Raw genomic sequence first — 144,179 nt, 5'->3', positions numbered from 1 at the left:
AAACTTCTTTAATTCTGTTTGTAAGTATTCTTTAACATTTATATCTTTATTACCTGGAATTACATTTTATGACACACATGGCCCAGCCCCACAAAGTCTGATAAATATCAGATCCAGCCTACATAACAGATGAGTTCGACATCCCTGATCTAGAAAGTAAAGAATATACAATTAATTAGTTCAACTAGTAAAAACCCAAGTATGAGAGCAGATAATAAAAACAGAAAAAATATTCTAGAAAAAAGTTCCAAGAGTGATTAATAGTTTATATGTTCTGGAACACAATACCTTCTCTGATTATCAATAAACAATTCACCCTTTCAGTTATTAACTTTTGGCAAAAAGTTATATTTCCGGTGTTATAAGATCAAATATTTGGAAAATAGGAAACTTTTAAATATCTACAGTTTAAAAATTCCCATGTACTTGAAAAGTGTCTTCAAATTACATTTAGAAAACAAAATGAACAGATTATGCCTGGAGTCAAAGTGGCGTAATTAAAATATTTCTTGCCAAACTGTAGTGACTTGTGAACAGCTAGTAGCCTTCAGGCTAAAACTAATCAATATAATAATTGTAAATATTTACAAATCCAGAGTTTTAGTTACTGGAAACTATAGCACAGGATTTATAATGTTTGTGTTTTATAATGTTTTGTGCTTTCTCCACATTTTGCAAAACCAAATTGTTCAGGAGGGCGTTTTTACAAAGGGATTAGAACAGTTCAGAAGAATGGTTTTATACAGGAGTTGAATTTTAACCTACTCCAATGTTTATTGTATGTTTCATCAGGGCCTTTTTTGTAGAAAAAGCCCAGCAGGAACTCATTGTCACCCCCTGACATCACCATTATTTAGCATAGTGCTTTTCTGTAAAAAAAAAAAAAAAAAAGAAAGTCCAGCAGAAGCTCATTTGTATATTAGGCCACACCCTCTGATGCCAAGCCAGCTGGAACTGAGTTCCTGCTCAAAAAAAGCCCTGTGTTTCATCTTGTTTTTAGTGCATTGTCTTCTTCCTTTCTATTCCTCTTTCTGCATTGTTTATTTTATAGGCAGTTTTTGTTTACATTGTTCTGTTATCCTAGTATTACTGCATTTGTTGTTTTGTGCTGTTTGGTTGCATTTTTAAATAAATATTCTGTAATTTGACTTGAGTAGCACTGAGAAAGTTGGGCTGTAAATAAACTGAGAAAATATATGTATTGAAGCTGTTTGAACAAGGTATAGATACAGCCCTGTTGGGTGGGAAATCAGTGATACTTTAAAGGCTAGAGACCTTCAGTCAATGAATTGGCTGGTTGCATCATATTAGTATATGACATTTAACCTTGCCCCAACCATTTGATTGGATCTCGACTAATGTTCAGCTACTGTAAAGTACAGCCTGTTGCTGATTTTCCACCATCGCCGTTTGATCAAACCACTTCTCTCAACCCCTAATTTTGCAATTAGTAAACAGACAGAATTCTTGCTAGCTGATAAATGTCCCTCAATCACTGAGCAGGTGGCAGAATTCTTGGCTCTAGCAGTGACAGAGATAGGAACCAAAAGTGTTTGGGGTATCAGATAGGGAACAACTTTGCTTTATCCTTCTGATTAAGATTTGACTGTAACTATGTTCTTTAAGTTGTTTGTACTAGAAAATGCATGAGGACTTGGCTTGTATTTTTCTCTCTCTTCCCTCCCCCCGGTTATGCTAATAAAGATTGCCTTTAAAGTAAAATACTTCCGTCAATAGACAAGAACTTTAATGACTCCCTTATTTCTGCTTCAGCCACTTGATCTCCTAGTTATGCTGCTACTAGGGCACAGAGGAATGTCAAGAATGACACTGGGGCAGATCAGGGATCTGCAGCAAGAAGGGGGAATTGGTGGAAATTACACCATCTTATGCTAGTGGGTGAAGATTTTTTGTTTGTTTGACACTCCCTCAGTGATCCCTCCTTCCTGACCTATGTTTTTCTTTTTGTCTTTATAGGGGTGTCACAAGCAGGGGTACAGGAAAGGCCTTCTACTGGCTGCCACCACTTTGGTAAGGGTCTGTTTGGGAGGGCCCAGAGCAGCTACCCACCCCTGTCTTCCTTCTTAACAAAACAGCTATCCATGACTGAAGAGACATGAGGATTCAGGCAGTATAACAATAATAAGTTTATTGTAAGTGCTCAAAACAACAAGTGGTTTTAAAAGTGGAAGTGAAAAAACAAAGAAAGCAAAGCTATACATTCCCTTCCTCTAATGCAGGGGTGGCCAATGGTAGCTCTCCAGATGTTTTTTGCCTACAACTCCCATCACCCCCAACCAGCATGGCCAATGGGTGGGGCTGATGGGAGTTGTAGGGAAAAAACATCTGGAGAGCTACTGTTGGCCACCCCTGCTTCTAATGCAACAGATTCACCACTCCTTGGGAGAAGGAACCCTCTTTCTGCTTTCTCTCCAGCTCCAGTCTTTCCAGACAGAACAACCCTCCCTCTTTAGCTTGGTTTTTTTTATTTCTTTCCTTCCAGGTCCCACTCCTCTGGGCAAGATTTCTCTTCAAAACTGCTGCCCACCCAATCAGAGGGACAGAAGGGATCCTGGGAAATGAAGGCCCTGTAGCTACTCCCTGGAGCCTGTAGGCCTCACTAGGTCTAGGATCATGACAGGGAGGTTGTATGTGTATTTTAGTTTTGATTTTGTTTAAATGATGTGTTTTTCTTTGGTTTTAAGATGTGTCTTTATTATTATTACCAGCCTTGTTGAGCCTGATGAGGGCTGAAAGGTAGGCTATAAATCTTGTAAATAAAATATAAGTTTCTTACATAGACAGTTAATAAATACTAAAGTATACATAAATATGTGAATCAGGCCATTCATCCATCAAGGTCAGTATTGACCTTTGAAGCTCAATACAGCCTTGGAACCAACATAACTTAAGGACTGTCTTCTCCCATATGAATCTACATATTCACTTTGGTCATCCTCAGTGGCCCTGCTTCATTTGCCCCAACCATCTGAGGCTGGATGGTTGATAACCCAATAAAAGGTTTTTTTAGTTGTAGTATAGAGTTGCCAGGTCATACAATGCCTGGAGCAAGAGAATTTGGTGGGCATTTGAGGGTGGTGGGGACATTGCATGATGTTCCCAGTGTGATGACATCACATGGAACTGATATCATCACACTGGGGATGTCATACTAGGGACACTGGTATTTGGGGAAACTCTATGGTTTTGAGGCCAAAAAACCATAGAGTTGCCAAAATACCAGAATATCTCCCACACGATGCCCTTGGCATGATGATGTACGGTATTTTTCAGTCCATAAGACGCTCTGGACCATAGGACGCACCTTCCTCCTGGGGGGCGATCCTCTGCCTCCGCCTCCGATCCCGGCGCTCCCCCCACGCCTGCCTGGCTCCAGTTCTGCTTCCAGCAAGCGCTGGGATCGCTCCACGCTGCCCCCACCACAAACCCAGCACTTTGCGAGCGTCGGCTGCGGAGGGGGCAGCGTGCTTCCTCCCTGCCTGTCTGCCTGGCTCCAGCTCTGACGCTTACAGCAAGCGCCAGGATCGCTCCCTCCGCCCTCTGATCCCGGCGCTTGCTTTAAGCATCAGAGCTGGAGCCAGACAGACAGGCACGGAGGAAGCACACTGCCCCCTCCGCAGCCGGCGCTTGCAAAGTGCTGGGTTTGCAGAGGGGGCGGGTGCTTCCTCCGTGCCTGTCTGCCTGGCTCCAGCTCTGATGCTTAAAGCAAGCACTGGGATCGGAGGGCGGTGGGAGCGATCCTGGCGCTTGCTGTAAGCATCAGAGCTGGAGCCAGGCAGACAGGCACGGAGGAAGCGCGCTGCCCCCTCCGCAGCCGGCGCTCGCGAAGCGCTGGGTTTGCAGTGGGGGCAGCGTGGAGCAATCCCAGCACTTGCTGGAAGCAGAGCTGGAGCCAGGCAGGCAGGCGCGGGGGAAGTGCCGGGATCGAAGGCAGTGGACCACCCCCTCCCCCCCCCCCCCGGAGGAAGGTACGTCCTATCGTCCCTTCGCTCCATAAGACGCACATACTTTCCCCCCCCACTTTTTTTTTGGGGGGAGTGCGTCTTATGGTCCGAAAAATACGGTAACTTCTGGGTGATGTCATCATGTTGGGGGAGTCACACAGCAATGTCCCTGTTTAGGGATGGGTCTTCCCTGGTAGCCAGCTGTCCATTGGTGGGCTGAAGCCCCAAAAATCATATGGTAAACTGTACTGTACTGCCAAAACTTTGGAACTCCTTCCAAAGGGAGATTCATCTGTCTCCCTCTGTAGGTGTGGGTGGAAGTATTTTTTGTTTCATTTGACATAACCCCAATAATCATTATTGATCCTCCTCCCTGGGTCTGGTATTATTTGTTTGTCTTTTAATTGAATTATTTTATAAATGTAAACGTTGCTTTTAATTGTCCAAATGTTTTAATGCACACCACCTTAAGGACCCTTATCAGGTGGAAAGGTGGCATAAAAATGTTTTAATTAAATATAACACTGTCTATTCAGACTGGCAGCTGCTCTACCTGGTCCCAGGCAGAAATCTTGTATCACCTGCTAAATGGACATACTGGGAACTGAACCTGGGACTTTCTAGATTGTTTTGAAGGATTCTGGCTCATTTCCTTTATTAAGTCAAGAGTTGGACATTTTAAACTTGAAGATCCATTCTGCATCCAGAGCAGGGACAGCCTTACTTTATATGAAAGACATATGTTATTTATTGCATCCGAATATAACATAGTCAACACACGGAATATCATTCAGCCAAAAGAGTTGTTAAGTAGAAAGTGGAATATCTTCCAATATATAATTGATCACCATATGAGTGGTGTTAAGGTTGTATCATTTTTCTTAGACTTGACCTTTAGCTGTATGAAAAAATAGTATTTTTAATTCCTATTCTAATATATATATATTTACATTTCTTTGTCTTTCTTGGAATTCCTGCTTAATAAATCAAATCAAGCCTCATTTACTTCTGCCCTGTCTTTGAAGTGCTGTTTCAGGTTTTAAAACTATTGTATTCATTCCTTGCTTGCAAGCATTCTCTATAGAGTGCTCTATAAAGTGCTAGCCAGTTTGGTGTAGTGGTTAAGTGCACAGACTCTTATCTGGGAGAACTGGGTTTGATTCCCCACTCCTCCACTTGCAGCTGCTGGAATGGCCTTGGGTCAGCCATCGCTTTCACAGAAGTTGTCCTTGAAAGGGCAGCTGCTGTAAAAGCTCTCTCAGCCCCACCTACCTCACAGGGTGTCCGTTTTTTGGTGGGGGGAGGTAGAGGAGATTATGACCGTTCTGAGACCGATTTTGCACTCAGCTTACCCTGTTGTCACGTTCCTCTTCTCCACGCAGCGTCCCTCGGATTTTCCACAATCTGTTCCAGAGCTGCAGCAAACATCGCGGTTTTCAAACGGCAAATGGAAACCGCTAAAAACCAGTTTCCATTTGCCCCACAAAAAACGCGATGTTTCCTGCAGCTCCGGAGCAGATAGTGGGAAATCCAAAGGACGTTGCGCGGAGAAGAGGAACAAGACAGAGGGGCAAGCTGAGTGCGAAACCAGTCTGAGATTCAGAGTATAGGGTGGGATATAAATCCAATATCTTCTTCTACTACTCTATGGTTGTAGGTTTGCAGTTGTTTGGATTATCTGTTAAAGTTAGAGCCTAGAGGTGGAGGATCTTGCCTTATAATGTATGGTTTCCAGTGCCTTTTCATGCCTATGATGATATGGTTTTTTAAACGGGAAAGAAAAAGCAAACAAACCAAGCCTAACCTAGGAGATGGGATTTAGGAATATCCATAGATAAACTGCAAAATGCTTTTGCCATGTCCTTGCAGCCCCATTAAGAAAATTAAAGGTGACATAAGGTAGCCCTTGGAATTACTGGAAACTCTACAGTAAAACCATAATGTTTTCAGCAATTCTTTGAGCTACCCTATATCATTTCCAGTTTTCCCCAGAAATGACATAGCAGAGCACATTTTTATTTTTCTCCAGTGGAGCTGGGCAGAGACAGATGCCAACAGAAGGCCTTCCACCATAGTGAGAGGCTTGGCAGCCCTGGAAGGGACTATATCATTCTAGCCTTGTTCCACCTCCGCTGGCTTCCAATTTCACTTTTATGAGATTTGTCAGAAATGTCTTTGCTTCTTTGTTGGCCCATACCTTCTACTCCAATCCTAAATGGGAGCTACAAGGAGTAGAGGAGAGAACAATAAAGTAGAGGAGTAGAACAATAAAGATACACCTCTGCCATTGCTGAAGCTGGTTACATGAAGAAAGAACATTACCACATTCATGCCATCCTCTTTGTACAGAGAGTCTATCAATTATATCACAGATTGATCTATCTATCTATCTATCTGTCTGTCTGTCTGTCTGTCTGTCTGTCTGTCTGTCTGTCTGTCTGTCTGTCTATCAGATTTATATCCCACCCTCCCCTGACAGGCTCAGATAGGGTCTTTTGGGCCCCTAAGCACCTGCGTTTGGGCCACTGTGTTGGACTGGATGGCTTCTCTTATGTTCTTATGTACCTCCAACATACCCCCCAGTCCCAGATGTCTGTGGAACAAATGTGCATCCTGACTCCATCTACTCCTGTATTTATCTATTTCTGATATACAAACAGCATTTGAATAAAGGCTAATGTGTGTTACTAGTCTTTTATCCTTCCTGCCTTTGCTGGTGGGAAACTTCTAGCCAGTTCAGATTTAGGGAAGTTGCCCCATGTGGGGAAGTGAACTCCAATCTCCCAGTTAATCTAGAGTGCACATCCCACACATCTCAATACTCAGATCATATAACAGCCAACCATCTTGCCTTCCCTGACAGGTAGAGAAATGTAGATAGATCCCAGTAGGCAGCTGTGTTGGTCTGAAGCAACAGAACAAAGCAGTAGACAAATGCACCTTTAAGACCAACTAAGTTTTATTCAGAATGTAAGCTTCCGTATGCTCTTAAGCAGACTTCATCAGACAATTGGGAATGGACGCAGCAATTCTTAATGTAAGTGTGTAGTGTGGAATCATGGGAATGTTTCTGTACCTGTGCAAGTTTCTTTGTAAGGTTGATGGAGTTCCATTCCATGTGGCTTAATGTGGTGCATTGTTTCTCTGCAGAAATCTAACTGTTCTCTGACTTGGATGCATTTTATGGCTCTCTTCTCTAGGAAAATAAACAGCTGCCAGGATCCCAGTGTCTCCCTGATGTGCTTCAGAGCAATTTGTACTTCCAGATTACAACACTGCTTTATTTGGCAATATATGAAAGGCTTCTAAAAGTAATTCCAGGGAAAAGCGGCAAAGAAATCCTGGTCTTGCTAGTGAAAAGAGAAAGTAAACTGTGTGTCATGCAAAACTTTGCATCTTAGGGTTGCCAGCCATGGATTGGAATATTCCTGGAGATATGAGGGTGGATACTGGGGAAGGGGGAAAGCAGCAGAGTGTAATGCCACAGAGTCCACCCTCCAAAACTGCCATTTTCTCCAAGGGAACTGATCTCTGTCGTCTGGGTATTAGTTGTGATTCCAGAACTCTAGGCCCCACCTGGAGGTTGGCAACTCTATATGTATAAATAGTCTGTAACAGTTTAGAATGAGTTTGTTTCTAGTAGTATCTGCTACTATTTATGAAAGCTGTCAGCATTTATCTTGAGTAGTTTTAGCTGTTGTGCGTAGCACAGTGAGCTCAAACACAAGGAATTTTTATTTGATTAGAGCATACCACACAGTGATTATGTGACTGTGTGCACACAGACAGACACACTCTTTAGGACAATACATAAATGATGATTGATTCAGCATATGGAAACAGACTGGTGAAATTATGAGTCATGACCAGATATTACTCAGCCGTTAAAAATTCATCCCTTTTTACCTGTTAAAGTAGGGCCCATTTACAGTTCCAGCTTAAGAAATCTATTCTTATCCAATTACATCGTAATTGTATCAAAAGCTGAAATATGGCGTCTTACTCTTGATTATGGTTCAACAAGATTTTTGTATGCTTCTGATAGAAATGAAATATGTTCTTCTTTGTTCTAGTATTAACATTTTTGTTTTGTCCACATCAAATATTCTTCTAGACTAACCTTGCAGATTAACCTCATATATTGCACCAAATTATTTATTTTTACTGTATTTATAGCCGTCCTTTCTCACTGAAAGTTGATTACACATTGTAAATTAGTGCAATCAATAGGATGAAACATTTTAGGACTAGGATTACTGCACTCTGAACAAAAGCATAGAATATTAGACATTATATATTAAATAATGTATACTCCAAAATTACTATACTGTCTCTATAATTTAGGGTTGCCAGCCTCAAGGTGGGGCCTGGAGATCTCCCGCATTTACAACTGATCTTTGAAGTGTGGACTCTGTGGCATTGTACTATGCTGAAGCCCCTCCCTTCCCCAAACCCCACCTCCTGGCTCCACCTACTAAGTCTCTAGGCATTTTCCAACACAGACCTGGCAACCTTATTTTGGTAGTATCCGCCAATATGTTCAGTTAACCCAGTCCTAGACCTGTGGGTGTAGGGTTGCTAATCCTCAAGAGGGGGTAGGGAATCCCCCGGTTTGGAGGCCCTCCCCCCATTTCAGGGTCACCAGAAAGTATGTGTGTGGGGAAATGTCTGCTGGGCACTCTGTTATTCCCTGTGGAGCCCAATTCCCATAGGGTATAATGGAAAATTGATCCACAGGTATCTGGGGGGGGGCTGTGTTTTGAGGTAGAAGCACCAAATTTGCAGCATAGCATCCAATGACTCTCCTCAAAACACCTTCCAATTTTCAAAAAGAATGAACAAGGGGGTCCAGTTCTATGAACCCCAAAAGGAGGTTCCCCTGTCCTTCATTATTTCCAGTGGAGGGAAGACATTTACAAGGTGTGTGGTCCCTTTAAATGTGATAACCTTAACTCCCTTTGGAGTTCAATCATGCTTGTCACAATCTTGCTTCTGGCTCCACCCCAATGTTTCCTGGCTCCACTCCCAAAGTCCCCAGATATTTCTTGAATCACACCTGGCAACCCTATGTGCTGGTTCTCCCTTTCAAGAATAAAATCTATTGGGATGGCAACGTAATCAAACCTTTCCTGATATTGTGGAACTAGACTCCTCTTAACCACTTCCAAGTATTTGTATGTTTCTATGGCATATGGGTAAGCACTTGGGTGGAGATACCTGCTTTAGGCTGTTATTGTCTCAGAAGCAGGGGTCATTTTGTAGAAAAATAGGTGATGGAATTCATCCAGGGATTGTTATGCAGCTGCACCTACTATTCAATGGAGAAGGTAGGTAGGTGGAGAGGAAGAGGGGGAACCCTCAGGTTCAAGAGCTGTGCTCCTGTGAGCTCCTGAATTCAAGGCCTGTCTCAGAGCATTCTGTTTCAAATTAACAGGAGCTATTACACACAGAGAGGTACAAGGAAAAGGGGATGGTAGAGATTCAGAGAAAAACAAAACAGTTTTCAGCTATATGTTTAACAGAACAAATTTCCTTAGTTCACACTTATGACTCCTATCCAGGGAGAAGGGCCAGAGCAGAGTGATTTCATTCTCAAGGGGTCACAAATTTCCCTGACACTTGTGAGGATTTCAGGAGGGTGCGGAGCAATGATGTTTGTTTTTGTTTTTAAAGCAAGAATAGAAGTTGTTTCTCCATTAGGCAGACACTGCACATTTCCCAAGTTCTGTGTGTTCTGTAATTTGTATCTTGAGAAAGCAATATTTAGTTCAAGCAGGGCACTCTTTTCAGTATAAAATTAAAACAAAAAAAGGACTGTTGAGGTACTGATTTATTATAGCATTACTGGTGACTGATATGTTTGCTGGGACTCAGGCATTCCATTTCATGAACTTTATTATTATTCTTTTCTGGATAGAAGGTCACTGTCCTTTGGGTAGGACCTACCTCATTGGACTGTAAGGCAGAGAAAAAGGATTTGCTGAGATGATGAGAGCATAATTCTCAGTTGTCTTCCTCCCTTAGGGAGGCAGAGTTAATTCTGAACTCTTCAAGAAGTCCCCTAAGTTATTAAAAGAGGGATTTATTTACATGGGAGGTGAAAACCATGCACTAAACCCATCCAGCCCCATATCTTTCAAACCAGATTGGCAGAGAAGGGCCATAAGGCACATTGCTCAAATGTCTTTTCACTGAGATGATCACCTGAATGTAGCTTTTGGTTTAAAAGGTCAAAAGTTTATGTTGTTACTTTGAAATCTTATAAATAAGAACTACTTTCCTTGAGCAATCAAGGTTGAAAGTAGTTGGAAGTACAGTTTACAATCAATCAAAAATGATACTTCATTATCAGCCGTCAATGCTGGTGTGCTTTCAGGCATCATGTTCAGGTTTTCTTGACATAAACCAGAGCAGTATAATACTTAGGAATCTGGCATTGCAGTAGCTAGTGAAAACGGATTGGCAAGAACCAGGCTGCAGTTTTGTTTTGACAGATCAAATAGTGATTACCTATGCATTCTTAAGGCAGTACTTTTATTTTAGTGCCTCATTTCAGGGTCAAAAAGTCAAATGCTTCTTTAAGCATACTTTGAACCTCATCCACAACCAGGTTAAGTCAAAGTATTTGGGTTATTTGGATTAGTTCCACAAGATCAGAAGGCATTTCTCTCTAGTACTTCCCCTCCTTGGCTTCATTACATTCCTTTTCTTCTACTGAAAACTTAGCAAGTAGAAAACTTGAATTCCAAGTTTAACTCCAAGTTTTAATTCATAAAAACTTGCAAGGATCCAGTAGGTGCAAGGAGGATGTACAAAGGCTATCAAAATACAATAGATTTTCATAGAGTTGAAGCCATCATTATTTCTTTGGCCTTTTGCTATCAGCAAATTGGTTTGGCAAGTATTTTGGCATCACAAAACTATTTGATTAGATATGCCTGCTATGGAAGAAGTATACCAGCCTGTCATGGAGAATGATGTACCTTTATTAGAAAAAAAAAATCAATCTCTTCAATGGTGCATTGCTAATGCTTAAAAGTTCAGTTGAATAGGATCAGATTTACTTCAAGTAAATATATACTGGATCAGGTTGCAAGCCTACTTTTCTAAACAATATTGTTCAGTAAGCTTAGTTATCTTCCTGGCTTGTATTAACAGGATGAATCATACAAGTTTCAAGAATTCAAGTTTCAAGAGTTCTTTCTAAACACTGAGTAAACATCTTAAGTTTGTGTGCTCCTGCTGTTCTCTGAAAATCCTCTTTTGACACAACCTTCAAATTCCTGAGGGGAAAAGCTAATACAGCTTGCATTATTCACTAGTTTCAACATAGTGAAGTGTTTAACTAGGGAGGCAAAATTATTTCAGAAATCCAGAGTGTCTATTAAGAATCTAGGAAGCAAATGTTTGGGGAGTGCTGCAAGAGTTCAAGAGACGATGACAAAACTCCCAGTCTCAGTATGGCTCTTTCTGTTGTGTGAACAGGGTGATCAGTGATAGCAACTAAGACCGCTTTCACACTGGCTTGTTTTCTCTGGGGCTGATGCTGGGTTCACTCATTCCATTAACATCATGCCCACCCTATTAGACATCTGTGCATTTTGCACTGCACTACCAGTTCTCCAATGTGCTCACTTGAGCAGATATTTTTGGCTTCAAATGGGATTGCATGGTAATCCTCACAGGTGCAGATTGACTTAGCGTCTCAGTATTGTCCCACCCACTGTGGAGGAGCATTCAGTGACATGTGCAATGATGTCACTAGTGAAAGCTTGTTGCAGTTGCTCTCTGCTTCTTACATTATCTGGCTTGTATCATTGCTCCTGCTTTTCCTGCAGTGTGATCACTTTTCTATTAATATCCCACCTTTCTGTTTAAATATAAGTATTCAGTATACTTACAAACTGGAACTGCCAGTTTAAAAATCCTAGTTCTTTTAAAGTAGTACAGTAGCGCAACAAAATATTATTAAAGCTTAACAGTGCAATTCTAAACAGTTACACTTTTATGAGTCCATTGACTGCAATCAATTTAGAAAAGGTGTAATTATGTAGGTAGTATTCAGGTAAATCTATTCTTAGAGCATCTATGAAAACTTTTCACACTGATAATTTTTTTTAAAAATCCTTCAAGGGTTGTATTGATTTTGTTTAAAAATGCTATATGATACCAGATAAACTGCACATTGATTTTTTCCCATAATTAATACACACATTTTTATCCTTTCTTACATTATTGTTACACACTTAGCAAGAATATATTCCATCAGTGGCATAGATGTTGAACTTGGCTGCTAGCAAGCTTTTCAAAACTTTGTGCCAGACAGTTACTTTCCAGTATTTCATCTTGTCCTGCTCTTTGTAAATATTGTGCATTGTAACAAGAGACAATTCCTCTTATTTTTATACTTCCTGAAAAATACCCCAAAACGTTAAAAAAATTAACCAACTGAGGGGGCCATGGTCTTCTGTAGTGTATCCACTGGGCTCAACAATTCTACAATGTCCATGTTTTCTGGAAAGGCACTGTTCATAAGCCAGAGTTAATATTCTACTGTCATTGTAGAATACCTTTGCCTGGATAGCACTAGTGTGGATGTTCCCAAACTCCCCATTAACTAAAACTTTAAAACCTGTTCCCATGATCTGCTGTATAAGGCACAGGATCAAGCATCGAGCTCACTGGGACCTTTACCCTTTTGCTCTAACACAAGCAGAAGAAAATGGCTCCACCCTGTGCACTGAAACAACTTTACAGAGAGGGAAATTCTTTGTGAAAACCAGCATTGCCTATAGAGAGTCTTTGGAGTTAAATCAGGTCAGACTGGGTATTAAAAACAAGGTGGGGTTGCCGTCAGCTCTTTGTATTGCATACAAGCCCAATGGCTTAGATCCGTATCTGTACAACACTGCATAAAGCTATAAGAGTTCATTCAGAAGGATGGGTTCTCTTTACTTGATGTGACAGGCATGTGTCTTTCTCCCAAGATTACTGTGATGCTAGTTTGGCCCTGCTTGCAGAAACTATTGAGCCAACAGCTTGAGATAGCTACTGTGGTGCCCCCATGTTTCTACTACAGCCACAATCTTTATCTCAATAAAATAAAGTGAGATTTTTAAAGTTCCTTAGAAGTGTTTATGATATGAGTAGGGAAATGGTAAATGTTTGTCATGTAGGGTTACCAAATGACTTGGAGAAAAATGTTCTGTTCTTTTAATGGAGCTTTAACGGGGTGTTATTTACTTTTAAGCCATAAAAACCGTCACTCACCCATTTTCATGGCTACTCTACTAAAGGGACAGGACATTTTTCTCCAGGCAAGTTAGCAGCCGCAATGTTGTATGTTTACAAAAATCACATACCATTTATACATTACACACATTAAGTACAAAAATCATATGTAACAGTACACTTTAAAAGAATGTGGTAAAATAGCTGATTGTATAAACTTTTGAAAAATACCCTATTAATTTTAAAATTATTTAAATGTCTGGTGATATGGGAATGAAAAGAGATAGATACATGCTGAAGTTTTAGCATTCCAGTTTGTTAACCTATCAGTTCAGAGAGTTCATGATTAGTTTCGTAACTGTTCCAACCATTCCTGGGTGATACAGAAAACAATGAAGTTGTATCTGTTGTTGGCTTAGTTGGCACTGGTGGAGCAATGAAAACATTTAGCAAGCTATTTAATCCTTTTGAGTTAAAATAGATTTTGACTGCTGTTTCTCTAAGAAGAACTTGTAGACAATGTAGTCAAGCAGAAGATGACATTTAGTTTTTAGGATACAATTACACGCATTCCATATATTACACAAAGGGATTAAACTATGTAGTGATGAGCAAGTTATTTTTCCTAGGGTGGAAAAATAGCTGTGCTAAATAAGAAGGTATTTCCCTAGCCACAAGGAAGAGCAGTTAGTTGCTTTTAGCCACTTTTGTCTAAGCTATAAAGGACTAAATCCCAGACCTGAGAACAGAGGTAATGAACCACGGTACTTCTAATTACTTGCAGCTCCAAGAACAAATAGCCTACCTTAAGTTATAGGATATAGAATCATAGAGTTGGAAGGAACCTCCAGGGTCATCTAGTCCAACCCCCTGCACAATGCGGGAAACTCATAAATACCTCCCCCTAAATTCACAGGATCTTCATTGCTGTCAGATGGCCATCCAGCCTCTGTTTAAAAACCTCCAAGTAAGGAGAGCCCACCACCTCCCAAGGAATCCTGTTCCACTGAGGAATTGCTCTAACGGTCAGGAAGTTCTTCCTAACGTTGAGCAGGAAACTCTTTTGATTTAATTTCAACCCATTGGTTCTGGTCCTGCCTTCTGAGTATAAAGAGTTTATGCAGAGTTTAGGGAAAGAGGATACGCAGCTTTATTGCTATAAAGGAAATAGGGCTATATCATAATGGAAAGGCACTTTAAATAAGGAAATGGGACTGTGGAATATACCACTATGTATAGAATGTATTATTTATTGCGGTATGTATTATCTTGCTGTCACTGCAGCATATTTCTACTTACGTAAGCCATTTTCTGCACTGGTTAATGTGCCATGTTTAATATTTACACATTTCTGAGGTGAACCCAGAAGCGACACCACAACACTGTAGGATTCAACAGAAAACTCTGTAGTAAAATCATAGAGTTTCCACTGAATCCTAAAGCAGCATGGTGTCACTTCTGGGTTCAACCCAGCAATGATATCATACTGCCAATGTGATGGTACTTTCCCTTATGTCCCTGCCTCCTTGAGTCACCAGCGGCATGCTCTATGTTTCTGATTTCAAATGGTTTCAGGAAATGGGGGCAAGCAAGTCTGGCTGAATATATGTTTTGCTGAACATATTATTAGTGAGCCATGGCCCCTCCCATTTATTGAAGTCTAGATTCTTTCCAGCAAAAGAGTACTTCGATGCTATGTGGAAGTGGGTAAAAAACTTTCTCCTGAATAGCATCCAATCCTGGACAAACAATCCATGTGTAACACCCTAAAGACAATATACACATTTATTACACTTTGCTGGGGCAAAGAACACAAAGTGGCAGGCATTTTCAAGCAAAACTATAATTACTCCTCATCCTTACGGAGGATGACTGACCTTCTAAGCATGTGGGAATGATCTCTTAATCACAGTGAATCAGAGCAAAAGAGGCCTAGAACATGCTAAGTTTCTCTGGCAGATGTGCAAGAGTCTCCCAGCAGATGTTGATATAGAAAATTTAAAAAATGGAAACCACTGATTTATAGACATAAAATAACCCTGATTATCCAAAGTGGGCCATTTTTTAAAATTTTTAAAACATGTTATGCAGATAGCTGACAGCTTAAATATATTGCTTTATTTTGAAAACAATTCATTATTGTAGATATTCTTAGTTTGCATTAATTTCAAAGATTTAAAATGTTGGTTTTAGATATTCCAATGTAGAAATAATTAACTTCTCTTTGTATCTGTTGCTCTTCTCTTGTTTTTTTAAACAAACACAAGCTTTATTATACTAGCATAACTATAGAGAGTATTCAAGCTGCACATTTAAGTGGTAGAGATACTAACAAAGGAAATGAAATGTAGAAAGACTTCTAACCTGACTTTGGAAAACTATACCAGACATCTGCTGTTCTCCCCTACCTGGAGTAAGCAGAGGGGTGTATGTGTAAGAAGGATATTACCATTGCATTCCTATGGTCTCACCCCTCACATGTACACACATAAACACACACACACACACACAAAGAACAATACCTTTTCTCTCTCCCCATGTTTTTAGAAAAGTTCAGCCAATCTGTGTTCTGACTCTGGCAGCTCATCAAAATTTATAAACTGTCACGCCCCTGCTGGCCCCCATCACGCCCCGCCGTGGCCGCTACTCCCCTGGTGGCCTGGCTTGGGCCTGGGCCCATTTAGGCTTCCCAGAGGTCTCAGAATGTGGGAGGACAGAGCTGGATTGCTTCCCCCTCTGTGCTCGTGTCCTCCCCGGCTGTGCTTGGGTTCCTCCCTCTTTCTCATTCGGCCGCCCTTCTGTTGCAGCAGCCTCCTTCCTCCCCGACCTCTCAGCCTTTTGACCTTTTATCCTTCCCCTGGTCCCCTCCCTTCCTCCCAGGTCCCACCCCCGGTTAGCTTCGCCCCCGCTTATAAGTGGGGACACTGGGGAAGGGCTTCCTGGGGCATGTTCTCCATGTGGCGGCCGAGTGGGCTGGGACGTTATGGCTGCATCTGGGCGTGGTGGCACTAGCCACTGCAGCTCGGGATTCCTGACTCCTCCACCCTCTCCACCGGCCATTGCTACTGCCTTCTCCTCTCTGCGGCCGCTGCCGTGGCTCTGCCACTTCTCCCGAGCCTGGGGGCAGGCACGCCAGTCCCATGCTGTGTCAGGTGGCTAGGCTGCGTCGGGCGGCCGTGAGGTACGGTGGAGCCCCGGAGGGTGGGGGGGGGCTCCCAGCGGAGTCCCGTCTCAGCCGGGATGGGACATAAACCAATAGGACATTGGATATCAGAGGGGTTCAGTAGACAGATCCCAGTAGGCAGCCATGTTGGTCTGAAGCAATAGAACAAAGCAGTAGACAAGTGCACCTTTAAGACCAACTAAGTTTTATTCAGAATGTAAGCTTTCGTATGCTCTTAAGCAGCCTTCATCAGACAAAAATGGTTCAGTGTTTTTACTCTGGGTTGTAAAAAAAACACATTTATCTGGCTGAGATGGGGCAGATGTCCCATCTGTCTCAAGCAAACAAACAACCCCCCTAGTCCATCTTCATATAAATGCCAGCCCTTCCTTGGATGAAAGGTCTTGCCCTGCTCTCAGTTAGGGATGGGCACGAACCAGGAACATGTGGTTCAGTTTCGTTCATGGTTTGTGACGTGCCCCCATAGGATTGTGCATTCGGTTCGGCTGAACCGAAGAAACCACCAAATCACCCCTGATTCGGAAGTATAAGGCACCGTATATTTTCAAATCCAATCTGCAGCCATAATTCGGGAGCCGTATATGGCTCCCCGTATACTTCCAAATAGATATTCAGAAGTATACGGAACTACATGGAAAATGTGGGAAAGGAGCTTCTGCAGCCTCAGGGGAGCTGCTTGCTTCCTTTCCCGCCTTTGGAAGCCTTTTCCCGCCTCTCCCATAGCCTCCCTGGGATCAGGGAGGGAGGGGGAGAGGAGCCCCAGCAGCCAATCCAAAGCATGCATTTGCAGAATGTATTGCAAACGCATGCTTTGCAGGGCTGTTGTGTAGTTGATGGCTGAGCTAATCCCCCAGCCATCAGCAACATTGTTGTTCTTTTGTTTACTTGGGTATCCAAGTAAACAGTGTTCTCTGGCCAATCACAGGGCAGTGGTATTTTTTTAAACCGCTTTGTGTAGGGCCAGAGAACCTTTTTAAGGAGTCTGCCTGGCTGGACTCCATTCCATTGCTGCTTTGTTGGTGTGCTGGTGTGTGAGAGATTGTGCTGCGCTGGCCCTTGGCCTCAGCTGCTGCTGCTGCTCTCTCTCAACCTTGCCTGCCTGACCTGCCTGGAGAAGAGAAAACATCTAAGGTAAGACAGTCTCGGGGTTCTTGTTTTTATTTTAGTTAGTAAAAGGACTTTTTAAGACTTAGAGTCCCTTTACTTATCCAGATTTGGGTGAGTGAGTACTGGGTAGCTTATTTGGGGTTAGGGTTAGGGGGTTTTGCTGGGGGTCGGGGCCTGGGGTGGGGGAGTTGCCAATTTGCCCATATCTTACTTTAGCGAGAGGACTTTTAAAAGTGCAGTGGCCTTTTACTTTTCCTGATTTGGGTGGCTTGGATTTCTTGGGGTTAGGGTGAAGGGGTTTTTGGGGGGGAGCAGTTGGTAAAGTTCCTGTATTGTTAAAAGTCAAGTTTTTTACTGTTTTAAAAGGATTCTGTGTTTGATTTGTTGCTGCTGTGTTGTGCTGCTGTTATATGAACATATGAAGCTGCCTTATACTGAATCAGACCCTCAGTCCATCAAAGTCAGTATTGTCTACTCAGACTGGCAGCAGCTCTCCAGGGTTTCAAGCTAAGGTTTTTCACACCTATTTGCCTGGACCCTTTTAGTTGGAGATGCTGGGGATTAAACCTGGGACCTTCTGCTTACCAAGCAGATGCTCTACCACCGAGCCACCGTCCCTCTCTGTTGTTCCTTTTCTCTTTTGGTTTTTGGGGGAGGGGCTGTTTGGCCAAATTTTCATTGTTAAAAAGGTCACTTTTTTAACCGTTGAGTTTGTTGGCCTTTTCTCAGTGATTGGATCTATTCTCTGTTCTTGCAGCATGACTACTAGGCCACATCAGGCTCCCTGTTAAAGAGACTAGGGCTGCAGTGCATCTTGCTTTCAGCCACTGAAAGCTGGTGCATCCTTAGATTTCCATAGGGTAAACCACAGCTTCTGTCAAGTTATAGGGGACACCTGATTTCTAGTTTGCAAGGGAATCTGGTTTGTCCCAGGATCTAGTTAGGAGAAGTTTAACTAGGAGGATATAACAAGGATTGCCTTCATCTCAAGGTAGCCTTTTAAAAACTGTAACCAGGTAGAGGCAGGATCACCTAGTCTTCTAAACATTACGAGACTACTACTACCCCAACCCAAAGAAGGACAGGTTAGGGACCAAAAAAACAAACAAGTTTTGGATGCTTGTCAGAGGAAGACTTATTAAGAATAACTTCTGAGGAAGATTAACAATGAAATGGGTTTTCATCTGGATGCTTTTGGTTTTTTGGTTCATTGAAGAAGCTGTTTGCATCATTACAAGGCTGGGACTTCTCTTAATTTACATCACAAGATCATGCTATTTGTTGTGATATCTTTGTTATCTAACATGTAAGGACTATATGTAACACAATTTCATTATAAAGCATAGTAGCCATTATTCACGGTGACTGTTTAGTTTCTCTTCTTTTACACTGTGATCGCAGGTTGTTTGTCTACTCTCAGTTCATGACAGGCATAACCAACATATGTACATACATGCAGAGAGAAGTCGGCCCCCTCCCAGCCAAACGGCAATGCCGCTTTCAGGCTGGAGGCTGTGTTTGCCCTCCCGGAAGGAGGGAAGGCTGGCGTTGGCTCCCCGACATACGGGAAGCTAAGGGGCGTGGCGTTGGGCCTATAAAGCCCCAGTCCCGCCCCGAGCAACACAGTTCGTCTCGGCCCGCCCGCCCTATGCAGTACAGGTTTTTACCGGTCGCCTTATTAGGGGCCAGGTAGGAATGTTTTCATTTTCACTGAATTGGCCTAAGTGAATTTGTTTTTTGCCTACCTTGTACTGCTGGTTAGTGTGGAGGGGTGTAAATGATGGAACTATAATATAGTGGGTTTAAATGCAAGGAGGAGACGCGGTTGCAGTGATCATAGCTCTCTTTATTAGTTACAGCATGGTAACGGCTGAATTAGAAGACTGCTCAACAGGTCAACTATATACACTTCAAGGTTCCCACACTAGGCAGGAACACACATAATAATATTCAAAGTAGTCCACATACACATCCCTCCCCCCCCCCCCCAGTTTGCAAGCATTAGCAGACATAGTCCCTTAGGTAGGCAGGTTGGCAGTGCTCCCACATAGACCGCCTGAGCATCGGGGTGGGCAAGGTTTCCTGCAATAACTAGCAGTGGTAGGGTTCCCTCATAAAGCCCATATTTTACCTTAACAAATCCGACCCCATGTATGGCAACCTCCTATTTCTGGAAGCCCCAAGCAACTATTGGTGAGGGCTGCAAATGGAGTCCCTCTCTTGGGGCACAGTTTTTTAAGAGTCTTAGCTGAGATTACTGTAAAGGTAGCTCCTGAGTCTATCTCCATCCTACATGGAGCGCCCTCTATGAACACAGTCGTTTTTAGCTTGTCTGGGGAGGGCATTGATAACTGGCATACCTGGCTGGTGGACATGGTGGGGAAGTGCAGCTCTTCTACAATGGCAGCCTCATGGCATCGGCCATTTTGTCATTGAGCTGTGGAGCAGGACAACTTGGAGCGACAGACCTGTGCCAGATGACCCATCTTCCTGCACTGGTGGCAGATGGCATCCCTAAATTTGCACCATCTCCGTTCGTGGGGCTCACCACAGCTGGTGCAGGCCCTGGATGTTGCTGCCTCTGATGCCTGTGGAGGCTGGCATCGCGGCGCCACTCGGTGCAGTTTGAGAGTGTTGTCCCCGTCTGAGTCATCCAATGACGCCGGAGATGGAAGCTGGTGTGCGCTGGCTTTGGAACGGCGGCCCTTGTCCTTACCTGTCTCTTCGGCTGCCATGGCTATTTTGAGGGCATTTTCCAGGGTCGGGTTGTCCTCTGCTGCGATCTTCTGGCGGTTTTTTCCATCATGGAGGCCATGCGGGAATTTCTTGAGTAGGGCCTCTTCCAAACAGGGGTGTACTCCCCTTTCACCCCGATTTCATGCAAGAAGCAAGGTAGTTGGCAGCGGATTCGTTCGGCTGCTGATGCCTGTCGAGGAACAGCAGCCATCAGATTGGCTGGGGAGCAAAATGGCCAGTCAGTGCTTTGATGATTTGCTGATAGGAGGATGATTTGAGCATGGCAGGCGTGACCAGGCTCTTGGCTAGCCTCAAGGTGGTAATGCCACAGGTACTCAGCAGGATGGCTTTTTTCACCTCCTGGTCCTCTTCTCGGTTTCCAATCTTCTGGGCCACAAGGTAGTATTTGAGTCGTTTGACCCAGGATTGCCACAGTTTGGGATGAGACACGTGGAACTCAGGCAGCATTCCTGGAGCAGTAGCCATGTCATCCGGTGGTAGCAATGCGATGCGCGGAGCTGGATGTGAAGAGCAGCAATACGCGGTGCAGTGCTGGTTGCTGGGGCTCCTCACTCACCAGGATCCCATCCTTGCTGCCACTATAATATATAGTAGGTTCAATGCAAGGAGGAGATGCAGTTGCAGTTAATCATAGCTCTCTTTATTAGTTATAGCATGGTAACGGCTGAACAAAGACTGTTCAACTGGGCCAACTATATACACTTCAAGGTTCCCATGCTAGGATGCCATTGGATCATTCAAACCAGCAGGGGGGCATGATTGGAGTAGGGCAACAGGGATTTGGATCCTGCTGCCCATTGTTTCGAGTCCCCCAAGCGCAGTCCTTAAGGCTACAATAAGCCAGGCAGGAACACACATAATAATATTCACATTTGTCCACATACACAACAGGAACAGTATGATAATATGTCAAAACCAGTGTGGTAAAACCAATGAATTTACTATATTACCAATATTCAGATCAACTAACAAGACGACACTTGAATATGAGATAAAGGTTTTACTCAGTGCTGCATCCATTATAAGTTATGTGAGACACTCAGGGTGTATGTGCGTCATTGCATAGACACCAGAAAGTGTCTGCAAACTTTTGGCATTAGTAATATCAAACATTACCAGAGAAGTCAAGTGATAAATCATTGCTTAATGATACTTAAGTGTAATTTTGTGGGAAGGCTGTTCCTTCCATTAATTATAAATAATTACTATTAAGAGGACAGATTGCAAAAGGCCCTTATTTGGATCCAAGGAGAGAAAGAGAAGAAAACATGTGAAACTTTTTTCAGTTCCAAACCCTATGATGCAAGCTGTTAAAGAACTTCTTTATATAGATAAGATTCTCTGGAATCATACATACTACTCTCTGAAGACAGAGCGAAGGCAGAATGTATAATCCAATCTCATCAGATCACAGTGCTTGGAAGAAAGACTGCCAAGGAAGACTCTGCAGAGGAAAGCACTGGCAAACTACCTCTGCTTCTCATTTGCCTTGAAAGCCTCTTGCCATAAGTAGCCATAAGTCAGCTGTGATTTGACAACACATTGTTCTCTCTCACACACACACACTCTCTCAATGAATGACCAATGGAAGCCAGCCTCCACCCTTTGTCTCTTAGGGACTGTGAGGCATCTCTTTCAACCAGTTTTCCAATGGGAGATATTTGGATCAGATCCACTGCACATGTGAAGAAGTGGTTTCAGCTTTCCTCTCTTTGCTGTCTTCTCAACCTACAATAGTCCCAGGAAGTGCTATTTGGCTGACTGACCAAATAACTGCCCAGCAGCAGGTTTGATTTTGATCTCTGAAAACATAAGAGAAGCCACATTGGATCAGGCCAATGACCCATCCAGTCCAACATTCTGTGTCACACAGTGGCCAAAGAACCCCAAGTGCCATCAAGAGGTCCACCAGTGGGGCTAGAAGCCCTTCCACTGTGCCCCCCCAGCACAAGAATACAGAGCATCACTGCCCCCAGACAGAGAGTTCCAACAATAAGCTGTGGCTAATAGCCACTGATGGATCTCTGGAAGTATTAGCTAAGTCCAGGGACAGAGGACCATTGTAAGGAACAAGAGCAGGAACTACCTATTAACAATTTCTCCTTAATTACCTGCCACTCTAATGGAAAGGGGCTATCCTGTTTAATTAAAACAACAACTTCACTTATTCAGATATGAGAAAGCCAGAGGAAATATAGAGATTCCTGTTCCAATCAATAGCATTGACTTGCCTGGTCAGCTCAGTAGATAGGAAAGAGCTAGATTCACATTTAAATGAAGATGGAAATTTAAACCATACTATCGGAAGTACCACTTGAATTATGTTTCAGGGGACTGTCATTTCACTGTCATGGTTCCTAAAAGTGCTATCTGAAAGAGACTTTACCCACTATTCTTCATGTTAATAACCTCACATGTGATTGCTTCTGTGTTTAGTATTTGAATGTGGAACTGGAAGTCAGAGTTTCTGTTATCTTGCGGTTTCCTGATTTAGAAAGCAACTAATACTTAACACATCTAGGGAATAATTTTTGTTACATAAAAACTGAGACAGTGATGACACCCCAATTGTCGGTGAGTGGTGAAATCACTTCCTCTTTGTTTTTCTTACTCTACAGATGTAGATTTCTGGAAATGTTAATACAGTATGCAAAGAGAGATGAAAAATGTAATTCAAAGAATTCAGTAAGATTTCAGGTTTTCACGGCTGGCAACAATGCACAGCAGCCAAGAAGGTCAGAGCGCCTGCTGCGGCTGCAACGTCACTGAGGAAGTCTGTATGTGCTTTAAGGCAAATGCTATTTATTTTGTTAGAAAAATGCTCAAACATGGCTAACAAAGTACAAACAATAAAAATATAACATCAAAAAAGAAACAAACAAAAATTATCCATGTTAAGACCAGCAGACAAGCCAAGAATCAGGTAATATAGTTGCCAGCTTCCAGGTGGGGTCTGGAGTTTTCTCAGAATTACAAGTCATTTCAAGGCTAGGGAAATCAGTTTCCCTGGAGAAGGTTAAAATAGTATACATAAAAACAGCCTTTAGTCTAAAAGCAAGAGTTGTTACACAAATGGAACAATGGAGCTCCGTAAATGAAATTTGCACATTTAGCAGTACAATCTAAGAATATTTTCCTATGAGTAAGTTCCATTGGATAGACCTGAGTAAGATTCTAAACAGATCTGTTTAGGATTGAAGTTTTGCAGTGTTTAAATGTACATGTTCTGACAGATATATCATGTACTCATTTTGTTTAGCACATTTCTAAACCACCTTTCAACCAACCATGTTCCCAAAAGAGGTTTATAATGCAATATATTAAGACAAATAATAATATCAGATTATTTAAAAACCACATAATATAGTGCTAAATGACACGAAGGGAGGGGGTGAATAGCAGAAGTACCTCAACAATTTATCTATGGTACATGGAGACTGTCAACAATATAATTATTTTCAAGGATTCTGGAATATAGGTTAAGAATTTTACAAACAGTTTCAGTAATTACTGATGTAGGACATCTTGCAACACCAAATTACTTCATGTCAGTTTAGAAGATGGTATGGTAAGAAAACAGTAAGCAGAAAAAGAAGATTAGTAAAACCTTTGTTGCTGGAAATTACAATGATGCTGGAAATATTATTACAGTATGCAAAGAGAGATGAAAAATGTAATTCAAAGAATTCAGTAGGAATGCACATGGATTTTCCTGGAATATATACATTTTTGATGGTTTCTGTTAAATGTATGTTCTTGTCTTTCAGTAAATATTCACTACAGTGAGGATGTTATTTTTAGAGTGATCTAGACAACTGTAGGCCAAACTAGATGTGACAGTGTCCTCAAATCTGACCTGTGGATGTCATGGCCATTTAAAAGTGATTTTAAAATGCCACAAGAAGGTTGATCCTGATTGAATTTGCAGTGTGGTAGGATGAGGTGTTCTTGTTGCCCCCCCCCCTCCGGGACTTGAAAATATGCACAGGGGGAAATAAGAGCACCTCAGCCTCATTGCAGCTCCAAACAGGATTGGGGCTTTTAAAAATTGTGTTAAAATGACATCAGCATCCACAGTTGAGTCTCCTGGACACCGTCATGTCTAGTTTGGCTCTCTGACACTGACATTACTTTGTGGTTTTACATTATCCTGGTACTCAGTGCAGGAATCATGTGATAAACATTTGGGTTGGATCCATGATCCATCAGTGGGATGGATCCCCTTTCCCAATGGTCCTTTCTGACCTCAAGAAAGTTTATTGCCAGGGTTGTGAGACTGGCGTGACCTAATAGTCTCATGGGCCAAGGCTGCAGTGGGCAAAGGGAAAACATTGACCTTTCAGCCTCTTCTGCCGGTACTGCTCTGCTATAGTCATTACAGCCTCCTGACCTTCATAGTCCACATAGGTCCCAGGGTTGAAAAAGGCTGTTTGGAGGGAGGGAAACAAGACACAGAGATCCTTTCCATGGATTGTTGGATGCAGCCCCTTGCACTATGTTGGATTGAGTGTCAGAACTGGGTATATTAAGCCTGGGTTCAAAGCACAGCCCTAGCATACAAGGATGAAAAAGGAAAGTCATCATGTGTGCTAAGTAACTTGGAGGAAGGTCAGGATGCTGAAGTGATAGAAACATTTTTTTAAAACTTATGGGCATCAGATTACAGAACGGAATGTTTTGATTTTATAAACTGATGGTGTTCTGACCAAGTTGTTGGCAAGCCTGCTTAGGATTCTTTATTTTTTCAGTCACATTCTAACAAATGAATTATTTTACTGTACTGCAATCCCAGTGATGTATGCTGACTCTGTTGCTGTCATACATGGCAACATTCTGCTTGCTTCTCTGCTGCCCCCTGAATCCCTTGTCCCAAACTGTTCCACAGCATTTGTCATAAATCACAGCATTGGTAACCACAGTAAAAATAATCAGTTCAATGTGGATAATTGCTGCAGCTCTAGAGCTGGGTTTGGGCAGCATAGCAGCTGGCTTTTGCATCAGCCAGAACCTACAAAGTAGATAGTATTGGGAGAATATAATAGTAGTTATCCCCTTTTTACAAAAGAAGGTGTTTTTCTTCTCCCCCACTTTAATTTTTGCTAATCTGATTCTAATTATAACTACTTGAGTCCAAAGCAATTTGCTTCCTAGTAAGTATGCTTATAATTATATCTGTAATTAGTTATACTCCTACATGGCTTTATTATCACTGAGTAGTATGGAATGTCTAGATTCCATGCATACATTCTGGTAAAGCTGCTCTCACCCAATATCCTTTATAAGTTAAACTATGGTTGCCAACCTCCAGGTGGTGGCTGGAGATCTCTTGGGGTTTCAGCTGATCTACAAGCAGCATAGATCAGTCATCTGGAGAAAATGTGGAAGGTGGACTCTATGGTATTAGTCCCTGCTGAAGTCCCTCCCCCAACTCCATCCCCCCAAAAAATCTCCAGTAATGTCTCAAGTAAACAGCATCCACGTAACAGCTGGTCCATGCATGAATAATTTCCATGATACTGTCCTCTGCCATTAGGAATACATAATTGATCTCCGAAGTGCTGCAAGCAGTTCACATGGAGAATTACACTGGGCAGAAGTTGTTACGAGAAGTCACCAAAGCCCTAATGTAGGGTTGCCAGGTCCAACTCAAGAAATATCTGGGGACTTTGGGGATGGAGCCAGAAGACTTTGGGGTGAAGCTGGGAGCAAGGGTATGATAAGCACAATGAACTCCAAAGGGAGTTCTGGCCATCACGTTTAAAGGGACCATGCTCCTTTTAAATGCCTTCCCTCTATTTGGAATAATGAAAGATGGGGGCACCTCCTTTTGGGATTCATAGAATTGAACCCCCTGGTCCAATGTTTTTGAAACTTGGAGGATGTTTTGAGGTGAGGCACCAGATGCTGTGCTGAAAATTTGGTGCCTCTACTTCAAAAAACACCCCCCCCCTGAGCTTTAGAGGGCTTTGATGCATTCATATATCTCATCAGAGTGGAAGCGTGCCATTTTTAAAAATACAGATTTCCTCAATTTCTGTTTGTCTTGCAGATTACTAACAATGTGTGTATGTGTTAAGCGTCATCAGGTATTAAATCCAGTTACAGGAAACTTACTCACATTTAGAAAAATTACATATACAGCCAAATTTATTTTGTGCTCTTCCTTTCCTGTTCATGTTCCAGTTCTCATATGAACGGCTCTTCCAAACAATTAGTGACAAGACAGTTTCAAAAGGTAGTTACAGATAGGGGATCCCAGGGTTTGGATGTACGAGCACCAATCTGTCATTAAAATTTCCCAGTTCCTGAGAACAATTCTGTATTGCTACTGCCAAGGAAGTCTGATCTCTCTTAATACTGCTTTTATCACAAAGTTGTCTTTGCATAGATAATAAGATGTAGTACCAATACTTTGAGATAATGTTATATCTCTGAGAAGATATCTCTTTTCTTTCTCATTTCCTAGTACATTATCTAATGGGAAGTCAGCTCACATAGATTGTAAGGAAATACCAAAGTGCCATCATATTAACTCACTGCATTTATTGATTTAATTATGAAGCCTGTAGTTAAAGATATGCCTGAATGAACGTTCTGGTAATAACTATAAATGGCAAATGTGTTGTTTCTTAAAGGTATTGCGGGTGGGCAAGTGTAGTGGGGCTAGTTTGAAAGGGTTATTATCACAGGATAGTGGTGTTGACTGAACCAGTGTTCAGCTTCCTTACATGTGTCCCGCAGTTTGTGAGGCTGACATCACACCATAAGTAAAAGACCAACTCTGACCACTGTTGAAATGCTACACTGGTTTTTACTCTCTCTTGTATAACTATTTAGAACATATAATGAGTGTTGATAGTGAGTTAAAATGAGATTGATCAGTTAGCCAGCAGTTTGTTGTATCTGCTCAAAAAAATGATGTGTATACTGGTAGTACTTCAGTACTTTCCTTTCATTAAAAAAATCCATTGAACATATGGCTGGTGAAAATGGTAGAGAAAGAGAGGACAGTGGGGTTTGTGGGGGTATAGAAATATCGTAAATAATAAGAGAATCATCACAAGGGGTAAAATATCTCTCTTCTTGAGCTTTTAAAGGCAGGCATGAATTTCATTTAGAAAACAGTTTTGCAAGTTCTGATCTAAAGCCTGCTTCAGTCAGTAGTAGTTTGTTCTCATTAGTTAAGGACATTGACAATGCAATCCTAATAATACTTTCCTGGGAGCAAGCCCCACTGAATAGACTCTAGTAGGGTGTGGGTAGCACTCAATTAAATTGTAATGTTAAAGAGACTTACATTCTTCTTAGCTCATTATCTTTGGTGGGATTAGAAGGGTGTAATTGACTTTATGATTGTGCTGTTAACAAAATACATGCCACAAATTGTAGGTTTTACATGTAAGCAAAAAGAAACCCAAAATAACATGATGGGAACATTATGTGAGATTAGAATATTCTAGAGGTCAGTGTGGAGGTAACAATCCAAACGAAGAAGAAATAAATGTTTTGTTTCAATAAATGTTTCCAACAGAAACCTTGGGAAATCTTACATCATTGTTAAATTTATACTTTGCAAGATTACCCGCAGGATTCCCCTTTTCTTAAGCTAGTACAATATGTGAATTTGTAATTGGAAATCTGTTACTGGAAAGCAGACTGTGAAGCAACAGTTTGGATACAGTTTATTGTTAACAGGGCTGATTTATGTGGGAGTTCTCAGTTTGCAGAATAAAATGAACTGTACGTAAAGCACATTTTAAAAATGCGCTTAGCCTATTGTATGCCCAAGTGAGGAGATCTACCTGAATTTTGGTTAGCTGAATTCTACTCACCCCAAACAAATTATAAGTTCAACCGGAGATCTGTGTTCAGATCTCCCATTTTTATTTATTTAATCTTTTAGAGTTAAAATTGGCCCCAGGTAGTAAAAAGATCTGGACTGTGGCAGTGGGGGGTGGGACGTGCGTACATCTTTCCCTGTGCCATTTTACTGTTCGTAGCACCTCCCTCACCCCTCCCAGCACACAGACACTCTTGGCTCTGGCATGGAATGGCTTGTTCAAGAAATGGGAATTTTGATAACTCCCCCTTCTGGCTGTGGCCACACAAAAGTGTACATTATTTAATTTATCTATTTATTCAGAACATTTTTGTGGTTCCTCTCCAGGAACCTGCCTGAGATGGCTTACAAAATAAAAGATAATAAAAACAAAAAATATATTAATTAAAAGACAACATTAAAAACCCAGCCCCAAATAAAAACCTAGACAATAAAAACAGACCATCTACTCTTTTAAAACAAAAGTTTCCAGGCTAAAATAGTGGTTTAAAAAAACCAACAACCTTGATTTAAGTTAATTATAAGTACATCTGCCCGCAGGAGAATTGCAGGAGCACACAGCTATGCAGGTAGAGAGAGTAGCAAGAATTCCTTTAACAAATGCATCCTCTTTGCATTTCTTCTGGATTCAGTTCTTAAGTGAGTTAAGTGAAACTTGCTTCCATATATTTCAGATTGAACAGTTCAAGTACTGTACTACGATTTTTACAGAGTATCCATATGATGTTATTGCCAACCTGCTGTACTGGGTTTTTTAAACTTTTATTGGATCTTTCATTACTTTTATCTCTTTGCAGTCAAAGCAATTGCTCTTTAACTTTTTTACATTGCAAGTGATTCCAGGTGTTATAGTGGAGACTCTGCAGAGAGATACTCAACATCCTCCTGTGACACCTCAATTATGCAGTGTCAGGAATGAATTGCAGTCAGGCTTTGCCTTAACTACAAGTGTCCCCAAATACAGCACTTTATTTCCCCCCATAAAAAATCAACTATACATTTAAATGGTTATAGTAAAGTGGTACATTTGAAAGTACCATTAGGATGAGTTCAGAACAGGCTCCATGCTCCTAGTGACTTCTATCTGTTAGAATAAAGTCTCCTGCTATTTGTATAGGCAATTGTTTGGTTCCACTTCTTGGACGTGCTAGAGCAGTGGCCCCGAACCGTTTTTGTCCCAGGGACCGACCCCAGGGCTGGCCGGCCCACCACGGCCCCAGAGCTGGCAGCTGCCCCCCGCAGCGCCTCCTCCCCCCTGTTTCCTCCTCTGCTCTGCTCCCCACAGCCTTGCTGCCCGCCCCTGTGCAGCCTCACTGCCCCCTGTTTTTACCACTTTAAGGTCGGGGAAGGTGAAGCGCCTTCCAGACTGACCTCCCCCCCGCTGATCAGCTGATCCAATCGGCCGGGAAAACCACAGCAGCGTGGCTGTTTCAGTGGTCACTTGCCACTGCTGCTGCGGTTTTCCCCACTGACTGGATCAGCTGATCAGCAGGGGGCAGGGGAGGTTGGCCTGGAAAGCGCTTCATGGCACCTTTCCTGGCCTTAAAGTGGTATAAACGAGGCACAATAAGGCTGTGCAGGGGGGTGAGCGGGCGGGCAGCTGCGCGGCCCACTTGGAAACAGGTTGCGGACAGGTACTGGTCCACGGACTGGCGGTTGGGGACCCCTGTGCTAGAGGATAACAAAATGCTGGAAAATGGTTTTTAGATAGATACCTCAAAGACAAAAGAAATTTTAGAAATCCATAGTAAGGTTTGCAAAGTGGCTAGCCACAGTGTATTGCTGTTGTACTCTTTCCAAATACACAATGCCTGCGGAAATGGTTCTGTAGCTCTGTGATGCTAGTTTGCATGTGTTTTTGTTACCCACTGGAGTGTGCCTGAAATGTTCCAGCAGCATGCAGACAATCTTTTGGACCATGACATGGAAGTCCAAAGGTAACACCCCAGTCAGCACATAATTGGCAGCTGCTTTGGGTTTCCCTTGAGAAGAAACTCAAGAGTATAAGTGATGTACAAATAGACAAATTATGGCATTTTCAAGACCTTATTTCATTTATGGTGTGCAAACATGAGATAACAGAAAGTATATGGATATCAGGTTTCTGACTTGCAAAAAACAAGCAGTTTTAACTATGCTTGTAGTTAGTTTCTGAATTGAATGAAGGCCATGCAGAGAAGATGATTTTCAACGGCACTTCAGCCTTCCTATGTTTTACAGTTAACGTGCAATTCTGTTCTAGGTTAATCAGAAGAGCCTTGATCTGTTGTTCCAACTTGGCTTTTTTCAGCCATAGTTCTGAAATTCATAATCCCCGTTCTAATGTACCTAATGACATCACTGGGAATGCAATGGGATTTGCAAACATTCTTTGTTTCCAAACCTGTTTCTGAGACTACCAAAACCCTCAGACGCTTGTGACACAATTATGGCAATGGCCATGTAGTCTTCTCAGCATGCCTGACATCCTTAATATGAGTATCAGTGTTTAAGGCACTAGGTAAGTGAAGGGAAATGCTTCCAGAGTCAGATAGGAGGGCTTGGACCTCACAGTGAGGTAAACTTGGGTTCTTACGCCCAGAGGTGGAATTCTAGCAGGAGCTTCTTTGCATATTAGGCCACAGACCCTGATGTAGCCAATCCTCCGAGAGCTTACAAAAATGAACCTTGTAAGCTCTTGGAGGATTGGCTACATCAGGGGTGAGTGACCTAATATGCAAAGGAGCTACTGCTAGAATTCCACCCCTGCTTATGCCTAAGAGATCCCACATGTGAAGGGGGTCATAGTTCAGTGGAAGAGCATCAGCTTGATCAGGGCTGTTTTTGTAGAAAAAGCCCAGCAGGAACTCATTTGCATATTAGGGCACACACCCTGACATCACCATTGTTTTGCTCAATGCAAAAAAGCCCAATAAGAATTCATTCGCATATTAGGCCACACCCCTGATGCCAAGCCGGTCGGAACTGAGTTCCTGTGCGTTCCTGCTCAAAAAAAAGCCCTGCGCTTGGCATGGCAGAAGGATCCAGGTTCTCCAGTTAAATGATCAAGTTGTAGTTACTGCAAAAGACCTCTCCTGAGACCCTGGAGAGTCACTAACATTCTGAGTAGACAATACTGACTTTGATGGACCAGTGGTCTGATTCAGTATAAGTTAGCTTCATGAGTTCATGTGTTCCAAGATACTAATGTCAACAAGTAATTCTTTCACTAACTTTATGACTGGACAGGAATATGAAACCAAACATCTTCGCTCTAAGACCAATATTCTACTTACAATACCATTGATATTACTACAGGAAAAAAAACCAATTGAAACCTATTAGCTCCATCAAATCCTTTTGTCAGTTATTTCTTCATGAGGGACCTATTTCTACATGAGGCAGAGATTTTCTTGGTATGCAAAGACTAATTGGTGTAGGCATAGACCATTATTAGGCATATTTTTAGTAGCAGTTAGTCTATTTATAACTCAGGAGGAGCAGATGCTATGAGACACACGTAGAGTCCATCCAAGGAGAAGACTGACTGAAGGAAGCGTTTCACATCTGGAAGACATCATATTCTAGCCAGCTCATACTCCAACCCAAACCACATGCTGAGTCGAACATGATGTCCTGAGAATTTTCTCTACACAGGATATTCCCTTCTCTGGATGCACAGAAGCCTGAAAGGGTAATTTTGTTCTCAGACTTCAACAGACCTACACCAGTGTAGGAGGTATGTGAATCACTCTTGTAGTGGACCACAGTCAGTCCAAACCAGCTTACTAAAGTACTTTGGTTCCTGTCCATGAAGCATTTGTTCCACAGTTCATCCTGAGATAATTCTCACAGTCTTAGAGAAGCACTCCTAAGCTTTTACATGCTTTATATAACAGTTTTCTTGTAAGTGCCAGAATGAAACAACCAAGACCACCTTAACCCCAAAAACCAGCCTCACCATGCTGTCGTTGGAATTGCCCTACTACTATGAATGAAACCTTTTAAAAAACATGTTACTAGTTGAAAGGCACAACACCAATAGAAGCAGACTGGGGGGAACAGCTTATGGTGAAAAACAGTAATAAAAATAGCCCTCTTTGCACTGATTTGTGTGTTACCTTATTGTCCAAGTGAGAAGAAGAGGGTCTTTCCTTGTATCCTATTTTCCTTGGACATCTTCTCCTAAGACCAAATTCTATTGGTGGCATTTTCAGATCCTTGGTAAGGGTGATGAGAAGAGGAGCATAGAATGTCCATATTTGGTCATAAAGAAGAAGAGGCAAATAAAGATATGTATAAAGCAAGGCTAGGGTTGCCATTCTCCAGGTGGGACCTGGAGACCCCAGAGTTAAAAATGATCTCTAGACTAAAGAAGCCAAATATCCTGGAGAAAATGGCAGTTTTTGAGGTCAGACGCTATTGCGTTATATTGCATTGTTAGGTCCCTGCCCTCCCTGAACCCTGCTTTCCTGTGACTCCATCACCAAATCTCCAGAAAATTCCAAACTGGGGTTGGCAACCCTAGGCAAGGAAGAAGGGACATGAGATAGGTAGGATAACTGAATTACATGAGTGGCAGACCTGATTAACAAAGGCTAGGAAATGGGTGATGGCTGTAGCTTCACTCCTGATTAGATTTCCAGGGAAGTCTGCTTTGTAAGTCAGAGTCCTGGAATTCTGATGAGCCTCGAGGAGCTGAAGAGCACAGTCACTGTCAAGAGAGCATTCATACAGCCCTTACATACAAGAGAAGGATTCATACAGTCAGTCCTTACATGTGTATTGTTACCGAGGGGCTATTCATCCCCTTTAGCATATTACTTATTTGGAATAGTAGATTAGAATAGTGATTGTAATGCAATGTGATGGATTAGAATGGTATATGGGAATGCATTCATCTGGTCTGGTAACAGAGGAGACATATATTTTAAACTAGTCTTTTACTGTTTTTACTGTTGACTGTTTTTATGATGTAACTCACCCTGAGCCTATTCTACGGGAAGGGCGGACTAAAAATAAAATAAATAAGTAAATAAATAAATAAATAGCACAGCAGTACAAAACACCCTGCCTCAAAGAAAAAGATGCTATTAGTTACCTCCATGCTGGAGAGGAGACGGGTGGAGCATGACAGCAGGGTCTCAGATGATCGCTCTTAGCACTCTATAATTAAGGCTACACTCACACATCTATCACCAATTCTGACATATTTTCCTAGCTGCCCCCCTCAAATTAAATCCAAACAATTATGACCTTATAAACTTAGTTTGTTACTCTTGTTTGCATCTCTTAAAACATTTCATTATATTGTTTACTAATTTGCTGTTCAACCTCTGCCTTATATGTATGGACTGGTAAGTTTCATTTCGCTTTGTCTGAGGAAGTGTGTGTGCACATGAAAGCTCACGCCTTGAATAAAACTTTGTTGATCTTAGTGTGTGTGCACATGAAAGCTCACACCTTGAATAAAACTTTGTTGATCTTAAAGGTGCCACTGGACTCAGTGTTGCAGTAGATGCATCCAGTGCATATGTTCAGTCCAGGTGAGAAGCTTGGGTCTTATTCTGCTCCTACTTCACTGACCATATCATTTGCTAAGACAATGCATGCAACTTGATTTCAGTAGCAATTAAGGTTTTAGTGTGGGATTTGTCTTTTCAGGAGTTTGTGGCCCAGACACATTTAGCAAGGAAGGGGTATACAATTGGATCCTGCTTCCTAGAGTCTACAGGAGTTATCATGATTACTAGAACAGATGTACATACTTATATGTATAGTTGATCACCTGGGATTTTTAAAAGAGAGACAAATAGACATGAGACTGAGGAAGAGATCCTATTTGCATGGTTTAACAATAGTCATTGACAAATGGAAAATCAATCATTAGAGGTTTGGCTTTGAAACATTGAAAATGTGGTTCCAGTCTGAAGTAACAATCAGGGGAACTGCTTTCCACATTAGGATTCCACCTTTTCATCTTGGAAAGTGGTGGCAAATAGCTGAAGGCATGCATCATCTATGTAATGTGCAATTAGTCATTCATGAGCCTGATGGTATGTCTATGTTGAATAATTCTTGGCCAGAGGATCTATGAAAAATATTAACTACAGTACTTGATTCTGCTGATAGTATAAACTAGCCCTATGTTCCACCAGTGGAAATAGATACATACAATTCTATCCTGCTATTCTGCCAAACAGAAAATAGGATCATGAAAATAGGATCAGAAAATGGCCCTTTAAAAAAGTTAATAATCCTTCTTTAATCACTGAAGAGAAAGGAGCTAACACAACAATTTTGCATTCTTGTGACTGGCTGAGCATGTTGTGTGCTGTGTTGCAATTGCTTGCAGTGATGATTGTGCCATGCCATTTATCTTTCTCTGCCTATGGAGATATTCTTAGGTAACTGATTCTGGCAGAGATCACACATTCTAATCAATGTAGGGAGTAAGGATAGTAATTAACACATATATATGGATGTCAAAGTAGAGTTTTACATTTATCTATTGCCATAAAGATGGAGGGAAGGCTGCATGGTACAGCCCAATCTCATCAGATCTCAGAAGCGAAGCAGGATTAGTACTTGGATGGGAGACCACCGAGGAAGCTCTGCAGAGGAAGGCCATGGCAAAGCACCTCTGCTTCTCAATTGCCTTGAAAGCTCCTTGCTGAGATTGCTGTAAATTGGCTGTGACTTGATGCTTCTACACACACACACTCTGCAATGAGGAAAGTATTCCACATCTAAAATACTACATTTTGGAGAATGAAAATTTTGAAGAGAAGTCATCAGGTTACATGAGAGCTGTGAGAATATCAGGGTTTATGAGCATCACATAAATACCATAATTCCAGAGGCAAAGCTATGATAGTTAGTTGAAACAAAATTAATCAGAAATCCAGCGGCACATTGAAGATTAAAAAATATATACACCAGTATAAGCTTTGGTGAGACAGAATTGACTTTATCAGATGCTTGAAGTGTATTTTGAGAGCAGCTGTTTATATTTAAAGTTATAAGAGAGAGAAGGGTGGGAGTGGGGAGATGTTACCAAGAGAAATCAGTTTGAAACAGTAACCAAAGAAAGAGAAGTCAGTCCATTCAGAGTGGATGAGGACCATTCCTGACTATTGAAGATGGGCAAAATAAATCTAGTCAAGGAAGGTATGGTGTGAAATGTGGTGAGAAAAACTAAGTAACATCTTTTGGGGAGGTTGTGTGTTTGTGTGTGTGTGTGTGCACACACTTGGAAGTCATGGTGATCTCTGGTGACCCACCCCTGCTAGGGACATAGAGGATATTCAGGGAGGTGATTGAATAAAGCCTGCCCCTCTCTCTGGTTCTGGTATTCCAAGGAGGCCTCCCATCCAAGTGCTTGCCAGAGTCAACCTGACTTAACTCGTGAGATCTGACGAGACTGGGGTTTCCTTGGCTATCCAAGTCAGGGCACTAAGTGACATCTTTAAAGGTTGGGTCATGCTGTGCTGTTACCCAACACAGAAAGTAAGGAAGTTCAGGTCCCTGCTGAAATTCACAAGGGAGATAATATTGACTCTTTTGATGAATCTTAATTCAGCACTTTTATGTTGGATTCTCCCTTTGAATTTCTTCTGGAGAAGCACAGTAGCCATTAGATCAGCATCAGAATGTCCTTGAAGCTTCAATTGTCCTCCCACTGAATCTTGAGTATTGGGATCTATTGTCAGATTTGTGCCCATCGATACTTTGTCTAGTAAACAGAGCAAGAGGCATTGTTCACACATGATAGCATATATTACATACATTCAATGTTATTGTTTATAGCTATCACAAAATTCTAGGAAACCCACTATGGCAAAACTAGATCCCCTCAAATTAATTAGGAGTTAATGACTTGGATCTAGACTAATGTTGCCCAGGGAGAAGGGGAGAATTGTGCTGCATGGACAGCAGTCCTTGTGCCCATAAGTAATCTTTAGTCTGGATCCAACTTATTATCACCAGTGCACCACCATATTCATCTGTATGTTTTGGATCACTATTTAAACAAAAACACATGCTGCTTCTTGTGACAGGCTTTTTGAACTGATGAAGAAAATGACACAAGTTTCTGGCAGTGCTGTGAGCTTCCCATTTCTAGACACCACAAGCCATTTAAATGCCTGTCTGCTTACTCATTCCTAATATGCAATGATTCTTGTGAGTGAGCTCTTCCAGAGTAAAGTTTTCTATTATCCACCTATAATTCATTGCTCACATACATGTCTAGGGCTTCACCTTCTTTCCTGTATCATAAAAAATACACAAATGATATCATCCCTAGTAGCTCTGTGCTTTATTCACATATTCATCTTGGAGCTGTGAAATATTTCAGAATGGATTCAAACATTCCAGAAGAGGCTTGCAAGGCACAAGTGTTATAGTCAACCTACTTGATAAATTAGAATATTTATTCTCTGTTCTCCTTCCCAAAAGGATCCAAAGCAGTTTACAACAATAAAAAGCAATCAAAATACAATACAAAAATTACAACTACATATCCAAACAGCCAGCCATATCTTGGTCTAGTCCTGAGTCAAGCAGGCCTACGGTTGCCAATCCCCATGTGGGTCATCAGAAAGCAGGGGGAGGGGAGGGAAATGTCTGCTGGGAACTCTATTATTCCCTATGGAGACTTATTCCCATAGGAAATAGTAGAGAATCTAATCTGTGGGTATCTGGGGCTCTGGAGGGGTTAGAAATACCAAAAGTTCAGTGTAGCATCCAGTGCCTCCTCCCAAAATACCCCCCAAGTTCCAAAAAGATGGGACCACGGGGTCCAATTCTACGAGCCCCAAAAGAAGGTGCCCCATCCTTAATTATTTCTTACGGAAGGAAGGCATTTTGCAGGTGTGCGGTCCCTTTAAATGTGATGGCCAGAACTCCCTTTGGAGTTCAATTATGTTTGTCACATCCTTGCTCCTGGCTACACCCTCAAAGTCCCCAGATGTTTCTTGAATTGGACTTGGCAACCCTAAGTAGGCCAGCTTGTCCAGGCCGCAGATATCTGGCTAGAGATGATATGCTGTTTCTCACATTTTAAAGAGAATTCATCTATGATATAGAGAGTGGTTTTATTGATTACATGAAAATAAATTTGAGGGTGAAGAGAGCTAAACCAGTTGTGATACATGTGATACAGGAAGTGATCATGGCAGTGGTGAGGGGAAATACTTGAAGCAAAAGAAGGCACGGTCTTTCCTTTCATGTTGAACCACTCCTACAGCATTTTAGGTATGAACTGGGCAGATAAGTTCACAGTTGCCCCAAATCTGGAGCAAAACAACCAGAGAACTGTGGGGCTGCATTTGAGGTTGCCAGTCATGGTGTGGCAGGGCAACCAGCAGGAGATGATGGCGGTCGGGACTTCCAGATTGTGGGATGGGGGGAAGGGTCAGAGTCACTGGCATGATGACATCACTTCCAGGTTGTGCTGGAAATGATATTGTGCTGTGGGGAAGATGCTCTGGGAATCACCCCAAACGCCAAAAATTCACTGTTTAACCACAGAGTTTAGACTGAATGCTAGAGTGTCACCTGGTATTATTATGTAACTTCTGGGTTGTACTGGAAGCAACATCATCATGGTCCCTCATTTGCCAGTGCATAGTTACATAGATCAGGGGTGGCCAATGGTAGCTCTCCAGATGTTTTTTGCCTACAACTCCCATCAGCCCCAGCCATTGGCCATGCTGGCTGGGACTGATGTGAGTTGTAGGCAAAAAAAACATCTGGAGAGCTACCGTTGGCCACCCCTGACATCGATGATTGATGTCTGGTTTGATTGGATGCGTAGGAAATTCAAGTAGGGGACCCACAAAGCCTTGGGGACGGCATCTTATTTCCCCCCCATTATTCCCTTAAAACCTGTATGCTGCCCTAAACTCTTTGAAAGAAGGATGGGATAAAATATATTACATAAATATTTTTTTAAAAAAACAATCAATATATGTGCATTTTCAAGGCCTGTAGGAGAACTTGTATATTGACCAGGTAAGATGTGCAATTTTCTCTTCATTGACAAATGATGGGCACATTCTCCATGAGCCATGGCAGATGTGCACTATGGCTAATTGTTATACATATTAGCTATTCAGCTTTCATTATCGTTAATGTGTATGTGTATATGCAGACACACACCATATCTAAATTGATTATTATGAGGCACAAGAAAACTGCAAAATAACCGATATTTTACCTTGAAAAACAAATAAGTAATTAAAGGCTTCTATGAGCTCACTGTATACTCCTACAATATGTTGTCAGTTGTATCTCTATGTGACATAATGGAAGAAGGCAATCAACCACATTTTCTTCTAATCTGTGGTAAAATTGTTTGTTTACAAAATGTGTATGCTGCCTCTCAAGAAACATGCTCAAGGCAATTAAAGTCAAAAAAAGATAAAATTAACAATTGCAAACACTACCAGTATTACAAGCAGCCATAAAAACAGACCAAAAACCTGAAGGCCATAAAACCAACATAAAACCAACATTAGTCTCCAGTTATATCCATAAAACAGTCCTTGGATTAAACAGGCCATAGAAATAAGTAAAGCAATGAAACCCTTCAATTAAAAGCCTGGGAAATGAGAGATGTCTTGCGTCCTAAGGGAGTCAGGAGCGTAGACTTTTCAATTTCCCGGGGGGGGGGGGGCTGGGGCCCAGCCAGAGACATTTGATCCAGTAACATCATAGGGAGGAGCCAGTGACATCACAGGGAGGGGCCTCCATTATCACTACCCATGAATTTATGGAGACGCTCCCTCCCCATAAATTTAGGGAGCACCCCCCCCAACAATGCCCATGGACCAGGCCAAACCCAGAAAAAGGTGGGAGTTGGCCAGTGGTTATAGTGGTATCTCAGAGGTCTCTTGGGGCGTTTTCGCACTCACCTTCAGCCGGCGCGACGCCCCTCTTCACCGCGCAGGATCTGCGCGGATTTCGCACTAAACGCCGCGGAGCAGCCGGAAGAGCCGGAAAGTCCTGCCGCTTTTGCCGCGCAAACGGAAACTGCTTTTTGGTGGTTTCCATTTGCGCCGCAAAAGCGCCGGGACTTTCCGGCTCTTCCGGCTGCTCCGTGGCGTTTAGTGCGAAATCCGCGCAGATCCTGCGCGGTGAAGAGGGGCGTCACGCCGGCTGAAGGTGAGTGCGAAAACGCTCTTGCTGTGTCCAGTTTTTGAAATTCGCTTTTAGAATAGTCATTTTAAGATCTGCAAATATACATATCATGTGCATAGGACAAACTAATGGTCCCAAATTTGACAGTAAAACGCAATGCAGAAAAGCTTTAGGAGAACATTTTCCTTCCCCCCACTGTTTTCTGATGACCCTGAAGCACAATCTCCTTTACCTTCCCCCCCCACCCCAACAGACACCCTGTGAGGTAGGTTGGGCTAAGAGAGCTCTTACAGCAGCTGCCCTTTCAAGGACAACTCCTACAAAAGTGATGACTGACCCAAGGCCATTCCAGCAGCTGCCAGTGGAGGAGTGGGGAATCAAACCCGGTTCTCCCAGATAAGAGTCCGCGCACTTAACTACTGCACCAAACTGGCTGTCACCAACTATATGTTGGGTTCACTATATGCTACAGTTTACAGCTGCTGCTGATACTGTAGGGCTTGACACCTAAATCATTCAGTTTTCACTTAGAAATGAAACTTTAATTTCATTTCATGTATTCAACATATTCTACCCTATCCACAAAATGGGCTCAGGATGGCTCGCGTCATAAAACCAACAGCAGCAAAACAATAAATAAGATCAATGATTAATAGCAAAAAAAAAAAGGCTCATGTCAGATAAAATAAGTTTGTGTGCAATCTAAATGAAACATTGTACATGAACACAAAAGCTGATGCCCAGAATAAACGTGGCTGGTTCTTAAAGGTGCCACTGGCCTCAAATTTTGTTCTTAAAGGCCTCTGATCTTCATGGCCATACTCAATCTCACTTTCCCCCCAAATGTAAATTGGAACCAAGCAAGTATTTTGAATCCACCAACAATGTTCCCTCTAAGCTGCAGAGACTTGTGAGCAAAAACTATACTTTGTGAGCTACTGGCATTAAAATTGTGAGCTGCTGCATAAATTATTGTGTTCTAGGGCCATTTTTACTGAGCTAAGACAAAAATGTGTGAGCTGGAGGCTAAAAATCTGTGAGCTAGCTCACGCTAACTCAGCTTAGAGGGAACACTGTCCACCAAAGAGAGCCTGCAGTCTGACTGTTGGTGCATTAAAAGTGGAGGGGGAAGGAGTGTCACTATTATCTTGACAATTGCTGCTGAATCTTGACAATTATCTTGACAATTGCGGCCCTATCCAAGGTTGATTGGTTCATCGTCTTTTCCACCTCATGAGACTTTCAAGGCAAGAGAAGCAGAAGCTCAATTAGCATTTCTAAGGAGCTGAGCTTGGGTTGTAAAGTCATTAAGTCATTCATAAAGTCATTCACTGACTTTGAAGCTCAGAGGGGAAAAATCCATTCATGCCTTTGAAGCCCCAGGTCCTGTGTTGATTGCCCAGCGGGGGCTTAGCCCCGTGGGAAAATCCTGGGAGGGGGCTGAAGCCCCCCAGCCCCCCGTGTACTTTACGCCTATGAAGGAGTAAAGTAGAAGCCAGGTAAGGAAGAGCATTCTAAATGCAAGGTGCCCACTGAAAAAGCCCTGTCTCTGGGTGCCATCTGCCTCACTCCTCCAGAGTACAGGCAGCCTGGCTTGGGAAGAGGATCTTCACTTGTGGACTGGATAGATGGGGTGGGTGATTTATACTTTTTCACATTCTAAAAGTAAACCATTTTAATTCAGAGACTGCTTGACTCAGCAGTCAAAAGTTCATGCAGTTATAAATATCCTATAAGGACAGACTTTTTGTATGTGTGTGATTCTTAGCTGCTCCCTAGACAACTGCTTCTAAAAAGAAGAACTAAAAGGGGAAGAATTTAAGCACAAAAAAGCCTCGTGGAATTAAAAACAGGACCCACAACTATACTGTTGACATACTGAGTAATATTGACCCTGTGAAAACATGAATTACTTGTTTTTTTCTTGAATCCTACTTGTTAGTCATTCAGCCCATGTCCATTGGGCTACTGAATCTTGTTGCATAACATTCTAACTAGCTGATTGTTCAGTTCTAGTTTGGGACAAAACAGATGTAACCAAAGCAGCCTCATTGGTTTACTTATATTGCTGCCATAGAGTTTTATTTCTAGCTGTAACATTATAAAAAGTATGGTTTTCTTCTTGGGAAGCAAATGCTGCTGCAGATTTCCCATCCTGACTCTCATTCAGTACCTCAAAATGCTGCAGACAGGAATTATTTCACCATACCTTCTACACAAGTTGCCATGTGCCCAAAATGTCAGTGTACAGAAGGGAGGGAGATTCTCTGCATTCTCATCCAGAGGTCAAAGACTTTATCCTAAGAAATGCATTGGTTACAGACTAATTATTATTTTTTCAAGTAATTTGTTTTAGTCTTTAGTAAATAAGTACTTCACATTCTGGTACAGTACAGTATAGTAGTTAAAAGAATGATCTGAGCCTTGAAAAGTCCCTGGCTCAAATTCTATCTTATAACTAAATAGGAGAGACCAATCTCTGGCAATTCTGAATTACAAACACAAGCATAGAACAAACAGACCCAAAACCAAATAATAATATTGAGACTGCAGTTTGCATTAGTTAATATTCCCAGCATATGCAAAACATTTAGTCAGTGCATCTGAAAAATCTCTTCACAAACCTCTCTTGTAATATACTTTCTACGGAGTTCCATTTTTATGCTCTATTTCAAGTAGATATTTGTCAGGAGTGTCTTCATAAACAAGACATGGATGGTTCCTGTAGAACAGAAAAAGTTACTAGTCTTTACATTCACAAGGATTTCAGTGAAGAAACAGGTTGAATATAGTAAAATGTTAGCAAGATGTCGTTATGTGAATTGCTGTCCTTCAGCTTTTTTCTTGTGCTTGTAGTTAAAGTACGATCTTAGAAACAACTATCTCAGTAGGTGGCCTTAGGCAAGTGGTTGCAATGTAGAGCCTTGGGCATTCAATTCTTCATCCCTCCTCATGTCAGTTTCACTGGTACTTTGACTTGTAGGTCAGTGGAATGGTTTCAATTAATAAAACAAGTTTTTCCCCAATAATAAGTTCTCCCCTCTGTACCTTCTTTACACTGAACAGTTACGAAGACACCCACCAATAGGTCTGTGCCATGTACCAGTAAGAGGAAATTACTTCCATGGCCACATGTTATTATTTGACTATATACTTATCTCAAGTAAGGTCCATGATTAACAGCATAATTGAATTTACCGTAGTTAATATTCACTGAAGTGCTAATTTGCTTGTGTCTCTGCCTCTCATACTAAAGGATAACTGTTGTTTACTTTGCATTTTGCCTTTGTAAGTAGCTTTAAAGCATGTGTGCATTGTCTTAATAGGCGAAAAAAGAAAGAAAGTGGTCTTTGACCTTGACAGGTCCAGAAATTGCTAGAAACTTCTCATGTTGAAAGGCTTTAAGCCACACAATTAGTTGACACTGAGCATGACTACTATAGAATTAATCTCCATTGGATCATCATATGATGGTAATATCCCGTTGCTGTGTATGGGTGTGAAATACAAAATACTAAAAGTCTCCAGAGCTTCCTCCTCCAAAAGGAACCAACCCAAGTAAATGCTATTCCTGGAACCTCTCACTACCCAGAATGCATAACAAATTTCACATTAAATACCAGCTTCAGCAGGTATGGAATGCTACATAGCCTTTATTTTCTTAATTGAATTGTAGATAACCTATCAGTCCTTAAATGGCATGGGCCCAAGAAACCAGAGCAGCATTGTCAGTTGCAAGTTTTAGGGCCACTGGACACAGCCAATTCAATGTGTCCATACATAAGTGCTCCCTTGTTGCCAGTTGGCAGATGTACTCCCTCAACCCCCTTTTCTCCCCCAACATTTTGGTTCTGTTCTTCCCTCCAGTTGTAGCCACACACCCCCCCCCCTGTAATGGCTCCCAATTTGGTGTAGTGGTTAAGTGCACGGACTCTTATCTGAGAGAACCTGGTTTGATTCCTGACTCCTCCACTTGCACCTGTTGGAATGACCTTGGGTCAGCCATAGCTCTTGCAGAGGTTGTCCTTGAAAGAGCAGCTTCTGTGAGAGCTCTCTCAGTCCCACCTGCCTCACAGGGTGTCTGTTGTGGGGGAGGAAGATAAAGGAGATTGTAAGCTGCTTTGAGACTGATTCAGAAAGAAGGGCAGGGTATAAATCTGCATTTTTCTTCTTCTCTCCCCCATTTCAACTACATTGGAGAAAGCAAAAGGGACCCAAACCATCAATTGTTTGGTTAAGTATATTTATTCTTGAGGTGTCCATTGCATTAACTTGATTTAGTTAAACACGGAATCCCCTGTTGAAGAGATGGCTGTAGCAGTAACATCAGTTTGGAAACAGAATCTAAAAGTGCAACTTTCATGGAGTTGAAATTGTTAGCAAGCACAAAACGTTGATCTGTATGTCTGCACTGCTTACATGGTATCACAGAAAAGCAGCTTTAATTACAGTTTCCAGCTCTCTAGAACTCTTAACTGCTAGATCAAGGTGTTTTGCTGTCCCAAGAGAATGGCGCTGAAGACCAAGATGGTAGTAGCATGGATCCAGATGGAACAAATCCTGTCAGCCAGGAGAAAGCCAAGTCCCAGTGGTAGAGCAAGAACCACAGGAGCTCGGCTCAGAACTGACTATCAGTAATGAACATCAAGGAGGCAATGACATGCAGACACCTGTTCCCACATGGCAAAGTTCAGTCTATTTCAGCAGTACGGTGAGCATCTCAAGCGCTCACCTTAGGCTGGCTGCTCATAGGTATAATCCACACACCCCTCATCTCTTCCTGTACACCTGCCGACTGACAACAAGGATTTGTGTGCCCTCTCCTCATTGCAGTACACCAAGCAACCTCTTGGGTCACTTGGGCAGTGTGCTGATTACAGTGCATAGCTCCCAGGGAGCGTTTCCATTCTGCCCCTTCTCAGGATCATTTTTCACACAGAGGATCTGCTTGTTCTAATTATTACACCACCTTTATTCTTGTTTTCACTGTAACCCTATCCAAACTGTTAGAATGTAGCTTCTAAGATAGCGTCCACATATGCCATTCGTTATTCCACAAGACATCACCTCTACTTTAGCTCATTCATATTTCCATTGTTGTCCTGAAGGGAAACCCTAGGCTCCAGCACCAGTACTAATAAGTACAGAACAGGACATTTCTTTATTGGCCTGGTTTGTATAGACTTAGTCAATTTTGTCTGGAAGACCTGCTTCAGGCAAAGCCTAATGTTTATTAAATGATGCCAAATTACATAAAGGAGGCAATGTGGTTGAAAATGCACATTCCTGTGCAGCCTTCAACTGAATTAAAAACTGGATGGATGCATTTTAAGGGCACGTGAAAGACACTCACCTTGAGCTCAAATGCATTTTTGTGGTATGCCTCAATATGAAATTTCTTAGTTCTGTTAACTGTCATATTGCTAATCACCTTAACCTCTGTGGTGGTGGTATTTCAGAGTGCTGTTCCAATCTTGTTTTAAGGTTAACTAAGAAGTGTTTCCTGGAAACACCGATAAAAAATGACCTCTTTATAAGACTACTAACACAGCTCTGTAGAGAAGATGAAGAGTTGGATGTATATCCTGCCTTTCACTTGGAGTCTCAGAGTGGCTTACAATCTCTTTTCCATCCTCTCCCCACAAGAGACACCCTGTGAGGTAGGTGGGGCTGAGACAGTTCTGAGAGAACTGCTCTGAAGGAATTGTGACTGACCCAAGGTCAACCAGCTGGCTGTATGTGGAAGAATGGGGAATCAACCTGGTTCTCCAGATTAGAGTCCACTACACCAAACTGGCTCTGAAAGGCCATGTTACTATTAATATGCAGCATTCATATGCAACAAGCTTGTGAGCTAAGTGCTTTATGAAATCTAGAAGTTGACATAGTCCCTGTTCAGGTAATCCATATTAATGCAAAAGCTGAGGAAAATCATAAATGAAAAATGAATGGTGATTCAATGAGGGGTGTTTTAGATATGCTTTGCTAGATAAATGGATTTGGTTTTGAGCAGTGATCTTAATGAAAGGAACAAGCCTTTGTGCTGCTTTGCACAGTCTCAAATAATGTAACTCGTCTCACCAAAGTTCTGTACTATAGACTCTTTTGTTTGCTTTAATAAAACCAGCTTTTAATGAGTTCATTGAAATTACCTAGAAAGGGGAGGGGAAGTCTGACATAAAAGCTCATGCTCTAGTGAGCTCTGTAATAAATCTTGAGGTTTGGTTGTTATGAAAGGCACATGGAAACAGGGTTTGTGGTGAGATGATAAAAGGTCAGCAGTGCATCAAGATATCCCATTTCAAAGGCTTTCTGGGGTTTTATTTCTTACATTGCTAGAAAAAAAATCTAAAATGAGATGAGTGCTTCAGAAATCACATTGCCTTTAGAACTGTCAGCAGCCTTCAACATGATCAGCCACTCAATACTGATGAAAACGTTTGGAATCAGAATGAGGGTTGAGAGGAATAGGAAGGGTAGAGTGGTTTGAAATTTTTTCCCCATTGCCTTCATTTTATTGGTTGTAGCTGGAAGGGCTGAACTGGCATAATGGGATCTCTTTTGTGGAGTACATCAAGGCTCTGTTCTGTCCCAAGCGCAATTTAATATCTATATGAAGCGGGGGGATATTATCTGTAGATTCAGAGTGGTGAGTCACCGATATGTATGACATCCAGCTATAGATCTGTTTTATCTAAGCTATGGGGGAGGGGGCAGCCATCTTTGTTCTGGGTTGGGGTCTGTCAGCATGGTTGCAGTTGAATCCAGGCAAGAGGGAGGTGATGCTGGCTGATAAAAGTCCAAGAGGTTATAGTGCTTCCACTTTCAAAAAACATCTGTGTCTGACTCTGTTCAGAGCTAAGAAGAGTAGCTGAATCCTGCTCTTCTGATGAAAAAACTGTTTACTGAAGTGGCGGAAGCCATGTTTTATTATTTGGTGCTGAAACTGGCACACTGTTTGAAATCAATTGGCCTGGTTACAGTAACCTCCAGATTAGCATAGAATAGAAAGGAGAAGAGTAATAGGATATTATCCCACTAGCCTAGGTTTTACAGTCACATTACAGGAGAGGTAGTTAAAGGTGGAAATAGACATGACAAGGAGGGGAGCATGGAATGGCTATCACGTGATAACCACATTTGGTATTCCCCTTCCTCTCTCCTATAATGTGCAGGTAGGAAATATGTGATATCATCATAGTCCTGCTCAGGGGTTTTTTGGTAGAAAAAGCCCAGCAGGAACTAATTTGCATTATTAGATCACACCCCCTGATGTCATCAATGTTTCACACAGGGTTTTTGGTAGAAAAAGCTCAGCAGGAACTAATTTGCATATTAGGCCGCACACCCCCTGCCACCAAGCCAGCCGGAACTGCGTTCCTATGTGTTCTTGCTCAAAAAAAGCCCTGGTCCTTTTTAGACATTTCCCTATTTCCACACCAGTGATGGGTGGGGAAATATATATTTTGACCATATTATGTATTTCCATTATTTAGAACAAGGATTTAAGTGCCTAACAAAAAGCTGACTAAAATCCATTTTGATCACTGTTTTCCTCAGGGAAGAAAACTAGAACTATTATTCATATGTAAGGACTTCCTGCATCGAATTCCTGTGCACTGTCTGCCTTTAATATTGTTCTGAAATGTTCAGAGAAAATAGTATTTTTTGTCCTAGATCTGTTATCTAAATATGTGTAATCAATATGCAGATGACACCCAGCTCTGTCTACTAATGGACGGCCGACCTGACTGCGTCCCAGAAAACCTGGACCTAGCATTGCAGGTCGTGGCAGGTTGGCTCAGGCTGAGCGGGCTGAAGTTGAATCCAACGAAGACAGAGGTCCTTTGCTTGGGCCGCGGTGCCCTGGGAAGGGAAATCCCCTTGCCGGTCTTTGACGGTGTGCTGCTGAAAGCAGCCCATAGGGTCAAGAGCTTGGGGGTTCTTCTGGAGCCTTCATTATCAATGGAGACACAGATAGCGGCCACTGCCAAGTCTGCGTTTTTTCATCTTCAACGGGCGAAGCAGTTGGCCCCCTTCCTGGAGTGCCGGGACCTAGCAACGGTGATCCATGCTACAGTCACCTCGAGACTGGATTACTGCAACGCCCTCTACATGGGGCTGCCCTTGTGCCGAACTCGGCGGCTGCAGCTAGTGCAGAACGTGGCGGCTAGGCTGCTGTTGGGGCTCCCAAGATGGGAGCACATACAGCCGGGGCTGCGCGGACTGCACTGGCTGCCAGTGGTATACCGAGTTCATTACAAAGTGCTGGTTATTATTATTACCTTTAAAGCCCTATATGGCCGAGGACCTGCCTACCTGAGGGACCATCTCTCCCCATATGAGCCCCAGAGAGCGCTGAGGTCAACTGGAAAGAACCAGCTGAATATCCCTGGGCCAAGGGAGGCCAGATTGAAGACAACCCGGGATCGGGCCTTCTCCATTGCAGCTCCACTGCTGTGGAATCAACTCCCAGAAGAGGTGCGGGCCCTAAGATGTTTAGATCAATTCCTCAGGGCCTGTAAGACCTACCTCTTCAAAATAGCCTTCAACTAATAGCCTTCAAAATAGCCTTCAACAAAATAGCCTTCAAGAAAGTGCTGCTGGATATGTTTTTAGCTACTGAACTTTACTGAAGATTTAATGTTTATAGCACCATAATGTTAATTTTAATATAACTTGTAAATTGTTTTAATGATGATTTTATAAGTATGTTGTTGTATATTGTATTCTTATGTTGTGAGCCGCCCTGAGCCTGCCCTGGCGGGGAGGGCGGGATACAAATAAAAAGTATTATTATTATTATTATTAATTACATGAAAGAACACAGAACAGTCTCCCATTTCTTCCTTAAGTACCCTAAAATGGGCAATATCCTAAAATCAGACAGCTCATTACTCTTGCCAAGTCAGATCAAAAATATTTTGGAGGTGGCAGCAATCAGTTTTTATATGATGTCATACAAGACATAACTCTGCAGTATTAAATTCCCTTGCAGTATTAACAGTGCAGTTCTAAACAGAGGAACACCCTTCCTTAAACCCATTGGCTTCAGTGGATTTAGAGGGTATAATTTAGGATTGTACTGTTAATCTTTGTACTGTTAACCTTTGTACTGTTAACCTTTGTTGAAATCCAGAGGCAGGCAAAAAAATATGTTGTAAAACTTGTAGCACTTTGGAAACAAGTCTCACACTCTTGTGTCACCAATTGCCGGCTTCCTGATTTCACTATTCATTCTGTAGGAAAATGTTGAGAATGACAATCTATAGTGCTGCCAAATCTGATGCTGAGTACATTTTAAGCAGAGCGTGTTCTGAAGAGTAAAGCTGGAGAAAACTGTATAATAGAGTCCAGACCAAAAAAAAAGATTATAGCTGCATCTTGCAAGCCTGAAGTGCTGCCAGTTAGCTTCCTACATGCTGGGTATTAGTTGCTGAGAAGATGCTTAAGTAATATTTGTTTTGGAGAGTGCCTTTGTTATTGCTCATGTACAATAATTGATTTACAAGTGGTGCTAGAGTTTGGTTCTTATGCTCCTTCAGGGAGTTCAGCTGTGTCAACCATGAGGCATCAGATTAAAACTCTCCAATTTCCCTGAGGCATCATCACATTAGTTGCTTAATTATGGGAAAAACTTTTGGGCGGAATGGTCAGGGTTTTTTTTCTTGCTGTGTTTTTAAAAGAAAGGAAACAGAAAAAGGAAGACCTATCATAACTCATCCATTAGGCACACATTTGCATCCATGATCCTTCTGGTGCTGTGAAACAGTAGTCTTTTCAGATGCAGGACCTGCCTGTAAACCCAAACTGTTGAAAGAGGATCCAGTGCTAATTTTTATCACAGGCATCAGCCTTTTAAATCAAATAAACCTTTTAAATGTCTTAAGTGCCTTCCTTCCATTTGGAAATAATGAACACTTTTTGGGAGCACTCATAGAAGTGGACCTCCTGGCCCAATCTTTTCGAAACTTGACGGGTGCTTTGAGAAGAGGCACCAAATGCTATGCTGAAAATTTGGTGCATCTACCTCAAAAAACAGCCTCCCCCCCCCCCCGAGCCCTTTATGCCCTTTGGGAATTGGTCTCTATAGTATAGGGTATAATGGAGTGCCCTGGAAACATTTTCTTCACCCCCTTTCTGATGACCCTGAAGTGGGGGAGGGCCTCCAAATTAGGGCATCCCCTGCCCCCAACTGGGGGTTGGCAACCCTAACTGCTCAGAGTAGAAAGGATAGGTTGTAGGGGCACTGTGGGCAACAACCCTTTTGTACTCAAGGCACAATGACTTGATTTATGTCTGGCACTCCTTTGCTGAAGGGTTGTTAATGGCCATTTGCTCAGCAACTATTTTGAAATACTCTGTGGAAGCCTTCTGAACCTTTTCCTCACCCCAGATCAGTAGCAAGTCAATGCTTTCACATATCTCTAGGTGACCCCATGCACTCCCACAAGTTAACCTTTCTCTTTGCTTTAGAAGTTGAAAAGAAACCCAGCACTCATCAGACAGAGATTTAAAATGGTGCCCAGGTCCAGTGTTCAAGTGTGTTCTTAAAAGGAATCTTCTAGATGGCAGCAAAAAGAGGACTTGCTGTTTATTTCTGACACTCTGATTGGCCATTCCAAATTTATTTAGTGCGTGCACAGTATACAGTTGTTTCAATATATCACTAGCTTGCAAATAACAACAACAAAAAAACACCACTGTGCACCACCACCACCTATGCACCAAAAAAAAAAATGGCAAGTTGAGTGGAATAATGAGACATGGTGTAGGCAATACAGACAGGCATAAAAACTCAATCAAGACAAAGAAAACATTGGTGGAAAACAGGTTTCAGAAAGAGCAGAGAAGCAATGGAGAAAAGCTGTGGGGAAACAGTAAAAAATCCTGGTATTAAAGGGAATTGAAACTGGAGCAGTAAGTCTGTTTGGTAGACACCAGTGATCCCATTACAAGGAAAGTTCAACTCAATCAGTGTTTAATGTTACCAAGGCAGTAGTCAAATAAGCACTTTGATCTGAAGTCATTGGTGTTCCCTTCTGGATTTAAAGTGCATGACCAGACAGCAACATCTGCCTCTTGTTCTCTAGTTGTTGGCATCCCATTCTGACCCGCCTTCAAATTGGAGTTATTATTAGGCACCAGAGAAAGTCCAGTCCTTATGGATGTCAGTACTTTTATCCTGCATTCCTAGATGTCTGAACACCTCAGCTGCTACCTCAAGCCAGCTGGCAAGAGTGAACCTTCCCATCTGTTTCCACTCCCTTTTTTTGATCAGGTAGCGATGTGCACATAACTGCATAATTGCCCCTGGGTCGTTAATCACCGCTTGTGACGTTCTGCACCTAATGCTCTGTCAGGATCAGGAGCCCCCTGGGGAGTAGTTTTTGAGTGACAATTTCCCCCTTCCCCCCAATACTTTCTTTTTCTTGGGACTGGAAAGCTGTGGAAATAGTTCCTAGTTAGGCTCCCATATCAGCGGGGAGGCTGGTGACCCTACTCACAATCCCGCTTCCCCCCATGCAAACTGTGTTAGCAGAAAAAGGGTTAATGTTTGATGACACAAGAGAAAATTAACTGCAGTCAATGGGGCTACTCTCATGTAAATCTGCATGATGCTTACACTCCCCTCCCACATGTATTCCAAGGACGTACACATCAGCAAGCAATCAAGTTGAGTTATCATTTGATGTAATGTAATGGACTGGGTCTTATAAACCAGGGGCCTCTATTTTTTCATGCCCATGGGCGGTGGGTGCAACCACATAATGACTTCAACAGGAGGAAGAATCAACTAGGGTTGCCAGGTCCGACTCAAGAAATATCTGGAGACTTTGGAGGTGGAGCCAGGAGCAAGGGTTTGACAAGCATGACTGAACCCCAAAGGGAGTTCTGGCTATCCCATTTAAAGGGACACACACATGTGCATGTGAGTATGTGTGCACCTGGCAGTCATAGCAACTTCTGGTGACTGACCTGTATTTGGGGCCTGGAGGATATTCAGGGAGGTGCCTGCCCCCACCTCTTGACTGCTGGTATTCCATGGAGGTCTCCCATCCAAGTACTTGCCAGAGTTGACCCTGCTTCACTTGTGAGATCTTATGAGATCGGGCTTATCTGGAACGTAGTTGAATTTATATTATATAAATAAGGCAGCTAAATAAATGCCCTTCATATCCTCCCTTCTGGTGCTTCCAAGCACAATAATCATCGAAACTGTTTGGAAAGAAGCAATCTGGAAGAGTAATTCAATATGTAGAAAAGAGCCACTATCCAACCACAGTATTGTAAACTTTAATTGAGATGATGGATGGTGTGTTGCTTTGTTGTTAATAACTGGAGACGCATCGGTGTTAGACGCTAGTTCCATGATGACTGTGGTCTCCCAGTCCATTTCCTATAAACCTTCATTTCCCAAAGCAATGCGGGGAATTCCAGGTCAAAAGCACAGAGTTCAGTGGGTTCAGTGGTTTTCTGTGTTTTCATCTTCCATCCTGAGCTTTCCTCAGCACTTCCGATCTACTGACATCACAAAGAGCCCATGTGAGCAGAAAAGACTTGTCTTTTGCTTCCACAATGCTGTAATCAGCTGAGTAGTCTAATATAGATCAGTATTTGGGATATTTTTCTCATTAGGAAAAATGCAACATCCTGTTACCAAAAATAGACATTTCTCTTAGAAAACATACCACAATTCTGAAGAAATTACCTTCCTCTTTAGAGTTTCAAAAGAGGATATACATTGTGCAGTGACGTCACACTATTACATTGTGGCTCTGGAGGGCTTTGGAACTTTTGGCACCTTTCATATAATCAGTATATAGACCAGCATCTTAATTCTGCAATAAACTTGGAAACAACAGCTGGCAGATTCTGGCTGTGCATGAGAGATTTAATCACAATTTTTTCTGCTCACAGAATCTTTCTAAAAGTTCTACCTACTCCCATACTGCCTGTGCGCAACCTTAAAACAAGTGGGGACTCTGGACACCAAATTTCTGGCAAAAGCTCTCTATACTTCAAGGAGGTGGGAATATTTTGCCTCCACTGAAGTTCTGTCCTTAAGTGAAACGCTTCAATACAATAAGCCTAAAATGGCATCCATTCAAATATACGGAGGAAGAAAGTAACATTGTTCATCTTAGATACTATGAAGGGGAGTGATAAACCTGCCGCTGGTGGCCCCAGCATTGGGTCGCATGGGTGATCTTGATATACACTCTGCAATGGAGTCCTACATTGCAGTCTCTTTATCCCACAGAATGTAACAGAAACCAGTGAGAACTGAACCATTCTCTTTTGCATAGCTGCCTCCTTCTCCCAACCAGGCACAGAGCATGCTACCACAGTATGAGGACTCAGTTTTCTATATGGTGAAAAATAAACTTCCCTACAGGTAACAATTACCAGATCTACCATTTGCACTTTCCACCTCTTATATACATCAAACAACCCCCAGTTCAGTAGCAGTGTTAATAAATCTGTTGCCTATGCATTGAAAATACCAATACAATATAAACTGCACTGTAAAAAATAATTTATTGGAAATCACCACGCAGAGGTGGATTTCTGGTCTATCTTAATTCTTGGATTTTCCCAAATTCATGTGATAAAATTTTTGTTGTTGTTCAGTCACACAGTCGAGTCCAACTCTTTGCAACCCCATGGACAAAGTCACACCAGGCCCTCCTGTCTTCTACCATCCTCTGAAGTCTGCTCAAATTTGTGTTAGTTACATCAATAACACTGTCCAGCCATCTCATCTTTTGCTGTACCCTTCTTCTTTTGCCTTCTGTCTTTCCCAGCATCAGGGTCTTATCAAGTGAGTGCTCCCTTCGATAAAATACAACACAAATCTGAACGCTTGCAATTTCTTGCTTTAATATTCTGTTGCTTTTGGAATATAATAGCAGAACTGGACATTATGAGCAGGGCTTTTTTTGAGCAGGAGCACACAGGAATGCAGTTCCAGCTGGCTTGGTGTCAGGGGTGTGGCCTAATATGCAAATAAGTTCCTGCTGGTCTTTTTCTACAAAAAGCTCTATGTGAAACAATGGTGATGTCAGGTGGTGTGACCTAATATGCAAATGAGTTCCTGCTGAACTTTTCCTGTAGAATATGAGGAAAACATTAATCTCCAAGCTAGCATTTCCTTTGCATGGATTTAGCAAGGAGGCATCTGCAGCAGACAATTAGTGTCACCAATGTTCCCTCTAAGCTGTAGAGTCTTATGAGCAAAAATTCGACTTTGTGAGCTACTGGCATTAAAGCTGTGAGCTACTGGCATTCAAATTGTGAGTTACTGCATAAATTAATTTGTTCTAGGGCCATTTTTCCTGAGCTGAGGCAAAAATGTATGAGCTGGAGGCTAAAAAAATGTGAGCTAGCTCACACTAACTCAGCTTAGGGGCAACACTGAGTATCACTGAAACATAGGCTTTTAAAAAGCATTTAGAACCCCTCATAATTTTATGCCCTAAACTGCAGCTTACTTTTGTGCACAAATCTGGCAGTGCACAAGAGGGTTAACAACCCTTTTCTCCTGCTCATGGGACCTTCCTGTAAGTGCTTCCCATTCCCACATTCCCCAGTAGCAAACATAAGTTTGCAACCCGGTCTTTGCAGAGCTAACAGTCACACTTTAGGAAATAGGGGCTGAATTCAGACAGCCAATTTGAGCTGACATAGGCACAGCCCCCAGGCAGATTGAAAAAACAAGGTCAGACAGGCACAGTGGCTGCCTGTTCCACTCACCCAGTCCTCTGTCGTCTCTGAGACAGATTGGTGCTCACCAATATTCTTTAAAAAAAAAAGAATGCCACAGAGTACATCTGTGCATGGCTAATAAAAATGAAAGGGGAAAAAAAGAAACCTGCACTAAGGGGATGGTGTGCCACAACTGTCTGACTGCGCCAAAGTGCCCCCTCCCACGAGATATGGGTGCCTTGTGTAGGAGTGTCTGACTGGGATTAGTCCACTTCATTTTGGGATGGCCTGATTTGGGATACCTCTGGTGCACATGGAGCTGCCTGTCTGTACCCAACCAGGGAGGCTTTCATAACTACTACTGATCTTAGGCAGCAGCATCAACAAAAATTGAGGAAACCACAAAGAGATCTTTCCATGCCCAGTAGAGTGTTTCTACACATCTTTTATAATAACTCTGCAGATTAGAATTGCCTTCTGCTGACACTTTATGGGAGAACACCAAATAACACACTTTCAATCCCCTTTCAATGCACTTTGCAATTGGATTGTACTGTGTGAAATGGCAAAATCCACTTGCAAACAGTCACCAAAGTGGATTGAAACTGCATTATTTAGTATGTGCCTATAATCACAATAGCTGTTCCTTTAATTCAATGCCAATAATATTTGTTTAGTTGTTCTGCAACTATAAATCTGCTTAGGAAAATCTGATGCTTTTGGATTAGATCTGCACATAGTTGTTTTTCATACATGAGCGTACACATTTGCCAAATCCACTTGAGGAAAACCAAATTGCTTACATAAGGAGAAAAACTGCACACAGACTTCTCTTCCCACTTCTTTGTTAAATTTGTTCTCTTACTTAATAAACAGCCACCAATAGGTTTAGTTCAAGGGAGTCAAGCTTAGCTACATTCCTTTGGAATGAGCACATTACTAATACAGGCTGCCAGAATCTCCTTTCATTTATCAGAGCAGAATACTTTGGCCATCTTTCCCCTCATAGCTGGACAAGAGCATACATATCCAGGAATATTGTTGCTAAGGTCAGAGAACCCACAGACTGTTGTTTTCTGCTGGATGGCTTCTTTGGTTTCTTTCCCTGGTCACTTTCCCATGTGCACCTCTGCATATTAAAGACTGTACTCCATCCTCCCTTCTAGGCTTATTATGCAGACAGAAAAGCAGTCAGTCTGTGAGCCAGTTATCTGAGCTAAGAAACAAACCCCTACTGAGGCACTGAAAGCAAATTTGGCGGCAAGTTGACTTTTGCCACTTAAATTCTTCTATTTTAAGATTGATATCAAAGTTTGTTGTGTTAGGACATTTTTAGATGTCCTAACAGTAAGAATCTGGGGGAAAAAACCTACATATAATATTTTAAAGGAGAGATTTATTATGGTGACTGACAGCTGTGCCCCCTGCTAGCCCAGGTGGAATAGCAGCACTCAACATGAGGATCAGAACTTTGAATGGCATGTAGGTGGCTAACAACCGATTCTTTTCAAAGCACTGTATTTGGAAGTGTCCTGACAGAAACGATTAAACATCTAGCACTAAACTTTTTGTGAAACATTTACTGAGTCTTTATGCATGGTTTATCTGCTGACAGACAGATCACTTTCATTTACCCTAAGCCTTCGTTATGAAATTGGCTGAATATTGGGCCCCTCGAGTTCGTGTTCTGGGAGAAAGGCAGACTTATACATGTCTTAAATAGATTAATAAATAAATGAAAAAAATGAAAGAGGGATGATTCTTCTATAATGTTTCACTGACAGACTATGCTATCCTACTTCTCTCTTTCCTTTGTAAATTTTCAGCAATAATTGCTTGCTAGCCCTGTATCTGTGGAACACTACATCTCTTTTTCAGTTTCTTAATTTTGACTCCCTGAGAACAGTCACACCATTAGTTTCTCTGTCAAATACATGGATCTGATAATCCTATCAGGTGGCTACTTTCCCTAGGTCACATAGCTGCACCATTCTCCAGACTAATAATTCCATACTGCGACCACTAGTCAAGGCATGACAAACTGCATCTGTCAGTTTCTTTTCTACATGGTGGTGGAGGAAAGCGCTGTTAAGTCATAGCTGATTTATGGCAACCCTGTAGGGTTTTCAAGGCAAGATACATTCAGAGAGGGTTTGCCATGGCCTGCCTCCACATCATGACCTTGGAAGTCTCCCATCCAAATACTAGCCACGGCAGATCCTGCTTAGCTTCCAGGATCTGACGACATACAAAAACTCTATCCACTCTATTTGCTCGTCTTCTCTTACATCACCAGAATTCTTCTGAAGCTTTTCCATAAGCTCATCTGCCTCAAGCTATCTCTGCCTGCATGTATCAAGCCTAGATAAAAAAATAACATTTTCAGCACATAAAGCTCTGTGACTTTATAATCATAATCAGACTTTAGATCTGGAAGAACTGGGCTCAACTTTTCACTTGTCCATGAAGCTCACCAGGTGAATTGGAACCTCCTGGTGGTTTTACTCAGCCTAATACACTCCACAGGGTTATTGTACGGATGAAAGAAGGAAAATCCCAGTGTGTTCTCAGAACTCCTTGAAGGCAGGACAGGATCAAACTCTGATGCTACTAAAAAAGTATAACAGATCTTGTATCTTTCATTTCAATTATAGATGTGCCAAGCTATTTGATTATTGCTGTAGAAGCTGTTGACATTGGAATGATCGCCTACTTCTTAGAACTTCTTGACATTGGAATGTTCGCCTACTTCTTAGAACAGAAGTTTCCTGCACACACTATTTCTGAGCAAGTTACAAAGAGTCACACCCAACTTGACAAGTGTATAAGTCCTTTAGTGGTGACTTTGAGTTTTAATGGAAAGGCTGGCTCCTGAAGAAGTGTTTGTTCTGTTTTAATCATAAAAACCAGTTAGTAGATACTCAGTTTGCCAAGCAAGATATTACCTATGCTGGGAATCTAAAGAATATTCACTCAGTTATGTTAAGATTAATGCTGGGAATCCAAAGAATATTCGCTAATTTATGTTACGAATCCATATAGTGATTGTCCGGATTACATCCTGACTTTGTCCAGCAAAGGCATTTTGTCCAATAACTGGCATTGCAGCCTACACAGATGTTTCAAGTGTAGTTCTGAAGCAATAAATGAAATTTTATTTTAAATGTCTTTAAAAGAAGCATCATTCATAAAAAAGATAACTTCAAATGCATTCTCCTTGTCACTGATTGAATATGACTGCCACTGGTTTTAATAGAATTTATTTTAGGCAATTATGCCTAAGCAGGGATTTTTTTTTTTTAGCAGGAATACACAGGAACACATTTCTGGCTGGCTTGGCGTCAGGGAGTGTGGCATAATATGCAAATGAGTTCCTGCTGGGCTTTTTTTGTGTCTAAGTATATTTACTTCAGAGTGAGCTCAGCTGAAATTTATGTAGCTTTAAATAAATTATCCTAATCCAGCAGAGTGACATCAATATAATTAAGAGAGCTATCTTTTAATACATTACTTATCTTGTATGTTATATATTAGACAAACTTCATATCTCAATAAATATAGTCACACAAAAACAGTTCTCTGATTTATGTTTGCATGAATGCATAAGTTAAATAAATGGTTCTTAATGCTCGTCCTTCCATGTTCAGTGAGATAAACAGGAAATAAACTAAGCAGCAGACAAGTGCACCTTTAAGACCAACTAAGTTTTATTCAGAATGTAAGCTTTCGTATGCTCTTAAGCAGACTATCAGACAATCATCATCAGTCTGCTTAAGAGCATACGGAAGCTTACATTCTGAATAAAACTTAGTTGGTCTTAAAGGTGCACTTGTCTACTGCTTTGTTCTGTTGCTTCAGACCAACACCGCTGCCTACCGGGATCTATCTACAAGGAAATAAATTAGGATATGTTAACTACAGCAATTTGATGAAACAGGTTTATTGTCTGAGAGCACCACCGTGTGGAAGATTATATGTCTCTATATAACATCACATATCTCTTAGGAAAGATTGTTGGTTTAAAATGTCAAACAATACTCTGCTAAAATGTGAGCAACAACTAACACACCTTGATAAAATAACACTACCAGATAAAACACTAACATATTTTGTGACTACACTTACAGAAAAATATACAACTTGAATCAAAATGAGGTTATGTCTAATGGAAAAATAAATGAACAAAGTTTCAGTCCAGTGGAAATTTTAGGAGCAACAAAATATAAGCGTTCATGTACATGCACACTTTTTCAGATACAGCGAAACAAAACTTCTTCAACCATTACATATAGGTAAAGAGGGGAGTGGTTAGTTGCCAGGAAGAGCTAGTTAGAGTTAAGATGCATAAATAACTGGGCAAGTATAGCTGAGACTGGATTAAGGTGGTTGGTAAGTTCTGTGAATAGCAGTAAATTGGCATGGAGATACAAGAGTTAACAAACAGATGTGAGAACCAAGTTTGAATCCAGTGGCACTCCAAGGCCAACAAAGTTCAGTTTTTGGCATAAGAGAGAAATGCACACTCCTTCATATACGTTGTCAGGAAGGACTAATTAGAGTCGATGAATAAATAACTAAGCATTAAATATAGCTAAGATTGGAAGAACGCATTAGGTAAAACCTGTGGATAGCAGCAAATTAACATATAGATAATAAAAGAGTTAACAACAATGAGAGAACTAAGTTTGACTCCAGTGGTACCTTTAAGACCAACAACGTTTAATTCTGGGTAGAAGAGAGAACTGAGTGATTTAGCATGTGTTGTGAGATAAGAATCTGACAGCTCTGTAAAGCCCTGGGACTTCCAATGTCCCGGGTGTTGTAATAACTTGTAATTCAGCAATCTCCCATTCCAGTGTTTCTGAAATTTCTTTGTAATAAAACAGCTACTTTGAGATTCCCCATTGAGTGCCCTGGGAGGCTGAAATGTTCTACAGGTTTCTCAGTGTTATCATTCTTGATGTCAGATTTGTGTCCATTTATCCTTTGGCATAGGGTTTGACCTGTTTGCCCGACATAGAGAACCAAAGGGCACTGTCAGCATTTAATAGCACATACAGTGTAAGAAGATGAGTAAGTGACTGACCCTCAGATGGTGTAGTTGATGTTGTTAGGTCCAATGATTGTGTTGTGTGGATGTATGTGGCAGCAAAGTTGGCACCTGAGTTTATTGCAAGCTCTGATACCAGTGTTCGTGTTAAATTAGGTATTGTATTATTGTGGGTGAGGAACGCTGCATTTAGACTTTTGAATCTATTTCTGTCACTTTTTACTTTTGTTTCTTGTCTTTCTTCAGCAGGTTTAAGAGTTTCATCAGTCATCCATCAAGGCTTTTCATTTATTTTGTCTACAGGAATAGGGTTTTAGCCCATAGTTTTTCTGACTCACATTCACTTTAACTTACAGTGTCATCCTTAGCAGAATCATAGAGTTGGATGGGGCCATACAGGCTATCTAGTCCAGCTCAATACAGGATCAACTTAGAGCATCTCTGACAAGTGTTCATTTAGCTGCTGCTTAAAGATTGCCAGTGTGGGGGAGCTCACCACCTCCCTTGGTAGCTGATTCCGCTGCTGAACAACTCTTGCTGTTAAAAAAAGTTTTTCCTAATATCCAGCAGGTACCTTCTCATCCTTAATTTAAACCCATTATTGCAAGTCCTCTCCTCTGCTGCCAACAAGAACAACTCCTTGCCCTCATTTAAGTGACAGCCCTTCAAATACTTAGAGAGCAATCATGCCCCCTTTCAACCTCCTTTTCTCCAGACTGAACATTCCTAAATTAGACCCTTTTAGGTCTGTTGACTTCAATTGACTTAGATGGGTATAAGTTTAGGACTGCACTGTTAGTAATGCAAATCTGTTCTTTACATGGTCTTTAAACTTTTCAGGAATGGTGCTTAGATTGTAATTGGAACTATGAATGTGTTGGTGTTTTTCTTCAGCTCTATTCTAATTTTCGATATTAAGAATCTGATTTGTAGCACAATTGACTCCTGGTCCTGTTTTAGCAGAGAAAATAGAACTTCATTTTCTGCTTCCATCTATTTGATTTCTATATTGACTGTCCAGTGATGTCCATGTATATGATTGCCTGAAATGTGTGTTTGCAATGAACAAATTGTTGTCTTCACAGAAGTCTGAGTCACTCTCCTGCTTCATTTTGTACTTCCAGCCCAAATCTTCCAACAATATTGGATTCTGCTTTGTCTTCTACTTTTTTGTTCTAGTCATTTATGATTATCAGCACATCTTGTTTAGATGTGTGGTCAATTTCTTGTATAAAAGCTTTCAGTTTGTTCCTCAGCAGCATCTGTAGCAGAGGCATAAACTTGAGCAATGGTTATATTGATAGGCTTTCCGTGAAGTCTAATTTATATTATTCAATCACTTTGCATTATAGCCCCTGACTATGTCTTGCTTCACTAATAAAAAAACTCAAGTTTCTTTTTTGCTTGTATTCCGCCCCCCCCCCCCTCCAAGCACTGTAATTTTCTGTCTGAAAATGTCCTAATCCAGTCCACTTTAATTTACTCACTCCCAGGATCATGTTTAAATGTTCCATTTCTCATTTTATCATTTTGAGGTTACCTTGATTCATACTTCTCACATTCTGTGTTCCTATTATAAGCATTAAATAGATCTGGACTTTCCTTTTGCATCCATTCACATCAACAATACAATGTCCTTTTGGCTTTACTCCAGTTGTAACATTAAGAATAGTGCTTGTCGTGATTCTTCCCCAATAGCTGCTTGAGTGCCACCTGACTTGGGGGTTCCATCCTTCAAGCACTATTATCTTTCTCTCCTTCATTTTGGATTGTCTCAGCATAGGATTTTCAAGGTAAGAAATGGTCAGAAGGGGCTTACCATTTCCACCTTCCGTGCAGTATTAACCAGAGTTAGCTGAAGTGGCACTGCTGTTGTCTACAAAAGATCCTCTACCAGTGTCACCTTCCACTACTGCTGCCACTCAGTAGCTGCCCTTCAAGGATTCTGCTGCCCCCATTGCCACTGGGACTGTCTGTCCTCTTCTGCTGATGTGGCCATTGATCCCTGAAGCGGGCAGATGCATCTTTATCTGGTGTCTGAGCTGTGTGCATTCTGCCTCAAGGGACTCTGCTAGGAGTTCAGCCTTTGATAGAGTCTAAACTCCTTATGGTATTGCTCTCAGTGACACACATTATGCTTCTGTACAGGAGATTAACACCCTGATGTTAAAAGAGACGTTAAGGCTGTGATCACACACACACAATAATGCACTTTCAATCCACTTTCAGTGCACTTTCCAACTGGATTTTACTGTGAGAATTTGCAAAATCCAGTTGGAAAGTGCACTGAAAGTGGATCAAAAGTGCATTATTTTTTGTGATCGCAGCCTAAAAGTGATGTCTGAAAATGCAATCAGCATCAGAATTACAGCCTTCTAATCCTATTGACTTGAATGAAATGGCTTCCAAATACTTGCCAGGGCCAACCCTGCTTAGCTTCCAGGATCTGATGCGATTGGGCAAGCCTGAGCTGTCCAGATCAGGAGTGCTGTTTATTCTAGCGACCTATTAAATCAGATAGGGGAGAATAGGGAGGCTTGTGGATTATGCATCTAATGTCTATTTATAGTTGACCAATAAAAGGATAATAAGAATATTCTTGAAGTTATACACAACTGATTAGCTGAGATGCTTATTCCTACAGAAGCATCCTGAGTAAAACGATTATGGGAACCTTGTTTTGCTCAGGAGAGCCAGTGAAGCAAACCCCTGCTCTGCCATGAAAACTTTCTGAGTGGTCTTGGGCCAGTCACACATTCTCAGCGTAATCTTCCCCACAGGGTTGTCAGGAGGATAGAATGAAGAACAATGTAAGCTTTCTTCCACTGGGAAGAAAGGCAAGGTATGAATGGAGTACATAAATATGTGGATTGTTAGTAGTGATCCATAAGTGAAACAGCAGCTGAGAACAAAAAAGATGATTGTGGGCAATGTGACAGTGTGTCATTGGTGGCACTTCACTAAGTCAGTCCAGACTTAAGGAGAGATTGCATGCAGTCCTTAATACAGAAGGCACACATGTATGCTCATATCTGTACTGCAGCCAACAGCAGCCAGAGTATCCATTTGCAGCATTCACCAGTTTGTCCCTTGCCTTGCTCTGCACATTCAGACATGCAAGATTCCTGGGTACTGTCTCCTACCAAGAAACTTCTTATGTTGCCAGCCACTATACATCCATCAGGTACCTTCAGTACAGCACCAAAGTATGTAGTAGGTATCTGGTAGTGGCCTTCTGTTCACATTGCTTTGTGCTTTTTGCATTAGTACAACAGAAGACAATTCCCTCTGTAGTAATATCTTAACAGAATTTGACTAACTGGATTACTTTTTGCCCAGAGGGCACTGAATAGTAAGGCAACTACGGTAGTTGTGGTCGACTCAACACAGTGGCAGCCCTATTTTCTGTTAATGATCTTGATGTACACTTGGTTTCATGGCTATGATCTGTCAAAGTGTCTTTCCCCATTTAGGAAACAAACAAATCCTGGAAAGTCTGAAGATGTACAGTATTTCTTTTTAGGGCAAAATTGTTAATTGGAACAAATAGCTTAAGAAAAAGTAAAATTGCTAAAGGCAACAAACAGCAACAGCAAGTAGGCCTTATGGATGTGGGATAGAGAGAGAGAATTCATATGGCCACCTGTTTTATAAAGTATATAATGTATGTCATTTGTTACACTGAAATAGCTGTCATATAATCCAGGATGGACAGCCCAAAGGCAAAAAATAAAACAAATCAAATAAACCACAAATGGCACCACTTCTCCTCTAGTTAACTCAGAGCACAATTCACTAGAGGTTCTCCCGCACAAGTCTGACTGAATGGTAGCTGTGTACGAACAGAGACCATGTGGGTCAGAGCTGTCTGCATCCCTCTCTGCTGACCTTAATGGTGTCCATCAAGTACCTCACTAGTTTTATTTATAGAGCCTACAATTGCCATGAAGCATTAATTATCCAAACATAACTAATTTAAATGGTGGGACCAAATAACCATGATTATTGTGGCCACAGCAAGATCCCTACTGTCCTATTCCTTGTATCCTGCTAATGTGGTAAATTCTTTACCTTCTCCTAATTTGCCAGGTTAAAGGATGGCAACCCTGTTAGGTATACAATTGGCACCTACTGCAGAGGTACTGTAATACCTGCCTGTTCAAGATCTGTTCTGTCATGCACCTGTTATGGAAAAGAAGCCTTACCAGAAAATGTTAGAAACCATTTCCAGAAACCAAGAGTGGTGCTTGAATGTGGACAGAGAATGTTGAAATTCCAGGACACAGGAGGGATTAGTAGGGGAGGAGGGGTTTAGTGCTTGTAGAATGAAATTTAATCTGAATGTGAGAAAAAGGAATTTTCTTAAGAAAGCAAGGTAAATATCGTTTTACTCAGGGCAAAATAGCTGCAGTTCTTCATGGTGGCTGCAACCTACAAATGTCTTCTTGTGGCTTACAAAAATCTCTCCAAGATATATTTATCTCATATCTCCTCCAAGAAATTCAATTGAGCATATCTCCTCTGCATCATCCCAACAATCCAGTGAATTAGGTTAAAGTGGAACATAATCACTTGCCCAAGATTACCTATGAATTTGATGGCTGAGCTGTGATTTAAATCTCTCTCCCCCACTCCTATTGGACACTGAACTGTACACACATATAGACACATACATACAACTATACTATGCGGTAGTCTTGTGTGACCTTTCCTTGGGCCCAAACCCAATAGGATAGAAAAAGGGGCCTTGTTTTCAGGCGAAAACGGATGGGGTTGAAGGTGACATTTCTACTAAAAAGCACTGGCGGATATACTTGTTCATTTGCCGTGAGTTGCTCATATGCGGTGAGGAATTGGCTCCGGGCATTTCGTACTCGTGCTTCTGTTGCCTTTTTTAGGACATAAATAAAACTGGCACCGATACCGCACAAAGCAAGCCAAAAAGGGAAATTCTTCCGCGTCTGGGGATTTAAAAAATGATCGCTGAACCGAAAGGGGTGGGTTAAACAGGGCGGCGCTTCATGGCCAAGGCACCAGGCTGCAGGAGGGCGGTAGGTAGGTGGCCGTCTTGTGCTAAGCAAGCAATCCACGCCCAACCTGCGAGCCTCGCTTCCCCAGGCTGGCAAAGCAGGACGGTGCCGCCCAAGCTGCCCCAGAGGGGAAGGCGGAGGCGGGAAAGGAGCAGCATGGCGTGCTTTAGCGGCGAGTACGTGGTAAGAGACCACACAGCAGCAGCCTGGCTCGAGGGAGGGAGGGAGGGGGCTGGGAGGGAACGAGGGAGGAAAGGAGGGGGTGGCGCAGCGGCGCGAGGGTGTTTTTGGCAGCAACTTTCCTGGAGGAGGCTCCTGAGGAGGAAAAAAGGCGGTTTCGGTGGCTGCAGCCGCTGTGCCTCCCTAAAGGGCAAGGCGCTGTTTTGCACAGCTTGCTGTGCAGCGCCTCCTCCTCCCCCTTCTGAAGCGACCCAGGGGCGGTCAGACGGGTCTCACTTTCTGCCACCTGCGGCGTAGTTGCCTTCCTCAGCCCTCTCACGCATCAGTTTTGTGGTTGTGGTCGGAGTGGCCGTCTCTTTCACGGGTGACAGGTGCTTTTTGGTCGCTCGCAGTGTGTAAGGCCTCCTTCCACGGCTGTAGCATAAAGTTCACGGGCATGGGGGGGGGGGGGGGTAGGCGCCTAGGGCTGAGAAGGGCGTGCGTGCATAAAACGGGCTCTGCACTTAAATGGAATCCATAGCAAACTTTGATAGCAACATTTAAGTGCAAGTTTTCCGTATAGCTGTGTTGTAACATTGTAAACATGTATGTGCTTTTGTAAACAAATGGCCTTGACAGTTTCCATTAGGAATATAAACCAGTGATTCCTAACAGGACCATAAGATCTGGGGAGTGAGCTTGAAGACATTAAAAACTGTGTGTGTGTGGGGGGGGGGGGGGGGACAAGTAGGTATTTTGAGCATATATCGTAAATATAACTTTATGTATGGCTTCTTGAGGAAGGAAGGAATTTGATGATAGTGGATACTTAGCAGACAGCGCTAGCTGAAAGCTTTAGAATTATGGTATAAATAAAAATAAATGTGATTAGGTTCCTTGTTAAGTTTATGAAAATCATATTGATTTGAACCCAAGAAAGACTTGTTGTATGGTGCGTGTTCAACAAATAGGCAGCAAGAATGTTGGTCAGGTGTATGACATTGATAGATGTTTTGTCATGGTGTGTTGATATAGCATTATTTAAAAAATACCCAATATTGTATGCTTCCATGCAGTCACACATTTCAGTTGTTGGAACTAGATTGATGTTTAGCATAAATCTATCCGAACAGCTAGGACAAAAGAGCCTAAGCAGACTATCTATTAATATTTTTCTCCGGCCCAGAATGGAGAAACTAACCCATTGCAGTGTGAGATAAAATTGTAGAGAGAAATTGGCAATTGCCTAGTGAGGAAGGCAAACTGGTACATCTGTATGAAAGAATAAGAAACAGTGGCTGTAAATGGGAAACTTGTGCTGATATCAGTCCTGCCAGGAATGAAGTCTTTGGCAGAATTCAGTCAGTAACACAAAACTTTGGTTTAATATGACATGAGCAAGTCTCCCGAGGTCTTATGGCCCTGTTAGGAATCACTGGTTTATATTCCTGCCCTAATGGAAACTGTCAAGGCAATTTAATTATAAAAGCACATACATGTTTACGATTTTACAACACAACCATACTGACAACTTGCACTTAAATGTTGTTATCAAAGTTTGCTATGGATTCCATTTAAGTGCAGAGCCCGTTTTATGCACGCACACACCTCTCAGCCCTAGACTCCTACCCCCCATGCCCGTGAACTTTATGATATAGCCATGGAAGACGGCCTTACACACTGTGAGCAACCAAAAAAGCACCAAAATGCTACCTCTGCTTGTGTCCGTGTCTTCTGTTAGCAGAACCAATTCATTGTTTCTGCTTTAGAAAGGCCATCCTTTCCACTTCCTCTCCAAATTAGAGAGTATTATAAACTGTGGACAAGTCATGTTTTGCACTCATAATGTACAGGACCAACAAATTATGGGTTTTACTGAAGCTAAAGGGAATTAATAAACACAAGGCTCTTGCATTTAGTACCAAATCTTGCTTTGGTGTTATATTTGAACTATATCCATATGTCCTACATCAGTCTCTCACATTTTCACTTCAGTCTGATGGACCACTAACATGGGCTAAAGTTGGGTCATCAACCTTCAGGTGGGGTCTGGAGTCCTCTCAGAATCATCGCTGCTCTGGAGAAAATGGCAGCTTCAGATGGCAAAGAAACAGAAGCCCTGGAGCAGGGATGTTGAACTCATTGGTTATGAGGGCTGGATCTGAAATAAACGGGACCTTGTCAGGCCAGCCCATGTGTGTCATAAAATATAATGCCAGGTAGTAGAGATATAAGCTTTATAAAGGACACAGACAAACACAATTTGTTTAAAACATTACCACTCAGTCTTAAATGTGCTTTTTTTGTATCTCTCCCATGCTATTCAGGGAACTGGGTAAAGGAAGTTCTGGCTCTTTCTTTCCTTTCCCAGGGAACCAGGAGGGGGAGGAGCCTCAGCCTCAGCCAATAGAAGGAAGAGAGGCTTGGCTCAGCTCTGCTGCACGATTGAGAGAGCCTGGCAAAGCAAGCTCTCCCTCCCCCCCCTTCTTCCCCAAGGGAAGAACCTCAGCCGATGGAGAAAATAGAGACTTTGTTGTGTAGTTCCTGTGTGATTGAGCAAGTCCTGCAAAGCAAGCTGTGATGCAGAAGGAAGCAAGAAAGAGGGAGAAGGAAGCAGATGACAACCAGTTGCTTGGGGGCCTGATAGGAGCCTTCAGGAGCCTGATTTGGCCCCTGGGCTGCATGTTTGACACCACTGCCCTAGAGTGACATTACATCTACAATGAGTTCTCTCTGCTCCCCAAACTCTCCTCAGGTACAACCTCCAAATCTCCAGGAATTTCCCAAGGCAGAATTAGCTACCCTAAGTCGAAGAGACCTATCTGTTGCTTGTCAGGATTGGATATGGTGAATCAGCACATTAGTTCCAAGGTGACATGTCTAGATTCTGTAATTGGTGCTAGGCTCAGGCTGATTCTACTGAAGCTAAATCTGACGAAGACGGAGGTTCTCTAAGTCGCAGGAACCTGGGAAGGGCGATCCCTTTACCAGCCTTTGATGGGGTGCCATTGACGCCAGCATCAAGGGTTAAGAGCTTGAGAGTGCTCCTGGAGCCCTCCTTAACTATGGAAGCCCAGGTGGCAGCCAATGCCAGATCCACCTTTTACCATCTTTGGCGAATATGTCAGTTTTTCCCCTACCTTGAGTGCAGGGACTTAGCAATGGTGATCCATGCTTCAACCCCTTGACTCAGATTTGGAAGCTGCAGCTGGTGCAGAATGTTGCAGCCAGGCTACTAATGGGGCTCCCTCGGCAGGAGCACATTCAGCCTGTGCTGAGGGCACTGCACTGGCTGCCTGTTGCATACTGAATCCGTTTCAAGGTACTGTTATTAATCTTCAAAGCCCTTTATGACCTAGGACCTACCTATCTGTGTGACTGCCTTGCCCCACATGTTCCCCAGAGAGCACTTTGATCAAGTTCTCAAAATCTTCTGGTTGTCCCTGAGCTAAAAGAGGCTAGGATAATTTCCACCAGAGCCAGAACCTTCTCTGTGGCAGCCCCAATAATCTGGAACAATCTCACAGAAGCCATCAGGGCTCTGCAGGACTTATCACAGTTCTGCAGGGCCTGTAAGACTGAATTGTTCCGGATGGCATATGACATCTGAATGGGAGAGAGCTACCACCCCACCTGGACTTATCTTGTATTAATACCAACTGCCTAGGAGTTGATGGCCTTGGAGTGAGGATGGCACCGTATGATCCTGCCTATAATAGATGTAGTAGCACCACTATGATTTTTTATTGTTTTATTGTTATGGTTTTAATACTGTTTACTAATGTTGTCTCTGATTATTTTATGTTGTTAGCTGCCTTGAGTCTTTGCAGAATGGGTGGAATATAAATCTAATGTAATGAATAAATAAATAAATAATAGTAGACAAGCAGTATTGGTGCTAATGGAGATCCAGGTTGGTGTGGTGATTAAGTGTGTGGACTCTTATCTGGGAGAACCGGGTTTGATTCCCCACTTCTCCACGTGCAGCTGCTGATGTGACCTTGAGTCAGTCACAAGTTCTCTCAGGGCTGTTGTGCTCAAGAGCAGCTCTCAGAAGAGCTCTTTCAGCTCTACCTACTTCACAGGATGTCTGTTGTGGAGAGGGGAAGGGAAAGGAGATTTTAAGCCACTCTGAGACTCCAAGTGAAGGGTGTGGTATAAATCCAATCTCCTCCTCTTCTTCCTCCTCCCTCCCTCCCTTCCTGTTTTGATTCATGTGGAAACTATCTCAATTTCTTATGAAAAGGACATGTTTTTAACCTAGCAATGCCTGAACACTATGTGCAGTCTAAATAAATACTACTGGGGGAAAATTACTAGGCAAGAGAATACTAGCTGGGCATAAAGTACATGTTTATTTCTGAGTAAACATACATATACTTGCACGTTTTTTTCTAACTAAAATGTCTTTTAGTATATACCAGACGCATTGTTATATTTCCTTTTAAATGTAATGTTTAATTACTAGGTTTCTGAGGATGGGTTACCTGAACCAAGAAAGTGGCAACCATTGAAGTGCAGGAAGTGTACGGACTCTCTTTGGCTTATGTTATTCTTTCTCTTTTGGGCAGGTTTGGTAAGTAGTCTCCTATTGAAACAATTTTATTGCAAAAAAATTATTGAAATTGCTATGAGTGATAATCTTGGGGTGTAGTATCACAAGACCCTTTATTTTGGTGTTTTAACTTACGTTGATTTTCTGAATGTTTACAGTATTGCTTGAAACTTCCATTGCAGATTTTGAGAATTCAAGATTCAGCACTGAAAGACACTCCCTCCCCCAGCTTATTGTCTTAACTGCTGAAGTGATGCAATTTAGTTATTTCGTTCCAACTGCTCAGAATGAAAAGAAAAACTTCAGCACATTAAAATAATTCTTGGACTGCACAGAGTAGATAGATGCCTTGGTTAGGGTGAAATACACAGATTGGTTGTGTGAGCAATGTGAATAGAGGTGGATGAATAGAGGCGTATGTGTGTAAGCGTTAATGGTGTGTAAACAAAGGCGTGTTATATAATCCTATATTTAGATAGTTATCACTCAACAAAGAAAATTCAACTAAGAGCATGGAGAACGATGGCAGCATTGGAACATAGAGGGAAAATATGCATTCAGTTATCTATCTGTTGCTTTCTATTACTATCTTTCCTTTCTTCAGGAAGCTCTGTGTTTTCTTCTTGGTTCTCCCTCTGCCATTTTTGTGTAATTAGGCTTAGGGCCAATTCACTTATGCATAAAACAGCATTTGGTGAAGGGTTAAGCTTTTTCTTGTCTCACATTGTGGTCCTGATCTGAATTAAGTCTGGGAATAAAATTCTATTTAGGATCTCCTGAACACATCTGTCAGCTGGATGCATGGGGACAGAAGGACTTTAGAATATGTGGATTCAGCAAAGGCTGAATACTAAGAGGCTGTGTCAGTGGCTTCATGGATGAGGTGAATTGTGATGAAAAATTTCTTCAATTTGGAGAAAGAGGGAGAGAAGATGTTTGAGGGAGGTATGAACGGAAATTAATGTGTTTGAGAGAAAGTGATATGTGAACAAATGTAGGAATGATGTTGCTGTTTGTGGGAATGAAGAATGAGAAATGAGACGGTACCAAAATAAAGAATACTTTTGCAAATTTTTCAGAGGTGTACTTTTTGTATAATTAATCTTCTGAGTAATTATTTGGTGTTTTAAAGATGGAAAATTGAGAATGAGAGACAGTTACATTAAAAGTTAGCAGTATAACTGACTTGGGTTAGCCATATGTAAACATTTTGCTTTGCACAATTTGATCCTGTACATATTTACTCAGGTTTAAGTTCCAGTAACTTTAAAAAGGCCTACTCTGAAGTAATTACGATTATTATTGCAGACCTACAGCCCATTCTTTACAAGTTCCCATGGAAGTAAGGCCCAGCTTAATCAGTTCACTGCATTCCCAGTAAATGTGTTCTAAGTGAATGTGTTTAAGATAAATGTACTAGCCAGCTAAAATACATTATTCATTGTTAAGTAGGAAGACACAAGGGATATGACAGTGCTACATAAATGCTGCCTATTAAGCTAACAGCTGCAGATTAATTGATGTTTCTGTTAAAGTAAAAGTACATTTCTAATTGCAAAGCTGGCTGTATAATCCTTTAAAAATGCATGTCTGTTGCCTTAATGCCATGCTGGCTTAACAGCATGTTTTGTGATGCTTCAGTTGATATTAGTTACTATAAGCATATATTTACAGTTTGGCAGGAAACCTTTTCTCTTTGTTTTAATATTACAAACCATAATAAAGAACTTGTATCTCTTGCAGGCTTAATATGCATAATGGATGGCTACTTCATGAGAGCCAGCGTGATATGATGGGTAGAGTGTTGGACTAGGATCTGGGAGACCCAGATTCCTCTTCAGATCTCCACTCTGCCATGGAACCTTGTTGGGTAGCCTTGGGCCAATCAGACACTCTTGACTAATCTACCCCACAAGATTGTTGTGAGGATAAAATCAAATCAAATCAAATCAAATCAAATTTTATTTTTATATCCCGCCCTCCCCCACCAGAAGGCGGGCTCAGGGCGGCTCAATGGAGGAGAGAAAAATGATCTAAGCTGCCTTGGGTCCCCATTGGTGAGACAGGTTGTGGTATAAATTAAATAAATACATTCATACACAATAAAATTTCCATTACAAATTTCATTGCCATGTGGGGAATTACATGATATGTCAATGAGGAGGATAGTGTTGCTATTTCAGTTTCCAAGAAGGAAATCCATTACAGTCAGGGCATCTTACCATGTGTACATAATAGAATAGAGACTGGTGTGCACTGATTTGTCGGAGTGCATTCATTAGTGCACACAGGGATGTGATTACTTGCAGCCTGTTAGTTTTTTCTACTGGTAAACGGGCGGGGGGGGGATCCTTTTGACTGCTGAAAACCAGGCCTCAGATTCAGCAGGAGCTCACAGGAACACAGCTGCTGAACCTTTTTTGATGGTTCCCCCTCTTCCTCCCCACCTACCTTGTCCATTGAATAGATGGTGCAGCTGCATAACAATCCCTGGATTAGGAGAGCGGGCAGCCAACCAGCCACCAGGGGCATTGCCGCACCCCCAGCAGCCCTCATTAACCCCTGGAGAAGCCTGCACCACTCTTTCTCCAATTCTTATGTGATTTTGGGTGGTAGGTGGCTTGCTGGCCTTTTGAATGGGGAGGGTGGGGTCTGCCCAGGAGAGCCTCAGGCGAGCGAGGCCTGTTTGGGCTGACTGGATCTCTGGCCAGCCCAAGCAGGCCTTGCCTGGGGCTCTCCTTTCTTGCATGGGGTTGCTTTTGGCTGGGGGGGGGGAGGGTGGCATATGCTAATGAGTTATGCTAATGAGCTCCACCACCTGTTTTGCTACAAAACAACCCCTGCTGAAAACACTATGCTGGGGATGTGAAACAAAAGCCATATGGGATGCTAGTTACATTGAAGAAGGGACATGGAAAAAGTACAAGTGGAAAAACCCTTTCTCTCACCTCACTAATGAAGTTGCTGTTCTTGATTTACAAAGTCTATGATCAAAGCACCCTTTTATGACATTTGAATTCAGACACTTAAACAAACTGGGAGTTGTTTTCTGTTAGATGCTAGGACCGTAAACCTTATCTTGGTTTATGAGCAAGAGTCTTTGGTTTTCAGGACTGTTCCATCTCATGAACAAATTGTGGTTTGTTCCTGATGTCTGGATACAGTTTTAGTCCACCAGTACAGTATTAATTAGTTTTGTGTTTATTAAGTTCTGTTTGCTTTCAGTACATAATGTTGGAGTTACATTGAAATATGAGCGGTCCAGTTCTACTTATCTGCTTTAGCTGTGGTAGGTTTTGGCAGTGTCGCTCAAGTAGGGTCTACTAACTAGCAAGTCATCTGGCTTTTCAGTGCTCTCTAGATAGTAATACCCTTGTCTTTGGCTTTACCATAAGAAATAGTCAGTTTGTGGCAAACATTACATCTATGGGATTGATTGGTTTATTTGTGTATTTATATTCTGATTTGCTCCCAAATCACTATACAGCAGCATTGTTCTCCCCTATTTCTTTTTAATCTTCACAAAAATAACAGCCATTGGTAGGTGAGGCTGTGAGAGAGTGACTAGCTCAAGGTAACCCATGGTTGAGTGGTGATTTGAACCTGGATATCCCAGATTCTTGTTCATAACTTTATCCACCATACTGGCATCTAGGTTAATTCTGTCTATTATTTGCTTTTGATAAAGGCACATAGCAGTCCTTGTGCAGCGTAGCCAGTGACTATTGTTATGTTGGTGGTATGGCTAAGGTCAGATCCCATTGCTAATATGATGGCATTAGTTTGTGCTGTTTGTGTTAGTGGTGGTAGTTCACCACCTGATTCTATTAGCTGCTGTACTCATTCAGTTGTTTCTAGAGTTTGCTGCCAGAAACACGTGAAGACTCCTGAGTTATGGTAAAAAAAATGAGGGAAATATGAACATGGAGTTATTTTGCTGTTACGCAGCCACATAGATCACCAAGATTTGGACGTTCCTGCTCAAAGTTGATGCTAAATAGAATAATGTTTGTTCTGTGGTTCTCCAGAGATGTTTGAACTGATCAATATAGCATTAAGGTATGGAAAAACATATTTGACATGCATTATGTACATTCCAAGAAGAATAATTAGTTCAATATGTATTTTCATAGATGTTTATAACTGGCTACGCTATAACAGCTGGAGCTGCAGAAAGGCTTGTGTTTGGGTATGACAGCTATGGAAACATATGTGGTCGGAAGAACACTCCTGTACTAGGTGCACCTTTGTCAGGACAGGACATGACAAACAAAAAGTGCGTATGTTTTTGTTCTAAATGGGTTCAGTGCTATCAACAATATTTGTGGAAAGTAAAATGGATGTGTATGTAATACTAAGATCAACACTGAGCCCGTCTACTAAAAATCCTATTCCACTCTGTCCAGTTGGTTTGTTCATTTCATAGAAAAAATATTCTTAGGGTTGTCCTGTGAAACACAAATATGTAAATACATTAAAGCAATAGTTGTGCTCAGTAATAATTTAAGTAAGGTCCAATTATCATGCTGAAATCTAGTGTATAAAAAACCATACCTTGCCGAATCAATTGTATAAATCCAGTCTTTATTTGATTATGATAAAACTGCATTATGCAGCAAGTGAGAAAATAGCTTTAAAAAAGTTTTTAAGATTCTAATGTTTTGGTTTTGCTGGGGAAAAATGAATTGTCAGACTTGTCAGAGTGGCAACATAAAAATATAAATATATTTTAATGGAAATACTCTTTTTCTCTCCTAGATTTGTATTCTTTTTGAATTCCTGTAACTTGGAAATCAAAAATCTTAAGATAAACTCAATTGCATTGTGTGTATCAAGTTGTCCACAAGAGCAGCTTAATTCCTTGGAAGACATTCAGCTTTTTGCAGATAATAATGGTATGTGATAAAGTACATGAATTCCTTAATACGTATAAATAATATATTTATCACAAGTGGACCTGCAAGGACTTGTGGGGACATCTCGTTTACCCATCCCCTACTGTTTCCCCTTTGTCTTCCCTGAAAACCTCCATAGCCTCTTCCCTTTTTGTTCTTCCTTCTCTCCTTGTTCACCAGCCAATCTATTTTTAGTTTCCTGCTCATCTTCAGTTTTTGCTCCTTCTCACCCTCTGGCAGTCTTTGCCAAGGAAAACTATTGTTCAGTAATAGCTTTTGGGCTGTGCCCATTTGTACCTTGTTGGCCTCCAGGACCATTTGCACAGCGGAGAACCTGCAAGGACTTGTGGAGGCACCTCATTTCCCCTCTATCTGCACTACATCATTTTTTCTTTCCCTCTTCCTGGCAACCTCCATATTTTCACCTTTCCCTGCTTCCTTCTCTCCTTCGCAACCGACCTACATTTTATCTGCCCCTGGTCTTCAGCTAGAGTTGTTATTTATTTATTTTATTTATATCCCTCCTTTCTTCACAGTAAGAAACCCAAAAAAAACTTACATCATTCTCCCCTCTTCCATTTTATCCTCACAGCGACCCAGTTAGGTAGGTTAGGCACAGAGTGTGTGACTGGCCCAGTGGCACCCAGTGAGCTTCCACAACCAAGGAGGGATTTAGTCCTGGGCCTTCCAAATCCTAGTATGAAATTTTAATCTCTACACTACACTGGCTTTTGTAGGGTGGGTGCTGTTGAGCAGTAGCAAGTAGTTGGGCCTGGATGGCTCATGAAGGTTGTGTTTCCTGCCAGCCCTGACCCTGATAAAGGCAAAACAGCCCTGGAAAGGCCCCTTTGTCTTTTACTTGTGGAAACTAAGGCTCAAGCTCTGGCAATACAGTTGTGGCAAAGAAGAAGAAGAAGAAATTGGATTTATACTCCGTCCTTCACTCTGAATCTCAGAGCGGCTTACAATCTCCTTGACCTTCCTCCCCCACAACAGACGCCCAGTAGGACATGTGGGCTCTGTTCTCTGTTGTTTGCCCCATAGCACCCAGGTGGGGCTGAGAGAGCTCCACAGAAGCTGCCCTTTCAAGGACATCTCTGTGAGGGCTATGGCTGACCCAAGGCTATTCCAGAAGCTGCAAGTGGAGGAGTGGGGAATCAAACCCAATTCTCCCAGATCAGAGTCTGCACACTTAACCACTACACCAAACTAGCAACAATCACTAAGGGCATTTGTCCTTTAAAGCTACTGGTGTTGTTTCTATCATTTTGGAGGTTTCGCTTTCCTAGTATATTATAGATTTCAAATCTATATAATATATTTCCTAATATATTATAGACTTCAAACCTGGGGCTTCTCACAGATTTCTAAAAAGACCTGTCTTGTGTGCCCATAGCCCAGTGTCCAGATTTGAATATCCTTTGCTGGGGCCATGTTGAGAATTAGATATATTTAATATGCATAAGGTTGTATTTTGTGCCTGCTGTTTTACTGTAGCAGAGTATTTACAGGAGCCATGCTGTAAATCAGTTTCCCACAATGTTTACACCGTGCACATTTATTGTTTTTTCTAGATGAATTCCCTTCTCTTTTAGCATTTGAACATGTTAAAAACCCCAACTACGCTACTTACTTATATGATTTTAAAAAAATTACTGCAGATTCTGAAATCCCTGACCTGGATAGTCCTAGTTACCTGATCTCATTAGGTCTCAGAAGCTAAGCAGGGTTTTCCTTGGTAAGCACTTACATGGGAGACACCCAAGGAGGGCTATGGAGAGGCAGACAATGGGAAGCCATCTGTGTTTGTCTCCTACCTTTAAACCCCTAAAGGGGGGGGGGGTATAAGTCAGCTGCAACTTGATGGCACTTTCTACAACTACAGATTCAAAAAAGCATGTGTGCATTTAATATAATGTAAAAAGTATAATAGCCACTGCTTAGGCATTTTAAGTTTTTATTCTTTGAATGGTAGATGCCTATGTCATTTCATAAACCACTGTTCAATTTTTTCAGCTTCAAAATTATTTGATGCGTGGTTCAGAAGATTGCTGTTTGCTGCGTTCAAAGCACCCTTGTGTGTGTTGAGATAGTTGCCTGGTTTGGGGGATTTTTGGGGGAGGCTTCTTAGCAGTGTATTTAAATAATAATAAATTAATGTGGGCTGAATTTGGAACTAAGTCTCCCTGAAGTGGATCAGTCCCTGGTTGAGATGAAGGCTTGGACTGCAACATTCAAATTCTGGCTCAAAATCCATTTTGGAGTTGAGCCTGATAGTCTTCTTGACTGTCTGAAAAGAAATCCATATACATCAACGGCCAGCGGTTCTTACATCCAACTCAACCAATCAGGGATAGTAGTTGATTTTATTTTTAAAATTGATTAGTTACATATCTTCATATGCACTGAACAGTGATTGTTAGACTTGGAGAAACTTAAATTATGTCCAGTTAACCCGTATGTTTGCTCCCCAGCCTCCTTAGGTTTTGATGTTTCTTGTGGTAAGATGCCCCACTATTGATCAGACTTAATGATCCCAAGTTACTGTAGGGCATTTATTCTGGCCAGATTAAATGCATCCCCCTCTGAAGTCCTGTAGGGGAGATGTCATCGAGTACCTCTGGAGCGAATACTTCCAACTCAATTCAGCATATACTGTTTGACTGCCACTTTTATGATAACTTCCATAAGGAATTATTTGGAAAGCTCTCTTTGTCTCCTGATTACTGGACTAATCTGCTCCTCTGTTGACATTTATTGAATTATAAAAAGGTAAAGGTAGTCCCTTGTGCAAGCACCAGTTGTTTTCGACTCTGGGGTGACGTTGCTTTCACAACATTTTCACAAGGGTGGTTTGCCATTGCCTTCCCCAGTCATCTACACTGTTCCCCAGCAAGGTGGGTACTCTTTTTACTGATCTCGGAAGGCTGGAAGGCTGAGTCAACCTGAGCCGGCTACCTGAACCAGCTTCCGCTGGGATTGAACTCAGGTCATGAGCAGAGGGCTCCGACTGCAGAACTGCAGCTTTACCACTCTGCACCACAGGATTTTATCGTATTGAATTATACTAAGTTGGAAATTACTAAGACTGTAGCAAACTTTTTGGTGGATATTCTTAAATTTAAATCTGACCATGTATGATTGTATACATAATTTATGTATATATTTAGGTTTTATTTTAAACATTTAAACCATTTTCCCCACTCTGTATGTGTTTAAATCTGTATGTTAAGGCATTAAAGGTCTAGATGGAATGGGAAATAAGTCCTTACTTTTCGCTCACTGTAGTTGGACTGTAGTATTATGGCCTTCACTGAACCTCCTTTGATTTGATCGGTAGTTGGCATGTTAAATTAGTTGCAAATTTATTTGAAGTTCCCACTGAAGCAATCATGTAAATATTTTAGATGCACTATCCACATTCATCTTGGCCTTGCCCTACCTGTTTCTCCTGTATTGCCTAACCCTTCCCTATTCCATCCATACCTTCATCTTCATTTGTCTGTCGTTATCTTCTACTGAATATTACTCATAAGAATGTCAGAAGAACTCTGCTTGATCAGTGGTTGCCAAAGCTGCATCTTATTTTCCACAGTGGCAAGCCAGGTGCTTCTGTGAACCCCAAAAGTAGGACATGTGGACTCTGTTTCCTTTTGTTTGCCCCATATCACCCAGTATTCAGAGGTATACTTCTTCTTAGCCTGAAATTTCAGCTTAGCTATCATGTTTAATCACTTCTGTGAATTTCTGTAATCACATTTTAAAGCCGTTTAAGCCCGTGATGGTCACAACGATAATGATGCATTGTGTGAAGAAATATTTGCTGTGCTTGTCTCAGATTTACTACCATCAGTATTATTATGTGACCCTTTCAGTTATCAGAGGAAGAAATATCCACATTCCTATCTACTTTCTCCAGACTGTTTTATAAATCACTGTCATAGTTTTAACCCTTCCCAATTGTCTTTTTGGTAAACTTAAATGGCCAAAGAATTTAGCCTTTGATCTTGGGAACATTCTAATCCTCTGAACCCTTTGGATGCGCCATTGTGCACATTTTCCAGTTCTTTTTGAGATAGCATGACTGGAATTACAATGTTGGCTGTTTTTTTGTTTTTTTTAAATCCCTTTCCTAATCATTGCAGCCTGGAATTTGCCCTGTTTTGCTGCTGCTGTATACAAAGGTGACATTTTCATTGAGCTGTCTATTATAACCTCATCATATGTTTTTTTGTGGTTAACTGCCATAAGAAGAACCTTGCTGGATCAGACTAATGATCTATCTAGTTCAACGTGTTGTCTCACACAATGGCCAACCAGTTCCTCTGAAGGGCCACCAAGAGGGCATAGGCCAAGACCTTCCCTTGATGTTGCCTCCTGGCTCTGAGGTTTAGTACCTCTGAACATGGAGCTTCCCCTCGATTTCCATGTCTAATAGCTATCCTCTGTGAATCTTTCTTTTCTATAAAGCTAGCTATTCCTGTGGCCATCACTACACCCTCTGGCAGTGAATTCCACATATTTATCACTGTGTAATTTTTTCTCTCTTTTGTCTGTCCTGAATCTAGTGCCCATCAGCTTCACTGGATGTGCTTGAGTTCCAGTATTTTGGGAGAGGGAGAAAAAATTATCTTTGTCAACTCTCTCCACTCCCTGCATAATTTTATAAACCTCTATAGAAGAAGATATTGGATTTATATCCCGCCCTCCACTCCAAAGAGTCTCAGAGCGGCTCACAATCTCCTTTACCTTCCTCCCCCACAACAGTCACCCTGTGAGGTGGGTGGGGCTGGAGAGGGCTCTCACAGCAGCTGCCCTTTCAAGGACAACCTCTGCCAGAGCTATGGCTGACCCAAGGCCATGCTAGCAGGTGCAAGCGGAGGAGTGGGGAATCAAACCCGGTTCTCCCAGATAAGAGTCCGCACACTTAACCACTACACCAAACCGGCTCTCTATAATGTAGATAGTCTGTTCTTTTCAAAACTGAAAAGTCCCAGACTCTTCAGCCTTTCTTCATAGGGGAGATGCTCCAACCCACTAATCATCTTGGTTGTGCTCTGTACTTTTCCCAGCTCTGCAATGTCTGTTTTGAGATACAGTGACCAGAACTGTACACACAGTATTCCTAATGAGGTCACATCATGGATTTATGCAGTGGCATTATAGTAGCAGCTGTCTTGCGTCCAATCCCATTCCTAATAATCCCTAGCATACAGTTAGCTTTTACCTGCTGCAGCACACTGGGTTGACACTTTAATTGAGCTATCCACTATGACCTTAAGATCTTTTCCCCTCTCAGTCTCAACAAGTTCAGACCCTATTAATCTGTTCTAACTTTATTTGCCACATTGTTGCTCACTCACCCAGAAAGAGATCCTCTTGGAGCTCTTCACAGTCAGCCTTGGTTTTTACATCCTGAATAATTTTGTGTCATCTGCAGACTTGACCATTACACTACTTACAGCCAGTTTCAATCATTTATTAATAGTACCAGCCCCAATACTGATGCTGCTGGGTTATCACTGCTTACTTTCCTCCATTGTGAGAACTGTCCATTTGTTCCTGTTCTTTGCTTCCTGTCATTTAACCAGTTTTTAATCCGTAAGAGAATCTGTCCTCTTATCCCATGACAGCTGAGTTTATTCAGGAGTCTTTGGTGAGGTACCTTGTCAAAAGCCTTCGAAAGTCCAAGTTTATAATGTTACCACATTCGCAAAGAACTCAAAAAGGTTGGTGAGGCAGGATTTCCTTCAGTAGAAGCCATACTAATTTTCCCTCAGCAGGCTTTATTCCTCTATGTGCTTAATAATCCTGTCTTTAATTACAGTTCCTAATAATTTGACTGTGACAGATGTTAGGCTGACTGACCTGTAATTTCCTGGTTCCCCTCTGGACCCCTTTTTAAAAATTGGACCCTTTTTAAAAATACCTCTGGGCAAGTGGGCGCATATAAATGTTAAATAACATTGGGGAGAAAACAGTTTCTGGACACACACAGTAGGAATTTGGAGGGAAATTGTCAACAATTTCCTAACAGAAACTGTCAATGTCCCTATGTGAAAGGACTTTCCCTAGGGCTCTTAAGGAGGTAGTGGTTCACTCTCTCATTAAAAAAAAAAATCTTTGGACCCAGCTGTATTGGTGAACTATTGGCTGGTATCAAACTTGCATTTTTTGGGCAAGATACTTGAGAGAATGCTTTGATATTAAATCCATACCAGACTTTCACCCAGTCAGACTTTCACCCAGGTTACAGGATGGAGACAGTACTGGTTGCCCTCATGGATGACCTCCAAAGCCATCTGGACTATGGAGGATCAGTGGTACTATTGTTGCCAGACCTGTCATAGGGACATTGACAATTTCCCTTAGGAATTATTGACAATTTTCCCCCAGATTCCTGCTGTGTGTGTGCAGAAGCAGACAAACGCACGTGCTTTCCTGGCCGTGTTCTATGGGGGCACTGAAGCAGGGTTGGAATAAAAGGATGTGCCAGAAACTGAGAGGAATGATCACATAGCTCATGCATTTCCGTGTCATGCCTGGCTGATCAGATGCCCAAAAACCCACCATGGAAATGCTTCACCAAATGCCTTACTGGGAGTTGTTTAGTGCGAAGTAGGGACAAGTGGGGCACAGGAGCCTGTTTGATCATGGCCATTTAATCCAGAGGGGAGGGGTGGCTGTGTTGAGTCAAACTGCTTGTGTGATCACACCTATAATTAGTCCCTTCCACCTTCATAGAACTTGGTTTTCAGATTGATGAAATGCATGAATGAGCAATCTTAATATGATTCTCTGGTTAGATGTGAGTCCTCTTGAAAATCCCCTAGACCAGGGGTGGCCACACTTGCTTAATGTAAGAGCCACACAGAAGAAATGTCAGATGTTTGAGAGCCGCAAGACATGAACATTGAAGGAAGGAAAATAAATGGGGAGGGAGAGGTGGAAAGAAAGCAACTTTAACTTTAAATGCCTTCTCCAGGCCTCTGGCTAGTGTGGCTTGGAGAAGTGATTTAAAGAGAGAAATTCCTTCTCCAAGCTGGCTGATGGGGCAGTGGGGGCTTTGAGAACCACCCAATATGTATGAAAGAGTCACATGTGGTTCCTGAGCCACAATTTGGCCACCCCTGCCCTAAACTATAGACCATCACTTTGCAAACCAAAAAATCATGAGGAATGTTACCACTATACTGAAAAAGAGAGAAGACTATTATGATGAGATTTATTCTTGAAATATCAAGCTGTTTTCTACTAATTCCCACATTGTTTTCAAGATGCTTTAAAGACTCACAGCTTTATCTTCCTTTCCATTATCTTCCCTGCTAGATTGACCTATATCTATCAAGAGATTATCTACAGTCAGTGCTTTTTTTGAGCAGGAACACACAGGAACGCAGTTCTGGCTGGCTTGGTGTCAGGGGGTGTGGCCTAATATGCAAATGAGTTCCTGCTGGTTTCTCTATAAAAGCCCCACACTAAACAATGGTGACACCATGGGGTGTGGCCTAATATGCAAATGAGTTCCTGCTGGGCTTTTTCTACCAAAAAAGCCCTGTCTATAGTTTTCTGGCTATTCCTTTCCCCATTTTTGAAAACTGGGTCATTTGCCCATCTCTAAGCTTGTGGCACCTCACCTATTTGAAGGACTTCTCAAAGATGATAATAGAGAGTTCATCAAATTCCTTTGGTACCCTTGAGTGGAAATGATCTAGCCTTGAAGATGTGAATTAATTTAAGATAGCTAGATATTCCCTGAAGTTTTAATCAGTCTTGAGCTACAATCTTGTCCCCTCATGCTAGGTTTGCAAGGCTGTACCCAGTTTCCCTTCTGGGAAAAGTCAGAGGTAAAATAGGAACTGAGTAGTTCTCTTGGTCACCTGTTAACATTTTACCATCTTTACCGGGCAGTGGACTTGATCGTTTCCTTTGTCCGTACTTAGAACATACTTGAAAAATCCCTGTTTGTTCTTAGCTTATCTTGGCAGATCACTTGGAGTTTTAGATATATGTGCATAAACTATGTGATTTACACATGTAAACATTTACATATATAGATCTGGAGAGCTAACTAGACAAGTGTGAGAGCTTGAAGCTGAAGATTTGTGGCTGTTAGGCTTTGTTTCTAATGGAGACCTTTCTCTCTTTGCTTGTTTCTCCTAACTCTTTGCATATATTCAGATACCTAGATCTAGCAATGATAGCCTGTGTGCAGAAATGGAATACAGTGTACAGATTCATTTTCCAGACTGGGACCTTGGTATTGTTTGAAGATTTCTAGGTCTTTGGGATGCAAGTAAAGCAGAGTAATGTTGAAAACACCCTGTCAAAATTATCAGTTTGTATTAGAAGTAGGTTTTGATGACTGATATATTTTTGTGGATATGTTTTTAGAATAAGATTGGCTCATGAGTACTTGTGTCCTGAGGTATGAGTTGTTTTGTTAGATTGCACAAAAGCATCTTAGGTCATTGACCTTATAGTTGTGTAATGTTCTTGTAACATCTCACATTCTTTCTTGTTGTAGCTAACTTGCTGTTTTGTGTGGATTTTGTTCTCTATAGGTTCTTGCCTTTGTGTTTACAATCCGAACACTACTGGTTGTATACATAATCCCAGAGCTGCTGGGTTTTGTCCCACCTTACCAGTTCCACCCAGGTAAAAAATGCTTTGCATCTTTTTTTATTATCCAGAAGCCTTTCCATATTTTATATTTGATTTTTTTCTAAATGGTAACTGAGTCCAAAGCAATTTTGTCCATTGAATTTCTGGTTATCAGTTTGGAGGGATGTATTAATTGTTACTGATTTAAACATTGTTTCTGCGTTCTGCTTGCTTCTTTGTTCAATGTGAATTTTTAACAGCCATTAAAACTGTTATTTTTATGGGACTATCTGTCACTTTTGTCAAAATTAATTTCACAGCTAAACTCCCTGGTCGTGATAATTGTGTATAACTTCACATAGAAAATTTGTAGGGTACCACAACTTGCTGAATAAACTAGGCAGTGTAATGCACGATATGTAGATCTTTGGTCCTGCGATCTTTGAAGTGTAGGTTTCTGCATGTAACATAACATAGGCATATTCTTTATCTTCTGTGTACTGAACAGCTTATATGAGTTGTATTCAGTATGTTTCTATAGGAAGACGTATATTAAATAAACCAAGGGAAGGACAATCCTGTGGTCCTTCTACTATATCAGTAGCAGCTGACCCAATGTAATGCCTGGTGTAAAGTAATTGAAATCCTATGCATTCCCAGCAGCAAAATAGACAGTAAAACAATAAAAAGATAACACTACAGTTCTGCCGTACACAGAGTGCTTACTATACCCCCCACATTGCATGCTTACTATACCCCCCACATTATTCATACATGGAAAGTACCAGTCGACACATGGTGATAGCAGAATGACTCTGTAATGTCACACTATGCAATAAGATGGACCACTCAGCAAACAGAAAAACAGCAAACTGCTTTCCTCAGTGCATACCACCATAACACAGTGAGCACAGGGTCATCATCTGGCATACTTAGAGCAGGGCTCAACAGATCCCAGCACCTGGTCATTATGGTACCTAGCACTTAGTGGTGGCTAGTATTCTCAGTAGTGACTGTAGTAAAGTGTCTCTCAGTGATTCTCAGAAGTACAGATTTATCATTTCCCTGCTCTCCACCTGTTAGAGGGCTATGTGCAGAGGCATAATGGTTAGCATTTTCAACATTGCATAAGCATAGGATCTCAGCAAAGGTGCAGGGGAGTGACTGCCACCTAGGAGCTCTTCCAGGCTGAGTTGCCAACTGACCTGGAGAAAAATGTCCTGTCCACTTCATATAGGCTTAATTGGATATTGTTAATGACTGATATTATTTACCTCTATAGCATGAAAAGCAATATGCCAGGGGCAGGGCTGGCCCTCCCACTAGGCAAACTAGGCGGTTGCCTAGGGTGCCGAGAGGTGGGGGTCGACAAATTGGGCTCTCCCCCCCCTCCAGTGCCCCAGGCAAGCGCTTAGCTTGCCTCCCTCCCCCCTCCCTGCTGCTGTTGCCGCTAGCCCCCTCTGGGCTGCCGCCCCCACCCCCACAGGCGCTCTGCTTGCCTGCCTGCCACCGCTAAAAACTGCGACGCTCGCTTTCCCCCTGGGGCTCACTGGCTAAAAGTAAGCTTAGCCGGCTTTACAGCTCATGCTTGCACGTTTTGTCTCTTAACAAAACGCACAGGCATGGGCCGTGAAGCCAGCAAAGCTTACTTTTAGCTGGTGAGCCCCAGGGGGAAGGGAGCGAGCGGAGCACCGCAGTTTTTAGTGGTAGCGGGCAGGGGAGCAGAGCGCCGGGGGGGGGGCCGCGTGGGACACCATGTGGGGGCAGGGGGGGCGCACAGCCCCTCCCTCCATTTGGTGGTGCTCCTAGGGAGACCTCCCAGCCTCTGCTTGCCACCACTCAGGGAGTGGGGAAAATGGCTAGGAAAAATCAATGTTATCCCATCAGCAAATATCCCAAAGTGACATCAGTACAACACTCTTGGATTCACCACCAACTTCATGGTTTTACCTCAGAGTCTGAGGTGAATCTTATACTGTTGTGCTAGTTCCTTCTGGCTAATTGCGGGAAAAAATGATGTGCCATTGGCAGGATATAAATCTCAGATAAATAAATAAATAATAAATAAAATGATACCATTCACCCTGGTCCCCTCCCTCTCTTGCTGCTAGGTGCTCCTAGGTGCTCTTGATGTCCATTTTTAAATTCATCTGTTGTGAATAAAGGAGCAGCGGTGGAATTATGAGTAGTTATTTTGCTGAATGTGCCAAGACTCTGATACTGGAATAAAAAATGGGGGGGGGGGGGGGCAGACTGGCAGTGAATGGCCAGAAGCAACAAAACTGGTGCTCACCAGGAAGGTGGCTGTGTTTCCCATTATCTCCACTTGGTGGTGCGCTGAAGTTTCATGTTGAAGACGGTCTCCTGTTTTGCACAGTGTATATTTACCATCGCGCCTCTTACAAGATAAATTGATGGAATGTTGTATTGTCATCTGAAAACGTCAGTAAGAGTTTTAAATATTCATTGTGTTATCTACTAGACTGAATTAGATGTTCAAAATCTTAATTTTGATGTATTTTTTTTAAACTTTTCAGTGTCTCTTTCCCATTATTTAACCGATGTGTTCCACAAAATGCTGAATGCTATTCCCATTTTGCACCTGTATTAATAGACGTGGTTAATGAAGTGGATATTTTTCATCGTGTTCTAAGCGCGATAATGGCAGGAAGAGAAACTGTAATAGGATTGTGTATCCTTGCGCTCTGTAAGTCAGTGGCTGTTTTTATTTTTAAAAACTGGATTGTATTTTTTTATTTTGAATATTATGTTGATTTCTCCTTCTTTGTTGCATTACAAAACATATTTGCAGTTGTTCTTCCTTTAAGAGTTACTTCGTGTTACAGACAGGAACAAAATTTTATAAGGAACTTCTCAATAAGAATAGATTCCTTAATAATGAATTTAATTACAGAGTTTACTGTTCTGCATGGATCAAAAGCAACACAGTGTAGAGCAAGATGGGTTTTTTTTTCAACTTTTAAAATTCTGGTAAAATGGAGGACAGAAACAAGCATTATTATAAAAAAAATCATGGAATTATATTAGCAAAAACAAAGACCAAGAGACAAGAAGACCTGTAAAAAGTGGTTTTCTGCACATGCCAAAGTGAGTAGAGGAGTGAGGGCTGTTTTTCTCCTTCTAGCAACAGCCTCTTTCCACACTTGTAGGGTGTTTTTACACTGACAGTTTCTGACTATTACCGCATTGGAAACTCACCTTTTACATTACCTAACATTCTCACAACTGTTTTGCATTGTTGCTGCCCAAAGCATCTACATTTGTTTTGGTGAGATGAGTTTTGGAGCTGCTTCTGCAACATTTTTCTCCACACTAGTTTTGATCTGGTCTTTTCTGTACAGGCATTTCAAACTTGTAGAAGTTTTCATGCATTTTAAAAGACTCCTCCAAAAGCCACCACAAGGTGCAGTAATTTGCATGAGAACTGATAGCACTTGAAATTTTTACATATCATGGCTTGCCTCATCTAGTAATTTAATTGTTTTTGCAGTGTTGACACGATTTCCAAGCAATCGTATACATTTAACTAAGCCCTGGTATTCCAGCTGCCCTCTGATCAGAACCCCGCCCCCCCAATTGAAATGCTCAAATGTAAAAGAAAAATAATTAAAGTGGAACAGTGGCAGGCGATTTGAAGATTTTAAAACTCTGGATCAAACTGAATGTAAAAACACCCGTAGTCTGCCAAGAAAACGTCATGATATATGACTATCACCCCATGGATAGGTAACGACTTGGTGCTTGTATAGGGGACTAACTTTACCTTTTTAATGATGCTATTTAGAGTTCTTTGATGTCAAGGTGATTTTTTGAGGGGGAAGGTTACTTTGACAGGGTAGGGGCCATACACATGAACACCTTCGGCTTTAGGGTGTTGTCATAATAATACATGATAGCACAGTAAAATGGATATTCATGGATGTGAAATAAAAGCAATATTCCAACATACAGAGGGAAAATATTCCAATGGAGACCATAAACAGGGACTAGTGAAATGGAAATAATAATAACAATTATAGTATCTTGGAGGATGAAATTTGGATTTGGGGTTGCTTGCTCATTCCTCAGTACTAATTCTTTTCTCCCTCTACAAACTCTCATACAGCACAGAGGGAAAAAATAAAAATACTGTCTTGTATCATTTGGCATAAAACTAACTAACAAATAAAATCTATTATTATTATTATTAACTGGCTGAGCAGTTTTCTGTTTACTTACCACCAAACTGTAGCAATCAGGGCTATTGCATTATTGTGATGAACTTCTGCGGTGTGTTTATGAGTAGGTGTGTTGAATACTTCCCAGAGTTTAGCATTGTGATGCTGTTATGCTGTGGTGTGGAGGTGGGGCAGTTACCTACCCTCTTCACACAGTTCCTGACATATCCCAGCTAATTTCACTCAGTAGAACAATAGGGAAGCATACATAATTTGGGTATAGCTTTGAACAAGAAATAAACAATTTATGAAGAATGAAAGATTGATCATGAGTCTCTAGTTTGATTAACCCAAGAATGAGCATATGGAATTGTATCAATGATATATCACTGATTTGGAGCGGAGGGGGTAGAGAACTGGTCAGAAGTCGACTTGGCTTTGAAGTAGCAACACCAGAGTCAAGATTGGGCTGTGAAATTGGTTAGAACTGCTGAAGTCAAAGGCTGCAATAAAAATGCAATGGTGTGACTGTTTCTGACCCATTGATTTCAGTGGTATTTCAGCAAATGAACTGCAAACAATATAGCCAAAATATTTAGGCAGAACTAAAATTCACACAGATCCCTTGATGAATTAGTGTATAATCCTATGCACATTTGTGAATAAGCACCAGTGAAGATAGAGGGACTTACTTCTGTATAGGCATGCATAGAATTGTACTTCTAATCTATTGTACTGTTGTTGTTTTTAATCACAGCCTTCTCTACAATAGTGATGTTAATCTTCAGATTTATCAGCATACTTCTGATCCACATTTTTCTTACACTGGTTGTGTTTGGATTATTGTGTAAGTAGTGGTCCCTCATGACATGTATTTAATAAGGATGGAATTCAAAAGTGCCATATGTAGTATTTTAGGAAAATTAAGGGCGTTCTTAGCTCCTTCATTCTGGCAATAGTCCCTTCAAAAGGCCTCTTGAATAATCTGAATTACTCCCCTGAATTTGCATATGTGCATGTTCTTTCGTTTTAGTTGCTAAGAAGATGTTCTAAAAAGCAGCTGTGTTAGATATCCATCAACAACTTAGTTTTATTCCCAACATGCACTTCAGTAATATTAGTGCTCTTATGAAAGTCAAGTAAGATTCAACAATATGCATGGAATTATTTCAGTTTACTATTATGGTATATTTAATGTACAGATATTTGGTGGGTGAGGATTAGTGTGTGTTATTTTCTACCCAGATGGCAACTAGAGTACAATATTATGTATTTTAGATTTCTGCTGTCTGCTTTGTGCCATTCTAATTGTTTGGTGTTTTTTGGAACTGCATGTGAATCACAGTACAGAGTTTGTTGTTAAGACTATGCTCAGACTGGAATAAATAATAGTAAACATTATTCACCTTTCTTTGTTTGTTCTAGTTGTTTCGGGTATTATGTGGTGGCTGTACTGTAATTACACCAGTGAGCCCAGCATAGAACTAGAAATTGAAAAGGAAAATATGAAATTATTATTGGGATTTTCCATCTTGTCTACAATTATAACGGTAAGCCACTTTGTGGGCAGTATGTTAGGTGGGATGTTGCTAGTAGTGTGGAAGGCTACAGCTAAATTTCTGTTTCTTTGTGGCAGCGTCTTAGCTGGCAGAAGTTGCCACAACTGCAGGTTATTAGCAGGCATGAATCAGAGACCTCATTAGGATGCATGCGTGATTAGGGGCTCTGTGAACAATACCTCAGCATTTGCACCAGTGAACTTCCCCTGCCACATACTAGTGGTACCTGGTTGCCGTCTATTGATGGTGACTGGCAAATATGTCACTCTTCTTCTCCAAGCTGGCATCGAGCTATGAAAGATGAGCATGATAATAGTGGCTCCCTTTCTTTAACCTGTACTCAGTTGGGAAGACTGGGAATGGCAGTCTGCATTGCTACATAAGCTTATTGCATCAGGTAATTAATGCATCTCATGAACATGGAGAGAACCAAACTGTTTGGTCAAAATAGTTTACTTCTTAGAATGTTTTTACTATACTACATCTCAGATGTGATATATAGATATGTCTATAGATTTATTTTATTTACTTTATTTATACCCTGACTTTCTCCCCAGTGGGGAACCAAAGCAGCTCACATCATAGTCCCCTCCTTCATTTTATCATCATAACAGCCCTGTGAGGTAGGTTAGGCTGAAAGTGTGTGACTGCCTCAAGATCACCCAGCAAAGCTTCCATGGTAGAGCAGGAATTCAGAACTGGGTCTCACAGATCCTAGTATGGCGCTCTAACCATACTCACAAAGCTCTCTATTTCTGCGTGTATACGTACACATATACGTATAGCTAGAGCGATATGGTAAAGCTTGATGTATGTACGTATGTATTGTCAAATTGCAACTGACTTATGGTGACCCCAGTAAAGGGCTTTCAAGGCAAGTGAGAAGCAGAGGTGATTTGCTACTGCCTTCTTCTGTAGAGGCTTCCTTGATGTTCTCCCTTCCAATTACTGACCCTGCTTAGCTTCTAAGATCTGACCAGATCAGGCTATACCATGCTGCCTTTCCTCCACAAAAACTTGATATAAGGACATGAGAATCATGAGATTTGAAAAATTAAATGGAATCCCTTTTAAGTTCTCTTTCTTTACATTGTCAAGCATACCTTTCAAATAATGTGACATGGATACTTCAGTTTTGAAAGTGGAAGACCTCATTCTTGGGATTGTAACAAAAGCCTGTAGGAAGATCAAAGGTGTTTTAAGAACATAAGAGAAGCCATGTTAGATCAGGCCAATGGCCCATCCAGTCCAACATTCTGTGTCACACAGCGGCCAAATATATATATATATATATATACACACACACACACACTGTGGCTAATAGCCACTGATGGACCTCTGCTCCATATTTTTATCTAACCCCTTCTTGAAGGTGGCTATGCTTGTGGACGCCACCACCTCCTGTGGCAGTGAATTCCACATGTTAATCACCCTTTGGGTGAAGAAGTACTTCCTTTTATCCGTTTTAACCTGTCTGCTCAGCAATTTCATCGAATGCCCACGAGTTCTTGTATTGTGAGAAAGGGAGAAAAGTACTTCTTTCTCTACTTTCTCCATCCCATGCATTATCTTGTAAACTTCTATCATGTCACCCCTCAGTCGACGTTTCTCCAAGCTAAAGAGCCCTAAGCGTTTCAACCTTTCTTCATAGGGAAGGTGTTCCAGCCCTTTAATCATTTTAGTTGCCCTTTTCTGAACTTTTTCCAATGCTATAATATCCTTTTTGAGGTGCGGCGACCAGAACTGCACACAGTACTCCAAATGAGACCGCACCATCGATTTATACAGAGGCATTATGATACTGGCTGATTTGTTTTCAATTCCCTTCCTAATAATTCCCAGCATGGCGTTGGCCTTTTTTATTGCAAACGCACACTGTCTTGACATTTTCAGTGAATTATCTACCATGACCCCAAGATCTCTCTCTTGGTCTGTCTCTGCCAGTTCACACACAGTTTGGTCTACTATGTGATGCATAGTGTGTTGCATATTTAAAACGTCATTTGAAACATTGCAAGAAAACCAGTATGACAATATATGTGCACCTTCATTTGTGTACTCTTGAACTTGATATAAAATGCATACATGTATAAAAGTCAGTATAAAAAGATGTCTGAAATTCTTCATATATACTATATACATACAAAATTATATTGGATAGTTTAATACAATCATAGAAAAAAATAAAATTCAGATTAGGCTGCATACCTCTTATGTGTACATATTATGCTAATATGTAAACAGATACAGTATCCTAAAATATTTACTTATGTTTAAATTGCTAAATGCATTGCAGTCCTTGAGATCCTTTTAAAAAACTTAAAGATGATAAATAATCTCACTTTTCCAGTTACCAATAAATAGGACAAGGCTTTTCCTGCAATGAATTCATCCCCTTTGAAAATTCAGGAAAAAAAATACAATGTAAGGTACTTTCTGTTTATTGGGTTTGCTATACCTTGAATAAATATATAATTAGAAGCATATAATACAAAACTTTGAAAATGTCTAATTATTTTTAGCAAGCTATGGTACTGGTTTCCTATCTCACCACATCATCATCCAAGATTAAATTTGATTTTTTTTTTAAAAAAAGGGTTTTTATCCTTTCATGCTTATATGATTTTCTTTTAATGAAAAATGAAATTTCCTTTTTTTTTAAAAAAAAAAATTCCTTTAAAACATACTATATGAAAATGTTTCAGAGATTACCTACATTAGGCTAATGTCCTAGTTAACAGTCATTTGTAAATTTTTCTAGATTATGGCTTCAAGTTTGCAAGGGATACATATGCGCTGTGAATAGGGAGAACTCTCCTAAATTAACTATGACTTCATTATGCTTACATTCATATTCAGGAATAGCATGGAGACTGAGAGAAAGCATAGAAATCTGCACAAATGGATTGTTGTATGACTGAGTAATAGGCAGCAGTGTTCCAGCCTCAAATGGAATGAGAGTGGGTTTGAGTGATCTGAGAATCAGTAAAGAACATGTAAGAATCCCAGGACCCAGCATTCATTATTGCCAGCACAAGGGGGCAGCAAATATGCTAGGAAAGACTGTGGTTTCCCTGTGGGGAGAAACAGCTGTGTTAATACTTCCCCCTGTGTGTTTACACCACTGGTTGCAATACACAGTTAAAAGTCAAAGCACAGAGCCCTTTTTCTGCAGGAGCAAGGTTTTTCCAAACAAAGTATGCAAACCAGTATTTTTCATATATTCATAGCTCTGTTGGACATCTCTCATCATCAGTACTTGTGCTTCTGCCTTATAATAGGTATGTAGCTGTTCTTGTTAAGATGAATGGCAAAACTGAAAAGAAGAAGCATCTCATGGAAGAACTGGTTATTGAGCTTTTGCAACCTAAAGTCAACATATAAATGTTAATAATTCTTAAGTACAGAAGAATGCTTTTGAAAGAGCAGATGCAATCTGCATGTATTCCCTATACCAAATTGCTGATCTGGTAAATAGAAATATTTTAATTAATCTTCTTTCTGTTCCACAGGTTATACTACTATTCCTGATACTGATACTAAGAAAGAGGATTCAGAGGACTATACAACTCTTTCAAGTTGCCAGTAAAATAATCAGCAATATTCCTTCATTGCTTTTTCAGCCTCTTTGGACTTTTATTATTCTTATTTTCTTCTGGGTATACTGGGTTGCTGTGTTACTTAGCTTAGGAACTGCAGGTTAGTAGTTTTTATTTTCCATAACTTCAGGCTGTAAATTATTCAGGAATTTGTTTCTTTTCTCTTTTACTAATTAAATGATAGTGTTCTTTCTAATGGTCAAAATATATTGGGGAGGGGTGTTATTCCAAAGGTTAAATCTTGCACATTACTGAGTATTTGTACCTATATTACTGTAGATTGGCACATGCAAAGAAAATTCAGTCATGTTAAGACACAAAAAAACCAGTGCTGACTGTATTGAATTATGTAGCCTAAAAGACTTTTGTAGATGTGTTAGATTTGCCTGTTCTCTGCTGTGCTCAAAATATAGGTTGAGAATATCCACAAAGTCATGCTTGGCCGATCTTTACTTGATAAAGATAGTAGGAACACAGTCCTCCTTAATATATGCCTGGATCCACATGGCTCTATTTTTAAATGTTTTCTCTTTTGATCTGTTCCTCTTGCCCTCAGGATGAAACTGAATATTGTTGGCAAAGTTGTCTTTATTTTACCTTAGTCAGGGTTGGTGCTTTCCCTAAGCCACCCAAGTAGCTGCTTGGGGCAGCTCATTGAGGAGGCATTGATGCGCTGCAGGGCTTGGCTTAATCTTAGCTGCCAGAGTTGTGGAAGGAGCCAGCAGGCATAGGCTATATCTGCACTGCCACCAAATGGCTTCAACCACGAATTGGCTTGATTTTAGCATTGGAAGAGGAGATAGGTGTAGTTTACTTGGGATGACAAAAAATACCTTGACGTCACCATGGTCTAAACCACATATGAGGAGATTTGAATAGTTGCTTGATTGAGTGAGGAAGGCTATTAGTGGCAAAATTGGTGAATCAGTGAAACATAGTTGAATGTATGTTGTTTGTTCCTTGGATGCATTACAGTATTTTCTTAGGTATATTTGACAGATTTCGATCACTCATTTGATATTTCTGTTGATAATACCATCACTTGTATTTTAGCCACCAGTTGTTGGGCCTTGTGTTTTTGGTTTTTGATGGAGTGTAGTTAATAGAATCCAACTTTAAACCTTCTTTTTCTGCTCTGTATATATCTGAATGTGTATGTTATGACATTAAAAGGTCTGGATGGAGAATCCAACTTTGACATACAGTAAGCAAGCTGCTGTGACCATTTCTGTTCAGCATTTCAGATTGCCATCCTCCAAGGATGACAACTGATTTCCAGGCAACAGAAATCAGTTCACCTAGATAAAATGGCTGCTTTGTAAGGTGGACTCTATAGCATTAGACCCTACTGAAGACCTTGCTCTTCTCCAAGCTCACCCTCCTCAGGCTCCTTCCCCAGAATTTTCAGACATTTCCCAACCTGGAGTTGGCAATCCTAGCAGCATCCCATGAATTCTGTTGTTATTTCGGTGTCAGTTGCTTTGATCATCAGTTACTTAGCCAGTTAATCTCTGTGTAATTTTAATATACGAATTATAATTTTTGCTGCTAAGACAATTTTTACTTTGGTTTTTGGCACAAAGTTTTAAATTTTAATTATTTGGACTTTATATTGCCTGAATTTGATAGTGTTTATTGTCATGATATCCCACGTGACCTTGTAAGCCACCCTGAGCCCACTTGTGTGGAGGGCAGGATATAAGTTGAAATAAATATGTAGAGGCTGTGGTGGTTACTAATAGTTCCAGCCAAGCAGTTATCAGGTTTATTCTAGACCAGGGGTGGCCAAGCTTACTTAATTTAAGAGCCACATTAAATAAACATCAGATGTTTCAGAGCCAGAAGGAAGGAAAGTTGGGGAGGGAGAGGTGGAAAGAAAGCAACTTTAAATGCATTCTCCAAGCTGGTGGCTGGCTTAGAGAAGTGATTTAAGGAGAGAAATGCCTTCTCCAAGCCAGCCAGTGAGGCAGTTGGGGCTTTGAGAGTCACACAATATGTGTGAAAGAACCACATGTGGCTCCTGAGCCACAGTTTGGCCACCCCTGATCTAGACGCTATTCAAGTTGGCATGTTTATAAAAGGTTAGCTTGAGCCTTGAGTAATTTCTATAAAGCTAATTGAGATGTTTGTACATTAACATTACCAATAGTTTACGACCTGCTGTTCAGTCAAGTCAAAGAACTGCTTTTCACACATACGTGTGTGTGTGCACACACACACACATTTAAATTTGTATCCTGCCCTTCCTGCAAGCTGGCTCAGGGTGGGTTCCATCATATATAAATAACAGTTAAAACACAAAATGTTAAAATTACTACATTAAAACTTTGTAAGTATTCCCATCATTTGTCAAAATTCTGTCTCCAAATGTGAATGGGCTTGAGACAAAAAATAGAAATGACTACCTTAGAAAGACTTCAGTTGCTGGTATATCCCTGCATACATCTGTGAGACACTCCAATAATGTTGCATGATGCAGTTGTGTCACTTTCCAGACTGGACAAAAGCTTCTCCCACCCTGGCCTGAGTTCCATGTGGTTTACCTAAACGTCAAGCCCAGACAGAACTGTGGCCAGCAGGGCTTTTTTTTAGCAGGAACACATAGGAATGCAGATCCAGCTGATTTGATGTCAGGGTGTGTGGTCTTACATGCAAATGAGTTCCTGCTTGGCTTTTTCTACAAAAAAAAAAAGCTTTGATGGCTAGGATATAAAGAAACCTGTGTGTGAGTTTCTAAAAACCAAAGAATTAAACTTGGCTTAAAATAAAACTTTAATTTAATACAAAAAAATCCCAGAAAAAGGTGAGGATTAGGGCAGGGGTGTCAAACATGCAGTTCGGGGGCCGAATCAGGCCCTCAGAGGGCTCCTATCAGGCCCCTAAGCAACTGGCCGTCATCTGCTTCCTTTTCCCTCTCTCTTGCTTCCTTTTGCATCACAGCTGCATTAATTAGCAGTTTTATATCAGATGCCAGGTTTGAAACCCTATCTTCGATACTTTTTATGTTTTCAAAGAGGGTTTTAACTGTTCTGGCAGTAAGTTCAGGGAGTGCTTGCCCAAATGAGGAATGAATAATATCCTCATTATCAAAAAGAGTCTGCTGTGTTTTTAAATGCCTCGGGTCAGCCTTGTCCTCATTCTCCTGGGCAAAAGTGCTAATTGCCTCCTTCTCAGTCTCACACTCCAAAGGAGAAAAGCGATTTGTAGTTTCAATAACAAAAGCAGCTGAAGAAGCTTTTTGTTTGGTATTGGAGACTAAAACATCCCCAATCTTAGACTGCTTCTTAGCAGGGATAGAAGATGATTCCTCTGCATCCCTTGGACGCTTGCCAGGAGCCATTGTTGTTCAAATTTCAAAGCAATAACAAAGGCAAGTACTATTAAGATTAAATAGACCTTAGAATGATACATGCAAAAATATTCTTTGCTCCAAAACTCCTTTTCTGAGAGGAAAGAGCAGCAGAAGTAGAGTAACGTTTTACAATTTGGAGAGGTTCCCAAATTTTCTGTATGGGAAAAAGCTTCACGTAGAAAGTTAGCAACAACAAAAATAGACTCCCAGTCTTCAAGGCCAATTGTAAATTAGTTGGCTGTGCCTGGCCAGGTGATAGCCGTGATTGGACTTCAAACAATCGACTCCTTGTCGGTACTTAAAAATAATAAGAATGTCAAGTCCTTGAAATCATCAAGTAAAACACAGAAGGGCTAAAAAAGCAGCTTAAAATATCTTGGAAGTATTTAAAACTACTTAGCGTTTATCAGAGTTGTGAATACAGCCGTCTGCAGCCAGCGCCCGGAACCGGAAGAGCTGATAGTTTGCAGTTAACACATCTGATATCTGATATCAGCTGTAATTACAAAAGAAGTTCCATAAATGGGCACCCACCTAAATTAAATGATCTGAGTCCCAATATTATTGTATGCTGATGATACAACTATACTTTCCTGCACAAGAGTCGGCCTGCAGCGATACCTGAAAGCTTTTAACAACTACTGCCAGTTTAACTCATTTGCTATAAACTATTCCAAATCTAAGGTTGTGGTCTTTTCTAAAAGTTGGCAACTACAAAAATGGTATATAGGCAAGCAGGAAATTGGGCAATCAAAATGCTTTAAATATTTGGGCATAACCTTTAATTACAATCTCAAATGGGCAGTTCACCGTGAGAGAATAATAAATATAGCTAGTTGTTCTTCATCTCAAATTAAACAGTTTTATTATTAAAAAGGTAACCAATGTTTGCCTGCTGTAATCAGAGCTTTTAATGCGAAAATACTATCACAAATTTTGTATGGTATCCCTCTGTGGATTAATGCTCTGAACCAAAAAATAGAAAATATCCAGGCTGCATTTCTGCGACAACTTTTAGGAATCCCCAACTGTGTTCCTTATTTTGTAATCTGTTCAGAAACAGGCCAATCTCTGATTGAAACAAAAGCTTGGTCTCTAACTTTTAAATATTGGTTACGGATATTTTATAGGGCTGAACCAGCTAGGTTGCTCACCTACCTAAAAAGAGACCCTTATAATGCTGCTTGGCAAGATGGAATCATGTCGAAGCTCAAACACATGGGTATTGCAATTGACGATCTACTTTTATCTGATGAATCTTATAATTTTAGATTTATCAAACAGAGAATCTTAGAATCTCATAAACTGTGTCCTGTCCAATTTTATACCTGCTCTCCTGCCTCACTTGGGCTTGATCAGACAGCCAGGAAAATGGCCAAATATTTATCTGAACTAGATAATCCGCAACATTGGAGAGCTTTTATGCTGGCTAGGATGAATGCATTTCCCTCCAATGTTCTCTTTGGGAGATCTCTTCAAGTCCCCTTTAGCGAGAGACATTGTCTATGCGGGTTAAGCTTGTCGGATTCCATCCAGCATATGTTATTGAACTACCAACTGTATACTAATCTCCAGAAGGTTCTGTTAGATAGTCTTTCCTTACTGTCCTACATTCAAGAAAATAGGATTGATTGCGGTTTCCTATTAAATGACAACATGATTGATATCACAAAAGCTGTTGCCAAATTCTTGACTGAAATTGTTAAAAAAATTTCTAAGCAGGTTTTATTGTGATCGTAATCTTAGTTTAGCCTTTTATGCTTTGAACAGATGTATCTGATTGTTGTTTGGTTGGCAAGTCTCTGTATATCTCTTTTCGTTATGCCAATAAAGGTGTGATTGGATTGGATTGGCATCACAGCTTGCTTTGCCAGGCTCTCTCAATTGCACAGCACAGCTATTGAGCCAGGCCTCTCTTTCTTCTATTGGCTAAGGCTCATCACCCTTCTGGTCCCCTGGGGAAGAAAGGAAAGAGACAGAGCTTCCTTTGCCCAGTTCCCTGGATTCCATGGGGGAGAAATACAAAGAAAGCATCTTTAAACATATTTTAAGTTTTTTAAAAAGATATATTTGTGTTTGTCTGTGTTCTTTATAAAATTTATATCTCTGCTACCTAATCTTGAATAGTTACACAAATGGCTCATCCCGACACGGCTTGGCCCAACCCGACACGGCCCGGCCCAACAAGGTCTCATTTATGTCAGATCCGGCCCTCATAACAAATGAGTTTGACACCCCTGGATTAGGGTGTTTCCAGGAGAATTAAAGAATATGAGAAGGTATCACAAGGGTGTGATGCCTCCCTCACAAGTCCTTGCAGTTTCCTCACCTTGCAACTGGGCCTGGCCTAGTGGCAGGTACCTCATAACTGGGCTCTAGTTTTTTCAGGGAGAGGCTGCTGCGATTGTGAAGTGAAAAATGAAAAGTGGGGCGGCAGATAAAGGTAGGTTAGCTGGTGGGTGGAAAGAAAAGAAGGAAGCAGGAAAAGGAAGAGGATATGGGGAAGGGAAAGAAGAAATCATGGGGGAGGGCTAAGTCCTTGTGAGTTCCTTGCTTGTGTTTGTCTGTTTCTGAGAGGAAAAGTTTTTTTATATAAAGCATGATAAATAGGCCATCGTGTGCTATATTAGTTATTCTGGGCAATAATGGACATTTTGATTTTCAGCCAATCATCTTGGACATTTACTTTGCATTTTATGTTGTCCAGTGTTTCTACCTGATAATCACCAACTTTGTTTCTGATAAATTCTGGGCACTTATTCCACAATCCTGCACACCTGCTGGTTTGTGACTCTTGTCTGAAATAAGTGGTTTTGTTTAGTGGCCTCAAATGGAGACAGACTGTGGGGGGGGGGGGGGGTAGAGAGAGAGCTATTGATTTCAGAATTGCTCTCCTTGTCTTTTTTAGCAGACATAATTGTGCACTGAAAAATGCATGTGTTTTGAATGACAGAAGTTTTGCATTATGCTCCTTGTAACACTATATTTTATTGCAAATCTTCTACTGACAGAGGAGGCTCCTTCATCACTGAAAGGCAGTAAGGCACTTTGCACCAAAGAAGGCTGCAGTGTTAGCAGAACAAAATGCAACACAACCTGCTTTTATTCTTACTATAATCCATTAACATACACTTTTATTCAGGTAATGCATTATGTGGGAAGGAAGGCAGCATAGTGTAGTCCAGTCTTGTCAGATCTTGGAAACTAAGAAGGATTAATACTTGGAAGACCATTAAGGAAGACTGTACAATGGAAGGCAGTGGCAAACCACCTCTACTTCTTACTTGTCTTGAAAGCTCTTAGCTGGGATGACCATAAGTCAGTGTATGCATGCACATGCATGCACACACACAGTGCATTATGTACAAAAGGGCAATCTTGCTTTGAATCAGTGCACTTTAATCTTGAGCCTTGTAGTTCCTAACGCTGTTGCATATGTGTTTATGTCTCTCTTTGTGGATATAAATACAACTGTATACACTCATTCTTCTGGGGATAGTGAGAGACGTTATTCTGAGTGTCTGTCTGTTCAGATTGGTCTCAAAGCTATATCTAACTAGTTCTTAAATTCATGAATTGTTATTATTTAGAACGTAACATGTTCAGGAAAAAGAGATGGGAGTGGGAGATTGATTTTAGTGGTGATATTGCATAACAGTATATATAGAAAGCTACTTAAGATAATATAGATGAAAATCTGGTGCCACTATTAAGATACCTTTCTGCTACAGTTCAAAGTCAGCTTGGTGAATCTATTAATTAGCATCATTTGCAGTGCATGGAAAGTCCTTGTTTCCCCATTAAGCAAGTAGAAAAAGCCAAAATTTGTCAAGTTGTTCATAAAGTATACAGTATATAGTAAATATAAGTATAAGTATATAGTAAATATAGTATTGTATACTGTATTTACATGTGAGCCGCCCTGAGCCTGCTTGCGGGGAGGGCGGGATACAAATAAAAAGTTATTATTATTATATTATTATTATAAGTCTTCAACAAAAGCACCCAGTTGTTTGATGATAATATTCTTTACTTCCGAATCCTGCAAAACAAATCACAAACATATAATCAATTACAAGAGGTTTTCAGAAGCATATTGCAATCTGTATATTATTTTCTGCCAAAACTCTGTGTAAATATGGAGCTATGGCAAAAAGTTCTGGATGAGCTGGTATAACTAATGTATTACATTCTTAAAAGAATACAGTTCAATTGCAATTAGTATATCCAAGCAAACATACTGCAGAGCTAGGTACTGGTATGAGGAAACACTTTCAGCACTCTGCCCTTGGAGAGAAAATTCACTTATTGTGAGGAGGAATGACCTTCTCCTGAAGGTCACCTTTCCCACCTCTGAGAATGAAAACAAGTTCCTAAAGGCTGTGTGCCTTCACTGGGAATGTTTCTTCTCTTTCAATCTCCCCCTTTAGCCCCAGCCAGGCCTCATTTTGGGCAGGAGCTCACAGGAGCGGAGCTCCAGAACCTCTAAATTTTATTGTGCTCTTTCTTTCTTACCCCACTCCTCAAATACTTGCTTCTGGACTCCATTCTTCAAACCTCCTGTGAGAATTTTGCTGAACACTAGGATTTGACATATTTCTCAACTTTCTCATATTTTCCATCATCAGAAATGGGAAAATAACCAAAACATATAAAGCAGACAGATGGAAATATTCATCATACCACTGTGGCCACATAGGAGAAAGTAATGTAAAAAAGTATAGGATTTATACTACAATTATAATTCAAGAAGCGTTTTAAGGTAGATGCTGAGCTGATATAATTTAGTACACTTCAGGTGCTGTCGGGTGTGGCATATGCAAATGAGTTGTGCTAATGAGCTCCAGCACCTCTTTTTCTATGAAATGACCTCTGGCCCCAACATTATTAGAGGTAATAAACTGATATTGTACATATTTAATTCTGAAGTCAGAGTTGTAGTTAGGCAGAATAGGAGTAGAACAATATTTGAGTCTGGTGGCACCTTTAAGACCAACAAAGTTTTTTCTGAGTATAAACTTTTGTGTGCATGTGCACTTCAGTTTTGTTGAAACTCCTCTGGCTGCCTTGTGTGTGTTTTTTTTGTTATTTATCTTGCAGATGTATTCAGAAGAAATTACATCTATTGTAAGATTGAGTAACCCAACTTTTTCAATATGTGCTTATTTATAAAGAATGCTTATATTTTGCAAGCATATATGTAGCTTCCTGGAAGCTACTGGGATTTTCTAGTTCTCATTTCAAGCTGGATTCAACTGTATGAATGGGGAATAAAATTTCCACAGCTCACCATTCCATCATGGACTCACTATTAGATAAGATTAATGTCCTGAGTTTTTGCAGATATATTTAAAGATGTTCCATTTCCTGACTTTTCTGGTTGTTAGTGCATCTTGGCCTCCCTGTGTATCAAATTTAAATTTTTATCTAATACTGAAATAGTTTAATTGCTTTGGTGTACACTGTAAGGCCTGTTTTATGGCCTACAATTTCAACTTTCTTGATCACATGGAAGTATTCTAAACGTTCTGTGAGTCAGTAATTCAGCTCAAAGGTTATTTATAAAATTATACATTTCTGCTCTACTTTTCACCAAAACTGGTCAACAGTAAACTGACTATAACAGGAATTGAACCACATGTAGAGTGACTGACGTAAAGAAAACATTGCCAAAATATTGACATATTCCATTCAGTTTGGTGTAGTGGTTAAGTGTGCGGACTCTTATCTGGGAGAACTGGGTTTGATTCCCCACTCCTCCACTTGCAGCTGTTGGAATGGCTTTGGGTCAGCCATAGCTCTGGCAGAGGTTGTCCTTGAAAGGGCAGCTGCTGTGAGAGCCCTCTCCAGCCCCACCCACCTCACAGGGTGTCTGTTGTGGGGGAGGAAGGTAAAGGAGATCGTGACACGCTTTGAGACTCTTCGGAGTGGAGGGTGGGATATAAATCCAATATATAAATATTCTATTTTTGCTTGTTGAATCATGGTACCTTTTTGTTGTTGCCTTGACTTTGCAGGTAATGCTCAAGTTATTTCAAGAGGCCAAGTAGAATACAAAATCCTTTTTGGCATTCGCTACATGTGGTGGTATCACTTAGTTGGTCTAATATGGACAAATGAATTCATTCTCGCTTGTCAACATATGACTGTTGCTGGGGCAGTGGTTACTTTCTTCTTCAATCGGTATGTGCAACAATGACCTTTTTCCTAAGTTCGTTTCTTAGTATTTATATGCAGTACTGGACTTTTCTGAATTTCTGAATAGTTGGAATTTGGGTGTTAAGCTATTCTAAGAATGTGAGAGATGAACTATGATGTTTTTGTGTAGAAGAGTGGCAAAGAGCCTTATCTGGAAACCAGAAGTTCACATTTCAAATGTTGTCTCCCTTTTAAACTCACTAGGGTGCTTCTGTCTCTTTAAGAGACAGGCAAGTTCCATCTCTTAAAGGAGATAATGGGCAGTACGCTGCCATTTGGTGTGCAGAAGATGTATTTACCTCCATTTCTGCATTTTTGTCTGGCCCTGGGATTAGTTTGTCCAGCATGGTGGGACCCGAGTACCATAACAGCTGCATGGTGGTGGTAGAGGGAGTGAGATAGGACAAGGAGTTGAATTAGTTGTCCTTCCTGTTCTGCATGTGCAGTTCTGAGGAGGGGAGGGAATAGTTTTATCCCCTTGTTAGCCTTTCTTCAGTTTGCTGATAATTGCAGCTGTTCACCTGCTACTCTGGAAGTGATTTTTTTTTAATTCAAAGGGAGCTCTGGTGATGGAAAAGAAAACGCCATATGCCTTCTGTATACAGATGGTAGGACTGTAATATTGAACTATCCTATGACATTGTTGTAGGGATTACCAGAACAATATATGTGCAAGTTTTGAATACTCTAAAGTACTCTTAAGTGGTAAGGGAAACAAACAGCCTATCATGGTTCTCATAGAAGAAGAAGATGATATTGGATTTATATCCCGCCCTCCACTCCGAAGAGTCTCAGAGCGGCTCACAATCTCCTTTACCTTCCTCCCCCACAACAGACACCCTGTGAGGTGGGTGGGGCTGGAGAGGGCTCTCACAGCAGCTGCTCTTTCAAGGACAACCTCTGCCAGAGCTATGGCTGACCCAAGGCCATGCTAGCAGGTGCAAGTGGAGGAGTGGGGAATCAAACCCGGTTCTCCCAGATAAGAGTCCGCACACTTAACCACTACACCAAACTGGCTCTCATGTTATTGATTGATGTTGTGTATGTGGACGTTCATGAGAATTAGTCTATATAAAATGTTATTAAGCTGCACCTTGCCAGAGTCTGAGCACATTTCAGAGAGCTTTGAGAGAGAGCAGATAAGAAGTGCTATAAGGGTGAAGTTTGGCTTTCTAAACAGCTGGGGGAGTTGCTGAGAATTTCTGAGTTTGTGTGACTGTGTGATTGCTGAAAATTCTGAGTTTGTGGTTGCTGGGGAACTGCTGTTCGTTTGGTTTGAGTGAGCTGAAGGTGATTGTTGCTGATTGATTAGGAGTGGCTGTGTTCCTGGGGCAGACTGAGGCCCCACCTTCCTTGCATTATTAAGCTGCGCCTTGCCAGAGGCACAAGCTAAAGGGCTCTTGGCCTGGGGCTGTGTAAGGACAAGGAACCCAGATCCCTATTTTCCTTGTGTTCCCAATAAGGTAAGTAGACCCTCCAGAAGGAGAGCCACATAAACAAACAGGATTTAAAAGGGGACTGTATATTTTTAAAAAGCTATCATGAAGGTAGAATGCCAGCAGGGGAGTGGGGGCTTTCCAGTGTTTTGCACTGAGTGTCACATGTATGACTATTTGCCCACAGGACAGAAGTCTTGGGTGTGTGCTCAATGCAAGGAGCTCCTGGTACTCAGGGAATGAGTTCGTACCCTTGAGGCTGAGGTGACTGACCTGGAGAAGCAGAGACAGTCAGGCACTCAGAGAAGACTCTCGGGGGCGTATTAGATGAGCCCCACTCTGAACGTGGCAGCCCCATTGCAGCCAGGGAGCATGAAGGTCGAGAGGGAACAGGGCACCGTGCTGAGGATGGGGAATGCGCCCTCAGAAGGGACCTCTTCTTCAGTTGGTGAGCGGGTATCCTTTCACACCAAGGAACCATCTCTGGGCAGGAAGAGAGGAAGGGGTCTTGGTAGTTGGTGATTCGATCCTTAGGCAAGTAGACAGCTGGGTGGCAAAACCGTGTACTGACCGTATGGTGACTTGCCTGCCTGGTGCGAAGGTAGTGGACATTTGTTAGGCACTGGGTTGCTTTCTGGAATAAGCGGGAACTGTACAAAAGAGACAGTCTCCACTTGTCCTCAGATGGAACCAAGCTGCTGGTGCTTAAAATCAAAAAGGTGGCAGAACAGTTTTTAAGCTAAATCTTGGGGGAAAGCTGACAGGAGATGAAGTGTCTCTGGTTCGGAAGTACTCGTCTCAAAGAGATGAAGGGTTAGCTGTTACTTTTTTACCAGGTAATGGATCAGAGTTGTCCACTGAGATGGTGACAAACAGTATGGAGTGTCTGCCAAAGTCTCGAGGCAGCAGGAGGAAGGTTGCGGGCCTAACTTGTCTGGGAAATTATAGATGCTTGTATACAAATGCTAGAAGTGTTTGAAGTAAAATTGGTGAGATGGAATGTTTAGTGTTGGGGAAAAACATAGACATTGTGGGAATTTCAGAAACTTGGTAGAATGAGGAGAATCAGTGGGACACGGTGTTTCCTGGATATAAGTTATATTGGAAGGAGGGAAGGGTTGGAGATGGGGTGGCTCTGTATGTCAGAGAGGGTATACAGTCCAGTAAGACTGAGGTCAGATTCCCTTCTAGAAATGCTTTGGGTTGAAATAGAGGGCCCAAAAGGAAATTTAACTATGGGAGTTTATCGCCCACCAAATCAAAAGATAGACGATTATAATATGATGGAAGGATTAAAGGTAACGGCTAAACTGTGTTGTAATAGGCGTAATAGGCGATTTTAACTACCGCAGATTGAGTCAATATGTGTTCAGGTCGAGAGAAAGAGATTGAGTTTCTAGATGCTGTCAATGACTGTGCCATGGAGCAGATGGTCACAGAACCTACAAGGGGTGGGGCGGTCCTGGATTTGGTCCTAAGTAATGCCCAAGACTTGGTGAGAGATGTAAAAGTAAATTCTCTGAGATGAGGAGGCATGTGAAGAAGAAACTGAAAGGAAAGGTAAATACAGTCAGAACCTCTGGGGAAGCTTGGAGGCTATTTAAAACTACAATCCTAGAAGCTCAGATAAAATATATACCACAAGTTAGAAAAGGCACAAACAGGTATAAGAAAAGGCCTGCATGGTTAACAAACAAAGTAATGGAAGCTGTAAAAGGTAAGAAGGACTCCTTTCAGCGGTGGAAAGCTAGTCCAAGTGAGATTAATAAAAGGGAACACAGGCTGTGGCGAATCAAATGCAAGACTGTGATCAGGCAGGCAAAAAGGGGCTATGAGGAGCATATTGCAAAAAACATAAAGACCAACAATAAAAATTTCTTCAAATATAAGCAGGAAACCAGCCAGGGAGGCAGTGGGGCCCTTGGATGACCAAGGGGTAAAAGGATTACTGAAGGAGGATAGGGAAATGGCTGAGAAGCTGAATGCAATTTTTGCCTCAGTCTTCACTGTGGAAGATGAGAAGTGTTTGCCCGCTCCAGAACCACTAATTTTGAAAGGGGTGTTGGAAGACCTGAGTCAAATTGAGGTGACAAGAGAGGAGGTCCTACAACTGATTGACGAATTAAAAACTAATAAGTCACCAGGTCTGGATGGCATACATCCAAGAGTTCTGAAAGAACTCAAAGTTGAACTTGTGGATCTCCTGACAAAAATATGTAATCTTTCATTGAAATCTGCCTCCGTTCCTGAGGACTGGACGATAGCATATGTCACCCCCATCTTTAAAAAGGGTTCCCGAGGAGATCCAGGAAATTACAGGCCAGTCAGTCTGACTTCAATACCGGGAAAGTTGGTAGAAAGCATTATCAAGGACAGAATGAGTAGGCACATTGAAGAACACAAGTTATTGAGGAATACTCAGCATGGGTTCTGTAAGGAAAGATCTTGCCTCACTAACCTGTTACAGTTCTTTGACGGGGTGAACAAATGTGGACAAAGGAGACCCAATAGATGTTGTTTACCTTGACTTCCAGGAAGCTTTTGATAAAGTTCCTCATCAAAGGCTCCTTCGTAAGCTCAAGAGACATGGAGTAAAAGGACAGGTCCTCTTGTGGATCAAAAACTGGCTAATTAATAGGAAGCAGAGAGTGAGTATAAATGGGCAGTCTTCACAGTGGAGGACGGTAAGCAGTGGGGTGCCAAAGGGCTCAGTACTGGGTCCCATACTCTTTAACTTGTTCATTAATTAACTGGAATTGGGAGTAAGCAGTGAAATGGCCAAGTTTGTAGATGACACTAAATTGTTCAGGGTGGTGAGAACCAGAGAGGATTGTGAGGCGCTCCAAAGGGACCTGTTGAGGCTGGGTGAGTGGTTGTCAACGTGGCAGATGAGGTTCAGTGTGGCCAAATGCAAAGTAATGCACATTGGGGCCAAGAATCCCAGCTACAAATACAAGTTGATGGGGTGTGAACTGGCAGAGACTTACCAAGAGAGAGATCTTGGGATCATGGTAGATAACTCACTGAAAATGTCAAGACAGTGTGCGATTGCAATAAAAAAGGCCAGCACCATGCTGGGAATTATTAGGAAGGGAATTGAAAACAAATCAGCCAGTATCATAATGCCCCTGTATAAATCGATGGTGCGGTCTCATTTGGAATATTGTGTACAATTCTGGTCACCGCACCTCAAAAAGGATGTTATAGCATTGGGAAAAGTCCAGAAAAGGGCAACTATAATGATTAAAGGTTTGGAACACTTTCCCTATGAAGAAAGGTTGAAACGCTTGGGACTCTTTAGCTTGGAGAAACGTTGACTGTGTGGTGACATGATAGAGGTTTACAAGAGTATGCATGGGATGGAGAAAGTAGAGAAAGAAGTACTTCCAGAAAGCCCACAATACAAGAACTCATAGACATTCAATGAAATTGCTGAGCAGTCAGGTTAAAATGGATAAAAGGAAGTATTTCTTCACCCAAAGGGTGATTAACATGTGGAATTCACTGCCACAGGAGGTGGTGGCAGCTACAAGCATAGCCAGCTTTAAGAGGGGATTGGATAAAAATATGGAGCAGAGGTCCATCAGTGGCTATTAGCCACAATATATATATATATATATATATATATATATATATATATATATATATATATATATACACACACAGACACACATATATGTGTGTGTATGTATATATATATATATTTGTATATGTATATATGCACACACACATATATTGGCCAATGTGTGACACAGAGTGTTGGACTGGATGGGCCATTGGCCTGATCCAACATGGCTTCTCTTATGTTCTTAAAATGGTTATTTTTCTTGGTCCTAGGAATGCTAAATCTTCACCAAAATGTTAGTGCCTCTGGCACCAGTGAAACTAATAGAAGCAATATTTATTTAATTTTAGACAGGAACAAATTGTGTAATACAAGAAAAAAAATCATATACTGCCAACAATAGTTGAACTGATTTTCCACTTACCCATACCTTTTAAAAGCAATTGTTAGCCAGCTTTCTATATTTTGTAGCTCTATGTTAAAAAGTTTGTTGTACATGTTTACTAAGTTAAAAAGTTTGTTGTACATGTTACTGTAAAACCTGAACAGTGCTATCATTCTCATGTCTTCACTCAGAATCCAGAGGAGTTAGCCGTGTTAGTCTGTTGCTGCAAAATAGTAAAGAGTCCAGTAACACCTTTAAGATTAACAAATTTCATTGTAGCACAAGCTTTCAAGAAATGCAGCTCTCTTCATGCATTTGATGAAGAGAGCTGTGTTTCTCCAAAGTTTATGCTACAATAAAATTTGTTAATCTTAACGGTGCTCCTGGACTTTTTACTATTTCACTCTGAATAGCTTGTTACATTTGCTGCTGTGGGATGTGGTGATGGCCACTGGTTTAGTTGGCTTTAAAAGGGAATTAGACAAATATATGGAGGAAGGGCCTATCAATGGCTGTTAGTCACAATAACTAAGCGGAAAATCTGTGTTCAGAGGCAGCAATCCTGTAAATACCAGTACTGGGACTCGGGAGGCAATATCAGGGGAAGTTTTGGTCTCAGTGCCCTTTTTGTAGGACTTTTTGGACACATAGCTGGCCATTGTATGAAATAAGTTGCTGGAGTAGATGGACAATTGATCTGATGCACAATGGCTCTTGCAGTCTTTGTAGAAAAAATACCAGCTTTTTTCACTAGCAAAAGGGGAGGAAGGTCCTTATTTGATCACTGAAAGGTGGCACCCATGAAAACAAAATCCACATGGGACGGGGGCTATGGTGATCAGGAGACTTTGGCAAGATGGAGTAGAAAAGCTGGTATGATTTAAGAATTTTTTTCATGTCATTAGGAAATTATTGTCACTAAGCCAGTCAGAACTGTGAACATCCATTTGCTGTGTGGTACATACTGCTCATCTTCTTGTAATGAGATATATTTTTAGTTGTCTGGATTGATTTCAATTTCTCCATATATTTTTCTTGCTTTAACATGTAGAAGCAGTTTTGTATACCACAAAGACCCATCTGGCCCATGCAAGCTGTGCTTGGGGCAAATTTACTGGATTATGTTCCTTGTCAGTTTCACTAGGTATAGTGTTGGTTGAATGAATGAATGAACTTTATTACAGTCATAGACCAATATAAAAACTATAACACATCATATAAAACCCTCCTAAAATACCTAAGATAGTATAAAATACCCTCCTAAAAAAACATAAAATACAATAAAATACATAAACATTTCCCCACCTATACAATCCAAGATAACTAAAATATAATTGAACCAATTTTAAAATTCAAGTCAGTTCCAATTTATATAAATCCTTTAAATCAGAGTATAAAAAACATTTATAAACTAAAATTCCAAGAGATCATACAAGACATGCAGTTTCTTGTTTCTTAGTATGGAACTTCACAAGATAATGGCAAAATTTGGCTATCTGTCTAGAGATAGTTGGACTTGCATCTACCAAAAGTTTCTCCAAACATGCCTTGTCCGCGTCTGCCATTGGTTTAACTACAAACGGGGAAACAAACCTATCCCTCTGTACCTGGTGGAAAGGGCATCGAAAAAACATATGAGTCATCGACTCCACCTCTCCCATAGCACAAGGACAGCGTCGGTCTTCATACGGGACTTTTCTATATTTCCCTTCTAGCACCTTTGAGGGCATGGCTGCGCATCGAGCCAACGTAAAGGCTCTTCTGTGGGCTGGTACCTCCAAATAAAAAAAGTACTTGGCCGTCCTCATAACATATTTGGTCTCAGTAGCTGCTAAAAAAGAGGGGGCCTGTTCTAGATCCCTTTGTCTCTCTATATCGCAGATTCTTTGTTTGATAATACTTTTTGCTTTGGCATAGCTCTGCGCCAAGAGGTTTTCAAGTGAGAATCCTATACTTTCTAAGTTGCTTCTGACCAATTGCAGCCACCTTGGCCTATAGGGGTCTTGAGTTATTAAAGGGAAGAGGCCTTTTTGTGTTTAGTGTTGGTTCTTGGGAGTTTGAGTGTTCCCACATGGAGAATGTTTTCTGTTATTTGAAATCAGTGGTCCATGGAAACATAGATTAGGGAAGGTTGATATTACTGGCATTCTCAATTGTGAGAAAAACTGATGCTGTGAAATTTGAGAGTTTTAGAAAGAATGTTAGAGGTTTTTAGGAAGTTCTTGGATATGTTTGTATTCACAGTAGCTCTCATTCACATTTATTCCCTTAAGAAAATCACCATGCACTTTCTGCTCTCTAACAGCATAACAAAACAATATGTCCAACACGTGTTGGGTCATGGGCCTGTGACTGGACTCACAGTCAGACATACATCAGGGAAATTCACCTGAAGAAGCATTCTTAGTGCTGCAAGGGAGAGCTGTGATGGGGGAGAAGGAACTCCTGGTTTCCCTCTCATGCTGCTTTAGCCAGTGGAAAAGGTTTCAGGCTGGAAGCCGCTTCCTCCTCCCTGCAGCACTTCCTTGTAATGCTAAGCAAATTAGTGCTTCTTTTGGTGAGCTCCCCCCAGTGTATGTCTGACTGTGAGTCCCATGACCCATCATATGTCAGGTGTATTGTGTATTTTGGCCCTAAAGACATGTTTTCATGTTTTGTATTTGTTGCTAACAGTGATTATAGCAGGAGTTCCATTTTAGATTTTTTTTGCTACCGTTCCTCTGTGGTTCCTCATTAAGCTCCCTGTTCTCTAAACTAATTAGAATGGGTATTATTGCTACAGAGCTTATGCAGCGCGTTAGGAATCTCTGTGTTAAGAATGTAGAATGTGTGAGATCTAACAACTAACATATCTGAAGGCATTCACTTAGAAAGTGGCTAGAAATTCACTAGAGTGGCTCCACTGGCATGTATAGAACAAATTATATAGAACAGAGCAGTTTACGTTGTATGTGGTTTCTCTTACTGATACTACAAACAATTAGGTTTCCCAGTAAGCCTGATAAAGTTTTGCTTCTGAGGGAATGATATGATACCCAGATCTGCATGACAGGAAAGTGCTGTCCATTTGTAGTTTTATTTCATGGAGGCATCCCAAGAACTGAATGCGCCTCCCAATCACAAATATTTTATTTGACTAAAACACACTAATTCCTAAAGCATTAAGTCAGCAAGAGTATACCTGAATAAGGCATGACAGAGTTTGCCAACACCTACTAATACTTAATATGGTAGCAACAGTGTGTTAAGCAGTTCAGACCAGGAGCTTGTGGCAGGGAGAGATGGGATATAACTATATATGTTTAGTACTTAATTACAGAGCATTTTTATTTTTTTAATATAGTACCGTCTGTATTTTGCATACATCTTGGCATGAATTCACTTAGTCTGGTGGTATAAGGCAGCACTAACAGACATAGTCCTTATCTTATTTGATGCTGTAGGGATGTGTGTATTCACCCATCCAGTCTGATCCTGATGGGGCTGATTTACTGCTTACCAGCAGCTGGTGACTTTAGAGCTGACCCCACCAAAACTCTCCCACGCTGACAAGCATGTGATCTTTCCCCATCGCCCATCTATTTCTGCTGGAAGAGGAGGGAGGAGAAGCTTCTAAGATAGCATTATGTTTTCTGCATTCCTTTGTACATCTCAGATCTAGTTCCCCTAGGTTACAGTTGATAGACGACCCGTTTTTTGTACTCCATGTCATATTCTATTCATGTCACCTGCTTTTGGCAATGCTACGTGAGAAATGTTTATATTGCAAAGGGAAGCATGTTGTGAGAAAAAGACCCCTAATTTCAGAACATTGTAGTCACCCGTTTGGTTGCCAGGGTGCCTGGAGACTCAACTCACACACATCTGCCAGGAGAACATGGGTTTTGTCTACCAGACTGTAAGGGACTTAAGTGAGTACTAACAGCCACAACATTGCAGCAGCACTCCGTGTCTCTGGAAGAGTGCTAATCAGGAGAACAGATGGGTTTCCAGTCGCTCCGTGCGATCACCATCTCGGTTGTTGCAGCAGAAGAAGTTGCGCCGCCAGGAACTGTCCAGGCAAGCGGTTTCCAGCCTTGACCATAGAATCCATATGGGAAGGCTAACATCACCTGCAGCTATCTTCCCGCAGTGCCAGACTCCATTACAGCAAAGCGGGAGGCTCACGTACTCAACAGATGCATAAGGTCACCTATGCATAAGGCCATCAAGCTTATCTTAGGCGTGGATCCTGTCAGACTGCCTAAGCCTTTGTCCAACGGAACCCAAGACAAAGGCTGGTGCCAGTAGAGGAATGAAGAAGAGGAAGAACATCTTCACCCAGAGCCAAGTTTCTTTGTATAGATTGGGTGTTACCTTAGGTAGCAATTTGGCCATCTATTGTCACCTTTTTAGATAAGTTTGATAGTTTTAATCACCTCCACCCCAATAATTTCTCCCATTCTTTCCCTTAATGGTCATCCCGGAGCCTCCCCTTTTGGCCCATTGTTACCTGGAGGTCCAATCAGGTAACAAAGGCCAAGTCTGCTCATTGGTTAGGTACGGGCATCCAATCAGGTGCCCCCAATAAACTGGCTATTGGCTACCGCATAAGTCCAGCCCTTATGGCCATTGCGGAGCCTCCCCTTTTTCTGAGGTCATGTACCAGCTGACCACCTATCATCCGCCCCTTTACCTCCCATCCCCTAAGGGCTCAAGGTAGTCCTTATAGCCTGTGACCCAGCTCCCCACAGGTGTGCATCCAGCAGTACCCCATTCCTGCTGTTTAGATACATCCCCGATTCCTGATCAGTTGAGGGTCCCTTCCCACTAGTCCTCGTTTGTTGCCATTAGGGCCTTCCTTGAAGACTGCGATCGGTAATTATCACCCTGTTTGTCCATCCTTATGTTACCTCTATGCATTTCTCTCTATTTTTATTAGGACTGTATGTGTGTTGTATGTATTCATTACCTTGTATGTGTATTCTATATTTTTCTGTAATAAAGTCATGCTTGTTTTACTTAATTAGTGTCCTTGGTAAATTTAAACAATAATTCCTGGAAGTGGAATCCTGTATACATAGATTCTAGATCATTTTTAAACCAAAGGTGCCCACCTGTCAATTCCCCAACCTCTTTTGAGGGCATTTTGACTTACAATGTATTCCTGTGGCATTGATCCTTTTTCTAGCATTTGCTTTTTTTGGAACAGAGAAATGATTAAACCAAATTTGTGAAGTAATGCATTGAATATAAAAAAGGGCAAGAAAGAATGTTATTCCCATGCTTTGGGGCACTGGCATGTTGCAAGAGTTTTGTTTACTGTACTTCACACAGAGCCTTTCCTTTCAGCTACTAAGCAGTTACAGGAAATAGAAGAGCCTTTACCTCAGCAAACCTGCTTCCTCACTTCACAAAACAATCCATTAGGCACTCTGAAGCTTCTCCATAAGTGGAATTAAAAGTGGGGAGGCGGGGGGAGTTGTTTCAGCTGGGATAGCTTTGCAGGGGACATCTGTTTGACCTGGAAAAAAAGCAATCCTGAAACTGTACTTTGCTTTCTTTCATTTCAGATGAAAATGCATTCTTTAGAGGCTTTAATATTCTAATAAAAGAAACAGTGGTTAATTGAATAGTTGGGCCTGCATGACTTGTAAAAATCAGGGTCCTGTATCTTGAAACCTGACTTTAAGAAAAGTTCTTGTAACTTTATCTTGAAAAGTTATTATTTTGTGCCTGACTTTTATAGAAGTCATCTCAGGATTATAACCATTCTCATGTATTTGAGTTTTAAAGAAAAATATGTAAGCAAATCCCCAGTAAATGTTGTGAGTACAGATTAGTCAAGTTTTTATATCCAAAAAATTAACAGGCCCAAGCTAGATAGATGATGGCACCTCAGCATGCAAGAATTCTCCTTAGAAAGCTCCTGTTGTAACTGTGAGTACAACAACAGCAGGGATACATTCTTTTTTATTGAACTTACTCTGGTTTTCAATCGATCTGCTTCCAGCTGGCCTGTAGGAGCAGGCTAAATCTCTCCTCATAAAATAGCCATCTGATGGTGCAAGGAAGCTTACTTAAGATGTGTTCCAGGCCAACTCAGTCTCCAAAGTTACACTAAAATTTGAATTAGGATAAGTCCTGAAAGCACAATATAATCTTCTTTTCTAAAGCAATGCCATAAAAGTTACATGATTATGTTTTAAAGGGGTTTCTGGATTGCCCTTCTGTTTCCTGAATCTTCATAGCTACCCAAGGAAGTGGTCCCCAGAAAAGTTTGTTGGGGACTTACCCAAAAATACTTCAGAACTTAGATTTCTTCTTTAATGAATACATCAGCTCACCTGGTACAAGAAGAAAGCACTGCTCTTTCCATCAGTAATAAGTGGATGGTTAATAAAGGGTTACTCCTTGCCACATCCATGTATCCCCTGCTTGGTAAAATGCTTTTGTTTTTGACATTCTGCAATCCTGTTTTGTCCAAGTTTGACAAAAAGTTTCACATGGAAGCATTTATGAAAACACATTTTGATTAACCTTAATTCAAACTTAGATACAAATCTTTTTTTTTTTACATGTAAGAGTGATATCTTTAGGAAAGTATGTCAAACCTTGTTTTACATAGAAATACGGCATTTATCCCTTAACTGTTCCCCTAGTCAGAAAAACCGAAATGAATGCATACCATTTTCCTGGTATTTCCTATTGAAAATAGTGTGGTATATGCATGTATAAATAAAGCTTTATAGCTATTACTACGGAATGGCTGTACTACACTAATATAAGTTCCTTCTTACGTGAAGATTTAATAAAAACATACTTGCAGGACCTCAGATTTTTATTCTCCTTGCTGCTGTTAGTCTCTTGCTTAGTGGCGCCCATTTTTAAAAAGCTGAGCCAGAGAATGCTTGAAGGTTTACTTATGAAAAGTAAACAATTTAATGTCTCATTTAATTCCATATTGAAATAGGGTGTAGACGGAAATGTGTGGAACTTGAATGCAAATAATCTATATATGAATAGCCAAGTTGGCCAAATCTTTGAATACTTAAATCCAGTGACTGGAGCTGTGAACAGGCAAGACAGACCTTTCTATACACCTGAAAAAGGCCCCAAGTTTTCAGAAAAACGTGATTAAAAAATACATTGTGGGGTTTAAAAAACCTGAAAATGACAAAAGTAGCTTTAATCAACTAATTCCCTCGGTGGCTGTTGCTAGGAGACTTCAATATTCTGTTCTGGGTTTGTGTGAGTAAAAAGGCAGGCCTTTCCAGGCCCATTTTTGGCCTTTGAAAGAGGTCTGATTGGGGCCAGGTCTAGGTTATCAGCTCCAGGTTGGGAAATTCCTGGAGATTTTGTGGTGGAATCTGAGGAGGGCAGAGTTTGGGGAGGGAGGAGGCCTCAGCTCAGTATAATACTGTAGAATCTCCAACGGAGTCTTTTTCTCCTGGGGGGACAGATCTCTGTCATCTTGAGTTGTGATTCTGGGATCTCCAGGTCTCACCTAGAGTTTCGTAACTCTAGTCCTGAAAACAACCTCTAAGTGACTTGATGCTACCTGACTTGCATGATTCAAGTAGGCCTGGCTGCCTGCTGCAGTACAGCAGCAGCCAACGTATGAAATCCAGTGTGGTGAAATCCAGTGTGGTTAGTTAGTTAGCAGTTGCTAGCCTCCAGATATGGGCTGGAGATCACCTGGAATTAAAACTGCTCTCCAGATGACAGATATCAGTTCCACTGGAGAAAATGACTGCTTTGGTGGATGGACTCAATGACATTACACCTGGCTTCCCCTTCCCCAAAACTTGCCCTCCCAAGGCTCCACTCCTGTAATCTCCAGGAATTTCCCAAATTGGAGCTGACAGTCCTAAGGGAAACTGTAATAGGCTTGCCAGTCCCCAGGCCCCTCTCCAACAGCCATGATATGTCTTTAAACCTCAGCAGGCTTAAAAGAACCTTGTAAATTGCTTGTGTTTTGGACTCTGTGTGTGCCTTCAAAACTCAGCTGGAGGAAAGCTGCATGGGCAGAGTGAGCAAGCAGAGCCATGTGGGTCTTCCCAGTGAGTGTGTGAACCATGTGAGAAAGGAAAAGAACTCACTACAGCCCCTCTGTTTATTTTGCATTGGTTTCAGAAGTTGTGCGTATAGTAAAATGGAGTTAACTAGAACCTAATTATGGAATGGAGGAAAACTCCACCACCTAGGCTGCTTTCCTTTTGTTTTCCTGTTAGTCTGAAGAAGTTGGTTGAAAATACAGCAGATGATTACATTCAGCAACTCCTGCGAGTAAATTGCCCTCAGCCGCTTGTGGGGACTCCCCAGGAATAGCTTGAGGCAAATCTCCTATGGGAGGAGAGATCAGTGGAAATCACACTCCTCCTTGTGTCTTATGAAAAATAAAATTAGAATTTACCAAAAAAGTGGTAAATTCAAGAATAATTAATTAATGTGGGATTAAAAAAACCTTGGTATTGTGTATTTGAAAAGCTGGAGCACCTTTTCCCATTATGTTTTTGTGATCTTTCATTCTTATCTAGAGTCCTTTGTGTTCTGTGGTATATGCATGGCCTTCACTGGAAAGACCAGGTTTGTGTGTACAGAAGTTCTTCTGTACCAATTAGAAATTGCTTGGTCAGAGTGTGTGGACAGTATCTGCATCTCTCCAGAGTGGACAGTATCCACATCTATTTAATTTGGGGAGTCCCCTACATGTGTTAAAAGAGGAACTCCTATTGTATACCTTTACATATAGAAAAGTCCATAGTTTTTTTAGAATGCCGTATGTTTAGCAATGCTCCAGCATGCACAATGGAACTTTTAGATTGAGGTGAGTGCATGGCAGTGATAATAGAGATTTATATCGGCCCAGTAATGTACATAATGGACTTCGTTCAGTTTCATTCTGAAGTTAATAGATGTGGAGTAATGTCAGGCCCTAGTAGGGTTTCAAGAAAGGCTGAAGAGCTATGCTGTTCTTGTGTTTTATTTTCTATGTAATTATACATGTTTTATTTTTCATTCTAGAAATAAGAGTAAACCACCAAGTCATCCGGTCTTATCTTCCATATCAATTCTTTTTTGTTATCATCTGGGAACAGTTGTGAAAGGTTCCTTTTTAATCACAATAGTGAGAATCCCAAGGATTATTCTATTGTCTGTTTATAACATCCTGAAAGAAAAGGTAGGCATGTACATTTGTTTTTGTTACACCACAGTATAGCAATTAAGGAACGAATGCAAGACAGTAATATCTCAGCAAGAGGTAAGAATGTAGTCCAGGGGTGACCAAACTGTAGCTCAGTAGGCACATGTGGCTTGTTCAATACAGCATATTGTTGGAACTCTCTGTCTTGGGCAAGTGATGCTCTGTATTCTTGGTGCTTGGGAGGGGCAACAGTGTGAGGGCTTCTAGTATCCTGGCCCCACAGATGGACCTCCTGATGGCACCTGGGTTTTTGTGTGACACAGAGTGTTGGACTGGATGGGCCATTGGCCTGATACAGCATGGCTTCTCTTATGTTCACACATATTATATGGCTCTTGAAGCCCCCATTGCCCCATCAGCCAGCGTGGAGAAGCTGTTTATCCCTTTAAATCGTTTCTCCAAGCCAAGCTAGCCAGAATGCATTTAAGAATACATTTAAAGTTGCTTTCTTTCCCTCCCCCATCTCCCTTCCTTCCTACCTACCTATGTTGTTTATGTCTTGCAGCTCTCAAACATCAGATGTTCACATCTTGCGGCTCTTAAACATCTGGAGTTTATTCTAGGTGGCTCTTACATTAAGCAGGTTTGGCCACCGCGATGTAGTCTCTAGTCAGTTCCTCCTATTTATTTATTTAGGTCTTTATAGACTATCTTGTCTCAAAGGTTCACAATAGGTAACAAAGACAGAAAACGCCATCAAAACCATCTTTTTATAATATCTTTCAAACCATTCCTTTGTCTTTGATGGCATAAGCATATCCCTGGAAGTCAGCACAGATGTAAGACATTGACACATATAATTAGAGAGGGAGTTTTATGCAGCATATCTGTTTGCGCACATTTGCTGTTTGGACCATGGCTGGCACATTATGAAGGATCCATTGATTTAATGAGATTGCAATGGAGCACATAGGCTTGCCAATCCCCAGGTCCCAGCGGGGTTTTTTCCACTTTCCCAGGCTCCTTCCTGCCCCCAGTCAGCTGGCCCGTGGGGGGGGGGGCAGAAAGCCCTGCCCCCAAAGCCATCATGTGACTTTCCACCTCCGGAGGCTTCAGTCTCCGATTGGAAAGGCTTCCTCTTGGGATGGTGTGTCTGTGTTCCTTTGAAGAAGTTGGCAGCAACTCGTGAGTAGAGATGCCAATCCCTTGCTTCAGAGTCCCCAGAAATGGGGTGGGGGGGGGGAGGGAAATGTCTGCTGGGCACTTCATTATTCCCTATGTGGAGATCAATTCTTATAGGGTATAATGGGGAATTGATCTGGAGGTATCGGGGGCTCTGGAGGGGCTGTTTTTTGAGGTAGAGGCACCAAATTTTCAGTGTAGCATCTAGTGCCCCTCTCCAAAATACTCCCCATGTTTCAAAACGATTGGACCAGGGGGTCCAATTCTATGAGCCCCAAAAGAAGGTGCCCCTATCCTTCATGTTTTCCTGAGGAAGGAAGGCATTTAAAAAGGTGTGCTGTCCCTTTAAATGTGATGGCCAGAACTCCCTTGGCGTTCAATTATGCTTGTCACACCCTTGCTCCTGGCTCCGCCCCCAGTGTCTCCTGGCTCCACCCCCAAAGTCTCCTGGCTCCACTCTCAAAGTCCTCAGATATTTCTTGAATTGGACTTGGCACCCTAGCACATGAGAAGTTTTTGGGGCTTCTAACTATAGATTATGTTTTTCCCTTAATCATCTCCAGGCTTGTGCAATCAGACATGTGTTGTGACCATACTGGGTACCTAATTTCCAGGCAGCACAGTTTGAGTTCAGATCAGGACCTTGGATGTGAAAAGGGTCCCAGTAGTTTTCCTGACCTGTAAAAGCTCCAAGGGAGCACTATTTACCTTGTTGGGCACTCAATTCATGGGGTATAGCTAGGTTCCTTCAATTAGACAAATAGTGGCTTCTCTGGGACAATTTCAGGTTTTAAAAAATCGGACCAAAAGAGAGAGGCTGAGGTCCCTACTTGCATTCTGATCATGAAGTTGGGAATTTATTTCCCATAACGGAATCTAAAAATATGTATGATTGTGTAGACCTGGGGAAAAGCTAAAGTATTATTAGGTCTTCATTGTTACAAACAACCCACTGATAAGCACTCCAGGTTCAGATATGTTTTCCTCTGGTTAAATAATACTGAAGACTTACGCTGGTCTTTGTAATATTTGACTTATTCACAGACATATACAAAGTTCATTGTAAGTGGAGTCAAAGAGGCATCCTACAAGACATCAAATTTTCCACATCAGACAGCCAGGGAAAGAGATCCTAGGTTCCACAGTGCTTCATTTTCAGTCAGCACATAGCTTTTCTTGTCTGTTTTTCTCTCCATTTGTTTCAAATGACTAATTTTCTCTTTCTTCATATGTATCCTCTTCCTGTACTCAGCTAAAGAGGAGGCATCATCTTTAAAGTGTGATGAGTTTTTCCTTCAGGAATGCAAAACTGTTGGGGGATCATTTCCAGTTTTTTTCTCCCATTAAGGAAACATTGATAGCCATTAAATAATATTAATGTTCTTTTGACAGAGGCCCTGGTTCCATCCATGTTAAGAATCCTAGGTCCTGGGGAAGACAGAAACTTCAATTTGTCAGGTGCCTATATTCAGATGTCATAACTGACTGGAGTTAGTAGAAGACTCCAGCACCTATTTTCAGCAGGCCACAGAGATGACTGGAATGGGGGGTAGAGAAAAGGAGCATACAGGCCCAGCAGTTAATGAGATCCATGCTTGTAATGAGTAAATTCAGATTTCTTTATGTGGTGAGCTAGTGAAAGCTTTGGAGCTACCACATACTGCAGAAGGCAAACGTTCTGAGTGGTTTACAAAGCAGTCCAATTTAGTGCAAAGAGAAGCTGAGGTCTGCTTTCAGCAACTTGGTCAAGGAAAAGCACATGCCACAGTGTTTTCTTCAGGGCTTGTGTTTAGCTTTTGATTCCTGATTTCAAGCATGTTTATTTGTACAGAGTTATCCTTAAGGTTTTGAATGTTTGGTTAAAATATTTTGTGGCTTCCACATCTCTGGTGCATATTGTAGATATAAGATGTCTTTATAGAAGGTATGTTTTATTTTCAATTTTGGAAGGAAGCAAAATAAATGCTCTTAAATGGCTGTGGATTTTATGGTGTGCACAAAATGTTATAATCATGTATTACATTACATTGGAGATCACTGGTTAATTACAAGACTTCCCAGAAAGCCTGTTGTATTGCACAATTTGATCAACATAGGAAGCTCACAGAATAATGCTGCAGCTTTTGGATCAAACCAATCTTTTTTCACTATTTTTTTTACTATTTACTAATAAAATTCTGGTGATTTTATTTTGTGGATAAGATTTCCAAGGCCTCTTTTACTCTTCTTCTCTCCATGGCCCTGAATTACAGGATAAAGCCTGAGAAGAAAGTTCCTGACACAGCAGGAAATCTTATACTGCATTCATTCTCTGATGACACTTTCTAATAAAAATATTTCAAGGGTATTAAAGATAATGTTGCACTCAGTTCACGCTACTTTATGTACTGTATAATGGGCTACAAATCTGGCAGCTGTAAAATCTTTCTATGGGGCAGCCCTCCCCCCTGGAACTTGAAGACAAAAATATCAGCTGTATTTTTAAAAAGAAGATAAAGGAGCTTGTGTCAAGCTCAGACATGGAGTCTAACATTCACAGCATTATTTCTTTTCCACTAGAGTCTGAATAAATTCAGCATACTAGCATACTAGTTTAGAGGAGGGCTGAACCAAAATTAATCACTGTATTTCAAGACAAATTTCAGGAATGTTGAAAAGTGATTCCCACAGTTGAGAATTTTTCAGTGATGTTTTCATAAATGTTTGCCTATTCTTGTTTTTTTTCTCATTTGCCTTCAATATGAATGTTACATAGCCATGGTGTGTATGGCATCATCCCAGGTGAACTTCTAGGGGGAGAGCATTCCATGAATTGGGCATCAGCATAGAAAAGCCCAATTGCTGGTTACCATTGCATTTTTGCCCCTCCCCCCCTCCAAATTGACAAGAATATCTTTGTACCTGAAAGACTGCCTCCTCCAATACTATGTTCCTAGGATGCTTGGAGTTTTAAAGGTTAGAACCAAAGCTCTGAATTGTGCCCGAAAACAAATGAGCAGTCAGTGAAGGTATTTCAGTACAGAGATGGTACAATCTCCTTAACTGATAATAAGCTGGCAGCTACATTTTCTATACCATTTGATGCTTTTGTAAGTCTTTATAAACAGCTCTGTGTGGAGTGCATCACATTAACTGACTCATGAGGCTGGTTCTGCACTAGACCTTTAATCCTGGTTCAGCCCTATCCCGAAACTGATTTTCTACACTAGAATCACAGAATCATAGACTCAAAACTGATTTTCTACACTAGAATCACAGAATCATAGACTCAAAGAGTTGGTTTCTATGATTCTTTGGATTACTTTGGGCAGATCTTTCTTTTCAAGGAATGGTCACAACTGGTATACTGACTGAAGCTGCTAAAAGACAGGACATGGCGTGGAGGGAATCTGAGCTTCCAAATGTAGGTCTAGATACCACCTAGAAGCTATGAACCTGGTCCTTCAGGGAGAGCCTCTGGTTTTATCTGAGTTGAGCATTTGTCACAACACCTGAATTTAATACTATAGCTGTATATGTATTTTTCTGACTGTGGTAACTAATTATTACTTCTTTATTTCAGGAAAATGCATGTGCAAAGTGCATGTTCAGATGCTGTTCTTTCTGTTTCTGGTGCCTAGAAAGAGGACTGAGATGTTTAAATCAGGTATATTATATCATCTGAAGCTATGTATGTATAGAGATAGACAGTTGCTTGATATTTTGGGTGGGAAATTAATGATGAAAAAGGAGATTCCTGAAAGAACATTCTTGAAAAGTATGCTTATGGGTAATGATTTCAAGACTGTTGCTAACTCTGAACTGTGCCAATCAAAAGTGGCCTTGCAGTGGCTTTCCTTCTTTCTCCAGGATTGGGGACAGAGGGTGGCGGTTGGGGACGAACTAGCCCGACTCATGTGTGGTGTGCCGTAGGGAGCGGTTCTTTCCCTGATGTTATTCAACATCGTCATGTGCCCCCTTCCCGGGTTGCTCAGAAGTATGAGATGGGTTGTCACCAGTATGCAGATGACACCCAGCTCTATCTGTTGATGGGTGCCCAGATGGTTTGTCCATGGTTTTACAAGCTGTGGCAGGGTGGCTCCAGCTGAGTAGACTGAAATTAAATCCGATGAAGACGGAGGTCTGGTATCTAAGCTGTCGCAGTCCGGGACCAGAGGTCTGCTTACTGACCCTTGACAGAGCGCAGATCATGCTGGTGTCCAAAGTTAAAAGCCTAGGGGTGCTCTTAAATCCCTCTCTAACAATGGAGGTCCAAGTAGCTGCCACTGCCAAGTCAGCTTTCTACCATCTACGGATGGTGAGGCAGTTGGTCCCCTTTCTTGAATGTGACAACTTGGCAACTGTGATCCATGCTACGGTCACCTCGAGGCTGGATTACTGTAATGCCCTCTACATGGGGCTGCCCTTGTCCCAAATCCAGCGTCTTTAGTTAGTGTAGAATGCTGCCGCCAGGCTGTTAATGGGAGTTCCTTTACGGGAACACATTCAGCCTGTGCTGAAAGCGCTGCACTGGCTACCAATAATGTACTGGATTTGCTACAAGGTGCTGGTTTTAACCTTTAAAGCCCTATATGGTCAGGGTCAGGGAAGTTAGACTTCAGTCAACTAGAGCCAGGGCCTTTTCCGTGGTTGTACCTAGCTGGTGGAATGAGTTGCCGGAGGACGTTAGGGCCCTGCGAGAGCTCCCACAGTTCTGCAGGGCCCATAAAACGGCACTCTTCTACCTTGCTTTTCCATAAGGACAACTTACAGCAAGGGACTAGGCCCATGAACCGGAACCTAACATCATTCTGGACTTCCTACCACGCTATGGCGATTTGGGGTCCAGTCATACTGCTATCATCGAAATTTAATTGCATAATGAATCATTGTACTAGTATCTATTGTTATATTGTTTTTAACTGATATTTTACTATTGTTTTTATGTTTTATGTATTATCGATGTTTTTATCTTGTTTGGTCATTTTTGTCCCTAACCTGTGAGCCGCCCTGAGCCTGCCTTCGGTGGGGAGGGTGGGATAAAAATAAAATAAATTAATTAATTAAATAAAGAAGGCAAGATCATCCTTATTGAAGTGCTAGAAATTTTTCTTTTCAAATGGCCATATTAAAAAACAATTTTAAAACAAATAATGAACTTGTTATAACCAAAATTAAGCATTTAAAATTCCGCTGATTTCATTAGGAAAAGATTAAAGCATTTTATCCTGGGTCCATCAGAAACTATATGAACTCAAATGGAAATTCATTTAAGGAATAAATCAAATCAAATTCAAGTTCCATCAACATCAAATGTAGTTTTGCTATAAGACACTTGAGCCTATTCTGACCTGGGGATATTCTGGTTACTGGAACACCAATTATAAATTTATTTAGAAACAAAACTTGTTTCTTTCAGTGGAATGTAGTCTTGCATCCTGTTGTGAGAGGGGGTTTAATTGGATTGCCCTTTTCAGGCATTATTTATCCTAGGCATCCACTGCCAGTATGGACATTACTGATATATAAGTGAGTGCTTCCATGTGAAGCCAAATTTTAAAATACTGGATATACTCTTTGCACAAAAGTAATGCTAGTAAAAATCTGTGACTATGCAGTGATACTCTGATTCCGCATAATGTGCAAGGGGGCAGACATTGGAAGGAGATGCTAACCACATTTTATACTAGAGATGGTAAACCATGCATTTCAGTCTACTGTTGGAAGAAAAAGATAGCTCTTCTAAGAAAGGGCATCTGTCTAAGAGGCGCCTTCCTTCCCCTTCTAATGGGGGTGGAAATCCAAGCCTTATTTTGCTGTGTTAGTGATATTGAGAGAACAAGGTAAATACATGTCTCATGAAACCATTTGTAATTAAATTGCAGTGGCTTCTTTGCTAGAGAACATAACTTCAAGGGTCTGCTTTTCTTCTTCAGTTTGATATTCATGTTCACTCTTGCAGACATACATCTCAAACACCTTGGGGGGCAAGTATCCAGAGGAAGAGTTGCAACAGGAAAACAGCAGGTGAAAGGGTTAACACACACATCCTCTCTTTCTTCCAACAGTACACTGAAATGCATGACTTCCCTATTTCTGGTATAAAAAGTGAGAGCCAATTTGGTGTAGTGGTTAAGTGCATGGACTCTTATCTAGGAGTGACCTTGGGTCAGTCACCATTCTTGAAAGAACTCTCTCAGCCCCACATACCTCACAGGGTGTCTGTGTTGGGAAGGGGAAGGGAAGGAGATTGTAAACTGCTCTGAGACTCCTTTGAGTAGTGAAAGATGGAGTATAAATCCAGTCTCTTCTTCTACTTCTCATCTGAAAACCGCCGCTTCCTGCTGCTTTTTTAACTTAGAAAAAACATGTTTAATTTACTGTATAATTTAAAATGTCATGCTAGGTCAAATTACAGATTTTCTGTACATCTATAATGTATATGAAGCACATATAACACACCAAAGCACTGCATATAATGGTATTTCATCATCATCATTGTTGTTGTTATTTGTTATTACTCAGCATAGAGAGAAGAGCACCTCAATATGGACCACCTGGTCTCTGTTATTAGAAATCTTTCTAGAATGGTGACATATATCTGTGTGTGAAGACTACATTTAAGTTTTGGGCTCCATTTGGCAATAATGTTATGCATACCAAAGATATTGTACCATCGTAGTTTTTTTAGTTTTAAGAAAGCCCAATTAAATCTGATTCTGATTACATCTAAAGGGTAGAAGTGTTTTAGGTGGAAATCCTTGTTGGCCTTCAGTAGAAAAGCAAAATTTGAGTCCAGGAGCACCTTAAAGGCAAACAAGATTTCCAAGGTATAAGCTTTTGAGAATCAAAGCTCCTTTTGTCAGATCGAAATGTGTTTTCTGTCACAAGAATACATTTTTACATAGACTGTTTCTGCTTCCCTAAAGAACATTGTGGCAGAGCTCTAAAGGGTCATTTGAAAGCCATCTATGATGCTGTAATGGATTCTTTTACAGTAGCAGTAAAATTCTACTTTTGCATGTCTTGGGTTCATTTCCCGCCAGCTGGCAAGCACCTTTCCCACAACACATGGATTTCTGAGGAAATCTCTAAGAAATGTCTGTTTTTTCTATTCAATATCAACTCAATAATATTGTGGTCTTGGAGGCAGTTGGCATTCTGTGGCTCTGGCAAGTTAGCAATAAGCCAATATTCTGGCCTGTTTGAGATCCCTGTCAAGCACTAAAATTCAACAAAATTAACTTAATGGCAACTGTAATAATTTAGTTGTATGAAAAAAATCTGTGTCTTCAGTAGCAGCTCAGCAAAACTTTCTTGTGTTGACAGGGTTTTGGGCTCCATTTGGCAATAATGTTGTGCGTACCAAAGATATTGTACCATCGTAGTTTTTTTAGTTTTAAGAATACCCAATTAAATCTGATTCTGATTACATCTGATTACATGCTTTTTTGTTATTTTTTATGTTCTACATTATTACAAGAATTCAGACGAATAATGGGTTGGATCCAGTAATCTGCTTGCACAAGGGTCAAAGGTTTCCCTATTTCCCTGACATAATTTCCGACAACAAGGACATTAATTCTTGGAATAGGGGGACCTATGTGGAGTAGCAACCATGTGGGTTGGTGGACTGCAATGAGAAGGGGTAGGGAGGCAAAATCAGCTGCTTTTCCACTGGTGGATCGCCACTGAAAAGAGGCAGGAAAGGCTATTTCATCTCCTTTTACATTGCAGGCTACTAGCCTGCAGGGCTACTGCTTCAGTTGCTGGAGGGAATACAAAAGCTGGAGAGGTGTGCAGCTGTCAGTGCCTTCCACTGACAGATTGTTGTATCCAGTCCAGTAAGATCTTGCAAATAAAAGTGTGGAGACAGAAAAGTTAGCATAAGATATAAAGAATGCTCAGATAGTTCTGCACACCTAAGAAGCGTTGAATTTGTATTTATCAAACAATAGCCCTGGTTTTCTTAGAGTAAACCTGTTTGGTAATAGAAAGGGTTTTCAAAAACCATGTGAAATGACAAGAGTGTTTTGTTTAAAGAACAAGTCAAAAATTGCATCAGGCAATATTTTGGTGCACCTAAGTAGCTCTCTGAATCCCAGCCATAGATTCCCATTTAATTCTAGTTGCACTTTGTTATATGAAACTGGTGACCCCAGATGAAGCGACAGGACTCCAGCCACATCAGGCACCTCCATCAAGTGAAGGGGAGACCAGATGAACATTGCAGTGTAGATCACTCAGATCTCCTTTGTGGGTTGAGGTAGTTAATTCTAATTGAAGCCTAGTTTATATTGCCAAATGTATTTTCATTGCTCATTTCCTCAGTCTGTCATAAAAGTAATAAGTGCTGTGTAGACTTATGCATGTTTAATTTTGTAATTTTGTTTTTAATTTGATGTTGCTATAGAATACCGTGCTCGGAATACTTCAGTTGTAGGTAAAAGTCTGGTTTCTTATACAGGGGTAGGGAGTCATTGGATCCAGCCTTTTATTTTCATGTATTGTGTTCACTTTAATATGGTTTTATATTCTACTTAAAATAATCTGTCTTTTACTGTAACTGAATATAAATATGTCTGACAGAAGTGGTGACCCAAAGATAAGCCAGTATCATATTCTTTATCCAGGAACAAAGAACTTGAAATGTCTCTGAGTGTCATTGTTAGGGGGATAGATAATACAGGACCCAGAGCTGTGAGTTTCCCCTTACTGTAAATCTGTGAAGCAATAGCTGGGCTTAACTGTCAAGGAGCGATCGTAACCCACTCTGCAACAGTGAATTATACATACAGTATTTTGGAAAATACCAAATTTATGTTCTAAAAGCTGTATTTGTTTAAGGTTTTGTCACGAGCATCTGGTACAGTATGTTGTGAAAGAAATAGTGTTATGAGATTGAGTAGGATGCTCAGTAGGGTGGTAACTTTTGCCACAGTAATAATGGGAATCCAAATTATGACTCAGAGACTTCCTTATTTTGTTGAAAATATAGGCTGCTGGAGCCTCCTGTGAAACCCTCTGTGAATTTGCAGAAATACAGAACATACTGGATGTTCTCTTACTGTTACCAGATCATGGTGACTTTACAAAAACTGACATTAAGAAGTCTATGCTATTAGCTGGATGTTGTGTAGATGTGTTAGACATAGACAATTGCATTATAGTTTGAAAGATAGTACTTCTGAGCACATCCTGTTGTCTTTTACTGCTTCAAGCAGGCTACCTGCATCTGAAGAGTGTGCTGTAGCTCTCATATGCTCCAGCTTCTGAGATCTATACCGCATTACTCTGTAGTTTAGTATAGTCTTGCTACACTCTTAGGTACCTGGTACAAGTTCTGTATGCAACGCTGATTGTGACTAGACAAACTGAAAGTAGGAGTTAAGCCGAGAAGCTTGAATGCCATGCCTGACAAGCTTTTTTTTTTTGCTTCTTATTAAAAGAAGCTTCTGTTGCTGTGGCACTCCTCTTTTCATTAAACTCATTTTTAATAGTGAGTCCTCTAAGGGAGGACTGAATTCAGCTGCGGCACAAAGTAGCAATTATTCTCCTCAAGCAGAGACCTTTAGCCCTTGGATCTCTGCCATGGGGCTTTTCTCATGAAGTTAGCAGGTCAGTTTTTCCAAGACCCTTGACATTCATTCTGTGCTGTGAAGGATGTTTTTTTCTACATATTTTCCTCGCCTACTGTGCTATTTTGAAATATGTAAACAATTTCACTCTTTATTTATCTCTGAGAAATATGTCTCTGGTTCCCAGCCTTTTGATTATAAAGGTCTGCATTTCTTATGAAGGGGAAGCTGGCTGGCTGGAGAGGCAAGAGTGTCTTGGGCATGCCCCTAAAGATGCAGTGGTGTGGTGGCTGAGGGAGGAGCTTACCCTCTGGGCAGGGCCAGTTAACCCAGCATTCTGGATACTGAAGTGCCAGTTTACAAAACTTTTATTGAAGATACTGTCTTTGGTTAAATAAGATTGCAGTCAGATGAGCTGTTTGAACTGATGTCATTGCTGTTAACCTGCAGGTTTAAAATGCATGATCAGACAGCATCATCCCATCCAAAGTTTTCTCTAAGCTATAGGGTCTTGTGAGTAAAAATTCTACTTCATGAGCTACCGGCTTTAAAGTTATGAGCTGCTGCATAAATTAGTTTCCTCTGAGGCCATTTTTCCTGAGCTAAGACAAAAATGTGTGAACCAGAGGCTTAAAAAGTGTGAGTTAGTTCACAGTAACTCAGCTTAGAGGGAACACTGGTCCCATCCTGTCCTGCAGTCATCAGCCTCCCATTGTCACTCCTCCCTGGTTGTGTGTTTTCTGACACTGGAGAGAGTCTGAGGTTTAAGGATGACAGCGGGTTTTACTCCGCATTGCCGGATATCTGATCTCTCCATTGCAGTCTCAAGCTGTATGGGAAGTCTAAATCTTCCCTTCCATTTTCACCCCCCTTTTTGGAAGCAGTGATGTGGCATCATTAGATCTTTGCACAAGGGTTTTGAATCATCACTTGCACGCTTCTTTGCTGCAATATTTTGTTGTGTTTGGTAGCCCACCGGTGTGTGGGAGGGTTGTTTTAGAGGGATGAATTCAAGAAAAATGACCCTTCTATTTCTTGTGGGGGGGGGAACAGCACTGGAAATAGTCCTATTTAGGCTTCTATATTGGTGACTGGGATTCAGGCCTTGGAACTTTGCTCCAGGACACTTCATAATATTTCTCTGGCAGAAATGCTCTATGGGGGAGAAAAAGGGAAAACTTCCCTATGAAATGAGTAGGAGAGGGAATAACATCAGGCAGGAAAGAGAATGATTTTTGGCAGGGTAGTACAGTTGTATAGGAACCAGTGATCGCAGCACTTGGTGGAGGGATTGTGGAGCTGTCAAAAAGGAGCTGGTGCTTCAGCTATATGCTTATGCACATGCTGAACTGCTGGACTGTCTTCAAAACTGATTCACCCACAGTGATGCAAGGAGGGTGATAATCTTCCTGGGGTGCAGGCTGGTGGAGAACTTCTGTCTTCTTCAGACTAACTTCTAGGCCAAATAGCTTGGCAGCCTCTGCAAAGCAGGACGTCATATGCTGCAGAGCTGATACCGAGTGGGAGACAAGTGCAGCATCATCAGCAAACAGTAGCTCTCGCATAAGTTTTTCCATTGTCTTGGAGTGGGCCTTTAGTCACCTCAGGTTGAACAGGCTGCCATCGGTGCGATAGCGGATGTAGACACCATTGTCATCCCTGCCAACAGGTCACTCAGATCGCATCATGTCTGTGCGCCTCCCACTTCAAAACAAGCAGCATGCAACACTCTTCAGTGTGTATGCTCCAACCCTTCAAGCAGATCCTGCAGAAAAGAAGTTCTACGCAACCTCGTACGGAAGACCCCTACAGAGGACAAGGTGATCATCCTTGGCGACTTTAATGCCAGAGTAGGTAAAGACTCGGAAGCCTGGAAAGAAGTACTTGGCAAACATGGCATTGGCAACTGCAATGATAACGGGCACCTCCTGCTAGAATTCTGCATGGAGCATCAGCTCACCATTACCAACACTATCTTCCAGCAGAAGAACAGTCTGAAGACAACCTGGATGCACCCACGGTCCAAGCATTGGCAACTTATTGACTACATTCTGGTGCGCCAGAGAGACCTTCGAGATGTCTTACACACCCGAGTAATGCCCAGTGCAGAATGTCATACGGATCATCGTCTTGTACGCTGCAATCTCCGTCTTCACTTTAAATCTACACCCAGGAGAGGCGGTATCCCCCGGAGGAAGTTTCAGGTTGGCAGCCTTCAGTCAGCCGAAGTTAAAGCTGCCTTCCAGGCAAAACTCCAGACAAGAAGTGAGGACCCCAGTTGCCTCATAGATCCTTCTCCAGAAGCACTCTGTGAACACCTAAAAACTACCATCCTGTTGACCTCTGAAGAAATTCTCGGGTTCTCCACAAGGAAGAACAAGGACTGGTTTGACGAGAACAATCAAGAGATCCAAGAATTACTGGCAGAAAAGAGATCTGCCTACCAAGCACATCTTGCTCAGCCTTCCTGTCCCTGGAAAAAAGCAACCTTTCGCGCTGTATGTAGCAACCTCCAGCGCAAGCTTCGAGACATTCAGAACGAGTGGTGGACCAAGCTTGCAGAGAGAACCCAGCTGTGTGCAGACACTGGTGATTTAAGAGGGTTCTATGAAGCCCTGAAGGCAGTATATGGTCCATCATATCAGGCTCAGAGTCCCTTGCGTAGTGCAGACAGCCAAGTGCTCCTCACAGACAAGGCATCCATACTGAACCGGTGGTTGGAGTATTTTCAGGTTCTCTTCAGTGCCAATCGCGTAGTTCAAGATTCAGCAATCCACCTAACCCCACTTCAACCAGTGAAAACAGAGTTGGATGAGATCCCCACCCTAGAAGAGACTGTTAAAGCCATCAAGCAACTGAAAAGTGGCAAGGCAGCGGGAGTTGATGGAATCCCACCAGAGATCTGGAAGCATGGGGGCATAGTACTACATAGCACACTTCACAAAGTACTTGTCACCTGCTGGGAACAAGGCAAACTACCACGGGACTTTCGCGATGCAATTATCATTACTCTACATAAGAACAAAGGGGAAAAGTCAGACTGCTCCAACTACCGGGGGTCTTGAGGACAAAAGGAGATCGAGGAAGAATCGTACTGCTACAGCACCAACCCCAAATCAGACTTTTCCCTGCAGCCACTGTGGCCGGACCTGCCTGTCCCGCATTGGTCTTGTCAGCCACCAGCGAGCCTGCAGCAGACGTGGACTACTGCACCTTTCTTAAATCTTTGTTCGCGAAGTCAAGCCGAGACAGGAGACTGAGACTATGCACATGCATGAAAGACAAAAAAAAAGATGCTGTCCAACTGTCCACTTCATGGTTACCATACAGCAGTAATCTGAATGGTAAACCGCAGGGTGAGTGTGTGGAACAGTGGATTAAGGTTGGATGTTTAGACAAAATTCTCCAGCAGAAGAAATAAGGATCAAATTAGAGGCGTGGCCAAAATATGCTACACCTGTAGTCTGACCACAGCCTAAGTGGAACATTTAAATTCTCTGAACACTCTAGATAAAACTAAATGTATACACAAGACTCATTGAAAGGACAAGAATATAAGTGTTACATGGTGTAGACATAAGGACTTCAGTGTTTGATTTTATCTGGATAGTTCACTTTTAGTGAGCAGTACTCATGTTTGTCATTCAAGAGATGAGATTTTTAAGTGCCGTCCAGTTGCTTCCAACTCATGGCAACTTATGAATGAATGACCTCCAAAACATCCCATTGAGCAAATAATGATCATGTGGGTGACAGATTTGTCTGAACAGTGTCATTGACAATAAAACAGATATTTTTTATTTTATTTTTTATTTATTTGAGATTTATATCCCGCCCTTCCCACGAATGGCTCAGGGCGGCTTCCAACAATTTAATCAAACATAAAATTTAAACAATATTAAGTATAAAATAATTAAATATTTAAACAGTTAAAACTTTAAAACAGAATATTTCAATTTCCTGTAAACAGATGGCTGGCCAGTTACATCAGTTGTCATCATAGCTAGGTATAGGCTAGCCGGAAGAGGGTCGTCTTACAGGCCCTGCGGAACTGCGCCAAGTCCCGCAGGGCCCTCACCTCTTCCGGAAGCTGATTCCACCATACGGGGGCCATAACGGAGAAAGCCCTTTCTCTGGTGGCTTTCAGACGGGCTTCTTTTGGCCCGGGGATAGTGAGGAGATTTTGTGTTCCTGACCTCAGTGCTCTCTGGGGAACATGTGGGGAAAGACGGTCCTTCAGGTAGGCAGGTCCCAGGCCATATAGGGCTTTAAAGGTAATAACCAGCACCTTGTACCAGACTCGGTATATCACTGGAAGCCAGTGCAGAGTCTGGAGACCCGGCCGGATGTGTCCCCACTTTGGGAGACCCAATAGCAGCCGGGCTGCGGCATTCTGCACCAGCTGCAGTTTCCGGGTCCGAAACAAGGGCAGCCCCATGTAGAGGGCATTGCAGTAGTCCAACCTTGAGCTCACTCAGTCTGAGCCACTCAGCCACGGCCCGTAATGCCTGGTCAAGCTTTTCTGGGGCGCAGACAGGCCGGCCATCCATCAGTAGATAGAGCTGGGTGTCATCAGCATACTGGTGACATCCCAGCCCATACCTTCGGGCAATCTGGGCAAGAGGCCGCATATAGATGTTAAATAACATCGGGGAGAGAACCGCCCCCTGGGGCACACCACATTATTATGTTATTATGTTAATAGCATTTGTAGTTCCAGCTCTGTTTGGGCAGGCAACAACCCAGCCATGTGTTCTCTTGTTTTATGTTGTCTGCACTTCTTGAAGCACAGTACGCATGCAAAGGTCTTTTAGTATTAGTGGCATTTTTTCAGTTACACCATCTCAGTGCTCTGGAATAGGCTGTTCAACTTGCTAGACATAAAGCACAAGCAGAAGTATGTAGTTTTTGGAGTGTTAAATCCATCAGGGCTGGATATCCTGTTGAAGTTATTAGATGGAAAATGCTAATAATTTTTGGTAGTGTTTATATATTCTAACAATGTATAAAATATTTTAAGAGCAGCCTCAAGGAAAACAAGTTGTTTATATAGTAATAATTTGGTGGTTGGTGCAAAATGACTAAACTTCCTTACTAAGAAGCTGGTAATCAACGCAAAAAGACTGAAGTAATTTTTCAGTAAGGGATATGCTTGGTCTTCTTTTATGGACTGCCTGGAATTTTACAGTTCATTGTTTACATTAATCCTCACAGTCTGTGGAGGCACAGCTTTGGAACTTCCAAGTTAATTTTCTCTCAGAGAAGGGCATTTAACATTTATTTACTTGATTACTGTGTATTAATAAAAATTACGAAGAGTCTTGCCATATTTTAAAGTTTGACACTTTGATTGTGACATGAGATCTCATCGACACGAGTCTGCAATAAAGCTCCTAACTTTACTATGAAAAATAATAATGCTGATTTTGTACATCCTATTAATTTTTTTTGTAGATTCCCAAGCATTCTTAGAAAGAGCCATGTGGCACAGAGTAGTAAGCTGCAGTACTGCAGTCCAAGCTCTGCTCACGACCTGAATTCGATCCCGGCGGAAGCTGGGTTCAGGTAGCCGGGTCAAGGTTGACTCAGCCTTCCATCCTTTTGAGGTTGGTAAAATGAGTACCCAGCTTGCTGGGGGTAAAGTGTAGATGACTGGGAAGGGCAATGGCAAACCACCCTGTAAAAAAGTCTGCCGTGAAAACGTCCTGATGTCACATCACCCCATGGGTTGGTAATGACCCAGTGCTTGCACAGGGGGCTACCTTTGCCTTTAAGCCTTTTAGGCTTAGGAAGAAAGCAGAATTCTGAGACATGAGTCTAGAATAACCTGCATGATGCATTTCAACAGATGCTAAGAATCTTGTCACAATCCCCCCTCCCCCCCCAGCATTCTAATCCCCAAACAGATATTGGGAATCTATAGGTTATTTTTTTTCCAGACTAACTTTTGGTAATCTTACTATGCTTGGCAGAGTGGCTGTCTTTTTTTAAATAATTAAAAAGTGCTATGATCCATCTTTTATTTCTTTTCCAGAGTGCTGCAAGAAATAATTGTGCATGACTTCATTTTATAATTTCATCTTCTATTTACAGATTTTCTGTCTGACTCAATAATTTAGGAATTCATGACATTGACTATAAAAATAGATAGGGTCAGTTTTGTTTTAGGGCTTTGTGGTTACAGAAGACATTAAAGAAACAGTTTCAGTTAAGAATGTGTCTGTGTGTAAAGTGCCGTCAAATCACAGCCAATATGTAGGTTATGCTCAAAATTAGGTTCAAAGATTGTTGATAAGTCTCTTCTATAGAAACCAGATCAGACTGGATCCAACTAGCTTTTTCTTTCAATCCCACCTAATTCCTCCTCTTACTGTAGCCCCCGCCCCACAAGGCTTTTGTTCATGCAGAACCAGTTGTCCACACATAGCCCTTATCTGGTGGTCAGAGGGGACCCCTCCTTTGTCACCACCAAAACTGCTAGTTGTATCCAACCCATAATCAATACATGCTTGAAATTAGATTTTGAGACTTTGGTTTTGGCCAAGTCAAAACCTAGATTAAGGTTTCTGTTCTTTTTCCTGTACTTTGTTTTTAAACGTGAATATTCTCTTTCAGAATGCATATACAGCAACAGCCATAAATGGGACAAATTTTTGTACCTCAGCCAAAGATGCAGTTGTTATTTTAGCAAAGAGCTCAACTAATACCATGGCAATCAACTGCTTTGGTGATTTTATTATCTTTCTAGGAAAGGTAAGTAAGTTTCCATCATTTACTTACTCTTATGCCATTGCTTATAAACTAAACATTCCTGTTAATATCTGTATGACATGGATGTCAAAGAGCCACATTCTCCATTCATGAAAATTAGAAATTTACTTTATTCCAAAACAACACAGGTCAGTAGAATATATGGAAGGAAATGTACAGAAGTTTAACAGAATGTCAAGCAGACATTTACCTTTGAGCAAATAAGGAAGTTATAGGAGAAAGTGATGATTCTTTCTTCAGACAGTGTATAACTTAAGGGCAATCTGGGCATGATTTATGATTAGCATCTCTTGTTACTCTTTTAAAGGCAGCTACCAGTCTTCCAGTCCTCAGCACCCCTTCTTTCCATAATGCTACTTTTCCAACATTGAAAGCAGTAATTGTGGATGCTTATTAGTTTTTTGTTTTTTTAAAGTGGGAGATCCTGATCACCAGTGTTCTGAATACTGTCTACTTTATCCCTAATTTGGACAGATAGAAGTAAAAAAAAATAAAGAACAGTGGTGAATAGTAATTAACCTGGACCACCGTATGTTGTGAACAGAAGGAAGGAATTAGACAAGATTCTATTGTTTTTAAGGCAATAAAATATGGATTACTAGCCACAGATATGTTTTGTTGACTTATTCTGAAATCTAGTGTCCGCATTCATTCTTTTTTATATAGATATTTGTGGTGTGCTTCACAGTTTTTGGTGGTTTGATGGCATTTAACTTCCACCGTGAACTACGTGTCTGGGTCGTTCCACTGCTGCTCGTTGCACTTTTTGCTTACCTGGTTGCTCACAGCTTCTTATCGGTATTTGAAACCATAATAGATGCCCTGTTCCTTTGCTTTGCTATTGACATAGAAACAAATGATGGGTCTCAAGAAAAGCCATACTTCATGGACCAAGAATTAATGGTAAGCATCAACAATGGCAGTGCTTTATCAAGAAGACTGAAGAGATTAGCTTTCCTTTCATTCTACTTTCATGCTAGTTTTGTATTTTTCTTCCAACTCCTTTGGCATGGTAGAATTCACTCAAGACAGAATGTTGCAGGTAGGACCATTGTTCCTGTGAATATGGTATGGATTCATTTTCTTACCATACACTTGATCCTTACCTAAAGTGTAGTATAAATCAGAAAATTACTGCATTAATACAGTAATGGCCTGTTGTGTTTTTATGCACATGTGACTCCATTGCCCAGGGTAGCAAGAATATTGTGAAGTTTACTTGTGCCTCTGATATTGATTTCTAGATCACTGTTTCCCATTTGCCTCACTACCGGGTCACAAGAAAAGCCAAAGCTAGCCCCGCCCCCAGGAAAACATGGTCTCTGCTCTGCTTCCTTCCTTCCACCATCTCTGTTGTGCAGAGAAAAGCTAGCTTTGAAGACTGACATAGGCTGCAAAGCCTGAGCTCCATTTGGCTTCCTTCCTTCCCCATCTCTGTGTTGTGCAGAGAAAAGCTAGCCTTGAAGACTGACACAGGCTGCAAAGCCTGAGCTCTGTTTGGCTTCCTTCCTTCCCCCGTCTCTGTTGTGCAGAGAGGAGCTGGGCTGCCTCTCCTTCCTTCTCCCCCTCTCCCAGTGTTTGAGAGAAAAGCTGGTGTCCACTGGCACTTTAGATCCATGAAGTGTTCTTCAGGGTATGAACTTTCATGTGCCTTGCAGTATGTTCTTTTGGGGAGATTTTCTGGGAGGCCTGGGCGGCAAAGAAGGGGTGTGTGTTTTTTTCAGCTAGGAGGGGCGGGAAGTGGGCCTTCCAGTAGCTATTTTTTTACCAAACGAACCCTGGGCAGAATTGTTGCTGGCTGGGGTAATCTGATGGTAAGGCTTTTTTCCCCTTTGTCCCCCCCCCCTTTCTTTCTTTTTCCATCTACAAGGGATGCTCTGTCTGTATTCTTGTTGCTGGGGGTGGGGGGAAGCAGCAGTGGGAGGGCTTCTAGTGCCCTGGCCCCACTGGTAGACATTCTGGTGCTTTTTGGGCATTGTATGAGAGAATTTTGGACTGGATGGTTCACTGGTCTGATCCAACATGGCTTCTCTTATGTTCTTTATTTCCATGTCTTTCCTTTCCTTTCCTTTCCTTTCCTTTCCTTTCCTTTCCTTTCCTTTCCTTTCCTTTCCTTTCCTTTCCTTTCCTTTCCTTTCCTTTCCTTTCCTTTCCTTTCCTTTCCTTTCCTTTCCTTTCCTTTCCTTTCCTTTCCTTTCCTTCCCTTCCCTTCCCTTCCCTTCCCTTCCCTTCCCTTTCCTCCTTCCATTTTTACTGGATGAAACTTTTCTGTTCATCATACTGTTGTTGCAAACATAGGAGCTCTGTCAATGAAAAATTGGCACCTCCAGTTGTAGCCAGCTGGCCTTTCTATGAGATTTCTGTGTGAGTGAGTGAGAGTTAGAGGTGTGGGGCAGAAAGAGATTATTGGAGATTACTGCTGTATATCTCAACAGCACTGGAAGTGATGGTACTATGAACTTGGTGCCATTTTACTGGTCCTGCTTTTAACAGCTGTCTGACACCAAAATTAAACTCCTACTGTAGATATTAAAAAGGATGAAAGAAGTTCACTGGCTAAACATCTGCACAACAAGTTGCTTTTAAAGCATGGGAAACACAGCCAGTAAAAAGCTGCAAGCCCCTCACAAATATTCTTTTTGGGATAACTACAGAAAAGCTTGTATGAACTTCATATAACTTGAAATTAATTCATTAATCGCAGTACAATTCTCTGCTACCTTTCACAGCAATTTCCCAGTGTTCCAGCCAAGGAAAAGTATGAAAAATAGCTGTCAAAAGATTTTCTTGAAGCTTTCCACCCCCATTTTGGCTCACCATGAGTTTCAGAGAGATTTTTCTGAAAATGAAGTTACTTCAGAAGAAGAGGCAGGTTTGGGGGACTGTCCTGGAAGTGAGGAAAGAAGAGGTCCCCTGTGCAAGCACCAGTCGTTTTCGACTCTGGGGTGACTTTGCTCTCACAACATTTTCACGGCAGACTTTTTTACGGGGTGGTTTGCAATTGCCTTCCCCAGTCATCTACATTTTCCCCTCAGCAAGCTGGGTACTCATTTTACTGACCTCAGAAGGATGGAAGGCTGAGTCAGCCTCGAACCGGCTACCTGAAAACTCAGCTTCCGCCGGGGATTGAACTCAGGTCGTGAGCAGAGCTTATGACTGCAGTACTGCAGCTTTAACACTCTGCGCCACGGGGCCCTGGAAGTGACATCACAGGAAAATGTGGAGGTTTTGTTCAGTGTGCCCTGGAAGTGACATCACTTGGCCCTTGACCTGGAAGTGACACCACAGGAAATGGCTCCACCCCCAAATTTTACTGGGCCACAAAAGAGAAGTGTAAAAATAACTGGGCCATGGGAAAGAAAAGTTTGGGAAACCCTGTTCTAGATGATTTGGACTTTTTCTCAGCAACAAAGTGAAAAAAGGGTAAATCACAAGGAACCTCTTAGTAACGTAGCTGCCCCAATGCCCGGTTCTCTAAATTCCATCTTATGATCAGTCTCACTTTCTCACAGCTTCTTAAAACAAATCATGTTAATATTTTACCAGTTTTCCATGGTGTTGCTTGAATTTTGTTATTTGGATTCATTTTAATATTTAAATCAATGCTTCCTATTTAAAAATGTAGTAATCATTTTTCCTCAGATTTGTCTAAGTTTTGAGACTCTTAAACAATGTATTATTTGAAGAAACACTGGTAACTTTGTTAATTTGTCTGTTTCTTCAAATAATGCATTTAACAAGATTTTCCCAGTAAAGATTTCTGTGTGTTATGGCCCAAAGCTAAACTTTTTTTGTGTGTGGACATAAATTTTGCTTAATTCAGTGGGTCTTGCGGCTAGCATACTTAAGGATTGCAGTCTTACATCCCAGTTCTATACAAGTGTATACAGAATTTGTCTCACTATGTTCAGTAGTACTTATTTCCTGATGCTTAAGGTTGCAGTCTTAGGTCTAGTTTTAAAGTATACAAAAATGAGCATAATGGATCTGTGTGAAAAAACTTGAAGTTGAAGATACAATTTTGCCAGGATAACACCTTACAACACAAATGTTTAATAATGACCATCATCACCTGTATCTCAGAAAATTGATCAGATCTTTGGCTAAAAGTCAGACCATTAATAAAATTTAAAAACTGTCAATAGTTAGAAAGTTGTAGATTGCTAAAGCAGATCACTTTGGTTGAATTCAGTGATAATTTTTGTTTTAATTTGTAGAATTTTGTCTATCAGAGCAGCAAGTTAACTGAGGAAAACAATCAGGGAAATAAGACTCTTCACAGCAGTGAATATGACACAGAACTCCAGCCTATGGTGAGTAACAAAGGTCAAACAATATTGGTGTGACCAGATTACAATGTGTCTCCACTGTGCATGGTAAAATTTTGGTAAACATTTGTATTTCAGTGCTTAGGTTCTAGTAAGGGATGCGCTCAAGTGTATTTGGCCATGACAATGTGGAAGCTTTTGTGAGTATTCCCAGATCTGCAGCTGTCAATGCTGCATTGTATGAGGCTCTTTCAGAACCAAAATGATGTGCACATTCTCAATGTCAGTGTTATCTCTATTATTCCTGCACATAAGGACATGAAAAGATCCCTCCTGGATCAGATCAGTAGTCCATCTATTCCAGCATCCTGTCCCACAAAGCTACCCATCTATTCCAGCATCCTGTCCCACCAACCAGTTGCTCTGGAAGGCCAACAAACATAGTGTAGAGGCCAAAGCCTTTTTCTGATGCTGCCTCCTAGCACTGGTATTTTCCACCATAAGTAGTAGACATTGATCCTCCATGAATCTGTCTAACCCCCTTTTAAAGCCATCTATATTTGCGGCCATCACTACCTTCAATGGCAGCTAATTGCAGCTTAATTGCAGTTTCCTTATGTCTGCCCTAAATCTATTGCCCATCAACCTCACTGGGAACCCTTAAGTTTTAATATTATGAGGGGGGAAGCCCCCTCTAATCATTTTCTCCACCCTATGTATAATTTTAGAAAATACTACTGTGTCCCCCTATGAAGCCCTCAGGGCTAAGGGGCTCCTTATCCACCTGGGTGTTGCATTAACCTATAGTCTTTCCAATAACAGGAAGAAATCAGGGAGACAGATGAGGATGTTATTTGTTGCTGTTTTCAGAAATAACTAAGTCCAAGGCTCAAATACCTGGTCACAACCCAAAGGTCTACTTATCTCTTATCTTCCCCACCTGTCTTCATCAAGGCTTTCGTCCTGCTCCCAGGCCTGGCCGCCTGCCCAGGATTTCTGGATTGGGGTCTTTAGTCAGTGGAATCTTACCAGAGGATTAGGCTTTTAGGTAGCTAGGCCTTCAGAGAATAATTCGCTGTTTCCTTGGCCAGGAACATCACCTCCCATACCTTGCCAGCTGTCTGCTTCTCTCCCTTCCTCTTGCATGCACTGTTCACCTACACTCAGTAGGCCTTTACTCCCAAGGTCTCTACTTCCAAGGTATTGTTTCCTCCTGAGGAGCTAATACTGGCAGACTTTGCTCTGCCAGCTCTTTAGGTGGCCTTAGGATCCAGTTATGTGTTTCTGTCTTCCTGTTAGCTAATATACAGCCCTCTCTTGGGGTTGTTGCCAGGGTCCCCCTCCTTCACACCACCAGTCTTTTTTCCAGTTTGAAAAGTCCCAGATTCTTCAGCTCTGATCTAACCTTCATCTTGGTTATCCCATTTGAGAACCGAGCCTTGTCATGAAAAGAAGACTCCACAGCTAAGCCTGGAACAAACATGCTAAATAATTCTCTGAAATCAGTTCCCTGAAATCACAGACTGTTACGTTATGTTCTGATAGGGTGACCATATGTAAAGGAAGTACATTTCATAGTTGTGGTGTAAAGAAATAATTTTGATAGGTTTGGCTTCTCATGCAGGATTGAGATAAATGGCAACTTCCAAAATATTCCCTCTTCTTTCTTCCTTTGTACTCTTACATTCTGAAAATCCCTTGTTCTTTTATGACTTTTAATATTTATTATCAGTGCTGGCACAAGTACGTCAGGGCTATACTTACGAAGCAGAGAAAAATCACTGGGGATACAGGGACCTTTTGCATATGTAAAACAGGAAATGCTGTTGCTTCATCTTGCCATCTAAAAACCAAATTGGGTACAACCAAGACAAAAGCTCTATTTCAGTACACTAATCTGACATCATTCATCCCACGTTTGCAGGGTAACTCAGGCTAGACACTTTGGCAGTGCAATCCCATTCAGAGTTACTCCAGTCTACACCGAGTTTGGCCTGAGTTATGTTTGCACTATCAGGGTCACAGAATTGTTGTGAGGATAAAATGGAGAGGTGAGAATGATAAGCACTGCACAGAGTCCTTGGAAAAATCTTCTATAGAGGTAGGGTGGATCCGGTGGACGAGTTCGCAGAAAGTTAGCAGACCAGATCTTTGACCACCTTTCCCAAACAGTCTCTCATTTGTCCCAGAACTCCTCTGTGGATTGGGAAGATCTTGCATGCAAATGTGCCACAGGATGGAGCACTTCAGCAACAAGAGGTGAATGGGGTAATAATTGCCTTTATCTCTTTACACTGATAAAAGTCTCCAGTGGAAAAGAGATGAAATTTTACCCAATTCCTACTCCTTACTGCAGTACCACTCCTGTTTGCTTACCTTCTGATCTAGGTTGCTTGGGGAGGCAGGGAAAGAGCCACTTTACTAACTCCTTCTGTGAGCTCTTCCACTGGATCCAACCCAGTATTTATTTGCTTTAAGCTGTTGTTAGATATCCATACCCAGAAGGCTGAAACTCCACTCTGTGCCCTTGGAACCATGCATAAGAGATCAAGTTATTTTTTTTTATAAAGTAGCAGCCAGTGTTTGTTTAACTGCATCTTCTGCTTTTCGTTTCTAAGTGCCATGAAATGAGAAGCCATATGAAATATACAACACTGTAGAGTCTGGATAAAATATTTGGTGATATATTCTTCAAAATGGTGGGTCTGTGGCATAATTGGCATGTGAGAAAATTAAAAAAAATCTGAATGCTTACTAAAGCAGAGTTTTCTGAGAGAAGTTTTACAGTAGCAGTTATCCTTTCCCTGCCAAAATATTTCATGCCAAGAAAGGAAAATCTGTAGAGCGTGGTCAGATTTCTGAATTTTTTTTATACTTTAGTAGACTCAGGCCCTTGGATATTTTTTCAGAACTTTCTGGTGTATGGAAGTAATAAGCTGGTCTGCCAGTCTGGAATGTGTGGTTTTAAGTTTATTATGTTTATGAGTGGCTTTGCTTGGTTTATACATTATGTGGATATCTTTGGGGGGGGGTTTGCCTCTCTCTCTGTACGCGCACACATGTTGGTGGAATGCACAGAAATGTACCCTCTGTCCCACCCTTCCTTTTTATCCCATTATTTATTTTATATCTCACTTCACAAAGCTTATATTACCATTGTCTAATTTTATTCATTATCTTATTCCTCCCCACCCCCATTTACAGACTAGAACCTGAGATGGCAGTACTTGTATGCAGAAAACTGAGACAAAATCAAATGAAGGTTACCAGTGGCTTGAAAGAAATTATCTCCCAAATTGGTTTGTACCTTTTGCACTAGAAGAGATTATTAAAAGCAATCTCCTTTTGTAGAGAATTCCTCCAACACACATGGTTTTAATAAAATAGTATTTAATTTTTTTTAAATGAAATTGTGTTCACAAAGAATTCTGCTGTTAGCTCTGTGGTTTCACTTTGACATGGTAAAGGCACCTTGGGAAAGAAAAACAGTGTAGGTGATTCAGCAACTATTATGCATGCAGTGCAGCCTTATTTAACATCAGTGGCCTGGAAAAATATCTAAACTGTGACTAATCAGAAGTTAGATTGACAAGCTGGGCTAGTTATATGCATCCATGTGACAATGAAATAACTAGGCATTAGGGGAATCACAGTTCATACAGTGACGGTTGTTCTGGCTGTATTTTTGTGGAAAGTTTAGTTCATTTACTGCTGAAGAAGATGCTTTCAGACCACTGCATTGTGCCAAGGAGACTTGATGGTCAAACAAGGCAGAGCTTTAAGAATAAAGGCCAAACGCTTGGAAACATGCACTGTGCTTTTTTTCCGTGGCAATTTTCCTGGGAACAGAACCTCATTGTACTAGACCCTTCTTTGTGGACATTTTTTTCAAGAGCAACTGCACTGTATTTTCTACATACAAGAGAATATTGCCATAAGGAGGATCATATTCCATCACATCATGTGAGGATATAACTGAAAATGCCACTGGTCTGTTTCCTAGAGAGGAAGTAGTCCATCTCTGTATAATGCATAAAGTCAGTCAGTCAATGTGAAAATTTCATATTTTTATTGTAATAGTATTTTAACAAACAGAGATATTAATGTGACATACACACCATGGACTGCAATCCAGTGACATCCTTAATATTTCCATAACAGAAATATGTACAACAGAGCTTTTTCTGCCCCTAAGTAATACAGTGGCACACCATAAAAGTTTCACAAACAGCCTGTGATGCAGCATCACTGGCTTTTATGCAAAGGTGGGAACATAATTCCCCACTGTGCAAGTAGATCTCTTGTATTATATTGAATGCAAAGGAAGTTTCATTGTCAGAATTTTCAGTCAACAAATGAAAGCCCATATTTGTGCATAATTATTTCTCCATTTCTAGCTAACAACATATCTGAAAATGGATACATTTTGGACAGGTGAAACAAAGATATAGCTGTTAAGTGATTTGGTGAAATGGCAGGAGATAATGGCTGCTAGAAGATGCAAGTGGAAAAGACACAAAATGAACAAAGTACCTTTTGTGCAAAAAGAAGAGGTTTTGCCTGAATGTATTGATTTTGAGGCTACAAAAGTAAAGACTGAAATTTAAAAAAAAGGACAGAGATTACATCCTGTTCAAAATACACACTGAGATACACAAAGGATTCTGTCAAGAGGAAATTGATTCAGCAGCAACATTGTAGCAAGCTGAAGGGATGCTGGAGGCAGCATACCTTATACAGAGCCATCCCCCAAGAACAGTAGTTCTCAGGCTGTGGGCCACGACCCACATGTACATCATGACTCTAGATGTGAGGCCAGGAAAAAGGAGAGGAACAACCAGAGGGGTTGTTCTTGGACATGGTTCTGAGTGGGTTTCAAGATCTGGTGAGAAATGCAGAGGTTGTTACTCCAGTTGGGAAGAGTGACTACAGTGCTGTTAAGTTCAGCATTCAGGTCAATGGACAGTTTACCCCTAAAGTCCAAAACTGTAACATTTGATTTCAAAAGACAGAACTTTACAAAAATGAGGGGAATAGTAAAGAGGAACCTGAAGGGGAAACAAAAGACAGTCAAGTCCCCAGAGGATGCTTGAAAGCTATTTAAAACCATACTAATTGAAGCTTAAATAGAATGCATCCTACAGGTTTGGGGAAGGCAATGCCTGGTCAGAAGGCCTGTGTGGTTAACAATTCAAGTCAAGGAAGCTATAAAAAGTAAAGAGGCTTCTTTTAATAAGTGGAAGATCTGCCTCAATGAATTGAACAGGAGGGACCACAGGCTCTGAAAAAAGAAATGTCAAAATCAATAATTAGGCATACAAAAAGAGATTTTGAAGAGTGGATTGCTGAAAGCATCAAGACAAACAATAAACATTTAAAAATATATATCTGGACCAGGAAACCAGCCAGAGAAGCAGTGGGGCCTTGGGATGACAAACGAATCATGGGATTGCTAAAGGAAGATGGGGAGATGGCAGAGAAGCTCAAGGACTTTTTTGCTTCTGTGTTCACTGTGGAAAGTGTGGGGCATGTGGCAATGCCACAGCCACTATTTTCAGGAAGGGAATCTGAAGAATAGCCAATTTGAGGTAACCAGAGAATACTTTCTAGACTTACTGGGGAAATTAAAAGCCAGTAAGTCTCCAGGTCCCGATGGCATACACCTGAGAGTTCTGAAGGAACTCAGATGTGAGACAGTTGATCTACTAACCCATATATGTAATCCCTCACAAAATTCAGCCACTTTGCAAGAAGACTGGTGAGCAGCAAATGTGACCTCATTTTTTTAAAGGGATCTAGAGAGGAACCAGGAAATTACAGGCCAGTCAGCCTAACATCTGTCCCAGGCGAATTAGTAATCAAAGATAGAATAGTTAGGCTCATAGAGGAACAAAGCTGGTGGGAGGGAAAATCAGCATGGCTTCTTTAAAGGGAAGTCCTGCCTCACCAGTCTTTGGGAGTTCTTTGAGAAAGTAAACATGCATGTAGACAACAATGACCCAGTAGATACTGTGTACCTGGACTTTGAAAAGGCTTTTGACAAGATACCTCACCAAAGATGAGGTATCTTGGATATCATAAAGAGTCATGGATATCATACTATGGATATCATAAAGAGTCATGAGTATACATAACAATCATAGGATAAGAAAACAGGTTCTCTTATGGATTAAAAACTGGTTAAATGACAAAAAGCATGAGTAGGAATCAGTGGACAGTTCTCACAATGGAGGGAAGTAACCACTGGGGTCCCACGAGGATTGGTATTGGGGCTGATGCTATTTATTAAAATTATTTGGAAATAGGGAGAAATGTAGCAGCAAAGTTTGCAGATGACACAAAATGGTGAGGATTTCCTCAGATAGATTCAGGGAGGATTAGGTCTATCAGTGGCTACCAGTCATGGTGACTGAGGGGAACCTCCACATTCAGGTGCACTAATCCTCCAAATCCTAGAGCCAGAAGACCTTGGCCTCTATACCCTATTGTTGGCTGTCCAGAGGAACTGATTGGCTGCTGGACTAGATGGACTATTGCTCTGATCCAGCAAGATTCTTTTTATGGTCTTAACAGTGTGGACTGGGAGAAAAGTCTTTGAGCTTGTCTCCTCTCAGCAGTGAAAAGAAAAACAGGGAGGGACTGCTGTGTTCCTTTCTGTTATTTTTTAAAAACCCTTTCTTCCTTTGCCCTGTGGACCTCCTCATTCCTTTGAATGAGAAAGTGTCTTAGCCTGCCTGCTGCTAAATGCAAGGGAGGGAGGTTGTTCCATGTGCACATTCCCTAAGGTGAGGA

At 41.3% G+C, this 144,179-nt stretch overlaps 1 protein-coding gene across 1 annotated transcript; it reads left to right on the top strand.

The window, feature by feature from the left end:
- Positions 1 to 64,002: 64,002 nt before the first annotated feature.
- SLC44A3 (solute carrier family 44 member 3) lies at positions 64,003 to 140,792 on the top strand. The gene is made up of 16 exons (XM_060232228.1): positions 64,003 to 64,180; positions 68,625 to 68,732; positions 72,845 to 72,987; positions 73,470 to 73,606; positions 82,171 to 82,264; positions 84,748 to 84,917; positions 87,146 to 87,235; positions 87,814 to 87,938; positions 91,460 to 91,646; positions 100,916 to 101,081; positions 115,489 to 115,645; positions 120,354 to 120,437; positions 132,964 to 133,101; positions 133,786 to 134,022; positions 137,337 to 137,432; positions 140,592 to 140,792. Exons 1-16 carry the CDS (start codon positions 64,154 to 64,156, stop codon positions 140,601 to 140,603), a joined length of 1,971 nt encoding a protein of 656 aa, XP_060088211.1. The 5' UTR covers positions 64,003 to 64,153; the 3' UTR covers positions 140,604 to 140,792.
- The last annotated feature ends 3,387 nt before the right edge of the window (positions 140,793 to 144,179 follow it).

This window comes from Heteronotia binoei, chromosome 2, assembly GCF_032191835.1.
Source record: "Heteronotia binoei isolate CCM8104 ecotype False Entrance Well chromosome 2, APGP_CSIRO_Hbin_v1, whole genome shotgun sequence".
NCBI classification, from domain to species: domain Eukaryota; kingdom Metazoa; phylum Chordata; class Lepidosauria; order Squamata; family Gekkonidae; genus Heteronotia; species Heteronotia binoei.
This window is presented reverse-complemented; position numbering and strand designations above follow the sequence as displayed.

Excerpts from the sequence above, each read along its gene's own strand:
- SLC44A3 (XM_060232228.1), top strand. The coding sequence starts at position 64,154 with ATGGCGTGCTTTAGCGGCGAGTACGTG. Across the intron at positions 64,181-68,624 it reads GCTTTAGCGGCGAGTACGTG|GTTTCTGAGGATGGGTTACC; the intron begins GTAAGAGACCAC and ends TTTAATTACTAG. Across the intron at positions 91,647-100,915 it reads ACTTAGCTTAGGAACTGCAG|GTAATGCTCAAGTTATTTCA; the intron begins GTTAGTAGTTTT and ends TTGACTTTGCAG.